The sequence below is a fragment of the Pinus tabuliformis genome, chromosome 4_2, assembly GCF_031772625.1.
Source record: "Pinus tabuliformis cultivar Carrire ecotype Pingquan chromosome 4_2, CPIR1, whole genome shotgun sequence".
Lineage (NCBI taxonomy): Eukaryota > Viridiplantae > Streptophyta > Pinopsida > Pinales > Pinaceae > Pinus > Pinus tabuliformis.
Window position 1 is genome coordinate 871,828,930 of NC_142304.1, and position 144,179 is coordinate 871,973,108.

The 144,179-nt window shown below is 38.2% G+C and overlaps 1 protein-coding gene across 1 annotated transcript; it reads right to left on the reverse strand.

The window, feature by feature from the left end:
- Window positions 1–34,645: 34,645 nt before the first annotated feature.
- Window positions 34,646–35,608, reverse strand: LOC149172451 (SKP1-like protein 1B). The gene is made up of 2 exons (XM_089427718.1): window positions 35,306–35,608; window positions 34,646–34,933 (listed from the first exon to the last, which is right to left on the reverse strand). Exons 1-2 carry the CDS (start codon window positions 35,606–35,608, stop codon window positions 34,760–34,762), a joined length of 477 nt encoding a protein of 158 aa, XP_089283844.1. The 3' UTR covers window positions 34,646–34,759.
- Between the last annotated feature and the right edge of the window lie 108,571 nt (window positions 35,609–144,179).

The following is a 144,179-nucleotide window of genomic DNA, read 5'->3' on the forward strand; positions in this document are numbered from 1 at the left end:
CAAACGAATATAAATATGTACTTCCTTTTCACAGAGATAAAGGTAGAAAACTTGTAGCATAATGTTTTTCTAATAACAGGCCCATCTCGGCTAGAAAGAACCAATTCTTGGAAGCAGATGTCACTAATGATGAAATTAAATCCGCTCTATTCGCCATGGAGCCTGACAAGGCTCCGGGCCTAGATGGCTTCACTGCCAGATTCTTGCAGACTTGCTGGGAGATTGTGGAAAAATATTTAGGCAGAATGGTTCAAAAATCTCAAGCTTGTCAGAAAATAGGAGGAAGTACCAACTCGGCTTTCTTAGCCCTTATCCCTAAGGAAAAAGGAGCCAACACTTTCTCCAGATTTCGCCCTATCTCCCTTTGTAACATAGGTTACAAATTGATAACAAAAGTGATTGCCAACAGGTTGAAATCTATTCTTCCTTCCATTATTCCAGAGAATCAGGGAGGTTTCATTCAAGGAAGACAGATAGTGGACAACTTTATCTTGGTCCAAGAGGCGATCCACTCAAGCTTGACCTGGAAAGAGAAAGGTATGGTTATTAAAATGGACCTTGAAAGCGCCTTTGATAAGGTAAGGCACAGATTTCTGTTGGATGTCTTGCACAAATTTGGGTTTGGCCCCAAATTCACCACCTGGATCAAGGCATGTATCAGTGAGCCTTGGATTGCCCCTTTGGTGAACGAGAGGGCCACAGACTTTTTCAAAGCCTCTAGAGGGCTGAGGCAAGGGTGCCCTCTATCACCCTTCCTCTTCGTCCTCCAAGCCTCCATCCTTAGTTTCCTTTTGAATAAAAAGTAGGCAGATCAAGAAATAATGGGAATAAGCATCGTAAGAGGCGTCAAAAGCATAAACCATGCACTGTTCGCAGATGGCACTCTTCTCCTGGGCACTGCCTCCCTTCCTTCGGCTAAAAATTTCGAGGAAGTGCTGGATGTCTATTGTGAGGACTCAGGAAGTAATCTCAATAAAGGAAAATGTCACATTTTCTACTGGAATATAAAAGGCCAGAATGATCCAAGCCATTTATAACTGCTTTTGTTTTGCAGCCTCCTCTCCTTGGTCATCCTTCAAATATCTGGGTCTGCCTGTCTTCCAGAAAAGAGCCCTCAGTAAAGACTGGTTGCCTCTGCTGGAAAAAATCAAGTCTAAAATCTGTTCTTGGGGATACAACTGGCTCAACCTAGCAGGTAAGACTGTGCTAATAAAAGCTGTTCTAAATAGCCTTCCCATCTATCAGGTTGCAATGATGATGGCTCCTCTTGGCATCACAAGGAAAATTGAGGAGTATATCAGGAATTTTTTTTGGAAAGGTGGGAAAGCTAATGAGAAGAGAATTCCATTAGTAAGTTGGGACACAATCTCCTTGCCCAAAATGGAAGGGGGACTACAATTCAAGAATATCAACAAGCAAAATATTGCTTTGGGCGTAAAGCTGTTATGGAGGATAATTGCTCCAAATCCATGTTGGGCTCAACTTGTGTTATGGAAAAAGTACTTCCGTGGGCAGAGAGCCCGCTGCCTTGACAATCCTATCACCACCCCTGGAACTATGATTCATAAGTTGTGTGATAGAGCCTCTGCCTTAATCAAACAACACATGCACTGGATCCCTGGAAATGGGAAGCGTATTAACATTTGGGAGGACCGCATTATGGGAAGCGACCCCATCGTTGACGATCGTTCTCTGATCCTGTTAAAAGATTGGATGGATAGAGATGGCGTCAAAACTTTGTGGGACTTATCTCAATGGGAAAACAACAACTGGCAGAGCTGGGGAAATCTTGAGGTGCCATCGCATTTGTCCAAAGAATACTCCAACCTCCTCATCCACTTAAAAGGCAAAGCTCCATTAAACATCAACAAAGCAAACGCATGAGGATGGGGATCGATCCCGAGTAAGTGCACAGTCTCGCAGGGTTACAAACAGCTCACTCAGCATCCGAATGTGCCGCCTGATCCGAGGCCTTGGCAGGGGATCTGGTCCCATTCAACGATCCCCAAGATAGATATCTTTTGTTGGCTTCTTTGCCATCACAGGATATTGACTGAAGACAGACTTCGCAAAAGAGGCATTAATGGTCCCTCACGCTGCACGCTGTGCGAAGATCATGAAGAAACAACCGCTCATTTGATGTTGTCCTGCAAATTCGCAGTTGCTCTTTGGAAGGAGGCATTAAGTCCCCTGAACACTAAATTCACTACTCCTAATCATTGCTCAGACCTGTTTGCAAATTGGATGCGCATGTATCTTGGTGGCACTCAGAACCTTCATATCAAAACCGCCTGGCTCGCCCTGCCTAAAATTACCTGCTGGCACATTTGGTTGGAACGAAACAAAAGGATTTTTAATGATAAAAATGGTGATCCTAAAATAATCTGGATTAAAATTAAAAGTCACCTGAAGGACTGTGTGGGAGATCAGTTGGATAGGGAATATCTTAGCGATCAAGACGTAGCTTGGGGAGATTCTCTGGGCCTCCAGTTCATTGACAAGTCAGGCTTCCTCCTCCCCTAAAGCATTGGCAAATCCATCTCAAGACTGAAGAACTCGTTGAGTTATGCAAAAAGAAGGCAAGAAAAACTCTTTTCTTGCCTACTCGTTTCGGTAAAAATTAATACATCAACCTAAGAATTAATACATCAACCTACTCGTTTCTGTAAAAAAAAACCAATTTTATGAACATAAATTAGTTAACATAGATCTTCAATTAGTTTATTTAAATTTCTTGTTGAAATAATTTTGAAAACACATTTTTTTTTTTACTTATTTTTCTTATTATAGTCAACATTATTTTTATGTTTACAATATAATTTTTATTTTTATTTTAAAGGGAACAAATGGGGGATAGACTTACACATCCCCACGGCTCAATAAATAATATTAGTTAATCATATTTCTTATTTTTTGGTAATGACATTCAATAGTATAATATTTTATTATTTGTTTTATTTTTATGATGATTTTTGTCTTTGTTAATTCTTTTATTTCATTAACTACATTTAAGCTAAACGGAACGTACTATCTATTTTTAGCAAAGAGTAATTTCAGATGCAATTTGGCCCACTCATACACTAAAATAAAATAGGTGGAGCACGAATCGAAAACAATTAGCGGGTATAAAACAATAAAATAAGAAAACCCTAAAAGCTCTAGATTTGGGTTATGTTAACTAGAGTTAAGAAAAAATAATTAAAAAAGGCAGCGAATGGCCCATGGCATGGTTATTTGGGTAATCAATCAGGCTATAAATATATGGACTTATTGCCCTTACCACATATCGCTCATCTCATATTGATTGTTCATACTTTCTGGAGTTCTCTTCGCTTATACACAGAAATTCAGTGACTTGTTACTTATAGTATTTTTCAGTTACAATACCACGGGTCAATTCCATGGGTGAATGAATACCATGGGTGGATTTTACAATACCACGGGCAGATGCCATTTACAATACCATGGGTAAATTCCATGGGTGAATGAATACCATGGGTGGATTTTACAATACCACGGGCGGATGCCATTTACAATACCATGGGTAAATTCCATGGGTCGATGAATAATATGGGTGGATGAGTACCATGGGTTGATGTCATTTTCCATTCGGATCATCCAACTTATTAGTGTGTTTAATATGCAAGCAACGACAAGGACATTTGACAACAATAATAAAATAAATACGACCTATTATTGCTACACAAAACTAAGAATAGGAAATGAAACATCATCATGTCACAAGAATTTAGCTATTAGGATGTTGTTGTTACTACTCTTATAACAATATTGCTGCTACTATACTTTTTATGTGCAAGGAAGGGTTTGTCTATATCTCAAAATTTGTGCACCGAATGGTTATGACTTATTTTGAGGGAAAATAATAAAATACGATAATTATGCTTGCAGAACTTTATACTAAATTACTTTGTAGATAATGGATAAAAGAAGTTTTCCACAATTCCTACAACACTGTCAATGCAACTCCTTATAGATGGTTGTTATAATCTCATTAAATTTGTTCCAGGATGTTAATTTTGAAGTTTCAAAGATTCTATATAACAATTCCCAACAAGAATTTGAGGGAAATGAAATTTTTTCACAATAGGGATAGGTTTTCAATGGGCAAAAGAAGTGTCCCCCCAGTATGGCTAATAAGAGGTATTACATTGCATGAGGACATGCAACATTTTTACTAGGGAGAGATGATAGGTCTTGTAATGGACATATTTCTATACACTCTTTTCCCTATTATTAATTCATTTTCACTTTCCTATGACTATATATTAGTCCATTCTAATGTTTGTATGTGAAATTTAGACATAAGGTGTTTTCCATTGCATTTCCTTGGTATTTTACATGATTTTATGATTACACATTAAAAAGGTATCATATTTCAATTTATCTTTGACTTAATCTGCAAAAACAACATGCCAAATGTTTTGTTATGGAAGTTATGATGTTTTCATAGGGGATGTTCTGTTTACAGTTGTTGCAACTCTGAACCCTATTGCTACAACTATAATTCATGTCGTTGGGCAAACTCCGAACTCTATTACTACAACTATAATTCATGTTGTTGCTGCAACTCTGAACTCTATTGCTACAACTATAATTCATGTCATTGCTGCAACTCCCATTGTTGCAACTCCAATTCACAATGTTGCTGCAACTCCCACTGTTGCAACTCTATTTCACGATGTTGTTGCAACTCCCACTGTTGCAACTCTATTTCACGATGTTGTTGCAACTCCCATTGCCACAAATACAATTCATGTTGTCACTATCGCGGCAACTCCAATTCACGTATTTGTGATAACTTTCATTGTTGCAACTCTGATTCATGTGATTGTTATAACTTCAATTCACACCATTGTTGTAACTTAGGAATTACGTTGCAACCCACTGCCGTAACTCCCAAAACCATGAGTTGACAGTAGAACCTTGAGCTAGTGGAACCTTGCGATGGTTGGAAACTCGAATTGATGTTGTAACACAACTATGATTGCATTATTTTAATATGAATCAATATTACTCATGGTTAACTAAGTTATCAAAACTATTTTGGAATTATGTATGATTCGTTTATTTTTTACTAATTATTATCCAATCACGTGAGAGTATTTTGGAGACATATTTATTATTTTCTAATATTTGGCAAACCAAATGTGAAAATTCTGGTTACCTATTACCGCGGTTCTTTGGGCCGGTTGCCGGCGCCGGGCTCTAGTTGCAACTTGCCTCGATGCCTTGTTCTTTGACTATCCTGTAGAGTCACTCTAGAGTCTAGGGTAGTGGTATGGAGTGGAGGTTGTTGCATCATTAAAAAAAGTAATGGGTAGCTTGTAATGGAGGTTGTTGCATTGAATTTGTAATGGAGGTTGTCACATTGAATTTTTCAGGCCAACATTCATAATGGCGGGCATGACGCTGATATTTTTCCCTATTTTCCCTCTGGTGGGGTGTGTCTTCTTGTTGGGTGTGTCATGCGGTTAAGAAGATTAAAATCTATTTACATTAATTAGTTTTTTTTTCTTGCTCTCACATACCTATGATACACCTTGTCTAGGAAGGAAACTACTCATTACTAGAGGAAAACCTAATTATCAATTCCACAAGCTTAGCTGATTAGTATTACTCAAGGCCAGTGACCACTGCCGAGGATTTTTTTATATCACCACATTTAACCAGAGAATTGCGAGCAGCGAAGGAGCCATTTTCCTTTTTTGAAATTAAGAAAAACCCATTTTTACAGGTAATTATGGATAACCCAAAATAGCTTATCTATATGCCACTATTTTTACAGCTATTTCTCGACAAACCGAAAGAGTATTCATTTGTATGAAAAGTCTCAAAACCCAAAAGTAAATATTTAGTCATGTCAATTCTATCACCTTTTAACTTTGGTCTCAAATGGGTTTTACAATTCTTACCAACATTCAATCTCATTGTCACCATAAAGATTTATTTTTGACGATGTTGAAATTGTTGATTATCTTTTTAAGGAGATTGAATTTTGATGATGTTGAAATGGTTGATTATCTTTTTAAGGAGTTGTATCAGTTAGGTGCTCACACAGTTCATGTAACTTAGCTTCAAACATTCTTGCTAACATGCTTGCTCTCTTGATGAGATCATTATTGATTCTTGACATGACATTTAGTTTTATACCTAGTGGATTTCCTTGGGAAACACATTATGATAAAACGTATTGTTTTTCTTTAGTAGTGTATAAATACCTAGTTGGTTTCTTAAAAAAAACATATAATGTAAAACTAAAAATAAAAATATAGTCCACCTTGAGAAATACATCATGCAAAAAAAGGTTCAAATTGGTCTAGCTTGAGTCACTGCAGAAAAATTATTAACCTCCCCACTTGAATTCAAATCTAACTTATGACATAAATCTCTTTTTCATGTCCTAGAATTGTTATATTAATACATGTTTCCCCCCATGATACATTATTTTACCCCCTTTTTTCACCAATTTTAACTCTTATACCATGCTCTTCCTTTTCATTTTGACATAAACATGAAGGGTTGGGTTTAATGTGTATTTTTATATGAATGAGAAGTTCCAACACTAATTTGGGGATCGATATATTGGCACACTTTTTGGAGAAAACTGAAGATGGGTTTTATCTGTAGTGATGTTTTTATGCTCCCATTTGAGTCAAAGGGCTACCATGGGATTTTTTCCAAAATTCACATGATCTCAGAGATGCAATAGATTTTGTGAAGCAGATTTGTTAAAAATGCACAATTTCCAATTTTTTTAATCATGCACATATTTGAAGAAAATGGGTATTTACAACCTAAATTTGTAATGTAATATGTATAAAAACACATATGCTAGAAGAGAGGATGTTATTCTAATTTCATTTTTCTGGTTTGGACCTTGAGCATATGGTTGTTGATGTAAAAGACTGATTGATTTTTAATACAAGAATCCTAATGTCAAGTTGTTCTTCTCATCTTTGGTGTATTTTATGATAGTTTCTTCTCTGTTATTTAATATTTTAAAAGACGGTGCAAGTTATAGTAATAGAAGAATTCTAATGTCAACTTATTCTCATTTTTGGTGCATTTTATGATAGTTTCTCCTGTGTGATTTAATATTTTAAAAGAGGATGTGTTCTGGACTGGTAAGACACACTGGATCAACTTGACACCTCCCTAGTTGTATATTTTTAATGTGGTTTATTGATCTTGTAAATAGTTTGTGTTAATTTACAAGTATTGGTGTATTGACCATGATGATTTTTTTTACAGATTTACTAGATATATGTGTGCTACTTATTACACTTTGTTTCCTTCATATTTATACAACACTTTGACTTGTGCTCGTTTAGCACTTATATCTCGAAAGGTGCAACTATAAGTGTGACATATCTCCTTAAAATTATTACATTGCTCAATTGCATGGATAAAAACCATAAGATATAACAATATCTCTATTATATGCTTATAGGTGATTTGTTAGGCAACACATTGATGCAATTTGTTTCAAGGTTTTAGCCTTCTTGCAGATCTAAGATATTTGAACAAAGTGCATAGTGAAACATAATTATTATTAATTTATGCCCTGAAGAAAAAAATTGGAAACGCCGAGTAAGCAACCTGAAAGCTCTATTATGACACATGCAGAAAATCATGAAATGAAACATGATATATCAATATTACAAGGCCAAGTGCAACACATTTTTCTCTCACAAAAAGTAAAGAAGCTAAGATGGAAGCTAAGATCAATGGTATAGAAGAAAAACTGAAAAACAACATGGATGATTTGAGGAAATACATGGAAGGTTTGAAGGAATGTTTCACAAAGTTTGCTACAAGAAATGCTTCCTAATGGTGAAAAGGTAGTAGAGGAAACTCATGATGAGAAGAAAAGAAATGTGAATCATGATTTCATACCCTCGCCACTTAATCCCCTCAAGGTCATACATGTGGTCATATTAGTGCCATCAAACTCAAGGTCAGACTAATAGCCTAGTCTTCTCGTCGAGCTCCGTATCTCCTGTTGTGCAGTGATGTGATGGTCCATAGGAGTTGGGGCTGGCCCCTTGCCTCAATCTCCTATCGTTGGCACTTAAATCTGCAAACGATGGTCCTATGGGTGTGCATCAGATGAAGGATTAAGGCCTTTCCTTAGCCCCACCATCGATAGCTCCTTTTGCTCAGTGTCATGGTTGCATGTGGTGGACACGACCGAGGGCTAAGGGTCATTACCAAAACCCTCTTTGGTGAGCTCCTTACAAAACTAAATCGAGGGTTGTGTGGCAATAACATGACAGGGGGTTGGGACTACCATCCTAACCCCTCTTTCTAAATGACGGAGACATAAAGTTTCAAGTATTGGTTTTGCCCATAATACAACAAGCACCAGAGTGAGAAAAGTTGGTAGAGCATTAGAATGATAGCTAGGAGGTGAGGGGTCCGAATATGGTCGGGCCTCCGACTGACCCACACCAAATTTTTAAGTGACCTTCGGCTGCCAAATTGCATCCCATGACTAGGCCATGTGGCACCCTTTCATTGGTCCACTTCAATCAACCATGAACCAATCAGATACGCCCAAAAACCAACGAACCAAAACTTGCCATGTTCTAACTTGTCACTAGGTCATACCCTTCATAGTCAACTTGCTAACTTAGAAATGCAAAATCCGAGTCCGCTACCCTTCTCAATTTTAGTTGTTTCGCTAAATGATCATCTCAAGATAACTTGAGCATACGGTGTCAAATTGAGGTTAAACGAATGTTGTTGGATTCATAATGACAAGCACTTCTATTTGGCGATAGTTTCAAGACTTTCTAATAACTTTCATTTTTTGAGTTAAAAATTGATCACCTGAACATATACAATTTTTGTAAATTTCCATGTAGGTTATTACAAGAGTTTCTATTGTTACAAGTGCCATCATAGGCTCTACTTTAATTACTACAATTCCTATCAGCCAATTGCCACAAAACCTACCAGTGAGTTGCTATAACACTTATCAATGAATTGTTATAATATCTATTAGGTAGGTGTAGGTAAGTTTCTTTTTCTTTTATTTAAACTAAGTTCATTCAATGTTGTGGATTTGTATTTGGAAAGACACTTATAATTCCATCGTAATTCCTCATCCATTTCCATTTCCTTTCTCAAAGGTTGACACTCTCTTCAGCTTGTGAGGTATCATTACCTTTTCATTCTATAACATTCCCTCACCATTATTATCAATCTCCACTCCCATATTCATACATGAGAAGGGTTCAAAATTTTCAATAGTAAAAGAATTTGTTGCGACCACACAAGAACCCGTAGTAAGAATGATAAAATTCCTTATTGGTTCCACACAAGAACTAGTAGTAAGAACAATAAAAGGTCTTACTACTACCACACAAGAACTAGTAGCCATAAAAATAAGATGTTGTTGCTCCAATTTAACCAACAATGGAAAATTAACCAGATGAAAGGGAGAACCCACATTTATAAATGTGATATATCTCTTATTTGTCCATGATGATGTTCAGATCTACTATTTTAAGTAGCATATCCAACTTATTAGTGTGTTTAATATGCAAACAACAACAAGGACGTTTGAAAACAATAATAAAATAAATAAGACCTATTCTTGCTACACAAAACTAAGAATAGGAAATGAAACATCATGTCACAAGAATTTAGCTATTGGGATGTTGTTGTTACTACTCTTATAACAATATTGTTGCTACTATACTTTTTATGTGCATGGAAGGGTTTGTCTATATCCCAAAATTTGTGCACCCAATGGTCATGATTTGTTTTGAGGGAAATTAATAAATTAGGATAATTATGCTTGCAGAACTTTATAGGAAATTTCTTCGTAGATAATGGATAAAATAAGTTTTCCACTACTCCTACAACACTGTCAATGGAAATCCTTATACATGGTTGTTACAATCTCATTAAATTTGTTCCAGGATGTTAATTTTGAAGTTTCAAAGATGTTATATAACAATTCCCAACAAGCATTTGAGGGAAGTGAATTTTTTTCACAATGGGGATAGGTTTTCAATGGGCAAAGGAAGTGTCCCCCTAGTATGGCTAATAAGAGGTATTACATTGCATGAGGACATGCAACATTTTTAGTAGGGAGAGATGACATGCCTCGTAATGGACATATTTCTATACACTCTTTTCCCTATTATTAATTCCTTTTCACTTTCCTATGACTGTATATTAGTCCATTCTAATGTTTGTATGTGAAATTTAGACATAAGGTGTTTTCTGTTGCATTTCCTTGGTATTTTACATGATTTTATGATTACACATTAAAAAGGTATCATATTTTCATTTATCTTTGACTTAATCTGCAAAAACAACATGCCAAATGTTTTGTTATGAAAGTTATGATGTTTTCATAGGGGATGTTCTATTTACAGTTGTTGCAACTTTGAACTCTATTGCTACAACTATAATTCATGTTGTTGCTACAACTCTGAACTCTATTGCTACAACTATAATTCATGTCATTGTTGCAACTCCCATTATTGCAACTCCAATTCATGACATTGTTGCAACTCCAATTCACAATGTTGCTGCAACTCCCATTGTTGAAACTCTAATTCACGATGTTGTTGCAACTCCCATTGCCGCAAATACAATTCATGTTGTCATTGTTGTGGCAACTCCAATTCACGTATTTGTGATAATTTCCATTGTTGCAACTCTGATTCATGTGATTGCTATAACTTCAGTTCACGCCATTGTTGTAAGTTAGGAATTACATTGCAACCCACTGCCGCAACTCCCAAAACCATGAGCTAGTGGAACCTTGTGATGGTTGGAAACTTGAATTGATGTTGTAACACAACTGTGATTGCATTATTTTAATATGGATCAATATTACTTATGGTTAACTAAGTTATGAAAATTATTTTGGAATTATGTAGGATTCATTTATTGTTTACTAATTATTATCCAATCATGTGAGAGGCTTCTGGAGACATATTTATTATTTTCTAATTGTTAGCAAACCAAATGTGAAACCCGTGCATCTCATTTATTGGTTATTATTTATTTTTAAACAAATGTCATCTATAAGTGGAGTTCCTCTTTCATTCCATGAGGAGGACTCTTGGAGAAATTTCCATATCATAATGAAACAATAGCCACGTGGTGGCATGTCATTGCTTATTTGCATACATGAATTGTGTGCATCTAGTTTATATGGTTGAAATGATATGTGTGAACATATCATTATTTAAAATAAAAAGGTTGCATTGAAAATTTATATGTTTAAAATTTGGATTATATTTTTTATTTTGAAAGTGTCCATAGCTTTAAAATAATTGATTTTAGATAACAATAAGATTATATCAGAGCTTATGCAAAAAAGTACATTGAAATGTATATAAGGAAAAATTCTTCTAGAGATATTTTTTAAAATATTTATTTGAGTAATATTACAAATAATTTGAGGGCAGAATACCAAATACCAATGCCATTACTAGTGAAATCAAATTAAAATAAAAAATAAGGGATAGATAGTAGCTAGTACCTGCGTTTAGCTTAAATATAGTTTAATTAAACTAAAAAATAATAGACACTTATTTCATCACAAAAATAAAACAACAAATAATAAAATGTTTTTTTGTGGAATGGCAACACCAAAAATTAAGAAATGTTATTAACTAATATTGTTTCTATTAAGATATATACCATTTCATAAATATATATATATATATATATATATATATATATATATGAATTTATTAAAATATGTTTTTAATATAGTAATAAGTTCTCTTGAATTGAAAAGGAAGAATTATAATTCACAAAAATAGCAAAATGAAAAGAAAAAATCAAGAAATTAAATAAACAAGAAATAAAACTAAAAACAAAAAATTAGTAACTAGTAGAAATGGAAGTTACTAAAGAACCTATAATAATACCTCAACCAATCACCTTACAACTAAATAAATTTAAATATTAACAAAAATTGTATTCCTAAGGTTAAGCTATGGATAAGCAACAAATTTGTTTTGTCAAATACAAAGTAGTCAAAGCAAAGACCAAAAATTTATGACAATTATCCATAGTTTAACATTAAGAATTCAATTATCTAATTTTTTAATATTATTATTTAAATTTATTCCTTTTTAAGGTGATTGGTTAAGCTCTTATTATGGGTTGTTTAGTAACTTCAATTTCTATTAGTTACTATTATTTTTCTTAGTTTTTTTTTCCTTTTTATTTTTTTCTATTATTTCCATTTTCATGAATTATAATTTTTCATCCTATTATGAATTAATGATTACTTATTATTATATTAAAAATATATTTTAATAAATTCAATTATAAAAAATTATATATATTAATTAAAAAAACACACACATATATATTAAAGTGTATATATGCTAATACCAACATAGATCCATCTTAAGTATGAATCTAACATAAGACGACTGGTCTAAAATAGGTTTTACAATTTTTACCAACATTCAATCATTGTCGCCATAAAGATTGATTTTTAATGATGTTGAAATTGTTGATTATATTTTTAAGGAGATTAATTTTTAATGATGTTGAAATGTTTGATTATATTTTTAAGGAGTTGTATCAGTTAGGTGCTCACACAATTCATGTAACTTAGTTTCTTTCATTAGGGTTCTTTCTGAGTGCAATCACTCTATTTGGCCACGGTCATTTGTATGACAAGTCTAAAACCCAAAAGAAAATGTTTAGTGATGTCAATTGTATCGCCTTTCAACCTTGGTCTCAAATGGGTTTTACAATTCTTACCATCATTCAATCTCATTGTTGCCATAAAGATTGATTTTTGATGATGTTGAAATTTTTGATTATCTTTTTAAGGAGCTATATCAGTTAGGTGCTCACACAGTTCATGTTACTTAGCTTCTTTCACTAGGGTTCTTTCCGACTGCAATCACCTTTTGGCTACAATAAACAGCATGGCTAAAACTCTACCGGCGGTCAAAATTGTAGCATTTGACATTTATAAATATTATATAACTTGGTTCAACATCCTTACCATGGTAAGACCACTATTTCATTCCTTGTAATTGTATTGGTGATGTAACTATATTAGTTGCGTTTGGTTTTTAATGTTTTTGGGTTCATTAATGCAAGGTTTGAGGAGACGAGGAGAGTGTGTTGTGGGGATGGAGTCATTGAGACTACTATATTGCCCAATTCTAGGTAAATAGGGAGGTGTGCCAATGCTTTGCAATATATGTTCTGGGAAAATTTCCATTCCACCGAGACTGCCAATGAATTTCTTCTCAATTCACTCATTCATTCCTCCAGGAATCTCTCATTTCTTAAATTAGTGGTGGAATCCAAACTAAGATCAGTTGGATTTTACTTTTGATATAGTTATTTTAGTTGTATGAGAGTTTAAATTTCATGTCATGAAGCTAAAAAATTGTGTTTTTTATTAGAATTTAATGTTTTACTCCTTAATTTTTGTCTTACTTTTTCTAATTATGCATTTAGTTTTTTTTATTTGAATAAATTTACATGATGTCTATAGTTTAACATTATAAATTAGATTTTGTTATTTTTTAACATTATTATTTGAACTTTTAATGTCTACATTCTTATTATGTGATCATTACATATCTATAGTTTGAGTTGGATTTTCTCTTACTAATCTTAGAGAAAGTTTCATTTTCCATTACTCATTTTGCACAAGTTAATCATTTACAAAGGGGAAAGTACATGACTATTACTTTCCAATATTAGTTTGAATGAGAAATATGAACAAAATTATTTCAAATGCATGAAGGGTTTACATATTTTTAAGTAAGATTGATTATTTTCCTTTAGTAAGACTTCATTTCCACTGACATTGCTAATTGAGCTATCCCAAGTGGACATTTCTAAAATGTAGTTTCAAAATTTAAATATTTTTAATTTTTATATCAAAATCATATATAAGTTTATATAAATTTCAATTTCATTCCAATTAATTCATCTTTAGCTTTATTATTTGAATAATGGTTTATATAGAATTAAGTTTCTATAAAATTTAATTAACTATATAAAATTTTCAATGTCGTTTCAAAATTTATAAAATATTGTGTATATAAAGTTTTACTTGTAACCCTTAATAATTTGCTAATGGATTACATAAAATTAGATGTATATAAAAAAATATTTTTGATTATGTTTCTTAATATTCATGGTAACTACTCACATAACCATATCTTCAATCGAATTCTAGCTTTATTATTTCAATAATGGTTTCTATAAAATTAACTCGCTATAAAATCTATTTAACTATATAAAATTTTCAATTTAATTTAAAATTTTATAAAAGATTGTGTATATAAAATTTTGCTTTTCAATTTAATTTTTTCATAATGATTTACATAAAATTAGATATATATAGACAAATTTATTTGACTCTGTTAAACTTCTCAGTAACTTAAATATTCATGAGAACTCAAGTCCTGATGAGTCTTGAGTCTGATTGGGTCCTGGTGGGTTACCAGCTGCTATTGTGGCTGGCAGTTGAGCTGTCCTCCATCTGGATATTCCAAGGGAAGAAGTGGGGGGGGATCCCAAGTTTTTTGGGGGACTACACAAACACACATCATCCATTTGGATATTCTAAGGAAGTGAGGGGGTCCCCGAGGTTTTTTGGGGGAAAAAGATAAATATAAATATAAATATATAGACATGTGTGTAGAGAGAGAGGTACCCCTCTAACAGCAAAGAATCATATATAGAACTGAAAACCAATCACAAGAATCTAAAGTTCTATTCATATTTAGATAAAAGCATGGTTCTGTTCAATGGCCATGAAACTACAAACAATAAGAGAGTATCACTGCATTGAGCATTTGTAGTTACATAAGAATAACACAAATCTTTATTTTTTTCAAGGGAAAGAATTGAAAGTAAAAGATTAGATGATTGATTTTACAACGGATACAATAAAAGACTTATGTTTTTTTTTTTTTAGCCAAATTTTCCTTTGATTCCCGATTAAAATCTATGTAAATTCAATTCTAGATTTTGATTCTAAGAAAAGAGGTTCCAAGAAAGGGATTTGATTCCTGATTGAATTCTAAGTAAATTCAACCCTCGATTCTGATTCCAAGAAAGAGGTTCTCAAAGGGGAAATATATATATAGAGAGAGATCCAATGGTGAGCAGCAAGGAATTTATTTTCCACTAATGGGCGATTTCAATTCCCATTAGGACTTTTCTTGGAATCATGAGGCCACCTAGAGGTTGTGATCAAATGTGTGGCTGCACCTAGAAGAATTGTATTAAATGGTTTCATGACCCATGCACACATTAATGGATCAAAGGCCACAACAATTTACTTCAATATTAATCAAGTCCAATGGGTTACCTCAATTAGTTTAAATGGATTGTTTGAAGGTGGAGTTTGCCATGAGGCCTCTGGTTCAAGTCCTGATGAGTCTTGAGTCTGATTGGGTCCTGGGGGGTTACCAGCTGCCATTGTGGCTCGCAGTTGAGTTGTCCTCCATCTGGATATTCCAAGGGAAGAATGGGGAGGGGGTGATCCCCAAGTTTTTTTGCGGCGATTACATGCACACACATCATCCATCTGGATATTCTAAGGAAGTGAGGGGTCCCCAGAGGTTTTTTTCAGGGAAAAAATGTAAACATAAATATATAGATATATGTGTGTGTAGAGAGAGAGAGAGAGGTGCCCCTCTAACAGCAAAGGATCATATATAGAACAGAAAATCAATCACAAGAATCTAAAGTTCTATCCATATTTCATAAAAGCATGGTTTTGTTCAATGCCCATGAAACTACAAACAATAAGAGAGTATCACTACATTGAGCATTTGTATTTATGTAAGAATAACACAAATCTTTATTTTTTTCAAGGGAAAGAATTGAAAGTAAAATCTTAGATGATAGATTTTACAGCGAATACAATAAAAGACTTATGTTTTGGGCTGTCTAATTGCTTGTACAATGGAGAGACAAGGTGCCCAAAGAGAATTTGTAATTGCCTACGGAGCATAATGATTGACCTTTAATTTAAAGTAGACAAGACTATTGTGCAAGGCCATCTCATGTTCAAGGATATGCTTTGATCTTCAGTCCTAATGATTCAAAATCGTTCCTTCGTGTAGGCCTCTATCTGCAAAATTTTCTGAACTCCTCACCAGAACTAGAAGATTCTGATTGGTCCAGCTCAGAAGAGAATTTGGACTTCTTACATTTTGATCCATTAATCTGTCGATGACCTACCGTGTCATATTCATTAACCAATTCAAATATATTGTTGGATATTTTTGCATTTGAACTTGTACAATTAGGTTGAGTTTCCTGTTCATCATGATATTTGTTGGAATTCCCACTTTTCGAATAGGTCATTTTTGTCCAAATCTATCCCAAGTCATTTTTACACAGTCACTATTGTATACCTATTGATCAATCAGAAAAGAAAAATGCTACTATGTCAATCAGAGATCAAATTTTGCTACACAACATCTTCTTTCATTGTGAGTGTCTTTTTGATGTCTTTTTAACATGTTGTTAGATCTCAAAAGGAAAATGTGATAAATCAGAAAGTTTTACCAATGGTGAACATTTGACAATGCAAAATGTTGGAAAGGAAAGTTGCTCAAATATGCATTCCTGGTCCATTTCCTTCCATTAGGACTTCTTTGTCACCATCAAGAGCCTTCAATGCCACCCAAGATTACTCCTCAAGGTCCTATCAGTCGAGGCCACTCTCTATAGGAAATCGTAACCTAAAAGACTTTGATGAATCAAATTTAGTACTATAAATCAAACCTTTACATGAGTGTTGGGAAAAGCAGATGTTCGAAGCGTTTCCTGTACTTCACTTGACAATTTCTTTTTCGGATTGCTCAGGATGAATGCAGCTTGATCAGAAGTTGCATCAATAGAAGTTATTCAATAACCACTGGCCCAGCGTCTGTGAATACCTTCACTTGGATAGAGAAAATCAAGCTCAACAGACTAAACAGATGCAACTAGTAGTTAATGAGAAATAATGGTTTATTAAAGAGATTCATATTATAAAGCAAATAGCATGGAAAATGCAACCTGAACTTTTTTGAAGAATAAAAATAATGCTATCTAACAGCAAAGAATCATATATAGAACAGAAAACCAATCACAAGAATCTAAAGTTCTATTCATATTTCATAAAAGCATGGTTCTGTTCAATTCCCATGAAACTACAGACAATAAGAGAGTATCAGTGCACTGAGCATTAGTAGTTACGTAAGAATAACACAAACCTTTATTTTTTTCAAGGGAAAGAATTGAAAGTAAAAGATTAGATGATTGATTTTACAGTGGATACAATAAAAGACTTATGTTTTGTATTTTTAGCCAAATTTTCCTTTGATTGCCAATTAAAATCTATGTAAATTCAATTCTAGATTCTGATTCTAAGAAAAGAGGTTCGAAGAAAGGGATTTGATTCCTGATTGAATTCTAAGTAAATTTAACCCTCGATTCTGATTCCAAGAAAGAGGTTCTCAAAGAGGAAATATAGAGAGAGAGAGAGATCCAATGGTGAGCAGCAAGGAATTTATTTTCCACTAATGGGCGGGTTCAATTCCCATTAGGACTTTTCCTGGAATCATGAGGTCACCTAGAGGTAGTGATCAAATGTGTGGATGCACCTAGAAGAATTGTATTAAATGGTTCCATGACCCATGCACACATTAATGGATCAAAGGCCACAACCATTTACTTCAATATTAATCAATTCCAATGGGTTACCTCAATTAGTTTAAATGGATTGTTTGAAGGTGGAGTTTTCCATGAGGTCTCTGGTTCAAGACATGTTGAGTCTTGAGTCTGATTGGGTCCTAGGTGGTTACCAACTACCATTGTGGCTGGCAGTCGAGCTGTCCTCCATCTAGATATTCCAAGGGAAGAAGGGGGAGGGGAGGATCCCCAAGTTTTTTTGGGGGGATTACACACACACATATCATCCATCTGGATATTCTAAGGAAGTGAGGGGTCCCCAAAGTTTTTTTTGGGGAAAAAAATATAAATATAAATATATAGAGATATGTGTGTAGAGAGAGAGAGAGGTGCCCCTCTAACAACAAAGAATCATATATAGAACAAAAAACCAATCACAAGAATCTAAATTTCTATTCATATCTCATAAAAGCATGGTTTTGTTCAATGCCCATGAAACTACAGACAATAAGAGAGTATCACTGCATTGAGCATTTGTAGTTACGTAAGAATAACACAAATATTTATTTTTTTCAAGGGAAAGAATTGAAAGTAAAAGATTAGATGATTGATTTTACAGCAGATACAATAAAAGACTTATGTTTTGGGCTGTCTAATTGCTTGTACAATGGAGAGACAAGGTGCCCAAAGAGAATTCGTAATTGCCTACGGAGCATAATAATTGACCTTTAATTTAAAGTCAACAAGACTATTGTGCAAGGCCATCTCATGTTCAAGGATATGCTCTGACCTTCAGTCCTAATGATTCAAAAGTGTTCCTTCGTGCAGGCCTCAGTCTGCAAAATTTTCTGAACTCCTCATCAGAACTAGAAGATTCTGATTGGTCCAGCTCTGAAGAGAATTTGGACTTCTTACATTTTGATCCATTAATCTGTCGATGACCTACCGTGTCATCTTCACTAACCAATTCAAATATATTGCTGGAGATTTTTGCATTTAAACTTGTACAATCAGGTTGAGTTTCCTCTTCATCATGATATTTGTTGGAATTCCCACTTTTCGAATAGGTTATTTTTGTCCAAATCTATCCCAGGTCATTTTCACACAGTCACTATTGTATACCTATTGATCAATCAGAAAATAAAAATGCTACTGTGTCAATCAGAGATCAAATTTTGGTACACAACATCTTCTTTCATTGTGAGTGTCTCTTTGATGTCTTTTTAACATGCTGTTAGATCTGAAAAGGAAAATGTGATAAATCAGAAAGTTTTACCGATGGTGAACATTTGACAATGTAAAATGTTGGAAAGGAAAGTTGCTCAAATATGCATTCTTGGTCCATTTCCTTCCATTAGGACTTCTTTGTCACCATCAAGAGCCTTCAATGCCACCCAAGATTACTCCTCAGGGACCTATCAGTCCAGGCCACTCTCTAGAGGAAATAGCAACCAAAAAGACTTTGATGAATCAAATTTAGTAGTATAATCAAACCTTTACATGAGTGCTGGGAAAAGCAGGTGTTCAAAGCGTTAATCAAGCTCAAGCTCAATAGACTGAACAGGTGCAACTAGTAGTTAATGAGAAATAATGGTTTATTAAAGAGATTGAGATTATAAAGCAAATAGCATGGCAAATACAACCTGAATTTCTGTGAAGAATAAAAATAATGCTATCTAATTTTTCAGAACAAAAGATCACCTGATTTGAAAACCCTGCATTCCTTGACATAACCATACCCCGTTGATTTCTAGCAGTTGCCATTGATGTCACATAAAATCCCTCTTTCCATTTCCTGCTAATCCATTTAAATGGAAATGAATCGCTCACTTTATATGATTGTTGAGTATAGTGTACCTAAGATAAACCGGTGCATCATCAGATCACTACAAGGAAGTTTAGTAAACACTCAAAAGCCTCAGCATCAAGAGTATTTCCCAGAAGCACAAGCATTACAGATATTACTCCAACAGTCCAGAGTAACAATCAATACCCCAACTTCAACAACATGGTTTGATTTATTTTAGGAACAACTATGGCTAAATAAAACTTCAGAAAACATTTATGGTAGCTTATATACTCTTTAACTTCGAGATATCTAGCTTCTAGAATCTATACTCTTAAACTTAAAAATATTAATGGTACAGAGATCTAATTTTAAGGTATTAGGACCATTTTTGTCGATGCATGCATTTCACTTCAACAATGTTCCTTGCTATGTTCAGGTTGTTTAGAAGTTAGAACGTTGTATAGGTTCATATGGTTACAGGGTGTTTTTGGTCAATTTTGGATAATGGGACCACCTAATTGCATTAGTAACTAGGCACTACATATCTTTATATGTTCTTGACTATGCTACAAACATGGTCACAAGTGACCATGACACATGGGACTAGAGGTCCACTTCAATGTCCATCATTTTTTTATGTTTGTTGCATCCATATAACACCCAAAATATTATCTGCTAACGTGGAAACAATGAATATGGGCCAATACAGAGGCTGTGCTATTGCTTTGCAAAATATAGAGCCTATGTCCCCTGGCTTTTTCAATCAACAAGAAACATAACCTTGCATACTTTGTTTCGAATAAAAACTATTAATTTACCTCTAGATTTCTCTTCCAAGCCAAAGCTACTACATTCAACCCAACCTATATCTCCCCTCCTGATTAAGGCTTAAGATCTTCAGTGGACACAAGTCTGTCTATATGCAGCTCAGAGTTCCAGTGGCATCTATCTTTGCCTACTTCCAATTAGAAAATAATATAATTTTATGAATGCCCACAAACAACCAAGGGTTAGGTCAATGGGAGTAGATAGTAGAGTACAAATTTCATTTTTACACAGTCACTATTGTAAATCTTTTATGGAATTCTAAATGCTTTACTAGCTTCACAACTAATATGGGAATGTTTAACTAAGGATAAAAGGCAATGAGGACCTATGGGCTATCCTAACTTTAACAAATATTTAACCAGATGTGAATGCTATATATCCTATTTGAAACAATTTGGGACTCATATATAAAATTATCTTATTTGAAACAATCTGAGACTCATATACAAAACAAACGGCCAAGTCACAAGAATTGAAAGTTCTATTCAAATTTCTTAGAAGTATAGTTCTCTTCAATGCCCATGGAACTAAAGAAGATAAAAGAATATCACTGCATCGAGCATTTGCATTGACATTAAACTTTCTCCTAGACTGCCTAAAGTATAGAACCATCAGAAACAAATAAACAAAAATATGTGATTATAACTCCCTAAAAGATATTTTGACCCATGAGAATCTAAATGACCTAGCAAATTTCATAACTCTACTCAATCACAAGCATGATATTTTTAGCCAAATTTTCCTTTGACTCCCGATTAAAATCTATGTAAATTCAATTCTAGATAATCAAGAATAATAGGCTCAAACGAGATTCAGATTACAGTTTCGATTAGCCTTTAAATTCAGACTCTGCTAGTTTCCTATGGGAGAAGAATCTGTTTACCAAGTCTTACTAAATTTCATTAGTCAAGCCTACAACTTGCATGAAGGAGTACATGATTGTCTGGCCAATATAGAAGAAATTCCACTTCACTAGATCCATGCTAATAGTTTTTGCTTTGGATGAATTCACAAGAATGGTCCTTGCATACTTGTGTTTGTTTCAATCCCAAGCCACATGTGTTTTTGTCAAATGATTTGAATTCTTGTTCAATTTGAACGGACCCAAAAGAAAACATGTCAAACTACAGACCTGAGATGAAGAATAACAACAGAAAGAAGCCGAAATCAAGATTTCAACCCATCAACATTATCAATGGAACCATTTTCATCTTGCAAACCTATTGTGTCTTCCAGCCCTAGAGTGCAACTTTTGTTGGTTGTCGTATGTACAAAATATGTCATTTCTTATGACTGCAATATATTGACACTTGAAGGAGCATCCTGCTCTGTCATATCTAACTGTATTTTGGGTCCCTCAACAGCTAGAGCTTATGTTTTCTCCATAGCAGAAAGGACTAGCTCCTCAAGTGATGCAAATTCATTGTAAGAACCATTAATGACAGATGCCTTGATTTTCTGCATCCCAAATCTCACCTGTTTTGTTCCTTCAGAAATAATCATCCTTTTACCAATAGGTAGTTGGTCAGAACTACAATCTGATCTCCTAACTCGACTTATTAAATTTCTACATGTTGAAAAAACAAACATAAGTGATAATCATGACCAAAAAGAGCTTCTCTAAATGCACATAAATTTTTCCACACAAAAATGAAAAAACGGCAATAATATTTGTCTCACCTGCTTTTGGATATGTCAAGGCTAGACCCTGCCTCCAATGCTACTTGCTGAAGAGCTTTCACAATAATGTCTTCAAGTGGCATCATTCTTCAGCTTGCATGGTAAGCTTTTCAGCTCCGAGAGAAGCCAAACTGTGCAAAATACCAATAGCACTAAAATCTCGTTGGACTGGCATTGCTAGAGGCTTTGATACCTGCATCATTAATCTCCCATTGCTTTTATTAGTATTAGATAACATGGGATTCATTTGCCTTGGTAAACCTCCCTCCTTCATCGAGACCACTGAACCAAGATCATTTGCAAGAGCATGCAGGTGAACAGACCCTGGTACAAAGGAATTTATGGGACTGCACAATCCACCTGAGGCGTCTGGAGGAGAATTTTGAAAATTCTTTTCTTTCAGACCCCACTTTTGCATTAATGCTTCTGCCTCTACATCGTCTAGAATCCTAGCTCGTATTTTACTGTGTGTTGTCTTCATCGCTTTAAACTCTGATTCTGTAGCCAGCATTAATGATACCAATTTCAGTTCTTCATCTGAGCCACAATTATGTCTAGAAGATTGTGTGGAACTTGAGAGAGCAGGGACATAAAGTTCATGCCCACGGCTGCCTACTTCCGAGAAAGACCCTACCTGAAACTGCTGGCAAAGGCGTGCCCTAGTAGACCCTGTTTCACTTAAAGAGCCTAAACAAAAGAAACTATGAATATTATCTGCTAAAGTGGAAACAATGAATATTGGCCAATACACAGGCTGTGCTATTGCTTTGTAAAATATAGAGCCTATGTCCCCTGGCTTTTTCAATCAACAAGAAACATAACCTTGCATACTCTGTTTCGAATGAAAACTATTAATTTACCTCTAGATTTCTCTTCCAAGCCAAAGCTACTACATTCAACCCAACCTATATCTCCCCTCCTGATTAAGGCTTAAGATCTTCAGTGGACACAAGTCTGTCTATCTTTCACGAGCTATGCAACTCAGAGTTCCAGTGGCATCTATCTTTGCCTACTTCCAATCAGAAAATAATATAATTTTATGAATGCCCACAAACAACCAAGGGTTAGGTCAATGGGAGTAGATAGTAGAGTACAAATTTCATTTTTACACAGTCACTATTGTAAATATTTTATGTACTTCTAAATGCTTTACTAGCTTCACAACTAATATGGGAATGTTTAACTAAGGATAAAAGGCAATGAGGACCTATGGGCTATCCTAACTTTAACAAATATTTAACCAGATGTGAATGCTATATATCCTATTTGAAACAATTTGGGACTCATATACAAAATTATCCTATTTGAAACAATCTGAGACTCATATACAGAACAAACGGCCAAGTCACAAGAATTGAAAGTTCTATTCAAATTTCTTAGAAGTATAGTTCTCTTCAATGCCCATGGAATAAAGAAGATAAAAGAATATCACTGCATCGAGCATTTGCATTGACATTATACTTTCTCCTAGACTACCTAAAGAACAGAACCATCAGAAACAAATAAACAAAAATATGTGATTATAACTCCCTAAAAGATATTTTGACCCATGAGAATCTAAATGACCTAGCAAATTTCATAACTCTACTCAATCACAAGCATGATATTTTTAGCCAAATTTTCCTTTGACTCCCGATTAAAATCTATGTAAATTTAATTCTAGATAATCAAGAATAATATGCTCAAACGAGATTCAGATTACAGTTTTGATTAGCCTTTAAATTCAGACTCTGCTAGTTTCCTATGGGAGAAGAATATGTTTACCAAGTTTTACTAAATTTCATTAGTCAAGCCAAAAACTTGCATGAAGGAGTACATGATTGTCTGGCCAATATAGAAGAAATTCCGCTTCACTAGATCCATGCTAATAGTTTTTGCTTTGGATGAATTCACAAGAATGGTCCTTGCATACTTGTGTTTGTTTCAATCCCAAGCCACATGTGTTTTTTTCAAATGATCTGAATTCTTGTTCAATTTGAACAGACCCAAAAGAAAACATGTCAAACTACAGACCTGAGATGAAGAATAACAACAGAAAGAAGTCGAAATCAAGATTTCAACCCATCAACATTATCATTGGAACCATTTGCATCTTGCAAACCTATTGTGTCTTCCAACCCTAGAGTGCAACTTTTGTTGGTTGTCGTACTTACAAAATATGTCATTTCTTATGACTGCAATATATTGACACTTGAAGGAGCATCCTGCTCTGTCATATCTGACTGTATTTTGAGTCCCTCAACAGTTAGAGCTTTTGTTTTCTCCATAGCAGAAAGGACTAGCTCCTCAAGTGATGCAAATTCGTTGTAAGAACCGTTAATGACAGATGACTTGAGTTTCTGCGTCCCAAATCTCACCTGTTTTGTTCCTTCAGAAATAATCATCCTTTTACCAATAGGTAGTTGGTCAGAACTACAATCTGATCTCCTAACTCGACTTATTAAATTGCTACATGTTGAAAAAACAAACATAAGTGATAGTCATGACCAAAAAGAGCTTCTGAATGCACATAAATTTTTCCACACAAAAATGAAAAAACGGCGATAATATTTGTCTCACCTGCTTTTGGATATGTCAAGGCTAGACCCTGCTTCCAATGCTACTTGCTGAAGAGCTTTCACAGTAATGTCTTCAAGTGGCATCATTCCTCAGCTTGCATGGTAAGCTTTTCAGCTCCGAGAAGCCAAACTGTGCAAAATATCAACAACACTAAAATCTCTTTGGATTGGCATTGCTAGAGGCTTTGATACCTGCATCATTAATCTCCCATTGCTTTTATTAGTATTAGATAACATGGGATTCATTTGCCTTAGTAAACCTCCCTCCTTCATCGAGGCCACTGAAACAAGATCATTTGCAAGAGCATGTAGGTGAACAGACCCTGGTACAGAGGAATTTATGGGACTGCGCAATCCACCTGAGGCGTCTGGAGGAGAATTTTGAAAATTTTGTATCAATGCTTCTGCCTCTACATCGTCTAGAATCCTAGCTCGTATTTTACTGCGTGTTGTCTTCATCGCTTTAAGCTCTGATTCAGCAGCCAGCACTAATGATACCAATTTCAGTTCTTCATCTGAGCCACAATTATGTCTGGAAGTTTGTGTGGAACTTGAGAGAGCAGGGACATAAAGTTCATGCCCACGGCTGCCTACTTCCGAGAAAGACCCTTCCTGAAACTGGTGGCAAAGGCGTGCCCTAGTAGACCTTGTTTCATTTACATAGCCTAAACAAAACAAACTATGATCTTTATAAAGCATATTGAGGAATTCACTCTCAACCAAATCATCATCATCTCTATTAGAAGCCTTTCCCAAATTGTTGTGTCTCTCTTGTTTATGCTCATGAGACACTTCTGGAATAATCTACTTTTTGGAATAATCTAAAGCAACTTCTTGAAGATGATACTTGGTTCTATAGAAAATGATTAGGTATTAACAAACAGGTATTCTCTAACTGTAAGTTTTTCCTAACCAACCAGACAGAGGTATTCGCTCCCTGCACTCCGCGGCCCTCCTCATCCTCCATCCTCGTGCAGCAGCAACAGCAAAGAAGAAGGTATTCCCTCGCTACTCTCCTCATCCCCCTGCCAGCAAAAAGAAGGTATTCGTCCCTTTCGCCCCCGCACGTAACGAGAATTAATTAAATTTGTAATTAACTAAATTTATTTTAAAAGTTTTTTAATTAAATTGGACGGTATTGTATAACAATGCATCTCACGATTAAGATTAGGACAGAAAGATAGTTTGGGGAGTTGATTTCAGAGAGAAACACCTTAAAACATAAAAATATGAAAACAATTTATTTTGATATAACATTCTAAAAACATTTCAAAAACTAATAAAGAGGGCGGTAATTTTTTTTCACCTCCCTCGTTTCTTGATTGGACAACATGTTAAATCGGACGTCGTGCTTAGTGCGTTGAGCACCTCTAATTCTTCCATAAGCAACCAATGAATAAATATAGCGATAAGGAAGTGATCCCCTCTCTTCTTGAAATAATGGACGGTGCTACGTGTGGCACAGTGTGGGGCTGAAAAAATATTTGTGAACCGTTATATATGGGTAAGGGCTAACCAGCCTGTCATAGGGCATTAAATATCTTGGTACATGCATGCTTTACATGTCCGAAGCTTTTCACATAATTCTAGTTTACGGTTATGTGAAAAGCCCCGACAAAAATTTTGTAAAAGCAGAGACAAAGAGGTTACCACTTTCAAAAGGTATTCGTTGGCGTTATATCTACTCATTTCATTTGCTGGTTGTGGAAGTAGGGGTTCCCCATGCAAGTGAGTATGATGTCACGTTTTCCCTACTACACATATTCTCCTCTGGTCAATATATCAATGTTAATTCGAATTTCCATAATATATATTAATGTTAATTTGAAATAATGGTAATAAATGTAATTTTTTTGGTTTTTTCAGAAATTTGCATTTACGACAAATACATCAAAAATTAATTTCAGAATTTTCAAATTGTTTTTCTTCCGGGTAATTTTACTATTATTCCCTATGGCGGTGTCGTTTCCAACAGTAACCCAAGACTCTACCCAAGGCTGGTAACAGGTGGCGATGTCGTTCCCAACAGTCACCCAAAACTCTACCCGAGGCTGGTAACAGGAACCCAACAAGGATTTTATATAAATGTAGTCCAATATTGATCCAATATTGTGTGCTCTTATGACATGAATGTCTATTCTTCACGGTTTGAATCTGACAGATCGTCCTGTTGGTGATTCCTTACTAGACAAATTCAATTTTCTTCATATTGGAAGCTCATCTTCGTCCCTAGCATAAATATGGTCGAGGAGGAGGCATACAAAGTTTGTTCGCTGCCAAATAAGGCCCATTTAGTCCTACACGGTGGATAATATAGTTTTGAGGTTATTTTCTTTATATTGGAAGCTCATCTTCATCCCTAGCATAAATATGGCCGAGGAGGAGGCATACAAAGTTTTTTCGCTGCCAAATAAGGCCCATTTAGTCCTACACGGTGGATAATATAGTTTTGAGGTGTGCGTTAACCGTTGTTGCAGAAGCAGCAGAAGCCTGTCCAGTAGCTGCAAAAACAAAACAAACGCGATCATGCACATAAGTGTTTAAAGAAATTAGAATTTTGATGTTACAGCGCACAGATATATTAAAAAAAATCTTTAATATATATAATGAAATGGTCTTCTTGACCATCATTTTTTCGTTTGTTAATTTTTACCTGTATTTTTTTTGTTTCTCTGCTTAAATTCTGTTAATCAATTGATCATATCTTTACAATGCTTTAGTTAGACACCACCAACACGGAACCACTAGCTCTTCTACAATTGAGCTAGCCACCAATGTGCAACATCAAAGGAAGATTGCATATTTCTTGATTATAAGGGACATTGAATGGATCCTAGATCTGTGCAATGCGTAGTTACTACTTGGGAATGTGTAGTTACTACTTGGGAAGGTCTAGTTAATGTAATACTTTTTATTAGCCATTTAATCAATTGATCATATCTTTACAATGCTTTAGTTAGACACCACCAACACGGAACCACTAGCAATTCTACAATTGAGCTAGCCACCAATGTGCAACATCAAAGGAAGATTGCATATTTCTTGATTATAAGGGACATTGAATGGATCCTAGATCTGTGCAATGCGTAGTTACTACTTGGGGAAGGTCTAGTTAATGTAATACTTCTTATTAGCCATACTAGGGGACACTTCTTTTGCCCATTGAAAACCTATTGTGAAAAAATTTCATTTCTCTCAAATTCTTGTTCGGAATTGTTATATAGAATCTTTGAAACTTCAAAATTAACATCGTGGAACAAATTTAAGGAGATTATAACAACCATCTATAAGGAGTTGCATTGACAATGTTGTAGGAATTGTGGAAAACTTCTTTTATCCATTATCTACAAAGTAATTTAGTATAAAGTTCTGCAAGCATAATTATCGTATTTTATTATTTTCTCTCAAAAGAAGTCATAACCATCCGGTGCACAAATTTTGAGATATAGACAAACCCTTCCTTGCACATAAAAAGTATAGTAGCAGCAATATTGTTATAAGAGTAGTAACAACAACATCCTAATAGCTAAATTCTCGTGACATGATGATGTTTCATTTCCTATTCTTAGTTTTGTGTAGCAAGAATAGGTCGTATTTATTTTATTATTGTTGTCAAATGCCCTTGTCGTTGCTTGCATATTAAACACACTAATAATTTGGATATGCTACTTAAAATGGTAGATTTGAAAATGATCATGGAAAAACAAGAGATATATCGCATTTATAAATGTGGGTTCTCCCTTTCATCTGGTTAATTTTCCATTGTTGGTTAAATTGGAGCAACAACATCTTATCTTTATGGCTACTAGTCCTTGTGTGGTAGTAGCAAGACCTTTTATTGTTATTACTACTAGTTCTTGTGTGGAACCAATAAATACTTTTATCGTTCTTACTATGGGTTCTTGTGTGGTTGCAACAAATTATTTTACTGTTGAAAATTTTGAACCCTTCTCATGTATGAATATTGGAGTGGAGATTGATAAGAATGGTGAGGGAATGTTATAGAATGAAAAGGTAATGATACCTCACAAACTGAAGAGAGTGTCAACCTTTGAGAAAGGAAATGGAAATGGATGAGGAATTAGGATGGAATTATAAGTGTCTTTCCAAATACAAATCCACAGCATTGAATGAACTTAGCTTAAATAAAGGAAAAAGAAACATACCTACACCTACCTAATAGATATTATAACAATTCATTGATAAGTGTTGTAGCAACTCACTGGTAGGTGTTGTGGCAACTGGCTGATAGGAATTGTAGTAATTGAAGTAGAACCTATGATGGCACTTGTAACAATAGCAACTCCTGTAATAATCTACATGGAAATTTACAACAATTGTATATGATCAGGTGATCTATTTTTAACTCAAAAATGAAAGTTATTAGAAAGTCTTGAAACCATCTCCAAATAGAAGTTCTTGTTATTATGAATCAAACAACGTTCGTTTAACCTCAATTCAACACTGTATACTCAAGTTACCTTGTGATGATCATTTAGTGAAACAACTAAAATTGAGAAGGGCAGCGGACTCAGATTTTGTATTGCTGAGTTAGCAAGGTGACTCTGTAGGGTACGACCCAGTGACAAGTTAGAACATGGCAAGTTTTGGTTCACTGGTTTTTGGGCATATCTGATTGGTTCATGCTTAATTGAAGTGGACCAATGAATGGGTGCCACATGGCCTAGTCCTAGGATGCCATTTGGTAGCCCAATGTCACTTAAAAATTTGGTGTGGGTCAGTCGAAGGCCCAACCATATTTAGACCCCTCACCTCCTAGCTATCATTCTAGCGCTCTACCAACTCTGCTCACTGTGGTGCTTGTTATATTATGGGTAGAACCAATACTTGAAACTTTATGTCTCCATCATTTGGAAAGAGGGGTCAGGATGCTAGTCCCAACCCCCGGTCACTTTATTTCCACACAACCCTTGGCTGAGTTTTCGAAGGAGCTCACCAAAGAGGGTTTTCGTAATGACCCTTAGCCCTCGTTCGTGTCCACCACATGCAACCATGACACGGAGCAAAAGGAGCTATCGATGGTGGGGCTAGGGAAACGCCCTAATCCTTTGTCTGATGCACACCCATAGGACCATCGTTTGTAGGTTTAGGTGCCAATGATAGGAGATTGAGGCAAGGGGCCAGCCACAACTCCTATGGACCATTACGTCACTGCACGCCAGGAGATACGGAGCTCGATGGGAAGACTAGGCTATTAGTCCGACCCTCAGTTTGATGGCGCTAATATGACCACATGTATGACATTGAGGGGATTAAGTGGCAGGGGTAGGCATTAAGGCAGAACCCTCAGCCCTGTGTGCCAATATGACTGCAATTTTTGGACTTGTGGGGTGGTTGGAAAATTTAATCATCCAACAGAATGCATTGGTGGAAAGCGAAATTGTCGCTCATTTAAAAAATTTTGGGGGTAAATTGTAGAACAATTACACATAAGGTCCAATTTGTAGGATGATTGACAGTCTTGTTCACGATAGAGGTGAAGAGCTCATAGATTTTAGAGTTTTAGGCCAAATTGAGCTCAGAAAGAGTCCACTTAGCATTTTCTCGATGTTTTGAATCCATTGGTGACCTCTAATGTCTAATTTAGGCACATCTAAGTAGCCTTTGTGCATGCTTTAGAATAAAGGTGTATTGATCAGTCAAGGTTTGGAAGATTTTCTGTAAGGTATTTGGGCTTGGAGAACACCTTGTAGGGGTATTCTCACCTTCATAAGTCTACTGCAACAATTGCAACATAGGGTTCAGCTCAGGTTTTAACTTCTCTCAACATCAAGTTTTATTTATGTGCTTCAATGTGGAATTGAAGCATTCACATGCTCTTTTTAACTCATTTCATTTGGAGTATGTCATATTTGTAGGAGATGTGTTGTGTTGTTGTTGTTTGTGAGAGTTCTTTGCAGGAGGACATTACCTTTTAGGGGTAATAGCCACCTATTTACTTGCAGAAAACATTTATGTACTTCATTTGATACTAAATATGAGTGGTGTACTCATGTTGACAGGCCCAGAGATGTAGCCCAGGAGGGGTGAACTCTGTCAACAAACATTTTGTTATGCTCTTTATTATGATTACATGGATTATGTGTTTTTATGTTCATTATGGGAAGTTACATATGAATATTAATTCATGACTTCAAGAGACATTGGAAAAACTTTTTGTTTCAAGGCCCATTTTTACCTTGTAAAGTGTCAACATGGTCCTAATTTTTTTTATTCGATTTTGGAAAAAAAGAAAAAAGTTAACTACTCTAATTTCAGATCAGTTTGGTATCAGAGCACCACTTGACCAAGTTGAAAAAATGGGCAGCCAAGAGTCTCCAAGAGCTACAGGAGCAAAGTTTGGCTCTTTGTATGGACAACATAGAGTTGAGAAGGATGTTATAAATATATGAAGAGGAGAAGATGAACATATGTTTTTCATAAAAGCAAGTGCTTGATGATCAAAAGGTGAAAATATGAATGACAAGTTTAAGGAGGTAATCGAAATCTCAAGTACCATTCCTTCCATTTACGTGCATAACACTTATTTTTCAATGTTTGATCAACATACCAAAGGATTAGGTATGAATTTTCTTTCCACGATGGATTATGAAGGTGGATGCCTTGACATAAGTGGCCAAGATATTGTCAATCCATTTATGGCTCAGGGGAGACCGAAGTATCATGGATTGGGTTATGGTTGAAGGGAGTTTGGAGAATGCCCCAGACGGCTTGAGGAACATCAACCATCTGAGGATGAGATGTCACCACCTTGTGAAAATGTTAATTCATTTCCCAAGTGCATGGAAATTTTGAATAATTGTGGAATAAGTACCCTAGTACATTTTGTAATGCATTTGACGATTGTGTGGATATATGTGAGATACATATGATTATGGTTAAAAGAACGAATCAAATTTTTGGCATCAAGCATAATGACTCTCCTTCAGATGAGAGAACTTCTATGTGAGAAAACAAGAGGAAGCTCTTATGTACTCATTGCAAGATGCATGGACATAACATTGAACGATGTTTGAAGTTACATTCAAAGATTCTTTCAAATAAAGGTAAAGAGATTGTGCTACATAACGCAAGGGAAATAAGAGGTGGTAAAGAAGACATAACAATCCTAAGCGACCTTCAAGACAATGATGATGAAAGAAGAGAACCCATAAATTTATTGTAAATTTGTTTTGTAAAGCGAACAATCATTAACTATGTTCAACAAGTAGAAGTTTTTCATTGATGTATGTATTTTCTTGTTATAGTCCACATGTTATAGGACTTTTATGAATGTACAAGATTTCCGTTCAAGGATGTCTACATGTTTGTCATATGTTCACTCATACAAGTATTAGATTTCAAACTTGTGTGTATAGAATCTTTGTTTTCAAGATTGTATAAGATGACTATGTTTTGTAGGCAAGGTCAATCATATCATGCAACATTTTGCAGCACTGTACTTTTTATGTACAAGCTCACCTTGAAGACATTAAAGAAAGTTTATTTTTCTTTTTAATTCCAAGATGGAGTTAAGTTTTTCTTCAAAAGTTTAAATTCAATATGAACTATTTTTGAGCCATGTAAAGATCAAAGCAAAGAGAGTGTTCATATTCCACTCATCATTCTTTTGTTCTTGCAACAACAATAAGGATCTTCACTAATTTTTTTCCAAGACAACAGGTCTTCATGAAGAAGATAGGTGAAGTGCCTTGATTGGGGCTTGAAGGACACCAATTGAAAATTTTCCATTTTAGATTGAGTTTTTAGGTGTTTTTGAGTTCTAGCCTCTTTGTATTAACTAGGAAAGTAAACTTTTGGAGTCCAAAAGTTCCTAGTTGGGAGGTGTGATCAAATTTTATCTCAAAAATGAAAGTGCTTAAATAAATAAAAATAATTTCATTATTTTCTCAATATTTTAAATTTATTGTTACTCTTTTTATTCATTCCTTTGTCTTGATCATATTTTTTTGTTTTTTTTTCTAAAGACTAACAAAACTTGAGAGTTTGAAACATTGATACTAAAACTATTTATGTGATAGATTTAGAAGAATTTCACATATTACAAAGTTGTTTAGCACACCTTTATGTTTAGTACATCCACTTATCCATGTGAACAACAACCAGATATGTCATATTTCTCTATGATCTAGATATCCGGTCACCGCTTGCGCTTTCTCCATATGAACGTAGAAACAAACATTCCACTTATATAATATTCATCTGGAAAACGATAGTTATTCGGACACGAATAACTATATTCTCCGTTCCCTGAGAACGAGTATTTCATAATTAAGGTTGAGACTGAATATCCGGAATAAATGGCAGATCAATCACACCTTGGTGATTGGCATTTCAACATCTTTTTCCTTTTCTTCTTGTTTAAAATGTACTGCGTTTCTAATCATTTTTTGTTCTCTGCATTTTGATAAAGGTTTTCTAATATTTTCTTTCCATTGTTGTGATTTTTATATTGATTGGCGAATGTTTTCTAAAAATGATATTGCAATTACAGAAAAAAGGCAAGCAGATTATAATTTATTTAAAAATATTTCACTTCATAGTTGAGTTTTTTTTAAATCCGAGAAGCGGTCAAGTTTCGACTGGTAAATTCGTTACTAAGGTACCCAGTTAGATCTACTCTTGAAAGCCTTTAGCTGTGGGAATATTGAGAAATTTTAGAAAATAGAAGAACTGTATCCTCAGTAATTATATTATTACATATACAAAGCACTGGTTGAAACTTTTAATTACTATTTATACAAAGCACTGGTTGAAGTTATTTCCACCAAACTCAACAAACGCTATAGTTTGGCCTTGGGAGACCTCAAACTTTCGATTGAAATACCTGTTTCGCCGCTGTCCAGGGGGATCACCTTCTGTAACCTCTGTTCGCGGGAGCTCCACAGTGAATTTGTTCAATGGTTGGATTTTGAATTGCCCGGATTTGAGCCTCCACGGAGGGTTGGTAAATGTCATTAATACACCTAAGTGGAGGCGGGCAGCTTGGCTGGCAGGAACAGGGCAGACGGCAGAGTCGCCGGAGCTGGGTGACCCGTATTCGCCCGGAGGTTGGAGATGGGATGCATGTAACATGCGGCATGATCCGAGATGCGATGACGTCAACCGGGGCTGTCACGAAGGTGTAAGGACATAGTATTTATAATGGTATAGGGTAGGAAATAGGAACTGCCGGATCTGACACCCCTCCTCGAGGCCTCCACCAAACTTACCAATCACAATGTCTTCAAAAAGCCTTCATCCAACCACTCAGGAGAGGGGATGGCACGATAAACCAAGCAACACCTCGGCAGGGACCAGCGGGAGGACCAGGGCTCAGCAATCCGCCCCAAACACGTACAAACCAAAAACTAAGAAATACCAACACTAGAAATCAAAGTCCCTGAAATAGCTGCATCCAGGGTGTATATGCAAGAGCATGTCCTCATTTCGCAGGAAAAGAAGGCTCTCAACTGGTGGATACAACAAACATGGCGCCTAGCAAAAGAAAGCATCAAGCTGCGGCGATCCAAACTGAGGCCATTTATTCGTGCAATAATACTCTAAATTTAGCGAATTCATTTGTGCAATAATAATAGCAAGGAAATTAATTAAAAAAAATCAAAATGTTAAAACCAGATAAGACATGTGAATTTTCTTTTAATAAAACAACATGTTCTGCGTGCAAAAACAATTTTTAAGAAAAAAAGAGAAAGTTCCAAACCAAATTGCATTTTCGTCAGTCCCCACCTTTGGACTCATGCATGCCACACAGTTGGACCCATTCATTCGTGCAATAATCCTCTAAACTGAGGCAATCCATTCGTGCAATAATACTCTAAACTCGGCGCATTCATTCGTGCAATACAAGGAAATCAAAAATGAAAAAGCCATCCAGTGTACATAGATTCAAAAAATTCAAAACGTTAAAACCATGCAATTGGAGCCCATTTCACTACACAGTTGACAGAAAAATAGTTGCAATATTTATTAGAAATTCGACAAGCCCTATACTACTGAAGGAGTTGCTCCGAGATCTTTACAAAATTATTCAACCAGAACAAACCATTGGCCTTAGTGTTTCAAAGCCGGTCCAGTATTAGAAATTGACGAATCCAAACAAAAAAAAGTATACCACTAATAGTTTCTAAACAAATTCTCGTCTACAATAAAAGCAAACACCACGGCACAGAAATATATATACTCTTTTTGCACCAATTCCCTAGAATCAATCAAAGGCCCACTGATTTTCACGCCTGATCTCCTCCTCCTCTTCAGGAGTAAAATCATTCCTTATGTTGAAAGTTCTGCGTATTTCTTCTGGCGTTTTCCCTTTTATCATGTCGGCAACAGTCCGACATGCAAGATCTAGCAGATTTTTTATGTTTAAGTAATTAGCAGCCTGCAAAAACCCGGAAAGCTTAATAAGCCAAAATTTCCGTAAAATATACAAATGTATCTATAGCCTGGACAAGCATATACATGTGCTAAGCATTACTAAAGAAAGCGACGAAGATATTGCAGAACAATTGCATGGAATGAGACTACACAGAGATTTCTAGCATTGAAGGATCTCAGAAATTAAAAAAACAATTAATTGATGGAACATTGATTTACTGGAGAAGCCATCGGTAACTGTACTCAGAGGTTCCAAACAATTTGGTTGGGTTGGGGTAATTCAGGTAGATTAGACCCCTCAAAACAACAAATAAGAAAAGCGATAGTTTGTTTCAAAGAATACCAAACCATCAAATAAGAGTTTCTAAGAGAATACCAGGATAAGGTCGAACAAAGTCGCCTGATCGACTTTTACGAATTCTTCATCCCAAGTCTTGATTTCGTCCTCCGAAATGGCCGATTTCTCATGTGCGCGGTTCTGAGCATCGACATGGTACTTGCAGTATTGGATGACCTTCGAGAGTATCGCACTAGAAACGTTTGGCAGCGGAATAGCATTGGCGGTGCCAGTGTCCTCGATCATGTACTTGATGGTCTGAGATTCAAATGCCACAGCCTCAGTGACATCAAACAATTCGCCATCTGAGCTCTTCAAACTCACCTTGCTTTCCGAGGCCATGGCTCCCCAACTAAAAAGTTGATCCGAATAAAAGATGATCTGAATAAAAAGAAAGGACTGAATTTCTGTGTATAAGCGAAGAGAACTCGAGAAAGTATGAACGAACTTTTGCTCGATCAATATGAGATGAGCGATATGTGGTAAGGGCAATAAGTCCATATATTTATAGCCTGATTGATTACCCAAATAACCATGCCATGGGCCATTCGCTGCCTTTTTTAATTATTTTTTCTTAACTCTAGTTAACATAACCCAAATCTGGAGCTTTTAGGGTTTTCTTATTTTATTGTTTTATACCCGCTAATTGTTTTCGATTCATGCTCCACCTATTTTATTTTAGTGTATTAGTGGGCCAAATTGCATCTGAAATTACTCTTTGCTAAAAATAGCTAGTACCTCCCGTTTAGCTTAAATGTAGTTAATAAAACAAAAGAATTAACAAAGACAAAAAATCATCATAAAAATAAAACAAATAATAAAATATTATACTATTGAATGTCATCACCAAAAAATAAGAAATATGATTAACTAATATTATTTATTGAGCCGAGGGATGTGTAAGTTTATCCGCCATTTGTTCCCTTTAAAATAAAAATAAAAATTATATTGTAAACAGAAAAATAATGTTGGCTATAATAAGAAAAATAAGTAAAAAAATGTGTTTTCAAAAATATTTCAACAAGAAATTTAAATAAACTAATTGAAGATCTATGTTAACTAATTTATGTTCATAAAATTGTTTTTTTTTTACAGAAACGAGTAGGTTGATGTATTAATTCTTGGCTGGAAAGCCATAATTCAGATTACAAAGAGGTGCACAGAGATCAGATTTCTCTTCTATCAGGATCCAATTGACTTCCCCTCCACTAAGCCTGCGATTTTTACTAGCTGTAGTTCTTGTAACTTTATCTATCTTTCCTAAATTGCTGATACAAACAAACTGCTTCATTAAAAGGCAGTAAAACATTTTAAACAGGCTATTTAAGGGATGGGGTCCCAGCTTTCGTCTCCATCTCTTAGGAGCGCTCCAGGGGGGAGAAGCACCGCTTTGTTGGCTTCAGCATCGGCTTCTTTATTGTTTTCTCTCTTAACATGAAGGAACTCCAGATTCTGGAAAGTGTTTGTCAGGACTCTAATTCTGCTCAGGAGTCTTGATAATCTTAAATCTGAGGGAGAGGATTTATCCACCATGGCCTTAATTATGGACTGGGAGTCCCCAAAAATAATTGCATCTTTGATGCCCAGAGATATGAGCATCTTGAGTCCCTGGAGGAGAGCCAAGGCTTCAGCTTGAATGCTGGAGTTGAAGCCCACTCCCCAAGCATATCTAGATTCGATTCTGCCATCTGCATTTTTAATGACACCACCTGCTCCAGAACTGCCGGGATTGCCCTTTGCGGCTTCGTCAAAGAAAATAGTTTTTCTTGCCTTCTTTTTACATAACTCAACGAGTTCTGAGTGCCACCAAGATACATGCGCATCCAATTTGCAAATAGGTCTGAGCAATGATTAGGAGTAGTGAAGTCAGTGTTCAGGGGACTCAACGCCTCCTTCCAAAGAGCAGCTGCGAATTTGTAGGAGAGCATCAAATGAGCGGCTGTTTCTTCATGTTCTTCGCACAGCGAGTAGTGTGAGGGACCGTTAACGCCTCTTTTGCGAAGTCTGTCTTCAGTCAATATCCTGTGATGGCAAAGAAGCCAGCAAAACATATCTATCTTGAGGATCGTTGAATGGGACCAGATCCCCTGCCAAGGCCTCGGATCAAGCGGCACGTTCGGATGTTGAGTGAGCTGTTTGTAGCCCTGCGAGACTGTGTACTTACCCAGGATCGATCCCCATCCTCGTGCGTCTGCTTTGCTGATGTTTAATGGAGCTTTGCCTTTTAAGTGGATGAGGAGGTTGGAGTATTCTTTGGACATATGCGATGGCACCTCAAGATTTCCCCAACTCTGCTAGTTGTTGTTTTCCCATTGAGATAAGTCCCACAACGTTTTGACGCCAGCTCTATCCACCCAATATTTTAACAGTATCAGAGAACGATCATCAATGATGGGGTCGCTGCCCATAACGCGGTCCTCCCAAATGTTAATACGCTTCCCATTTCCAGGGATCCAGTGCATGTGCTGTTTGATTAAGGCAGAGGCTCTGTCACACAACTTATGAATCATAGTTCCAGGGGTGGTGATAGGATTGTCAAGGTAGCGGGCTCTCTGCCCACGGAAGTACTTTTTCCATAACACAAGCTGAGCCCAACCCAGATTTGGAGCAATTATCCTCCATAACAGCTTTGCGCCCAAAGAAATATTTTGCTTGTTGATATTCTTGAATTGCAGTCCCCCTTCCATTCTGGGTAAGGAGATTGTGTCCCAGCTTACTAATGGAATTCTCTTCTCGTTAGCTTTCCCACCTTTCCAAAAACAAATCTTGATATACTCCTTAATTTTCCTTGTGATGCCAAGAGGAGCCATCATCACTGTAGCCTGATAGATGGGAAGGCTATTTAGAATAGCTTTTATTAACACAGTCTTACCTGCTAGGTTGAGCCAGTTGTATCCCCAAGAACAGATTTTCGACTTGATTTTTTCCAGCAGAGGCAACCAGTCTTTACTGAGGGATCTTTTTTGGAAGACATGCAGACCCAGATATTTGAAGGATGACCAAGCAAAGGAGGCTACAAAACCAAAGCAGTTAGAAATGGCTTGGATCATTCTTGCCTTTATATTCCAGCAGAAAATGTGACATTTGCCTTTATTGAGATTACTTCCTGAGTCCTCACAATAGACATCCAGCACTTGAATTTTTTAGCCGAAGGAAGGGAGGCAGCGCCCAGGAGAAGAGTGTCATCCGCGAACAATGCATGGTTTATGCTTTTGACGCCTCTTACGATGCTTATTCCCATTATTTCTTGATCTGCCTTCTTTTTATTCAAAAGGAAACTAAGGACGGAGGCTTGGAGGACGAAGAGCAAGGGTGATAGAGGGCACCCTTACCTCAGCCCTCTAGAGGCTTTGAAAAAGTCTATGGCCCTCTCGTTCACCAAAGGGGCGATCCAAGGCTCACTGGTACATGCCTTGATCCAGGTAGTGAATTTGGGGCCAAACCCAAATTTGTGCAAGACATCCAACAGAAATCTGTGCCTTACCCTATCAAAGGCGCTTTCAAGGTCCAGTTTGACAACCATACCTTTCTCTTTCCGGGTCAAGCTTGAGTGGATCACCTCTTGGACCAGGATAAAGTTGTCCACTATCTGTCTTCCTTGAATGAAACCTCCCTGATTCTCTGGAATAATGGAAGGAAGAATAGATTTCAACCTGTTGGCAATCACTTTTGTTATCAGTTTGTAACCTATGTTACAAAGGGAGATAGGGCGAAATCTGGAGAAAGTGTTGGCTCCTTTTTCCTTAGGGATAAGGGATAAGAAAGCCGAGTTGGTACTTCCTCCTATTTTCTGACAAGCTTGAGATTTTCGAACCATTTTGCCTAAATCTTTTTCCACAATCTGCCAGCAAGTCTGCAAGAATCTGGCAGTGAAGCCATCTGGGCCCGGAGCCTTGTCAGGCTCCATGGCGAATAGAGCGGATTTAATTTCATCATTAGTGACATCTGCTTCCAAGAATTGGTTATTTCTGGCCGAGATCAGAGTGGGTACCTCATTCACTAAGGATGAGGTCTGCCCCTGGCCCTCTTTTTCACTATACAAACTTTTGAAATGAAGGAAGGCAACATTTTTAATGCTTTGGATATCTCTGTGGGTGTTGTTCTCTTCCTTGATTTCAGAGATGGAGTTGAAATTTTTTCGAGCTTGGGATTGATTGTGAAAGAAAGTAGAGTTCCTATCTCCTACCTTGAGCCAAAGCCTACGAGATTTGACCCTCCAATACTCTTCCTCGGCCAAGCTTGCTTTTAGAAGCTTTTGCTGGAGCTCAGCCTCCTTATCAAGGACTTCTTTTGTGATCACTTCATTTTCTGCATTCAGATGGTGGTTCTCGAGGCATTCTTGAATCTTTTTCCTTTCCACTATTGGATTGGGAAGGGATTTAGCCCAAGTTTTCAATGCAGACTTCACTCTCCTAAGCTTTTCTTCCCAAACGAAGAAGGCAGAGCCGTTGACAGGCTGCTTCCATGTGTTTTTTACTAGTTGCATAAAGGTTTGCTCCTTGACCCATAGGGGGTTGAATTTAAAAGGAATAGGGCCTTGATCCATATGGGCCACGAGAGCAAGTTTGATGGGTCTATGATCAGATACGCTGCAAGGGAGAATATGCATTCTAGATTCTAAACCAAGAAGAAGAAAAGAACTTTGAATAAGAAATCTGTCTAACCTTGCAGCAATGTGACCCGGGCCGAGCCTTCTGTTAGACCAGGTGTATTTGCCCGATGAGGGTTTGAATAAAATATTTTTGTGTTTTATATAAAAAGAATAATCAATGTGGGTTATCAATAAAATATTTTAATACGAATTAATATTGACATATACTTTAAAATACATTATTAATAATCAAGAAACATTTTAACTTGAATGCACATGTTGTGGAAATTATTTTAATGTCAATTATGTATATATTTACGATGTAAGGCATTCCCCTTCGAAATCAACTCCCCCCTTATTGCACCGTAAGATTATATGTTAGACGATTGAGAAAAGCTGAACCATTCGATCATGAGAAAGTATTTATGAATTCGTTGAACACTAGTATTCAATTCGCATAGGTAAAGACGTCGTCTACGAACTCCTGAACTTTGGCAGTGAGCTCTTCGACAGTTGATTAACGTGGTTGATTTCTGCCACAATCGATGTGTATCACCTAGATTTGAAGCTGTAGAACCTGTTATTAGAGGAAAATCGTGATATGAAGGGCACCGTCTTTGACCTCAGTGTGTTGCTGAAGCAGTTCAGACATGACTACCTTCTCTAGATGGCGTGCATCACACCGGCATACATTTTGCTAGAGGTGATTATGAAGAATGGATCTGACGGAGCCAAGGCCAACATCTGGTCTTGCATGGTCATATTGTTTGTGCTCCTCACGGGGTACCTGTCATTCTAGGATGTGAATCTGATAGTAATGTATAAGAAGTTATACAAGGGGATTTCAAATGTCTGCCTCATTTTCCTCTGAGGTTCGATGTTTGGTTATCTCGTTGCTAGACCCTAACCCTATGACGAGGATCATTATTCCACATCTCATGGATGTTTCTTGGTTCTACCAGAGCTTGAAGCACTCGTAGGCCGACAATGATGTGGAAGTTGGACAACTGGAAGATGTTGGCTCAGCCTGCCCCGACCCCAAGCTGACCTACCTAAAAGCCTTTGACATAATTTCCCTCCTGTCGAGGTGTAATCTCTTGAGGTTCCTCAAAGATGATTTCGTTAAGAAGGAGGAGTCGAGGTTCACTTTGACTCAGCTGGCATCGAGCAAAATGTTGAAGTTGGAGGAGAGAAGTTGAGTGTATGAAATGGTCAGATTCAAGCATTTGGAAGAAAAACCTCAAAATTTAGAAGAAAGGGTTTGGGTAAATCCATGGATCTGATAACAAGAGTGAGTGATTAGGCCTGATGTTGGTGCTGCTGGAATGCTCTAAATGAGTGCCTTCGAAAAATGAAGATACTGAGAAATCTGTACTAGAAAATAAATGCAGAGAAGAGATTCCAATCGTTCCCTCTGTATAGAAGAGACTTCCTAGGGAAATATTAGAGCTGGTCTTGGCCAGATTGCTACTAAAGAGAATCCTCAGATTGAGAACAATGTGTCACAAGTGGAACATATTATCATTTAGAAAGAGGTTTACCATACTTCATTCTATTCTCTAAGCCCTAAGTTTCAAGAAATGTGTTCTTGTTTGATGTCCTTTATGGTTAATGCAAAGTGAGCTATTGATAATGGAAGTGCAAAGAAAGGCGAAAGCCATTCTTTTGTTTATGCGAATATGACATCTGAAAGTAATGTAATGGGAAAGGGGAGCTCCAAATCTGACCATGAAGGTTGCAAGGGAATTCCATGGACCGAGGAAGAACACAGGTAAAAATTTAAGCCTTGGATACCTTTTCTCTCCAATAATTTTATTTTCGGCAATAATTGTACAGACCAATGGTATTCACTTGACTTCAGTCCAGTCCAAAAAACTTAATAAACAAATTTTAGGCCACCTAACTAAGGTTGTCACAACTGATAATTAGAATAAAAAATCATTGCCAAAGTAAAAACTCTTAAAGTAGGTTTGAGGCACTCTAAGAGCCTGCATACATTAGTTGGAATTGATCAAATGTGTTCAGGGTGGAGACACTCTAGATCTTCTCTTAATGATCCAGGTGGCTCTAGGGACACACACGGGACAAAGAGGGCTTATGAACACTCGAAAATAAAAATGGTCAGAATGATTTCAAACTAGGACTTGAGTGTATATATCATCATGCTGATCATGGCAATGTGAATAGTTCGTCAATCCGAGCTCGTATGAGGGAGAACGAGCTAGTCAAAGTTCCAGTCAAAGTTGGGTTGTGGGCCGGGTTTGAGTGTCCTACAATTTTATTGACCCCAAGGCATGAAACTTAGCTCTCGAAGTGGGATAAATTTTTGCCTCTTTAATTTGTCTAATATGGGCCGGTGAACATAGTCAAGTTTATAGTCATTTTTCACAGTTTTCTGTAGTGATCGCAATGGCGAGGTTAAATTAACCTTTTGAATTGTGTATTTCAAGTCCACCCATGGAGCAGAATCTTTGAGGAATCTAGGGGGAATCTAAAAGATTCCTTGAGTCCCAGATTCTCAATTTCTCAGAATTCTGAAATTTGACAATCGATTTTGCACTATTTGATGCCACAAATCTAATGGTACATTCAGATTTTTCATTTTCACATTATATTCTTCAGCCAAGTTTCTAAGTGGAATGTAGGTGTTAGCATTCATGTGTGAGCAACAATTTCCATGCGATTGATTCCATCCAATCGATGGCACAAACAGCTTCAGCAGTTTGACATCCGCTTCTTCAGATGGCCCTTGGTTGTGAAAATGTTTTTCGCCTTGATCTGCCAACCTACATGCACATCTACTCAGTCGTGAATGCAGATTGCTTGAGATTATTTGAACCTTCAATGATTGAGGACCCTGAAGAGTAGAGTCAATTGCCTTCTGTCGATGATTTACTACCGGAATACCTTAATGAGTTGCGGGAAGATACAGTGCTGGACAGAAGGGTAAGGACCACGCGTAGTGGATAGGTGGAATACCTCAGAATTGGGCTTAAAGGTTCGAAGCTGAGCAATGTGAAGTGGATTGAGACTGGATAAGTGAGACATCAACTTCCTCACTTAGTCGATGCTTAAAAGAAAACTAACTTTTGGTGGTCCAAAAGCTTTTCAAATGGGAGGTCGTGATTCGAATCGGATCCATAAATGACTGTCACAGAACCGTGACTAAAACAAGTCAAACAAATCCTTGAAGAATCCAAAATAGCAATCGAAAACACCCTAAACTAGTGGCCATGGCAGTCGGCTTGGAACGACGAGGACCTCGGTCAAAGCGCGGTGACCGAGGCCCATGGAGATTGCGCAGGAGGTCAAAATAGCCCCTGGGAGCCCCGTAATGGGAAAAGGAGCTGGTTTTCGATGCGCATTAGCACATCGCTAGGAAAACAGGGCCAAAATGGTAGGGCTTAAGCACTCGGTCACATCGGGGAGCCAGAGGACCGTGGGCAGAAAAAGGAAAAAGCGCCAATGTACGATGGTGGGACCCATGGCCTGGAAACAAGTGGTTTGATCGCGACACCCTTGAACGGTAAGAGGTTTTGGAGAAAGCAAAGCGATCACAATTAGAGATCGACGCGTGGTAGCAGAGGAGAGAGAAAAACCGTTGCGATCGCGCATTATCAGTCGAGAAAGTCCACCTTGCTCGACGTGCGAATGACGTTGGATCTGGAGGAGCCCAGATCGGACGGCTGAGATTATGCCCGATAGACAAAGCGGAATTGACAGAGGATAAAGCCGTGATTTAAGATGATTTGGAATCCGTTGATCGCCATGGTGGAGAAAGCGACGAATCGACAAGCGGGCTGGCGCACTTCCGATGGAGACACGTGGCTACTTCCTGAGCGTTATGCTGACGCCGAAAATGGAATTCCAAGCACACAGGCGACAGGATAATCGACGCAGGAAGAAGAGGAAGCGAACAGGCTGAGGATCGAATGAATTAAGCCATGAACGACGACAGTCGAATGGGGGATTGGAGATTGGAAGGGAGATTCAGATCGAAGAGTCCAAGTGACCAAGAGAGACAGTGAACAGTGAACCCTGAGATGAGGACTGAGCACAGAGAGCAGTAAAGCCAAGCAGAGGAGACAGAGGGCCGAGTTGACCACAGGCAGCATCGAGCACCAGAGAGCTTGAAGAATCAAGCCTTCCCATAGAGGAATCTGTACGGATTGAGCATCACAGTTGGCTCTTTCCACTATAGACCGAGGGTCACAGAGCGGGTAGGAAGAACAAGAGTCTGTGTACTCCAAGTGGCTTGGGGAATCCAAGAACCACCCTGTCAAGCAAAATCTGCTTCAGGAGAACTCATATTGAGTCCCTGTATTGCAATTTCTCTACTCAAAGACATAATAAAACAAGGCCACCACTGAAGCTGGACCGGAGACGTAGCCCTGGAGAATAGGGTGAACTCCTTATTAAAAATTGCTTTGTCTTTGTGTCTGCTTACTGCATTTCTCTGTTGTCTTTCCATTCAAAATATCTGTGTATTGGCAATCTGATCAATCTGGTGTTTCAATAACACAGAACACACACACCAGCACATGAGTCTGTAATACCTTTCTTTTAAACAAATCTTATTGAGGTCACTCATAGGGTGATTATCAGATCATATCCCCAGAAATTTGGAATCCTGGATGTTGAGGCATCTAGGAACTATCTTTCATTGGTATGTCAACATTTAGGTGATAAGGAGATATACACTATCACAAATGTCTATGGACCTCAAAAGAAAGAAGACAAACTCAAGCTTCTCACCTCCCTTGAGGAACTAAGAGCAAGACACCCTAATATGCCCTGGATCGGTGCAGGAGATTTCAATATGATAAGTTCTCTTACAGAGAAAAAAGACGGTATCAGATAGCAAGGCAAAGACTCCATGGCCTTCCAGAACTTCATAATGAACATGGGGTTAATGGACACTGAAACAATAAATGGGACCTTCACCTAGAACAACAAGAGGTGAGGGGCTTCATAAGTCACCTCTAAACTAGATAGATTTATTATAGAGGGCCTCTTTCTCTCAAGCCCTCCCATGACAACTTTTATTCTTCCCTTTAGAGGTTCGGACCATTGGCCTGTACAGCTGGAAGCTACTTTTATGGGTACACCAAGAAACAGACCTTTCAGGTTTTAGAATGCCTGGATCTCTCACCTTGAATTCACCAGTAATATTGACAAATGGTGGAGAGAGGATCTGAATATTCAAGGCACTAGAATGTTCCTGCTCCAACAGAAACTTAAACATATCAAATCTAGGCTTAAAGATTGGAACAAAAAGGAATTTGGCAATATCTTCAGAGCCAAAAGATAAGCTGAGTAGAAACTCTAGGAGATCAATCAGATCAGCATCACAGAAGGCTTTATCGAGGAGCGGAAAAAGCTAGTTGATTCTTTGCAGGAAGAATGGGAAGATAGGTGCTTGCAAGAGGAGATTTTCTGGAGACAGAAATCAAGGATACAGTGGATTAGAAAGGGAGAAACAAACATGAAGTTATTTCATAAATCCACCATGGATCACAGGGCACACAATAGAATCACAAAGCTCAAAGATTTTCATGGGAGAGAAATTATCTCTCACAAAGACATGGAATCTGTCCTTGTACAACATTTCCTCAGTATAGTAGAGGAGCCTCTGGAGGATAGATCCAAGTTCATCAACCATTTCACTTAGTATATCCCACAGCTGGTTACCAGAGAGGACAACCACAACCTTAACAGGCCAGTGTCGGAAGAGGAGGTCAGTGAAGTGATCAATGAAATGCAAAATGGAAAATCTCCAGGCCTTAATGGGTTCAATGTAGACTTCTTCAAAGCATGCTGGAAAACAGTCAAACAGGATATCCTTGAGGTGGTGGAAGACTCAAGAAGATCCAAAAAGGTTTTGAAGGCTTTTAACACTTCCTTCATAGATTTGATACCAAAACAGGAAAAAGCCATGACTCCGGATGGTTTCAGACCCATAGCTTATGTAATGTGGTGTATAAAATCATTTCCAAGGTGATCGCCAATAGACTCAAGCCCCTTTTACTAGCTCTCATCTCAAAGGAGCAAACAGGCTATGTGGAAGGAAGACAAATCCTTAATAACATCATTTAAGCTCATGAGGTGGTACACTCTCTCAAAAGCAACAAACGAGCTGGTATGATCATTCAGCTGGACCTAGCGAAATCTTATGACAAGCTAAGTTGGTCTTATATAAAGGTAGTTCTATGAGCCTATGGCTTTGACCAAAACTGGATAAAATGGGTTATGGCACTAGTTACCATGACCAGTTTCTCCATCCTGCTTAATGGCACTCCTTCAAGACTCTTCACACCCTCAAGAGGTCTTAGACAAGGGGATCCACACTAACCCTTCCTCTTTGTTCTCATTATGAAAGGGCTAGGCAGAGTAATTAAAGTGGCACATGCTGAAGGAAGAATCTAGGGTATCAAACTCACCTTGGATGGAGCGTCAAAAACTCATCAACAATTTGTGGATGACACAATGTTGCAAGGCATACCCAGAGTCAGGGAAGCTAGAACAATCAAAGATATCTCAAATGACTTTGCTATGGCAACTGGCACAGAGGTAAGCCTCAACAAATCAAAAGTTTTTTCTTTAACACTGACATTGCTATTCAGAGAAACATCACTAGAATTCTTGGGTTTCAAAGGGACCAGCTACCTTCCAAGTATCTGGGCATACCTCTCATAGATAAACCTCTAATTAAGGAAGTGTGGAAGCCAATAATAAATAAACTTCGGGACAAGATCAGAAAATGGACATGCATGTCTTTAAATTTGGCAGGGCACCTTGTGCTCACACAGGCTGTCCTGTAGGAAATTCCCATGTTCATGTTCTTAGCTCTTCCTGCTCCTAAAGGAATTAAGCAACAAATCAGGAGCATACAAAGGGAATTTCTATGGGGTAGAGGAGAAGAGAAAAAGAAATGGGCTTTAGTATCCTGGGACAAGATCTGCAAACCCAAGAGCCATGGTGGCTTGGGGCTTCATGATCCTGAAACCATCAGCAGAGTTTCAGGAGCTAAACTCTGGTGGAGATGGATCAAGTAGTCGACAACTCCCTAGGCTAAGATTTGGAAACAAAAATATGTTAAGAATTGGCAGGAGAAGGATCACATTAGAATGTCAGGGCATGTTAAGGGCTCCGACTTTTGGAACCTTGCCTGTGAAAATAAAGGTATTGTTCAGCAATATAGTTTCTGTGAGATTCGAGCTGGGAACCTAGCACGATTTTGGGAGGATAACTGGCAAAAGGAACCCAACTTATATAAGGATGAATTAGAAACTCTCAGGAATGACACAGACAACAAAGGTCTACTTATGGTAAATGACTTCTGGTACCAGGTAAGGAACAATGGAAAATGGAGAATTTGGAAGGATCTAGGCCACAGTGAAGAGAGCCCTCTAAAGGCCCAGGCAAACTCTCTTATTCTGGATCTAGAGCATAGGATGATTCTGGTATCCTCCTTGCCTGACCAACTAAGACGGGGAAAGAACACCGAAGGAAACTTTAACCTCAAAGAAGCTAAACAGGTAGTAACAGGATTTAACTACCTAAACCTTGATCAAGTTTGGAAGAATCTTTGGCAGAGCCCCCACTGGATGAAAATAAAGTTATTTATTTGGCTAGTTCATCAAAGGAAAATTTTAACTTGGGAGAATCTCCTGAAAAAAGGCTTCGCTAGACCATCCAGATGTTACCTTTGTGGCTCACAAGAGGAGACAATGGATTACCTTCTCAACCTCTGCCCTTTCACCTCTATCGTGTGGGAATGGGTGGCCTCAAGCTTTAGGCACACTGATAGGAATAGACTCAACATCTCCAACACTTTGAATAATTGGAGGAAAAACTTCTCAGGGAATGAAATCATTAATAAAGCCTGGACTCTGGTTCTAGGCTTTGTCATCTGGGATGTTTGGAAAGAACACAATAGTTGGATATTCAAGAACAAAGCAAGCAATCCCTAGCACATAATTGACCAAATTTTAAGGCAGCTCAAAGAAAAAGTCAGAAGCTTGTTGAGGAAACTTCCTAAGGACCCTCCTATGCCCCAAGATGTGTGCATTCTACTACATTTGGGTCTCCAGTCTATAGGTCCTGTTATCACCCCAAGAAACTCTCCTAGGTTGTATCTCAGAGATGCTCAGGAACATTATAAACTCAACAAAATGTTGGAAATGGATGAATGGAAGGAATGATGCTTGTTCAAGCCAGATAACCACTTCTACTATGCTTAACTCTAGACATGGGTGAACACCCCCAGACTACAAGGCTTTAGACCACCAACTACTCATAGTTTGAGGATTAGGTGAACATGGAGAATACTGACCACACCAGCAAATGCACAAGACCATGTGATGGCCGGCTACAACCAGTAAAGAGGTCTGCAAATCTATTTCCTAATGCACAGATAGGATGACAGCTCTCTGGAACTAAGTAAACAGAAACCTGCATAACACATTCAATGATACATACTAGACTTCAACACAGAGGTGGGATGACAGCCCCTCTAATGCTAAATATCAAGAGCACATGAACAAATGAATAACAGGCACAGCCTAGAACAGAGTAGAAATGGAAAGTGAGCAATTAACAACAAAAGAAGCTTGTATTAGCTGAAAATGAAGACCATACGCTGCAAGTATAAAAGTAGTTACAGTCTCCAGAAGTTGAACCTTACATCAAAACAACAACCATCAACCCTGATTACATCTATGCCCTGGGTATATATAGAATTTGATTATAAAGATATGTTGTATTTCTATGCGTGGAGGGGTCATAATGGACCACCAACCGCTTTAACTCTCTGATGGCGTCTCTGCTACAATCTGCTTGCTTCAATGAATTAATTTGACATTCTCTGGTGCTCTGTTGTACTCCTCGAGCAGGTGGAGTGTCGTAAAGGAGGAAATCCCTTAACTGTTGGATGTGCTGATTTGCCCGAGTCTTGTCCTTTCCCTTCTCGGCCATCCTCTTTCTTGAATGTGGTGGTTCAAGAGTAACTGCGCGGAGTGGTGAACACTGGCCACCTTCGTCCTTTCGGGAATATCAAATGGCTATGTTGCGATGTCTATGCTCCTTGATCACTCCTGTTGCGGGTTGCATCGTGTTGTGCTATCGCCTTTCCACTTCCAACCTTCTGTCTCTGCCTCTCGGCCTCTTTTAGGTGATGGGATGGCTATTCAGGCCTTTGTGGTCTCTTGAAAACGTTTAATAACGATTGTTTTCTATTGTGTACAGAAAATGTTGTAACGCTGAGAAATCTCTCCGATTCTGCTTCTTTCGGACTTCAAAAAGTCCACAAACATGATTAATTCCTTTATCGTGTCTGCCCTTCAGGTTGTTGTCGCATATCTCAGCCGACCGGTTCCCTCGCTTCCCTTTGTATTTTCATTTATCTAACGAAAATATACCAAATACATTGAAAACGACTTGTGCGCGGACTTGAAATTTTATAAGAAATCATTTGTAGTGCCATCGAGTCCGACCCATCAAGTCGCATGCATTTATATGTAAAGGCCCTGCCCCTTTGGTTTCCGCCGATAGCGATATTATTGTGGACCCGACGGGCATTGTAACATGGTTTAATAGCAATATCGCATCCGATAGTTGCAATCGGTAATCGGCCATCGGCAATGTTATAGACATGACTTATAAAAGGCTTCCTGAAAGCTGCGATTGCGATTGTGATAGGATATGGCTGTCTGCTAAATGAGCGATGATCCGAACTTAAACAGGAACGCAACAAATTACAGAGATAACCATAAACACAGATATGCAGCAGAAATAATACTTCATTTCATTAATGTAAAACACTGAAATATGCTTGCAAACAGTAATGGAAATAAACAAGCTAGGGCGATGGTAGCTTATCTCTGAGCAGAGATGTGGTGGCTACATGCCTCTGAACTTTCTTACAATGAGGCTCAAGGGACTTTTTATTATAGAACAATAAGAGAAAACCCTAAACAACAAAATCCCTAACCCGAGGAGATGTAACACCAAGAGTTTGTGGGCCCCGTTGGGGTGAGTTGGATAGCCAACTTCCCGGGGTCGCGAATTGGTCATATTATCTCCGTTTGATGCACATGATAGCCCATTGGAAAGATCTCTCAGAGGACTACGACGAAAAAGATGATTCTTCGACAAAAAAATCGTTGGCAGTAGATTTCCCAAAAACGTCGTTTAGGGCCTCAAAACTGCTCCAGAAGTTTAGGACCCGAAAGACTGCTAAAAATAGTAAACTATGCTATAATTAAGGAAACTGAAAAGTTGAAAGAAGCACTGGTAGGGCTCCAAGTGGAATTAGCAGGTGGCCACCAATATCCACCTGGATCAAGCGGCCCCTATGTATGCCTTGGACCCTTTTGAGCACAACCAGGCAAACCAAGCCTATCTCTGATCGTAGAAAATCCTCGTTGTATAGAAGAGCTAACACTGGCACCTTTTAGGGATGAGATCCTCCCTGTGAGGTCTCAAGAACTTGCAGATCAATGCCTTTCATGTGAAAAACAAATTAGCAAAATTTCCTAGTGTTCCATTGGGCATGGAGTCTACTTTGCTTACACTAAACTGATAAACAAAATATTTACAACTTTAAGGCCAAAAGACCTTAAACCACATAAATTTTCAGAAAACACCCATTAACTGGGCCATCAAAAACTGCTTCTCCTTCCATGCTTTTGAGCATAAAGGTATTGTTCCCTTGAATCTGAGAAATGATAAAAGGCCCTGTCCAGAAAGCATCAAATTTCCCATGGTTGCCTTTCTTTTCTTTCAGTGCATCCCACTTCAGAACCAAGTCTCCAACCTGAAAATTATCTGTTTTTGTCCTCTTGTCAAAATCTTCCTTGATCTTTTTCTGATGTGCTGCATCCTTTTCAACCAGTTGTTCTCTGATTTGATGTACCTCTACTATATCAGTGATCCTTTTTGCCATGTCTTCCTCCTCATTTTGTTCTCGCTGTAAGAAATTTGCCACAGGGAGAGTTCACTGCATAGGGAACACAGCCTCAGTGCCATATACCAGCTTGAATGGAGAATTCCCTGTGGACTTCTTGATGGTCACTCTGTCGGCCCATAGTGCATATTTGAGCTTAGAATCCCAATTCTTTTTATTGTCTTCCTGCAACTTTTTTATTTCTTTTTCAATCAAAGGAACTAGCATAGGATTTATTGGTCTTGGGTTCTGTTTGAAAGGTATGGTGTCTTTCTCTAAAGGGATTCTATGCGGGATGATCTTTTTATCATATGTTTTCAGGTCGCTATATTCCCAGGCAAAGACATCAGCAAATTGCTTCATTAAATTGCAGTATTCAACACTTTGGTCAACAAACAGATGAGTGGACAGATTTATGTATCTAGGCTGACCTGGACTCCCTATATCATGCTTATAGACTACAGATTGATCTTCTTTTTGGGCAGCTTTATAGGGCACGTCATTTTGGTCAAACAGTCTTTCTAGTGGAATTAGTCCCTTAGGAATATGATTGCTGGGAATCTGGACAATGCTATCTTTGCCAATTTTATTTCTAAGCTGAGACTGAGAGCTTTCTCCCAAGTCTTCATTCTCTTGGTTGATTTGCATTTCAGAAAATTCATCAATGACTTGCAAGAACCTATTCAATTCATCATAATCTTCAAAAACTTTCCAATGGTGGACATTATCAGGCAAGGATGGTCTGTACTTCATTTGGACTTCATAAACTAGTCTGGGAGGCATGGGAGGGATAAACATGCTAGCAGACACAGCAAGGGAATCAGCAAGTTGATTTTTGGCTCTAGGGATATATGAAATACAAAAATTATCAAAGGAATCTTTGAGTCTCCATACCTCATCTCTGTATGCTTTCAGCCTTGGATGCTTTGCTTGAAATGTTCTGTTTACTTGCTGAATGATCAAATCAGCATCTCCGAACACCTTTATGCTTCTGATTCCTCTGTCTTTAGCTGCGTTAAGGCCCAATATCAGAGCCTCGTATTCTGCTATGTTATTAGTGACTTGAAAAGCCAGCTTGAAAGATAGTTGTGTGCCTTTTTGTTCTAGAGATATCAGCACCACCCCTGCTCCTGCAGTCTCCCTGGAACATGCTCCATCAAAAAACATCTCCCAAACTTGACTTCCTTGCTCTTCCTCGGCCTGAACAATTGGTTTCTTGAGCTGCAATGAGGCCTTCTAAGATTCTTCCATTTGGAGAATACATGCTCCAAAATTGATGTCCACGGCATAAATGGGATGATTAGAAGGATTCTTCTCATCACTGATGACGTATGTCAGCTGTGCTTCTCTGTAAAATCTCCTGCTTTCTCCTCCAAAAACTGGGACAGTGGCATAAGACAAATCATTTTGCAATGTCCCACCTAGTCTCTTAATCCACCTTCTGGACAACAGCATGCCAAACTTGGGAGGGACATCTGATACCACAATATCCATCATCATACTCTTCATGGGCAGCTAAGTTAGGGTAATGGCTAAATCTTTAATCAACCCCAGACATTTCACCTTTCTTGAATCAAATGAGAATAAATCATAATATGGTCTGGTGGTGTCAAGGCCTAACTCTTCCATGACAGCTTTAGGCATCAGATTGTGGCTGGCTCCTGTGTCTAGCAGGCAATTGTGGAGGATTTTGTCATGGATGGTCAAGGAGACATAAAATGATGGAGAATTATCATCAGCAGGTTCGGTCATAGGGCTAAGCACAATTGCAGGCTTGTCATATTGCAAATTGACGTAGTCAGTGGAGGTTTGTGTAGCTTTCAGCTCAAGAGCCTCAAGGATAGGCTTTCTAAACACTTCACTCCTTACACGTTCTAACAAAGGCACAGATATTTTTAACTTCTGGACTTCTGATTCAAAACTGAAAGGGGAAAGGGCCTTATCAAGACCTCTTACCTCTTGGGCTAGTGCTTTTAGGATAACTGGATCAGCTGCTGGCCTCTTCTGCCTGATATTCTATGACTTTGTCTGGACAACAGCTTTTTGGGCAAGACTCTCCTTGACATTGTTTGCTTTTGACCTCAGATTATATCTTTTTTGTTCTCCAGTTTGCAGAACAGCCTCTCTATCCCACTCTTCACTGGTTTGGTCCTGCATTAGTGATTCTTCATATGCAGCCAATGTTAAAAAGGTAGCACTACCTTTATCTTCCATGCAATGAATTTCATCCTCTTCTTCAAACTGCTCCTCCTCCATGACTACATTTCGGAAAGGAGCCTTAACTTTCTGTTCTTCAATTGCTTCTTTACCCCTTTGAATGATTTGTAATTTCTCATTTGCTCTTCTGAATGGATTTGGATTTTTTGGAGCAAATGCGTTTGGAAGCCTAGCCTTCCCAGAGTTCTGCTCGACCTTCAGCTTAGATAATTCAGCAGCCAATGACTCAATCATTCTAGTCATTTTATCCAATTTGGGCTCGAAAGATGAAGCAGAGGAAGAAGAAGCCTCACCTCTCTGCCTTCTTCTAACAACATGACTTTTTAGCTTTTCCGCGGCCATAATATTAGATTCCACTTCTAGTGCCGCATCTTGCATGTCAGCTAGAGTGGCACATCTTCTTTCTCTCAACAGCAAACAGAAATCAGAGTCAAAGGCACTGGCATAGGCAAGTTTGGCAAAGGTGGGGGTAGGCTTTACTTTAGCTGGTATCTTACTATACATACGATTGAATCTTTTATTAAAATCAGGCAATGATTCCTCATTTTCCCTCTTCAGGTTACCAAACTCAGTATGGTAATACATCAAGTCCTTCTTATCTCCCCAGTGCTTCAAAAATGCTTCATCTAAGGCTTCAATATCAGCAATAGATCCAGGGGGAAATTCTCTGAACCACTTTCTAGCCTCTCCATCAAGGCTCTGGAAAAAAACTCTCATCCACACGTCATTTTCACTGATGTCTAAGTTATTAGCATAGCTATAAAAAGATTCAAGGTGCTCTTCAGCTGTTACTCCTTCTGTACCAGTGAACTTAGGCATATATTTTTGATACTCTCCTGCAGGCATGGCATTCAAAGGAACAGGCAAGACCAGGGGTCCATTTCTAGCAGCTATGATTTTTTCTATCTTCATAGGTGCTTGTTGCCCTGCCATGACTGGGGTATGCAAACGGATACTGGCAGGTTGAGTAGTATAGTAAAATGCAATGGATGACAGAGACACGGGGATGTTAGGGACCGTATGGGATGCTTTCTTTGGACTGAGATCCAAAGGGGAACTAAGCAGATAAGGAGCTTTATAAATCTCTATAGGTATTTCCTCACTAGCAATACTAGGCTTCAAATATTCAAACTGTGTATTCTCAACTAAAAACTCCTCATGCAGAGACAAATAAGATTTCTTGGGCTTACCTGATCCTGATGCTCCTTTCTGTGATGTTTTCTTCGGGTTAACAATCCTCTCAGGGTCAGGCACTGGAACAGCTGGTGATTTCTGAGGATTTCTTCGAGTATGTCTCAGGAACTGAGCTAGGACTGAAATGTGGAGTCGCCAAAGGTTGGTCTTCCTCTAGTGGAGTCGCCAGATAGATGATTACAACCAGAAATGTGTCCAGACCTTATCTATCATCAAAATCTGGAACTGTGTCATCTCCCAGGGAAGCTGAGCTTCAATCTCCTCTCCCCGGCAACGGCGCCAATTAATGTTATCACCCCAAGAAACTCTCCTAGGTTGTATCTCAGAGATGCTCGGGAACATTACAAACTCAACAAAATGTTGGAAATGGATGAATGGAAGGAATGATGCTTGTTCAAGCCAAATAACCACTTCTCTATGCTTAACTCCAAACATGGGTGAACACCCCCAAACTACAAGGCTTTAGACCACCAACTACTCACAGTTTGAGGATTAGGTGAACATGGAGAATACTGACCACACCAGTAAATGCACAAGACCATGTGATGGCCGGCTGCAACCAGTAAAGAGGTCTGCAAATCTATTTCCTAATGCACAGACAGGATGACAACTCTCTAGCACTAAATAAATAGAAACCTACATAACACATTCAATGATACATACTAGACTTCAACACAGAGGTGGGATGACAGCCCCTCTAATGCTAAATATCAAGAGCACATGAACAAATGCATAACAGGCACAACCTAGAATAGATTAGAAATGGAAAGTGAGCAATTAACAGCAAAATAAGCTTGTATTAGCTGAAAATGAAGACCAGACGCTACAAGTATCAAAGTAGTTACAGTCTCCAGAAGTTGAACCTTACATCAAAACAACAACCATCAACCCTGATTACATCTCTATTCTAGGTATATATAGAGTTTGATTACAAAGATATGTTGTTGTTCTATGCGTGGAGGGGTCATAATGGACGACCAACCGCTTTAACTCTTTGATGGCATCTTTGCTACAATCTGCTTGCTTCAATGAATTAATTTGACATTCTCTGGTGCTCTATTGTACTCCTCGAGAAGGTGGAGTGTCGTAAAGGAGGAAATCCCTTAACTGTTGGATGTGTTGATTTGCCCGAGTCTTGTCCTTTCCCTTCTCGGCCATCCTATTTGTTGAATGCGGTGGTTGAAGAGTAACTGCACGGAGTGGTGAACACTGGCCACCTTCGTCCTTTTGAGAATATGAAATGGCTATGTTGCGCTGTTTATGCTCCTTGATCACTCCTGCTGTGGGCTGCATCGTGTTCTGCTGTCGCCTTTCCACTTCCAACCTTCTGTCTCTGTCTCTCGGCCTCTTTTAGGTGAGGGGATGGCTATTCAGGCCTTTGTGATCTCTTGAAAATGTTTAATAATGATTGTTTTCTGTTGTGTACAAAAAATGTTGTAACGTTGAGAAATCCCACCCATTCTGCTTCTTTCAGACTTCAAAAAGTCCACAAACATGATTAATTCCTTTATCGGGTCCGCCCTTCAGGTTGTTGTCGCATATCGTAGCCAACCGATTCCCTCGCTTCCCTTTGTATTTTCATTTAGCTAACGAAAATATACCAAATACATTGAAAACGGCTTGTGCGCAGACTTGAAATTTTATAAGAAATCATTTGTAGTGCCATCGGGTCCGGCCCATCGGGTCGCATGCATGTATATGTAAAGGCCCTGCCCCTTTGGTTTCTATCTATAGCGACATTGTTGTGGACCCGACAGGCATTGTAACATAGTTTAATAGCAATATCGCATCCGATAGGTGCAATCGGTAATCGACCATCGGCAATGTTATAGACATGACTTATAAAATGCTTCCTGAAAGCTGTGATTGCGATTGCGATAGGATATGGCTGTATGCTAAATGAAGCAGCCCCTGTGTATGCCTTGGAGCCTTTTGAGCACAACCAGGCAGACCAAGCCTGTCTCTGACCGTATTAAATCCTTGTTGTATCGCAGAGCTAACAGGTCCACAGGGTGTGAACCAAACAAATGCAGATATAAATATTTGGAAGCCTCCTTCGCATGGTTTCTTAAAGGTCAATATAGACGGAGCATCTAAGGGCAACCCAGGGTTAGCTGGTTTTAGGGGTGTTATAAGAGATGAACAGGGTCAAATAAAGGAGATCTTTCATGGCCACTTGGGGAAGGCCACCAATAACATGGCAGAACTCATGGCCTTAGATCAATACTTGGAAATCTTGGTGGATTCAAATTCACACAATGTCATCATTGAAGCGGATTCTGAATTGATCATTAGAGCGGCCAAGAAAATATGCAATGGTACTTCACCAGATAAAGTGTCGAAACACTGGATGCTATTTCAGATCTTTCACCATATCTACACCCACCTGCAAACCTTAAAAATTGTAAGCTTTGTCCATGTGAAAAGAAAAGCTAACATGTTAGCTGATCGTCTGGCGAATGAAGGAGCGATTAATAAGGAAAGGGACACTCGGCACGTTTGGGAGTTTTTACCCCCAAGCAAACTGTTAGAGGATTGTCTCTGTCAGACTGCCAAAGATAGGGACCAATGGATTGACAATATGGACCTAAGAGGCTCAGGAGATAGGCGAGAGGATAGGGAAGCCTAAACTGTTTGCTTGTTTGAATAAGTTCTGCAAATATAAATTTCTCAAGTGATTGTAATTAATTATATATGACTTACTCATTTATTCCTCAAGTGATTGTAATTAATTATATATGACTTACTCATTAATGGATAACGAAAAATGTAGTTCAAAGTTTGGACATTATTGCTTATCATGCGAAATGTGGAGTTTTTATTATATATGTATTGCATTATATTTATGAATGTAATATCAAGCTATATATATGATTTATAATATGTGATATATAATGTTATATATAAAATATATTAAGATATAAAATGCAGGTTAATTAAATTAATTAAAGTTATACTATGATTAATATTTACATTGTAATATTAAATTATACATATTTATTTATTTGTTTTTAAAATATTTAGAATTAATTAAAATAATTGAATTAAATTATATTTATAACGCTATAAGTTTATTATATATATATATATATATATATATATATATATATATATATATATATATATATATATTAAATTAATTAATATTCTTATTTATTTACGAGAAATATATATATACAATTTATACAAAAAAAAAAATTGTATTTCCAATATAGTTAATTAATGATTTTCCTTTTTATCAATGCAGGAGCTAAGCGTTAGAGGTGAAGTAGAAAAGACAAACAACTGATACGACCTATCATGAAAAAGTAAGGGGATGTGGCAATGAAAGGTGCCAAGTTGTCTTTTTATGACCATCAAGAGAATGGCATCATGAATGAAAATGTAGCAAGGAGATGCCAACAACTTACCAAGCTAAATAAAGGCCATAACAAAGGATATGAAAAAACATGATAATCAAAAACCCGAAAGCTGAGCAATAAAGGACAAAGAAATCAAGAGTCACCCAAACACTAATAAAGAAGAGAGTTTTCTAAAATGCGTTGTAAAGGAAAGTGATCAATCAAAAACCTAATGCCAGTAACATCAACCAAAATCAATAAAGGGTCCCCATATATTTTCAAAAATCTATGGGGGGTTGTGGTCACAACAAGTTCATATGAAAAGCATATCATTATCATCAACAAGTTTACAGAGCATGTAATTTACATTATTGATAAATCAATTACAACAAGATAAAATAAATTTGAAAAGTTACCTCATTACTGTTTGATTGTAATGTTTAGTAGTTGAAATGAGGTATTATTATAATATCTTGAGTTTAAATTTAAAGTATATCTTTTTCAACAAACTTATAAAGAGTGTGATGTACATCATTGATTGAAAAATTATTAATAAGATAAAAGAAAATTGATGACTTGTGACATCCCCTAGTTAATAATTCTCTCACTGGGGAGGGCACTATGATATCTCCTGGTTAATATTTCTCTCATTGTAAATAATTGTATTTATTAAATGGCTTAGAGAGGAACACATATTCCATTGCTTGAGGAAGGTGATTGCTTGAGGGAATGATTGTTTTAAATATCAATCCTTGTTGGTTAAGTGGTTTTAAATGGGTTGACTATGCCATAAATTAACTAAAAGAGGATGGACATGCCCATGTGTCCTTTGAACTCCAACCATAAGCAAGAAAACGAGAAAATTTAAAGACAAGCATGGGTTGCATTTTCCAATAGTTGATTGCATGGAGATTTGAGATAAAGAGAGATGGTTGGTTTGTTCAGAAGAGGTGAATAAGTCTATGAGGGAGAGCATTCTTGGGGAGACATTCTCATGGGCAAACAAACACACTAGCACAGAGATATGCAAAGAGAACAAACTCTTTGAGAGCACGCAGGAGTAGGGGAAGGGTTCTCTACACAACCCTGTTATGAGACAAGACAAATTCCTCTAGGGGTGGAGGTGAGAACGTATAGAAGACAACGTCCAAAGTTCACTATTATTGAGCTTTGGAGATATTAAAAAATACCTTAAGAAACCTCACAAAGGCTTTTTGGGTGAAATCATTATAGATAGTAATGGCTTGCCCGTAAGATTGATGAACCTTCCTTATTGTGGACTGACTCCTTGTGAAAGTCAGTTGAACTCTCTGTACTGTGATGTCTTGGCATGGATGTTAAAATTGTATCAAAAATTATGAGAGGACTGAGTGGAAGATTATGTAGTTAGTGGATGAAGGTAGAGTGGCCTTGAGACATCCTGTTTCAGCTATTGCTTTGGTTGAAGTTTTCCCTCGGAAGCACACCACCTCAAGCATTGGAATTTGGCTTGGGGGTGACAACTACAAGTAATATTGGTTGTAGCTTGTTTACGGTTGGGTGGAGAGTCAAAGTTCCGATCTCAATTACATATTTATTTAGTTGTATAAGATAAGTATTTGCTCATCCTTTTTATATTTGGATATTTTGTATTGGTCATTGTATTGGTTACATGCTTATACTTTTAATGAGGAATGTGATTTCATATGTGTTAATGGAAATTAGGTTTCCTGTAAGCATGTTTGAAGAATAGTTGATTTTCTGTAAATATTGCGTAAACATGAATTATTGTGTTCCTTTCACTGATTCGACAAGTATGAGCTACTAGTTATTGGTTGTTCATTTGCTCTGTGTATGTGAGTTGATGGAGTAAAAGAAACACATCATTATGATGTGCGAGGGAGTTGGTCAAGTTCCCTGTGTTTTTTTAAGAAACACACTCAAATGCATATTTACTAAGTGTAATCTCATGTACATGTATTTTTCCAAGTTTCGTCTTCGAAACTTCTATGCATCATTATCAAGTTAGTCGTAGGTCGAAGTGCCTCTGTAACCAAGAAGAAAATCGTGAAATTTTCTAAGTGTCAAAAAATTGTAAAATCAACTTGAAGTTGCCTATACGACCCACTAAGTCGGGGGTCAGAAGGGTGGGACCATGAGTGAAGTTTTTTTTTACCTAAGGTGCATAGGCAGAGCCATCAGTGGGACCTACTAGTCGTTGGTCGAGAGTCGGGTCAAATGACTAGGTTGATGGTTGGGAGTGAGACCGAACGACCAAGTCGGGGTTGGGCTAGCTAACGCCCAAAGCATAGATGACCCCGGAGGGTGGTCGAGGGTCAGAGGTTGAGCCCACTTGTTAAGTTTCAATGTGCTACGGAGTTGGGAATAGATCGGCCTCTGATTACTTATAGGAGTGTGCCTATCCATGTGGATTGGTCCACAATGGCGGATTTGGTGCATAAAGTGCCACATGGGTTGGTATGTGATTACCACATGTGATCAGTGCTGATGTGGCAAGGTGGTAACTGGCCCATCTTTGAATGACCACATCTTTTGATCTGTAAGTCGGATAGAGGTAAAATTTATATCATTGTAAAGGTCTCAACGAGACAAATGGAATGATGGTATCCATTTTAAGTGATGAAGAAGTTTAAAAAGATAAAAGAAAAATTAGACCCCATCCCCATAACTATACCTTGGAGTTTGGGTCAACATAGTAACTTCCCCCTTCTGACCTTAGTGAGAGCAAGGGTTAGTAGGGGCTATGTTACATGACTAATTGGTATGTTTATTTATGCAAAAAGATATTGTTTGAGCTAGCAATTTTTTCCTTGGTTACCAAAGTTTAATGATACAAAAAGTCAAAATTGCCACTGATTTTGAACCTTAATCAAATTTTTGATGATTTGAATTGATTTAAAATTGGATAAAATTCCTAAAATCATTGTTTCCGTGCACATATCTTAGATCATGTAGAACTTTGCTCGTACTCAAAACTTTATTGAATTTATAGCCAATTTGTGGCAAAAGAGATATATATCTTTTAGAAAATCAATTTACTCATGTTAGCATAATTATCTATAATACATCAATGTAAAAATGAAAGAAAAATTCTAAATCAATTAATTCATTTATTTTGAGTTGATTCGTACATATCAACTCAATAAGTGCAAATATACGGTTCTTGATTTATTTTGCCTTTTAGGGGAGTTTATTATGGGTTCTATTATTTCAATCCTAAACCACATGTAGGTTCATTTCTCGACATCGTTAACCTAGATTAAGAATTTGAAATCATTTTTTTTACCAACTATTTTTTTTTATGGACCTAGCATTATATATACATAACGTGATTCTTATCACATGGAAAAGAAATTATAATCCAACTTCCAATATAACTTTGAAGATTATATAGTGCTTTGCTTCAACCTATTTCAATATCTAGAATACATTTGATTAAATGAAAATTTTAATAACAACTTAATACAAATTCTAATAAAATAAAATAAGAACTTAGGTATAAATAATGACATTATTCCATTATAGGCACAAGGTTTTAGTGTTCTGCTTCTATTTTCATTTACAAATGACTTAGTCTCAACATGAAATTGTGAGCCTTTTAATATCTTGATTCAAAGTTCCACATCGTCAATATAAAAAGAAAGAAAGAAATTATTTTAACATTCACGAGGCTAAAAATAACTTATAAGACAAATTGCTTCTTCACTACACCATTTTTTTTCGAACTAAAAATCTAATACACCATACAACAACTAAAAGCCAATTTTGTGAAGTTGCTAAAAAGAAACTTAAGTTCTATGCACAAAGCTAACTCAACAACCCTTGGAAAAAGGGGTGAAAATTCATGCATTGACATCGATTTGTTGTATATCAGTGATGCCATAATATTTTCCATCCTTCCATAATAATTTATTATCTTTTTGACATAATTCTTGGGAAAAAAAGGTGAGAATTCATGCAATGACATCTAGTGATGGCTTAATATTTTCCATCCTTCCACAGTGATTTATTATGTTTTTGACCAACGAAATTTGCCAAATTTTCAAGGAAATGGGTGTTATATGAAAAAAGCGTGCTTTCCTTGATTTTTTATTACACATATAAAACATGCAGTTTAATCACCAATAAATTGCTACTAGATCATTGGATTTGAGAATTCTTAACCAAAAAAAATTCTTCCTTTAATTTTTATTTCATAAAATTTTATTAAAATTCTAACTACTTAACATTTAATACAAAGTAATCACGTTAAATTATTAATACAGGTGGAGATTATAGGATTGTGTATGATGCAAAGACTAATAAAGATTGTCTTTAAACGATTATCTAAGTGTCAGAAAGATCAAATCTCTTTTCATTTTAAAAGAGGTTTGCATATTAAGAGATTTGATTCCTCTCGGGGCTTGGTAGATCTAGAGTTAAGATGGATCTAGGCTCGTTTAATTTTTCCCTTTAAATAGACTACATTCCACGTAAATACCATGGGTCAATACTATGGGCCATTTTTATTTTTAGTATTATTTTATTTTTTATAGGATTATTTTTATTTGGTTATTTTTATTTTGAAAAAGTTAAAATGTTTACATTACATTACATTAATCTTTTTGTTTAATTTTATTTTATTTTTATGTAATTTGACTTAGTCAAAATGTTAAACATTGCATTACAAAATCACTACCATATTGGGCTAGAGAGTTTCTATCGACCCAATAATTTTATATTAGTTTACTTTTCATTATGAAATTGTGATTTATTATTTACCAGCTTGGATCCATCTTAACTCTCGATCTATCAAGGGTCGAGACGGATAAAATGGTGCAAACCTCTTTTTTTGAGTGCAAAACTTGATGAAAGGTTTGCACCTCAAGAGATTTGATCCATCACGGTGCTTGATAAATCCAGATTTAAGATGGATCTAGGCTGATGTAATTACTAGTTTAGATCCACCTTAACTCACTATCTACCAAATGCAGAGAGGGATCAAATCTAGGGTGGTTTAATTTTCCCTTATATTCCACATGAATACCATGAGTCAATACCATGGATTCTCATCCATGGGTCGATACCATCGACGAATATCATGAAGTTATTTTTATCTTAACATTATTTTTATTTTGTTTTGACCCAGTAAATTTATTTTACCTATGGCTATTTATTTCATTTTATTTTATATTCACTAAGTTAAAATGTTTACATTAAGTTAAAATGTAATTTGACCGTGTCAAAATGTTTACAACATAAGACATTACAACATCTCTTGCATAATGGGTTGGAGAGCACCGCAATGATGGTAAATTTTCTTTATTATTTTTAAATATTAACAAAACTTACTATAGTTTGAGTGGTTTTCTACTCTATCTCTTCGTCTTCTTCTTTTTTTCTTTTCTTTTTTTTGCGGACTAGGGGAATTGGCAAATAGGTTGTTTCTTATCTATGTGACACATATTATTTTTAAATGTTAACAAAACTTACTATAGTTTGAGTGGTTTTCTACTCTATCTCTTCTTCTTCTTCTTTTGTTGTTGTTGTTGCGACTAGGGGAGTAGCCCTTTCTACGAGCAAGGGTTAGTCAGGGAGATTTGAACTCGAATCACTTCCATTTACATGGGCTTGCCAGTTGAGCTACCGTGAGTGGTTTTACTATTTAATAACATATGATTTCTTGTAAAAGGTTAGAGGTTCAAATTAATAGTGGGGTGGAGTATACACACCTCCTTAAATTTTAACAATCAAATTAAGGTAAAGTGACTCCTTTTTCTCACAAACAAAAGGGTCTCATACATCAATTTAATATCATACTTAACCATAACCTCAAAATTAGATTACTACTAGCAATTGTCCCTAAAAAGATACACCGAAGGAATAGAGGATTTGGGAAGATCATCTTAAAAAAGTAAATCCGTAAATAAAATAAAAAACTCTTATTTCTAATAATAGAATATAGAAAACTCTATTACTAAAAGTAACTACTAATTTAGTAGTTCCTTCCTTTTTGGAAATTTGTCCTTACAACATTTGGTTATTGGGATTTGGGAAGATCATCTTAAAAAAGTAAATACGTAAATAAAATAAAAAACTCTTATTTCTAATAATAGAATATAGAAAACTCTATTACTAAAAGTAACTACTAATTTAGTAGTTCCTTCCTTTTTGGAAATTTGTCCTTACAACATTTGGTTATTGTGATATTATTTTGACAATTCTTACATCATAATTAAATGAGAAATTTTTATTTTTATAGTAATTTTAACAAACAACTATTGTTTGGTCTATATAAAATTATGTTTAGAAATTGTAAAATTTATATTTTTATTAAAATTTATAAAAAAATTAAAAATGTTATTAAAATTAAAAAATCAAAATTTCTTACCCGGATGCGGGTGACACGTTACGGAATTAATGCATTTACTGAACGATGGCGGCGAGGGGACGGGCCACTTGTTCGATGGCGCCCCTCCCCAAATCTCCCACAAGTGCCTGCAAGACTTTCTGCAGGTTGTCTTCAATACAGGTCCGGATCGGCAAAAAGGTATTCATTGTTGGGTTATGGAGTTACCTCGTTTCATACCTACACCGTCTCCCCTGCTTTGCAGCATCTGTCCGCCTTAGGCCTATGAGCCCAGCCTTCGCACTGCAACTGGTCGTCGATGCTGGATTGTTTTCTGTGCAGATTTTGGCAATGGGTTTCATCACTCTCATTCAGCTCTCTGCATTCTAATCTCTGCCCAACTCTACCCTGTTTCGCCTCACATTCCCTCTGCTGGTGCTCCCTCTGTCATTGTCCCTCCTGTCACTGTTCCTGTTGCGTGCTCAGCCAGCGACATCAGCATGGTTAGGCACCGAATGAGAAGTCGTGGGGGAGGTACCAGGGGAGGAAGTTCTCGTCCTCCGATTGAGCGTGCCACCTCCTCTCCCTCCCCTGAACTGCGAGGTCAGGCTCATTCTTCCGGGGTTGTTCATGGAAACTTTGTTGTCCACTCAAATGATTTTCCTTCGCCCCTTCTACCCACTCCCCACTCTGCCCAATTCAGGTTCTGTAGCTCCCTGAACAGGCCTTTCATTACTGCTACTATCTCCATCTTCTTCTATGAAGAAAACACTCAAACAGTCTCTCAGGTTGACAATTCCAACTTGCTGCAGGAGGTTGCTCCCAGATGCAGTAATTGCAGGGATACTGGTAAGAATGGCATGGATGATAGTCTATTCACCTTGCATGGTCTGAACTTCGGTGGCATTCAGCATGGTGAAGGGGGAAGCTCTGTAGCCACACGCCCCTCTGGTGGTTCGAGTCATGAAGGGTATACCATGCAGGTTGCACCTGGAAATGGGGGTGAGACTCACGATGACGGTGGCGGAGAGCCTCACGACAGCGTTTCCAGGGACGTGGCAGATGAGTGGGCATGCCCAATCATCGAGGAACCCATCCTGGATGACTTCATCTAATATGACTTGGCTTCCAAGTAGCAGGATGCGACAGACAGAGAATCGGCAGAGGCTACCTGGAGTTAGCATGTGGCCGGTTGTGGCTGCCCAGGTGTTTTTTAACTGGTCATTTTGTTTTTTGATAGTTTTTCTTGGCTTCTGGTATCCTATCATGGTAACATCTTACTGTCTTTTGTGGGGTCTGGACTCAAGAATTGCTACCATTTTTGGAGTTTATACTCTCACTGGACTAGCTTCCCCAATGTTAGGGCAGTCCAGATTTTGTTGATATTTCACGATATACTTGGTCGAGGCTTTGTCCTCTTTGTAATTTTCTGTACATATTAATAGACTACTTTTACTTAGAAAAAAAAATCAAAATTTCTTAATATAAAAATATTTTAATTATAAATATTTATTTTTATAATTTGTAATAACTTTAAACTAATTATAAAAATACTAATTTTATTTACTACTAATTAAATCTTATACATACACATTTTGTTTTACTTTTATTATTTAATATTTTTTTCCCATGGAAAAAGTCGTAATTTCTATTAATTTATAAGAAATTACATTTTGTAGATGCTGAGGCATATGCATATGGAGGCATGTTTGCCTATCAAGATACATGATACTATCTAGATAATGAAAAAGCTTAACTGCTAATCGCTGTTACTCCACACAGGGAGTTTGTAATCAACCATATTGTATCAAAACTTCCCTCAATAGAAAGAGGGAAAAAGGTTCAAAATTGTATCATCTCTACGCAGAGAGAGATATGCGCCGAAACTATCACCGTTGTATATACAGTCGTTAATATATATATGAGAAAAAACATAATTTATATAATGAGATCAACAAAAAGTTGGGCTTATAGCCCAAATTGTCCATGTTCTGCAAAAGGTTTGTGGTAATATTGATGGTAAGTACCATCAATTTCCTCCTGAATCAACCAGTCATTGCCCTGTAGATGTGCTGCCTCTTTTGAAAGTTGATCAGCCTCCGAGTTTTGTTCCCTGTAAATATGTCGACAGACAAAGGAGTCAAATGTGGCTATCAATCTACGAGCTTCTCCTAGTATATGCCTCAAAGTATATGCATTGCAGTGAGATGCATTGTTGAGCCAATTACACACAATTTTTGAGTCACCAAACAATTGAAGATGTCTGCAATGATGTACTAATGCAAAGTATATGAGATGTTTTACTGTACAGAGTTCACCAAATTTGTTGGTACCCCTGCCTAGGTTTATTTGAATTTTAAACCTGTGAGAATCATTCAGGTAAAGTATGGCTCCCCCACCACATCCTGCTTCCTGAGCATAACCATCAAAATATGCCCAAGGTTTGGATTTGTCGATGTATTCAGGTATGATGGTACGCGGAGGGGCTATGGTGTCATCCTCGGGAAGGAGATAAAAATCAGTAATACTGTGAAGTAGGATGGTAGGCCAGTGGGGGTCCTTTAGATTGAAAATGGAGTGGTTTCTAACAATCCAAATGGACCAACAGGCTAGGAGAGGCAAGTTCCTGGCTTTTCCTTTGTAGGCTTGGCACCAGGAATCCCAGGCCTCATGTATGTTGTTATCGTGCCAGGGGATCAGGGGAGGGTAGTGTGCAGTAAGAAAATTCCAAAATTCCTTAGTGGATGGGAAGTTCAAGAAGAGGTGTTCGGTATTCTTTTCATCAAGTCGACAAAGATAACATCAAAAAGGGAACGGTTCTTTTCATCAGATTGGCACCAGTAGGGATCTTATCAAATAGAATGTTCCACAGTAGTAGGCGGGTACGAGGGGCAGCCTTGAGTTTCCAAAAATATCTCCAGTTCAGGTCGATATCAGGTGGTTTGTGGGGGTCCATGAGTATGATGTATCCTTCTTTAGGGGAATACGATCCGGATTTTGTGAATGCCCAAATAATTTCATCCGGTTCCTCTGTCAGTCGGATATGTGCCTGTGAGAGAGCTTCAATGTATTGTTGCCAGTCAAGTCGCCATTGCTCAGGGATATCCAAATCGTGTGCCGATTTCCATGCCTGATGAAGGACGGTGGAATTGTTGCGATCGCCAATGTGCTTGATGTAGATGATGCCCCTGTAATTTAGGAATCTTATCAATTCAGCTGGCAACCTGTGTGCGTTCCCACATCCCACCCAAGGATCCGTGCCAATGCGGACTGCATTTCCTTCATTTATTCTCTAGGTAATTCCTTGTCGCAATAGAGGAAGCGCGTTCATCATTGCCTTCCATATGTTGGAGATATTACTGTTGGTGGGGTGTGTCTGCCTAAACCAATCCATCAAATTCATAGGCCAAATGTATTTTGCCTGAGCAACCCGAGTCCAGAGACTATTAGAGGTAGTGAGTTTCCAGCCAAGTTTAGCAGCCAAGGCTTTCGAAAATAGTTCAAGTCTTTTAATGCCCCATCCTCCCCATCGTTTTGGAAATGCTATTCTATCCCATTTGACCCAGGCAAAAATTTTCCCAAGTTGATTACCCTTCCATAAAAATCTGCAACATATACTTTGGAGCCTGTTCAAAATGCCTTTCGGTATCCATGCCAGTGTCATCCAAAACACAGGTGTAGCCTCGATAACAGCCTTTATGAGGATTAATCTGCCGGCCCGGGAAAGGTATTTATGGTACCAGACCTGTAAGCGTTTTTCCACCTTTGCAATGAGCCACGTCCAGTCTGCAATCCTATATCCGAGAGGCTTTAATCGGAAGCCCAGATATTTAAGCCCGTCTTCCAAGTTGAGTGCAGAGAAGGGAAAACGTTGTGTAGTGTAAATGGTCTCATGCTGAGAGCAACCGATTATGGTAATAGTTCCCTCATTAATCATCATCCAGGTTTCCAGTTGAAAGAGTTTGAAAATATTATGTAGTGATGTGGAGTCGCCAATGCTACCATTTAAGAATATCAGAACGTCATCAACAAACAAGAGATGGGTCAAATAGAAGTTCTCCGATATCTTAATGCCGACCAACTGATTTCGGCTCCGGGCAGCAATGATGGATCGGCTTAGGCCTTCCATAATCAATAAAAAAAGTAGAGGGGAGAGAGGGCAACCCTGCCTGAGCCCTCTCTCAGATAGGAAGAAAGGAGTAGCTTCCCCATTAAGTAGGACACTGTAAGATACATCCTTAATGCAACTCATAATCCATTTAATATATGCGAAAGGGAAACCCAGATGAGTCAAAATTAATCTGATATAGAGCCAATTAGCTCTATCAAAGGCCTTGGATAGGTCCACCTTTAAGATCATGCCCTTCTGCTTCTTTGTCTGTAGAGTGTGGAGCAGTTCCTGTGCAGTGGCAATCGCCTCATGTATCTGTCGATGCTGTAGAAAAGCAAATTGCTCAGGAGATATATGCCTAGACAGTGTGGGCTTCGGGTGATTTGCGATGATCTTAGCAATGATTTTATACAGACAGTTACAAAGGGAGATGGGTCTGAAATTATTAAAGGAGGAAGGGGAATCAAATTTCAGAATGAGGGCAATGAAAGTGGATTTGATGGCCGTGGGGATATTGCGAATTCTTCTACAGTCCTCCACAATCTTGAGTAAATCATCCCCCAGGATGTCAAAAAAAGCAATATAGAATTCGATGGTCCACCCATCTGGTCCAGGTCTCTTATCTTTTTTAAACCATTTTATGGTGGCCTCAAGTTCTTCCTTCGACACTGCCATCGTCAAATTCTCTGAGCCCTCTTGTTCTACAAATCTAGGAAATAGTTCTGCAACCCGCATTATCTCCAGGATGTTCACCTCACGAGGTGCTTTGTAGATGGACTTGAAGTGCTCATTGGCGAGCCTGGCCAGACCCTGTTGATCTGATACCACTTGGCCCTGGTCGTTTTGAAGCTCCCAGATAGTGTTAATGGCTTTCCTACCATTGGCAAATTTATGATAGAACTTAGTATTGTTATCGCCTTCTGCCAGCCAGATGGCTCTGCTTCTGAGGCGCCAGCTCTCCTCTCTTTCCTTCAGAATTTGGGAACGCTTTGAGACAAGAGTAGTGTATAGGTCCTTGTTGGCAGGTGATAGAAAGGTACCATCTGACGAGTCCTCATATGTGGCAATGGCTCATTCTGCCTCCTTTAGCGTATTATCATCATTTACTCGTTTCAGGTGTGCCCAGTTTCTGGAGATCCTCTTAAGTTTAGACAGCTTCCTTATAAAACCAGCAGTGTGTTCTTCCCCATCCGATATGGGGTTGGTTCTCCAATATTCAGATACCAGTTGTAGATACGAGGGGTCCTTGAGCCAGGAGGCATTGAATTTGAAGGGGCTATTAATCTTCGGGATGTTATCTGACAGTTCCAAAAATATGGGCCGATGGTCAGATATGCCTCCAGAGCCTACCCACTGCCTAGTATGGGGGTGGAGGGTAAGGAGGACCTCTTTGATGAGGAATCTGTCTAGCCTTCTAGCAAGACTGTGATCGCCACTTCTGTTGTTTGTCAGGGTATACTGGATTCTGACAGGAGGAATGTCAACCCAATGATGCTCTTCGAGTAAGGAAGAGATCGTGTCGGAAAGGCTGTCCACCTGGGCCAAGTGACCCCATGATTCACAGTATCCCAATGAGAAGTTCAGGTCCCCTCCCAGGATGATATTATCTGCCCGAAATAATTCGGAGTCGAGCAGGGTCCTCCAAAATGTTTCCCTCTCCACACACGGGCCATAAACATTAATGATACGAATATCAGATCCAAGAGAGTGGGCGAATAAGTCCATACCAATGAAACCTCTGCCACCCCAAGAATTCCGGAGCACCATAGATTTGTTACGGTAACCAATAGCAGTACCTCCCGATCTCCCAGATGCATCCATGGCATGAAAGGTCCAATTCGGCAGCCAAGAGTTGAGGATAGGAATAAGGGTGGCAGCCGAGCAGAGGGTTTCTTGAAGGAAAATTATATCCAACTCTGTCGAAGTGAGCAGTCTTCTGAGGGCTAGTTTTTTGGGGGGGCTAGCAACCCCACGACAGTTGAAAGATAAGAATTTCATGGAGGGTGAGGCTGAGGGCCGTCCCTTGCTCTAAGGGCCTTGTCAATGGTTTGTTGTCGCCCAAGGGCGACCTCTTCACCCGCAGTGTGTCTGGCTTTAGTGAGCCGGGAGGGGCGTCCCCTAGACAACTTATGGGAGGTCGGGGGGCAAAGAGGGTCAATACCAATCACATCAACACCCTTATCCTTAGTTCTGGAGTGTAGAGGGTACCGGGGGGAGATAGGGGGTGAGAGGGGGGGGATGGAGGGGGAGGAGGAGGAGATCAGGGATGGGATGCAGGGGGGAGGAAAGAGGGAGGGAAGGGGAAGGGAGCAAAGGAGAGAGGAGGAAGGGTAAAGCCCAGGGAAATCGGGGGCGCAGGAAAGATAGATGAAGGGAAGGAAGGGGGGAGGTACCCATGCAAGAGAGAGATGCAATAACATGAGATAATCTAGAGACAGAAGGAGTGGCAGGGAATAACGTACCCACAGTCGAGGTGATGTCCCTTGCTGTACCCGAGCTCGATGGAGGAGGAGGCGAGGAAGGAATGGAGTTCGATGGTTGCCTGTCCGATGCCGCTTTGTCAGGGGTACCCAGGGTATCCCTTGATTTTTCACGTACATGATCATCCTTGTGCTGAGTGGGGCTCCCATCCGTTTGCGCAGTCTCCTGTCTCTGCTCAATACCCCTATTTTTATGCAGAAGAGGGAAATCCTTGTATAAGTGTCCTACTTTATGGCATCTGTGGCAGCGATACAGGATGCCTTCATAATCAATAATCTGCTTTCGGAATGTATCCCTCCACTGTATGGTGATGAATTCCTGAAGCCCTCCTCTAGTGTCAAGATTGATTAGGATGCGAGCGTATGCCATCATACCCATGTGAAGGTATGACTTGTTGTACTCCATGTAGGTGCCAATAGCATTGCTGATCCATATGAAGATGTCCTCAGACCAGTATTGTAAAGGGAGACCCGGAAGCCGAATCCATACAGGCCCAATGCCAATCTGTTCAGCCTCAGGATCGAAGAGGGGCGTCCAACATTTCAGCAGTACCGGGGCGTGCTCGATGTGCCAGTAGGAGGATAGTACTCAATTTGTGTGATCGGCACGAGTGAATCTCAGAGCGAACCATCCCCTCACAAACATCTGCACAAATGGGATGTCAACTAGATGGTGACCCCATACCTCTGCTGCCCAGGCCTTCAGGCGAGCGGCCGAGTAATTCCTTCCCCTGATGCGACCGACCAAGACTCTGTCCGCAAAGTCCATGGCTTCTCCCCACTGAATATCCTCTTCTAATCTCAGGAAGATGTCGTCTGCCTTAGATTTGTAGCACTTGTACTTCTTCTTGGTCCCCTGAGGAGGAGGTGTATGCGGTGCCCTGCTAGGAAGAGGGTCCGAAGACTCAAGGGGAGGGCAAGGGTTTGACGAGGAGGGGGGCAAACCATCAACCGAAAGATGTATGGCACCGGCGAGTGGCGGGACAGCGGAAAAATAGCCGGAAGGGGGAGCAAGGGTAGATTGTATATGCGAAATGACAAAAACTCCGGTCATCGGTGGGAGAACTCGGGTGATAGAGCCAGAGATAGGGGGGTCTAAACCAGGGTTAGGGTTTAGGCAGGCAGAAACGGACCCTAGTGATGACGGGGATGCCGGAGGAGAAGATAACGATGGCCAGGTAGGAGGATTGTCCGGCTGGACCACAGGGGGCCGGGAGGGTTCAGCCAAAGAGTAGCCAGAACTGAACAAGCTAGCCGACGTGGGAAAGCAGGAGCGCCAGATGGAAACCCCCTCTAGAGGGTCTTCGGAATAATCCACGACATCTAAGTCTTCCATGTCGAAAGCTGCGCCTTGTAACGGAGGACACCTCGAAACTGTAGGAGAAAAACGGAGAAACAGAAAAACCCGGGCTGGTCAATCAGGGACAGGAACAGACCGCGAGATGAGGTGGTTAGTAACGGATATACCTCCGAGCAACACGTTCAGTACAAAAGCCACCGGTGAAATGAGACCGTATCAGATAGGAAGCTGATGGTAAAAAATGAAAACGACAGTGCAGGTTACAGCGACCGTCTGAGAATTACCGCTGCAGAAACGAACCCTAACCGAAACCCTCCTTTGCAGTCTCCATCGTCTCCCATTAACCTCACCTATTATTTAATATTATACATACAAATTTTGTTTTATTTTTATTATTTAATATTAATATTTTGTTCATTTTATCATTTAATATAAATATTTTATTTAAACTTTCTGCCCAAATTTGGCAAAAATGCTCAAGGCCTTGACAATATTTTATATGTGTTTCCCTGCAAATATGGAGTTGATCTGGAAAATATGTGCACCTATACCAAAATAATAAAACTAACGTTGATGGCACAAGTGCCTCAAAGGTTGCAGGTCCCCGTGGGTCGGATGGATTCGATAGCTCTCCCAATTGTGACGTCGATGCCATCGTCCATGTCATGCTTTACAAAGTGGATCGTCGTTAGTGGGTTGGCGACTAATGGACGTCGGGTTGACGACTAATGGATGTCGGGTTGGCGACTAACGAACTTGTGACCTTTTGTCTATACGTCAAATATTTTTAGTGTAATTTTTTGGACTTTTCGGTGTCGGAATTGGGTTGAAAAATTTGAGGTGAAATCTTGGTTTTTGTTATTTAAATTGGTTTTTTAACTTCATATTTGGATTTAGCACCCTGGAAAAACCCTATGACACTTTGATTATGCAGGGATTTCCATCAAGCTTGTAATTTCAATAAATTGCTGCTAGATTTTAGATACACCCACCAGAAAAACTTCCAAAAAACACACTAAAGACAACTCTTTTCACAATTCCAATATCAAGTTTATTTTTTTAAGTATATTTTAAAAGTATAAATAAGTCAAGTATTGCATTTAATAGGTCAATATAGTAATGTTCTGATAGTCAGGAGAGGAATTTGAATATCTATAAAAGGTTAAAGGTTAGGTTTATAAAAATATATATACTATTATTAAAGATATTTAAAGATATTTTTAACTATGAGGGACATTGATTTTCATGTATATAGTAAATTGGTAATGATTACAATTCAAAAAAAGGTTAATAATCAAAACCACTTTTAGAAAACAACAGTTTCTTTAGGGGTAAGCTTTTGGGTTTCAAATAATTTTTTCTTATCAAATAAAAAAAATTAAGAGCATTGTTCTAAAAATTGTGTTGATAATTTCTGCAAATTAAAATCTCAATGCCGAATTTTGATAATAAAAAAAAAAAAAAAAATATTAATATTAAGTAATAAAGAAAAAGAGTAAAAATATTACTTGAACTAATAGATTAGATTATAGTAACAATAATAGTAAATTGGTAAAGTCTCTCTCCCACACATCAATCCAACAAAGGTGTTACAGGGAAGAAAACATTTATTTAACCAAAGAGAAATAACAGAAAATACATAGATGTGATAGGAAAACAATTAAACTATGAAGAAATGTTCAATCAACCTTAATAAGTCACCAAAAATATAAAAAACAAAAACTCACTGAAAATGAAATTAAACAAAGAACCAAATTTCCTAGAAATTTGAATTAAAAGCCGTAGCAAAGAGACTAAAACAACACTTAACCCCAAATAAATAAGAAAATATGCAGAAATAACATTAGCAATTCAAATTCTATTTAAAAGAAAAATAGAATACAAAGTTTATCATTTTAACGAGACGATTTGGTTTTTTTTTTTTTTTTTTTTTTTTTTTTTTTTCAGAAGGAAAAAAGCTTTAATTATATGAGAGATATAAGAGTCCAAAAAGTAGATACATCTGAGATGGCCTAAAAATGCCATTGCTCAAAATAAACATATGTTCATAGGATTTGCAAGTGGGGATATCTATCAAAAGATGATCAAACAACATATCAGAACTAAATTCAACATAAGTCCTATAAACTATCATGGATCCCATAGTATAGAGAGGCTATGTGCAAATACATATAAAAAAAATACATATGTAGATTGAGGCAGATAGGCATGAAGATCATCAGACTAGAAGTCCGGGAATGCAAAATCGTGGATCTGGAAGGTTTCTCCCTCAGAAAAAATCTCTAAAAACCATAACCCTGGTGTAGATTGGAGTCCCAATTTAGAAAGTGCATCAGCTTTTGAATTTTTGTCCCTACAGATGTGATCAATAGAACTGCCAACCATGCAGCCCCAGTAATAGTTGATCCTATCCCTCCAGCCAGTCAGGTGTGGCGCCAAAATATGATTTTTCCTTGTTACCGAATCAACCAATACTTTCGAATCTCCAAAAATTGATATCTGTTGTATATCAAGGAATATGCAAAATTTTAAGAGACCAGGAAAAGCAATGATTTATGCCTTACTATTAAGAGACCAACAATGAGACGATCTGTATTTTACCAACATCTATCTTAAAAAACATGGTCAAGAAAAACTTTACCGACTTAGATAACATAAAAAAAATATAACATAAAATTCATGATTTTCTTCTGAAACCAAAGGATAAAACACTGAATTCATCATTTTGAAAAGAAATCGAAATAAGAATATGGAATTCGACAGTTTCACTAGAAATTGCAGCATAGAAGAGTTTTTTTAAAGCTTTGATAAATGGGACATGGTCAGAGTAGAATTCAACAATTGCACGCAGAAATCATTATGTTCAGGCCCTCACTATACCTTATATGGTGGTCAACACAATTTTTTCATAATGCTGCATTTAATTTTTTTTATTTGCTAGGAAAAATTGATAGGGAAATTATTCCCATTTATTTACTTTCAACATTGTTGCTAGCATCCCTGTTAATCTCAAAACTTAGGGTTTCATTTCCGACCCAAGCAGCGTAAGGCAAAATCTGGACCCCTTTCTGGTTTTCGTAATATCCATATAAATCTCGGTCTGCTTCGGTGGCAGCATATATATCAAACTTTCTATTTTTCTTGGGATGCTTCTTCTTGAACCAACTCCTTGTGCTCGACCCATACGACTAGGCCCCAACGTCCACATACACATATTTCCTTCAATTCCAAATATCAGCCATTGAGGGAAAATATTTAACATTTTTAACATTTCTTTTCATAGTAATCTAAGGTTTCAAGGGTTCCTCTTTAATGAGAACCTCCCCCTGGTCAATCAGTGCCTTGTTCCAAGTGGGAACATAGCATCTAGCCCCGTCGCCTGTATCTGTGTTCTTATTTACACTTTTCTTTCCCTATCGTTGCAAATTGCCTAGAAAGAGCTTGTCATTTTAGTTTTCCTCTCCACTTCCAAGATGGGATCGGCTTCCACGATGAGCACAGTGGCACCAAGTGGATGGGATCAGCTTCTACGATGAGTGTAGTGGCACTGTCATTGAATAGAACCTACCCGACCAAACTTCTTTATGCATGTTCCCACCATATGGAAAAATACGGAGCAATATCTTCATGCCTTCGAAAGAAAACACATACGAAGCAATATCTTCATGCCTGTTCCCACCATTTCCTGACTCAGAAGTTGGGCGTTTTCAACACCCTCGCTACTCATGCCCTAAGGATCTCTCATGAAAAGAGCTTTGAGAAAGAGAAATCCCATCTCCTTAATTGTGAAGATTCTTAAGAAACATAATGTTCCCTCGACCTTTAGACCCCTTAACACCATTCGTAAGTCCCTCCGATCAGTGAAGGATCATATCGACCCTAAGGAAATGAAGGGTGTCTATATTATTCCTTGTCACTGTGGGACCCCCTATATTGGTGAGATTGGATGCTCCATTAATCAGAGGATTAGTGAGCACACAGCTAACTTTAAACATAAGAGAACCAAGTCTTTCGCACTAGCAAAGCATGCGGAGAAGACCAAACATGACCAAACATCATGTTTGTATTGAGGAGGGCAATGTTATTGCTAGAGTTTCGTAGTTCCATCACCGAAAATTTAGGGAAGCCCTTGAGATTGAAAAAATGCCTAGCAATCTCAATAGAGATGACAGTTGGAAGATCAGTGGTTGTTGGGTTCCAACCCTTGCTTCCTAGTCATGTCCTTCCCTTCCTCCCCTCCCTATTTTAATAGCTTGTTCTAGTTTTCTTATAAAGAAGTTTCTCCTTGTTATCCTTTAACCTGCTATCTTTTGCCATAGTTCTTTGATCCTCTTTGGTATTCTTCCTTGATAATCCTCTTCTAGTGGGTTAGTTTATATAGTATAAGATATTTAAATAGAAAATTTTTGTTCCAAGTAGACGACTCTATTAAATTTATTTTAAACAATTATTTATATACAAAATTTAACTTAATTATAAAAAAGAAAAATAATTATTTTGATATTGAAATTCAATCTACATTTAAGCTTAAATTAAAATGATAATATGTTTTATGGCTTAATAATTTATAGTTATAGTATTAAGAATTATAAATATTAGAAAGTGATGAGAAATTCCTAATAATTCATTCAAAGATTAAAATATAAAAGAATTATTCTTGTTATATAAGACTTAAATTAATTTATTTTAATAGCTTTATTAATAAGATGGATTAATAGATCCAACAACAATTAGTGGTTATGGTAATAAATATTACAATACTAACTTACAATTAGATTTTTAATTTTTATTTACCTCTTTAATTAAATATAAAACTAACTTACAGTTAATTAACTAAATATTTAATTTTAAATAAATATGAAATATTTAAAATTATAACTTTTATGTGTATTTAATGTAAACCTTTTTAATTCATGTTAATTAAATATGTTACCTTATTTACATATGTTTTAAACTAACTTCTCATTAACTATTTAATTATGTATAAATTTAAACCCCTTTTAATTTAATAATAGTAAAACTAACTTAGTATTGATTTAATAATTATTTAAATTTGTAACTTTAACTTACTTATTTATTTAATATATTACCTAGTTCTATTTCATACTTAACTAACTAAATATTTATTTATCTTACTTAAATATATGTGATTAATTCCTATTGATTAATTTTTAATTAAATATAGTTATGCTCTCCTATCCCTATCCCTTAGTCCAGTTCGACTAGCCGTTTCCTACTCAAATATAGCCGTTAGCCGGTCTAGCCTACCAGTTCAATATAGCCGTTGCCTGGTCAAATATAGTCGTTGGATGTTCTGCGCTGACTACTTAACATGTAGCTTAGATCTTATTCTTCAACTTGTCCTGACGATGAACCACACTGGTTGGTTCGGAACGTGTCGACAAATGAAATATCATGTGATTTACGCCGAATTTTTTTTTTCTCATAAACTTGATATGGATCACAGAAACCTCAATTCAACAGTAAATTCTTACATTATTTATGTATTATTCATTTGAGTGGATATATTTTGTAGTTACGAAGTAATTATGGTAAAGGTAACATATATTATATAGTATATTTTATTATTATAAAATTATAAAAATGAAAAATATTAAGTTTACATTGGTTTTTATTATTAAGCAGTAAAATTGTTTATGTTCGTTTAAAAATAAAATTGTTTACATATATAAATTTCTGGTTAATATATTTTTTGTAAATAATTGTAATTATTTTGAAATGATTGAGAAATGGACACATATTTCATTGTTCTGGGCTAAGTGTATTTTAGCCCAAATTGCAAGCAAAGCACAGGGCAAAATTGATGAGCAACATGGCCTACACTGTTAGGGGATGACTCAGTGCGACTTGTGGAAGAAGGAAGGCAGTTAATTGGTTGGAGGGGTAGGGGACACATGGATATTAATTAATTAGTGGGAAAATATAGAGGGTCCCTCTTGCTCCCACACATGTAAAAGCCGGGAAGTATTGGCAACAAACGTGGTGTTCATAACTACTGCATGTGGGAGAATGCAAAGTTGAGAGAGAGATCAAGTGGTCTCTTGCACATAATGAAATCCTAGAAAATTGAACACAACTAAGGAACCTTCTAAGTGAAGCTTGACGTGTAAATGGTTTAGAAAGTGTGCCTTGCATGTAAGGCTGAAGAAACCACTAGAAGTTGGTGGCTTGAAGAAGCTGCTAGATTGGAAGGATTCACCCCGGTGCTTGTGAGGATTGATAAAGCCACCAGGAATTTCCTTGGGCTAAAACATTGGTGCTCAACTCACCAATGAACCACCTGGAGAAGTGATTTATTTACCCATTAACAACTTACCACTGATGAACCTTCTTAATAGTGGACTCTCTTCTCCGTAAAGTGAATGGGAGTTCTGTTAGCCTCCTATTGCAATAGGTGTTCATATTTCATGATTGACATTTTTACATGCCAAATATGTCATACTTTGCATGCTGCAATGCTCCATATTTCCTAAAGAGGCTAAGGAAGGGGCCATGAAAGTGTGCCAGTCTAAATGCCATTGTTGTATTCCAATTTTGATGACTTAACCATTTTTGAAGAATGTTCTGTTAAGGGAAGTCCAAACAACCTAATCTTGGCTTCCCTAGGTTTCAATTTCTTGCTTTAGAATATAGAGAATGAATATCTGTCCAAACAGCTTAATCTTGGCAGATTTGTAGATAGGTAGAGAAACAAAGGAGCCCAACTGCTTAATCCGGGCCCTTGGCAGAAATAAGGATAGATTTAGATAGGAGGGCACTCAAAAGAAAAATTGTAAAGCAGGGTCTGCAAGTCTAAGTGCACCCAAACCAAAAAGAAGAAAAAATGTTAGGTAAGTAGGCTGGGTAGGTAGTTTTGAGGTTGCAGAATGTTGAATTGTGGTCAATTTTGCGTTTCAAAGTGATATTGTACTTCAGATCACAGGTACAAGGCAGTTTTCATTTGGAAGAGCTCAAGCGAGGCATGGCTAACTCCCCTTTCTTCTTATTCCCCAAATCACTCACTAATTTCCTAAAGAGGTCAAGATCTGCTTGATTCCTCTTAGTTTCATTATTTTCCATATCATTTGCCTGGGTGAAGATCTGCTTCACTCAAGGATTTCCATTCTTCCTCTATGAGTCACTTTTCCCCCCTTGATAGCCTAAGATCCACATACTTAGCGCTTTTTGTCATCTCCATATTAACTACTAACTCTATTATTTAGCTCCCTAAATCATTTTCCTATCCCCTACTATGCAAAAATATATAAAATCCCAAAAATATTAAATAATCCCCCCTTTGCACTATAGGCATATTTTTCTAAGTCCGGGAGGCAGTAGTCCATCTGGGGCTCCTACTAACCCATCTGTGTCCTAACTGGAGCTAGTCTGACACCTGGTCATGCTAACAACCATTCCCCCTTAACCCCAACCCTACAACACCCATATTCCGCCCTTATCCTAAAGTTTTACATGTAAATATCTACCCCGCCCGCTTATAACCCCGTAAACCCACTCTTCTAATGTTTAAACCCCCCCCCCCCGCGATTTAATAAATTATTCAAATGTGCCGCGGGCCCCGTCCTTTATCCCTCCGCCGCCTCATCTGTGCCGCTGACCATCAGATCTGGCGCGCCGCAGATCAACGGTGGTCAGGTCTTGTCATCTTCGAAGCCGCCGAGGGTTAACGTCCAGGAGATCGGCAGTTTTCCCGTTGTACTCTTGCCACGCGTCACCCTTTCGGCTGTGGCGGGGCCCCCTCCTCCAATACCACCTATGCGGAAAGGCGGTGCGCCATGAAACCGGATACCGCCTCTGCCAAGTGACGTCATCCTGCCACGTCATCAAACTGCGTTGGCCTCCTGCCACCATACCGCCAAATCATCCTACCACGTCCCTGCCATCGTGTCACTGCCACGTCATCCACCGTATTGCTGACGTCATCCTGCCACGTCACCGCCGTACTGGGACCCGCCTGCTAACATCACCGTCAAAAAGTGCGAAAGGCGCAAATCACAGCCCAGGAGGCCCGGAATCAAAATCTAAGGCAATTTTTCATGCGGGATTAGCGCCTGGCTACGGGAAATAGGCCAAAATGGAAAGCCCCTTCATGACTCGGCCTCCAGCAAGCCCGAAAGGCGCAAAATGACCAGAATTTCTTTGCGAAGCATTCAGAAAGGGGCAAACACAGTTTTTAAAGAAACAGAGGGCCGAACAGCTGCCATGAAAGGTCGATGAGACAGTCTAAAGCACTCAGAAGACATTAAAGAGGCCAGGTTCAGCGCCAAAGAGTATCAGGAAGCGGCAAAGTGTATCAGTGAAGATATGTTAGCGGCCCGAAGCAGGAAAACATTAAAGAGCCCCCCAGCAAAGTCAACGAAATGGCGCTAAGCCATTTAAAGCTCTCAGATCAGTGATTAAAGCATTTAAAGCCACATGAGATCGGTGGATCAAAACCCAAAGCATAGTTATGGCTAAGTGATCAGCACAGAGCCATAAAGACAACACATTAATTCCTTTTTGTTACAGCTGCACCCAGCGCAGCTCGAGGATATTTTCCCGCATTTATTTCAGACATGTGTTAGGTTTAAAACATTTATTACAGCAGATCTGTCTGAGATCTGATTAGGGTAGATATTTTGCTTATATAAACAACCCTAATTCACTGTTTAAGGGGTTGGTTGGTTGATAATCTTCATTAGAGACTCGCACTGGAGATCTGAGATGTTTTACCTAATCAAAGATTGCTGAAAAGCTTTGGAGAAATGACTGTCTGCTCTGTGTCTAATGGTTTGAAGAATTGAATGTGGAATTCTTGTGCTGCAATATGAATCAATAAGTGTTCCCTACCTCTGTTATTTCAATTTCACATATGCTCAAGTCACAGAACAAAGGATTGGTTTAGAATTTGCTTAGCTGCACTCTATGCTCAGTTTCTGTGGCTTCTTAATGTTTTCCTCTTGATTTAGGCATAAATATGAATTCTGTTATGGCTCATGTTTGATCTATTTCACATATGAATGACTGTTATCTAGGAATTCTTAGCTGGTCCTAGATAGGGCTCATTTATCTTCCTTCTGCTAACTTGAATGAGAGATTCTTAATTTCCCCTCATTCCTTAGCCTTTAATCCATCTCTTTTACCTTGAATGATTGTTTCATATGTAGCTGTCTTGCTCCATAATTCCCTCTTGTGACCAAGAAAACGCACCAACAGTCCTACTCCTTGACTCCACGCCCAATGGTTCTAAAACTTTCATGCTATCCCTACCTCTTTACCTAAAAGCATCATCCTTCCCACCAAAAAATCAAAACAAAACCCCTTGAACTCAATAACTAGCCTAAAAACCTTATCAACAAAGCTAAATCAAAAAGAGAGAGCCCTCTCTGATTGCAGGTGGGCTAGAACCTACAGTCCAAAGATTGGTCTGTGGTTACCTCGGCCGTATCCTTTTGAGCTGAGTAGAAGGACAACCTGAGTGATAACAAGTTCTATGCATTGTGAAATGTTGGCATAATTGGATGCAGATCTGAACAATGTGAGTCATAATGAGCTTAGCTAGTGGATGAAGGCAACAATGGCCTTTTTACATCCTATCTTAGCTATGTCGGTTGGCGAAAAACACACAGAAGCACCTCACCTCAACCTTTGTAATATGATTCGAGGGTGACAATTGCAAGTAACTGTCTATGGGTGGGTGGAGAGTCGTTGTCCCAATCTAAGTTTCCAACTCTAGTATTAATTCCATATAAGTATTTGTAATTGCACCCCCTTATTATTGAGCTCATGTTGAGTTGTAAATCATTGTTGTATTTACAGTAAGAATGGCTCATGGATTGCTAAGATTTTCATAATGAAACTTTGATGCATGTGTGCACTATTATTGTGAATTTATAGCATTTCTCTTTCTATACAAAACTTTGATATAAATATATGTGTGTGTGTGCGTGTAACCACCTGGGTGGGTGCAATACATGCTTGGTAAAAGTGCTGTGTGTGGTATGAGAATTAGAGGCTCTTCATGAGGCTTCAAGCCTATAGCAAGGGGTATATGATGATCATATGTGAAACACATGCCCAAAATTCCTGTCCATATGAATGAAAAGCATACAGGCTTGTTTTATTGTTGCTTATGTGCCTATATTTATGGTTTCCGCCTGAAATCGAGCCATAAAGGGGAGACTCATGTTTACTCATGGAGTGATGGTCTCCTTGTGGTCTTCTCAGCATCGTAGGTTCTTTGATTGTTTCTATGAGCTTGTTATGCTAATTTAATTATTGAAAGAGACCTGTGGATCTCTAAGACGAGATTTGTTTGTCCCTTGTAAGATATTAAGGACCCAAGGGACCACAAATCTATGAGAGGCTAGATGGTCAATTCCATGAACCATGCCTTGTATTTTTTTCATCAAGAAACCTGAAATGGTGTTCTTGCGGAAAGCTCAAGATGGATAACATCCAAGTTTGCTTCATAAGCCTTTAATGGCTATGGTTAGACTCTGGCGTGAGTCTAGACATTTACAAAACCATTGTGGGTGAACCATGGATGAACCCTTTCATGAATGGCGCATAGAACAAAGTAGAGGAAAGACCTTATCTCATATGATTATCCTTTCAAACTTATCCACGAGCTTGGATAAGTTTATTGGGCCGCATGGTGGTTGGATGGAAAGCCAAGTCACTAGCCATATGACCACAAGTCATAACCTAGCGCAAGGCCAGCGTAATGAATGGACAAGATTTAACATGAGAGATTGACGACTAGGAGAGAGCCCATGATGACGTATGCCCAAAGGTTACATCCTGGAAGCCTATAGAAGGTCACACAAGATAAGCCCCTGGGATGACAAGTATCAGGATGGTGTCGTAGGGTCTACAGCATGGAGAAGGTTCAGATGATGTGGAGGCCATGTTGGAGCCCATAATTTTTTTTTATTTTTTTGGCATAGTGGGATCACACAATAGGAATGGGTGGTGCGAAAAGGACAAGGCAGAGGGTTGACGTAGGAAGTGAAATGCAACACAAGGTTGATGTAGGATATGGGGTGCCATGAAGACATATGTCACACAGTAGATTGACTACGGTATTCGAGGGATAAGGACGCACGTAGGGAATATCGACAGTTATGATTGATGAGCCTTAGCATCGGGTAATTATATGGGCCTTAATTCACCTCCTAGCTTAGTCAAACCAACTATTCTCACAACTTATTGCATACTTTTGATTATATTTTGTTTATGAGATGAGTTAGAGCTGGATATTTTTCTTTGTGGTCTAATGTGCATGTAACGCAAGATTAAAGGATAAAAGAAAGGAATTTTAGCAAAGAACTTGGTCAAAACTTGAATGGGACAAGGGAGAGGAATTATAGGAGGTAAATCCTCCTCGTTTACTACCCTCCATTCGAACATTCCTTCATCAGCTCGGAGTGCAACCAGCCAAATCATGAGGACTAGAAGGCAGCCGAGCAAGTGAAATTCAAAGCACAAGTTATCTCGAGTTTGGGAGCTGAGCCTCCCTAATTTAAAGGAATTTGTTGGAGTCTTTAGTCGCATAAGTAGAGGGGCCTAAGACCTCAGTAGGATTCAGACTTTTGACTGTAAAATTCTACTTTATTTTCGAGCTGCAAGACTTGTGATAGTTTTTGATGTAATCCATTGTTTTGATAATAAGAATGAGTTTTGTTTTGAGCCAGCACTGAGTTAACTCAGAGGGCTGAAACTCTTGGGTTAGGGTCCAACCCTAGTAGCTAAGGCTCCTCTTTATTGTACATGTATGCTAGCATAGATTCATGGTTTAATTGTTTGTTTGCTTAAGTAGCTACATTTCCATTATAATAGTGTAGAGTATATTGGTTGTGTTTCATATTTCTAGTTATCACATGAGCTTTGGAGTTTGTTGTCTTGATTTAGTACTTGGTTCATTTCATCGTTATCATCTTCAATCACTCTCTTTTTGTAATAGATCTCACTCGTATTCTCATTTCCTTCAGCACAAAATGCTTAAGAGGAAGCTAATAAATCACGTCTTACTCAGATTATACCCATAGATCTCCTTATCGTTCGATCCACAATAAACCTGACCAATCACCATCTGATCCACAATAAACCTGACCAATCACCATTCCATTCATTTCAACGCTTGACTTTATGCACTCCAGATCTCCACCATCGATCTGTCTAGCTTGATCCAACGACTATCGCATCGTCTCAATACTTTATGGCTCCCAATCTCCACCGTTGATCAAACCCCCATGATTTGACGGTTATCGCACAATCTCGCGCAGATTCTTGCACGACCGATATTCGCCCGAGAGCACGCGATAAAAGTGGTTTTCGCGTGCTACGTGTCATTCACTTAGGCTAATCATGCAAAATTTAGAAATACATCTCACAGCTTTGAGGGCGCGCGAGAAACTGCTTATCACCTACGGAAATCTGCTCCATCATTCCGCACATTTTTTTCCTTCTGTTGCCATGTGACTTGTTGTGATCCATCCATCTATTCACTTCATCTCCGTGATAAGATCTCCGCCTCTCATCTTCCGATTAGTCATGTTCATCCATCTCTTGACTTAACCTCCCACAATAAGATCTTTGTCATTCATCTCTCATTAGTCATGTTCGTCCATCTATTGACTTAACCTCTCGTGATAAGATCTCTGCCATTCATCCTTCGATTAGTCTTGTTCGTCGATCTCTTGACTTAATCTCCCGCGATAAGATCTCCGCCATTCATCTTCCGATTAGTCTTGTTTGTCCACCTCTTGACTTAACCTCCTGCGATAAGATCTCCGCCATTCATCTTTCGATTAGTCTTGTTCGTCCATATCTTGACTTAACCTCCCGTGATAAGATCTCCACCATTCATCTCCCTTTAGTCATGTTCATCCATCTATTCACGTAATCTCCTGCGATAAGATCTCCGCTGCTCATCTTCCATTTTTACGGTTCGCTGATCGATCCAACGGTTCCTATGCACTTCTTCTTCGTTACGTCCTCCTTTCACTGATTTCGATCTTCACTTGCTCTTCTGCTCGACTCCTTACATGCTTGATTTTACCAAAACACCAAAAATGCAAAAACGGACTTAGTTTAGTTTCCTTGCTTACACATTAGTTTGGTTTGATGCTCTTTACTTCTGTAACTTAGATAACAGCGTTAGGTTAGTATTGATTTAGCAATTCTGCTTAGTTTAGTTGTTTAAATGATTAAGTAGGATATGGTGTGATTTAGCATTACATGTTGTTTCCTTCATCACTGCAGTAGAGTAGCTCTCTTAGAATAGATTTACTCTTCTTCCATCAAAGAATCAAGCTTCTTCTAACTCTATAGAAGTTTGGCTTGGAACCCCTGGGGTCGCTTGCCAGATGAACAAGTGACAACAGGCAGGACCTTCACTTCTACTTGTGCATATAGCACTGTCACCTCCAAGTTTGTACGAACCCCAAGTTGATAAGTAAAGCTGGTAGCCCAAGAGTTGCAGCATCCTTGCTACAATACTGGCGCTCATCACTTTTTTGCACTGTTGCCGGGGAGGTGTCAGAGTAGAATGTGATTACTGCTTTCTTTTCTTCTATTTCTAGTCTTCAACGTTCTTCCATTAGTTTATTTCTGAAAAGGTAATCTAGTAGCTTCCTTTCTTTCAGTTGTCATTATTTGCTTTCCTTTCCATTCTGCAAGTAGAATCTCAATTCAGCAAGTAGTTTCTTTCTATTAGTAGTTTTCATTCAATCAACAATTTCATTTCTGAAAAGTACTTTCTTGCTAAAAAATCTTCCAAAAACCAACTCAAAAACATTTCCTTTCATGCCTCGTAGGAGTAGGGATAATCTAGGAAAATTCTTGCCAAATACCCTGTTGTTGGGAAAAGTATCCAATTCGGAATGCCCCTATCCCACTCTAAGGTGTGATAGTGACTTAGCAACAAACGAAGTAAACTAATTGAGTATTCTTCTTTATGAAATGTAAATGAGGAAGAAGGATCTAACTAACCTGTGTCTTCCGCTAGTTTGTTGATCCAAATCACTCCTCTCTTCAGTAGCTCCCAGCTTCCTACTCCTTCACTGGCCCAGCTTCACCGAATTCCTGCAAGATCACAAGAGAGAGAAACTACACGAAGATACAGATATGCATTCATAAAAAGCTCAAGATCAGATTAAGCTAAACATGTAAGCATAACAAAACATCATTGGTACACAGCATGTAGGAGAAACTCAAATAGTTTATTGATATGATAATGAAGTCCAAGAGGAGATACAACCAAGTGAGTTTCGATCCAGCATCTACCTCCCAGCAAAGGAATCCCTTCCTCTCCTCCAACAAAGCATAAATCACCCAATGTACTAATCTCAATCTCAAACCAACAGCAATTCTCTGCAAAGTACAAAATTCCAGCCTCCTGAACCTCTGGGTGAGAGATCCATATATAGATGTGAGCAGAGAGGATGAGTCAGCTTATGTTTTGACTTGTGGCTTCTCTCTGTCAGTTCTTGCTTCCACTTGGAGGTTGAGAACCTCTTACTCATCACTAGTCGAATTCATTGAGGCAAGTGTCATTGGAGAAGATTCTGGAAGCTTCTAGGGTCTTTCCACCTCGTTGAATGAGCTTTACATTTGTCATTTCCCGCTCAGCACACCCTGGTAGTGCTTCCACCTGCGTTGCAGTGCACCTAGCCAGTGTAGTCTCTGCATTTCAACGCAGGCAGCTAGTGGAGCCTCTGAATTGATCCTGAATTGACTATTTCTGAGTGGTTTTTGGTGGAGAACTTCTGGGAGAAGCTGTCATTGGTTGACCTTGTTCCTTTAGGAGTTGTAACAACATCTTTAGGGACTTTGGATCCCTTGAATTATGGACATTTCATGCTTATAGCTGTAAGGCACAAAAATGTCTATAACGGTTGCCCCCTAAAGTATGAGGCCGTTTATCGGGTGAAATGCTTTATTAGGAGGATCCGAAGTTCATTCAATGCTGGGAGGAGACTTGTAATAAGATACAATACAATACATTATTTTTCATACTGTTTTCATGATCTAGCTGAGGCGGGCATTCCCATGCTCAGCTTTATAAATTCATTTTTATGTACATAGGACAGACAATTGTCTGATGATCCTGCTGAAATAATCATCCTTTGGTAGGATGATTGTCTGTGCTGCAATGTTGTACATGTCAATGTCTTTATTTTTCCTGAATATATATCGCAGCCCAGATGGATGAAACTAGATCCGGGGTCTTCAAACTCGTTCGATCTTCACTCTAAGTACAAGTCGATCCATGTGAGAGATGTTCTGAAGTCGAACATGGAAAGACATCGCTTTATTACCGGTCAATGAGGTAAACTGTTAACAAGCGCGAGAGGAATCACCGATAATGATAATGACCCTCAAGGTACTGCAGTACAATTCACGTGGTGTGAATAAAGGACTTGGCGTCGAACACCACGCAAAATCTTTCGGTCGAAGGTCATTGATGTATACCTGTCGCCGGAAGTGAGAAACTTGCCATTGAGGCATGCAAGCTTCAAAGTACTGAAGGGGTTGTCCCTAGATCAACTTCTTGGATAATGAGCTGATGTCGACAAGAAGCGATCCGTCAAAGGAGGGCCTTAATGTATCCCACATCAGTGACACGGAATAGAGCAAATGATTTTGATGGAGGTGAAAACGATCTGATGATATATGATTCAGGGTGGCGGTCATGAAAGAATGAAGGATAATGTATGGTACTGGATGGGACACGGTTGAATTCTCTGGATGACTTCTCTTGAACATATCGGCGACACTGGTGTGATGGATTGGTAGCATTTACCCCAAAGGTTGATGGTATGGCAAGACCATGGTGATGTGACTGGTGAATGAAACAACCCAACCCGACTCAGGCACAGAGTGGAAGTGTCATGTTCAAGAGTGACTTGCTACCAATAAAGTTCTTTGCGTTTCTTCCCAATTTTTCCCCAGTCATTGCTGACCAGTACCTCTTTATTTTTGTCAAGCTTGAGGAGGATAACATATGCTTGTTCTATAATTTTCCCTTCGGGCAAACCCATCGCTATGTTTTAACGAGCCTAGCGATAGTGAAACTCGTTCTCGTCTAAAGACAAGTTTGTCGCTATTTAATGTTTTTAACGAGTCTAACGACAAAGATAACTCGGTCCTTTTCATTTTTAGAGAGTCTGAAAAGGTACGTAAAGTCAACTCCGAAAGTCCTTTTTCGTCATCTAATCCCTTAAGTCCGAAAAAGTATAAAACAATACATAAGGGATGAATTTTCGATAGTTTTTACGAGCCGAACAAAAAAAGCGCTCGATCTTTTTGTGCAATAATCCCTTAGGTCCAAAGAGATTAAAATCTAGAGGAGGGATAGCACTTCCGGTCGCTTTAACGAGCTGGAAGGCCAAAACTCGGCAATCTTTTCATATTTTACGAGTCAGATTAAAAGAGCTTAAAGAAGACTCGTCTTTTGAGGAACGAGTGATAAAATGGGTTAGCAGCTGATTCCAGGTAAGAGTTGGAATTTTCCAATCACGGCAGTGTCACAAGGATGGCTAGTGAAATCACTCTTCGCAGCTGTTCCTCAAAATGGGTAAACAATCAAATGGAGGTGAATGATCGGCCAATGGAAAAGTGGAGGTGACGGTGCAAACACGACCAAGGCTTTAATGGCTGATAATGTTACATTCACGGTGGTTATTTACCGGAGGGTAGTTCATTTTTTAACGAGCTTAAACGCGGAAAAACACCGCTCGGTCTTATGTTTATTTTTTAACGAGCATGAACTATGTGCTAAAACTGCTCGATTAATCCAGTCATATGATAAGAATGTCTCATGTAAGATGCCATTTTTTATGGAGCTTGCGCCTTACAAAGCTTTGCCCCGCATCCTTTCGTTATGCAAGTTCGGAAACGACTAATCCTATGAGTTTAAAGTGTTAGACCTACAGGTTTAAAGGGAGGACCTAAAAATTTAAAAAATAAATAGCCGCCCCTTGCTTGCACTCCAAAAGGTTTGCATGCCCCCAGGTGTAAAACAGAGTTTCAAGGTTACCTCTACTTCACTTCCGCCAAAGCATTTGTTTTACCGAGAGAGGCCTACCTCTTTCAGGTTACCCAAAGATTGTTCTGTTAATCTTTCAAACAAAACACTTCTTCGGCTATGTCTACCAAGATAAACAAAGGTGAGCGACGAGGCCCACCAACTCACATAACTTTGACAAAAGAATCTTATTCTAGAATAACCCCTATCTTAATCACGGACGGGGTACAGACTAGTCATATTCTCCCGCGGAAACCTACCTTATACCCAAAGTTTTCCTGCCGAAGCAGACCAGGACGCATGACCCCTGGGTTACAGTCATATCCTTCCAAATCACTCGCGCTCATCGGGAGGACGGACCGTAGGTTGAGACATTTCTTGCATGAAGAGACCATTTAGGGACGGTATATGACTATCTGCGATGCGTGATCCGGGAAATGAAAGCTGGTCCACGAGCTTGACCAATCTTCCTTCGTGCAGAAAACACATTACTCTAAAGAGTGAGGAGACGATGGCTCCCATGCAATATATATAGTCTCGTCCAAGGAGTAGGTTATAATCCAAGGGTCCTTGAACGACCATCACGTTCATTTGAACGGTCTTCCCTTTCAATGTTATGGGCACATTGGGGAGGATCCCTAAAGGTCGACTGGTTCCTTTATCAAAGCCTGTCAGATTTCTCATTTCAGGCAAAAGCGTTGGCGAACCAAGCGCTTTCCAAGCAGTAGAGGAAAGGATACTCACAGATGCCCCCTCATCAATGATGGTGCCAGCCATGACCATTCTGTATATTTGGACGATAATTCTGAATGGTATGCTTGCCGGCAAACGGGGTCTGCCTAGTTGGTTCCAGTCGAAGGAGACAACTAGGTTGCTTGGTGGTGGGACCGAATAGACGGCCGGGTATCGCTCTGACGAACTTCCTTCCTGCGATAAAGGAATGGGGGAATTGCCCCCGTGCTCGTCGGAGTCTGTGTTGATGAAGAGAATTTGGATGGTGTCATCTTTATCCTCTTCAGTGACTGTATCATTCGAAGATAAATCCTCTGGAGGCAAGACCGGGTCAACTGCCGCCTCGACCTTTTGACTTTCGTCGGGTATGGATTCAGCTGGTTCATCTTCAATGGCCGGCGCTTCAGCTGACCACTTGAGCGGGCCAGCTGGATTTTCAACTAACGAAGGACTCGACAAGAGTTTTTTATATCCAGGAGGAAGTCGTAACGGTGAAACCGGACAATCATCCAAAACTCTTTTCTCTTCGTCTAAGAAGGGACAACGGTGGATGGCATGGTCGCCTTCGCACAGTCTACAGGGGGATCTAGCTCTCCCTTTTTGTCCAAGGACTTCACTTTCGTTAGTTGACGGTGTGCATTCAACATGCCTATCAGAGGTTGATGCCACCGGATTGTGCAAACGAGGAGAGGGTGTGCCAAACTTTTCGCAAAACCGCAGAATACTTTTTAAGGTACGGGCGGTCAATCTTCCCGAATGCTGTGTTCAGTGCATTGCGATCAGTACGGCGGCCGACACAGCTTCCTAAGGATAAAGGCTTTATTCCTATAGGGGTCTCCCAATATATACTCGATGGTACGTGGGAGCACAATCCGTACTGGCGCTATCGTCTCTCAGGAGGAATCACCCAACCATCAGCGAGATCAACAGTCACCAGGTTTTACGACGCCAGAACACGTCTCTAGCCTAGACCTCTATGTTGTGCGTTAAGTTACAAAGCGTTGTTAAGTTCATTCAATTTATTTTAGGTTGATCTTTCTTAGAAGTTTGCCTTTTTGGATCACCACGAGATGTATGATACAATTCCTAAATGCAGTCTAAAGATGATAAGCAAGCTTTTATATATTTTCAACAATGAAAATCCTAGCTACAAGGGGAAAAGAAAGACACAATCTTTTCTCAAAGAGCATAGAGCACACTGTAAATGCACTTTTCCTAAATCAAAACATGCAAACTATCAAAATGCAAATGCACATATGCATGTATTTGTTTTCGCTTTCTTAATATTGATGCCTAAAAAGAAAGCTGTTGTACAAATTTGAATTCGATTTCAAGTGAAAACATAAACAAGTTCCTTTTTCGAAATCAAAAAGACGATTACGACACTTTATGATTTACTTGTTTCGACACTAGAAATGCATAAATTCAAACCAAACGACAAAAGTAAAAGCTCAATCAACTATGAACAGCAAACAAACTCACTCCTAAGATCAAAACGACACTTACGACAGGTCTAGATCTAAGGGCGACAGTATGACTAGTTTACTTTTGTAATGGGAAACTGCAAATGATGTAACAAATACACAAAGAACAAATACAGTTTCTTTATACAACTGAGGTGGAATTGAGGCAAAGAAAAGGGATTTCAGATAGGTACACTGATTGATAACAGGCTGCAAAAGACAGAGATAAAACTGAGCAAAAGGAAGCAGGGAACCACAGCTGCACAAGGCAAAGGCTGATCAGTGCACCCTCAGCACAGAGAAACTGAACTTCAGCGCAGGTATCCTTCACGAGACCTGCGTTGAAATGCAGAACCTCTTCACAGAGTCTGCGCTGAAGCAGAAACGAGAGTTGTTTCTGGGTTCTAGGTCACGGTTTGCAGTTAAATCTACAGTTTTTGGCCGGATCAAAGCTATCAATTAGGTACAATTAGGAGGATGATTTAAAGGAGGACTAAGATCTATCACAAAGGGTTGTTAGAGCACTTGTGGATCAGTTTGTTCAGATCATAAAAACAGGCCCAGTGAATGGACTAGAGTGGCAGATCTCTACTTTGCATTTGAAAATGGCAAATGCATTTCGATTCGACACTCCTGAGTTTATGAGAAGAACAACAATAGAAACACAAATAAACTAACAAGATACTTTCCCCAGCGGAGTCGCCAATTTGTTGTTGGGAAAAGTATCCAATTCGGAATGCCCCTATCCCACTCTAAGGTGTGATAGTGCCTTAGCAACAAACGAAGTAAACTAATTTAGTATTCTTCTTTATGAAATGTAAATGAGGAAGAAGGATCTAACTAACCTGTGTCTTCCGCTAGTTTGTCGATCCAAATCACTCCTCTCTTCAGTAGCTCCTAGCTTCCTGCTCCTTCACCGGCCCAGCTTCACCGAATTCCTGCAAGATCACAAGAGAGAGAAACTACACGAAGATACAGATATACATTCATAAAAAGCTCAAGATCAGATTAAGCTAAACATGTAAGCATAACAAAACATCATTGGTACACAACATGTAGGAGAAACTCAGATAGTTTATTGATATGATAATAAAGTCCAAGAGGAGATACAACCAAGTGAGTTCCGATCCAGCATCTACCTCCCAGTAAAGGAATCCCTTCATCTCCTCCAACAAAGCATAAATCACCCAATGTACTAATCTCAATCTCAAACCAACAGCAATTCTCTGCAAAGTACAAAATTCCAGCCTCCTGAACCTCTGGGTGAGAGATCCATATATAGATGTGAGCAGAGAGGATGAGTCAGCTTATGTTTTGACTTGTGGCTTCTCTCTGTCAGTTCTTGCTTCCACTTGGAGGTTGAGAACCTCCTACTCATCACTAGTGGAATTCATTGAGGCAAGTGTCATTGGAGAAGATTCTGGAAGCTTCCAGGGTCTTTCCACCTCATTGAATGAGCTTTCCATTTGTCATTTCCCGCTCAGCGCACCCTGGTAGTGCTTCCACCTGCGTTGCAGTGCACCTAGCCAGTGTAGTCTCTGCATTTCAACGCAGGCAGCTAGTGGAGCCTTTGAATTGATCCTGAATTGACTATTTCTGAGTGGTTTTTGGTGGAGAACTTCTGGGAGAAGCTATCATTGGTTGACCTTGTTCCTTTAGGAGTTGTAACAACATCTTTAGGGACTTTGGATCCCTTGAATTATGGACATTTCATGCTTATAGCTGTAAGGCACAAAAATGTCTATAACATACCCCCACTGGATCCAACATCCAACCTTCTCTCTTCTTCGGTGGCTGTGAACTGGAGGAACCTTTAGGTGAGCAACCTAACATATTTGAAGAACCTATAGGGGAAGAAGAAGAATAAGAACCCACTCCTACTGAACCAATGGCTAAAAATCGAAATGGCAGAGGGGAAATAGAGAGAGTTGAGGGTGCCTTCCCCATTAGGGAAACTAATGGGGACACTAAGATGAAGAATATAAGCCCCTCTGCTCTACCTCATTTCCATGCCCTGACCACAGAGGGCCATGACACTTTCCTCTTTGAGTTTGTTGTTATATGCCGAACCTATGACTATACAGATGATGAGCAAAAGTTAAAATTGTTTCCATCTACCCTTAAGGATGCAACATTGGGTTGGTTCATGGGTTTACCTGGAGATAGCATCACAACTTGGGCTTAGATGCAACAGGATTTTAACAACAAATACAGGGACTGCTGTAGGTCAAAGGATACTAAAGAAGAGATTTTAAGGATGACCATGGGCTAGGATGAATCCTTAGAAGACTATGAAGAAAGATTCCAGCTCAGTTACAAAAGGGCCAAGTGCACACTTGACCCTGAGTCACTAAAGCTGGTCCTGCTCAAAGCAGTAAGGGAAGATCTTCTGGATACCCTACATTTGTTAGTAGGAGGAGATATCTACCAATTATCCTATGAGGATATCAAGACTGTCTTTAGAAACCATTCTAGGGAAGCCATGAAAAAAGGTAGGGGTAGTCAACCTATAACCAGTACATCATCTTCCAACTCAACCATCAAGGGTGAAATTGGAAATATGTTGGAAGATTTCAAAAGTGAGATGCTGCAAACCCTTTCCTTACAATTGGACACCATGAATATCAAGAGGAAGTAAGATGAAGCAGAGAAAGCCTTGGCCATCTTTTGTCCTAGATGCACCAAGAGGCATCCTAGGAACAAATGTCCATTGAACTGCATTGAGATTTACTTGGTCTATGAAGAAAACCACTCCACAGACAAGTTCCCTTATTTACCTAGACTCAAAGCTGTATATCAAGGAGTTGAAGGGGTCACTGAGCAGCTTTGCTACATCAACCAAAGGAGACCTCTTGGGCCTAGACCATACTAGCAGGGTACGCAAGGGTCATCCCATGCATATTACAACCCCAACCAAACCACAGTTATACCTTCTTGGGGACCCCCTACTTATCCTTCCTGGTCTACACCCCCTCCTTGATCCTATGCATCTCAGTATCATTCCCAGCCAGCCAACTAGTCATTTCAAGCTTATGTTCCACCACAACCTCAGTGGAATACCCCACATGAGGGGTGGAGGCCCCAATACAACAATTCTCCAGCTCTATTGCCTCCAACCCAACCACAACTCCTACACTCTGCTCCACCCAAGCCATTAAGGAATGGAAAATCCCCACATCCATAAAGCATCTGCGAGGATTTCTTGGGTTGACAAGGTATTATCGCAAGTTTGTTAAGAATTATGGGAGAATAGCAGCACCTCTAACAACATTATTGAAGAAAGATGCATTTTCATGGACTCCGGAGGCAACAAAGGCCTTCAAACATCTTAAAGAGGCAATGTGCCAAGCACCGGTCTTAGCTACACCGGACTTCACAAAAACCTTTATTATGGAATGTGATGCTTCAGGAAATGGAATTGGTGTTGTTTTAATGCAAGATAAAAGACCCATTACTTTCGAAAGTCGTCCAATCAAGGGAAAGTATTTACACAAAGCTATTTACGAGAAGGAAATGTTGGCAATACTACATGAACTTAAGAAATGACGACCCTACCTAATGGGAAGACACTTCAAGGTAAAAATGGATCATGATAGCCTTAAATACTTTTTAGAACAAATATTATCCTTTGAAGAGCAACAAAAATGGGTCACAAATATGTTGGGTTATGACTTTGAAATCATCTACAAAAAGGGAAGCAAAATGTTGTGGCAGATGCACTCTCAAGAAAGGATGAGGATGTGGAAGCATTATTGTGTGCCATTTCTATTATCCAACCAAATTGGATAAACGAAGAAAGGGAAGAATGGAAGAATTACAAAGAAGTGTGGGCACTTATTCAAAATTTACAACAAGATTCCAGTACATCTGATACATTTAGCTGGAAAAATGATTCGTTATGGTACAAAGATCGCTTATACCTCTGTAAGAATTCCCAACTCAAACAAAAGATTCTTATGGAATTGCACACTTCTCCCTTAGGAGGGCACTCAGGATTTTTAAAAACTTACCACAGGGTTAAGAAGGAATTTTTTTGGTATGGCCTTAAATCAGATGTTCAAAAGTTTGTGGAGAAATGTTTGGTTTGCCAACAAAATAAAGTTGAAACAATTAAGACCCCAGGTCTATTACAACCTTTATCCATTCCGAGCCAACGTTGGGAGGAGGTTTCAATGGATTTTATCACAGGTTTACCCAAGTCTGAAGGAAAGGGTGTCATCATGGTGATAGTTGACAGACTTACCAAGTATGCACAATTTTGTGCATTATCACATCCATTTAAAGCCAGTACAGTTTCTACTACATTTATGGAAACAATTCAAAAGCTACATGGAAACCCAAAGATTATTGTAAGTGACAGAGATCCCATTTTCACTGGAAATTTTTGGACATAATTATTTTCTTGTCTTGGTACTCAGTTAGCTCATAGCTCATCTTATCATCCTCAATATGATGGGCAAACTGAGATAGTAAACAAATGTTTGGAAGGATATCTTCGTTGCTTTGTATCTGATAAACATACATAATGGGTCAAATGGTTTCCTCTGGCTGAATGGTGGTATAGCACTCCATTCCATACTGCAACAAAAATGACCCCATTTATGCCACTTTATGGATATCAACCACCATCCATCACATCATACTTAAGAGAAAATTCTAAGGTTCAAACAGTGGAACATCACATCGAGCATCAACAACAAGTTCTCCAACTCTTAAAGGATAACCTTGTGTTGGCACAGAATAGAATGAAACAACAGGCAGATCAACATCGCAGCGAAAAAAGTTTTGATGTAAGTGACTAGGTATTCCTACGGCTACAACCATATAAACAAATGTCCCTCAATCAAGCTAAGAAGGATAATAAATTATAACCAAAGTATTATGGTCTATACAAGGTGTTGCAAAAGATTGGTGCCATGGCATACAAATGGAGCTTCCTGCAGCTTCTCGAGTGCACCCAGTTTTCCATGTTTCATGTTTAAAGAAGGTTATAGGCGACAAGCTCCCAGTTCAAACAATATTGCCAGAACTTGACAAGGAAGGAAAAATTATATTGGAACCGGAAGCAGTCATAGAGACAAGAACTCGACAGCTACGAAATTGATCAATTTCGGAGTATCTCATCAAGTGGAAGAACTTATATGCTGAAGATTCCACATGGGAGGATGAGAATTTTATACAGAAGCATCCAGAACTACTCAAGCATTGAAGACAACACTTTTTTGAAGGAGAGGGGCATGTTAGGTCCCTATAATACTAGTGATTCCCCCATTACTATTGTCATTGTATCCCTTGTTATTATTTTTGTGCCCCTATTGTCCCCATATTGTTATTATTGTGCCCCATAGAATCCCTCTATTGTTATTTTTGTGGCTTTATATTATTATTGTTAGGTCGGCTTGGTTATATTATGTCCCCTTAGACTCCTATATATAGAAAGGAGGTTTTGTCATTTGTATCATCCAAGAATTGTTCATTTGTGTAATGTAAAGGAGGTTTCCCCCTCGAAGAGGCTGAATTCTAAGGCGTTGAACTATCTTTTCTATCTTTTTGTGAGCTGGTTTCATAACATGGATGGACATGACTAATCGGAAGATGAATGGCGGAGATCTTATCGCGGGAGGTTAAGTTAAGAGATGGATGAGCGAGACTAATCAGAAGATGAATGGTGGAGATCTTATCGCGAGAGGTTAAGTCAATAGATGGACGAGCAAGACTAATGGGAGATGAATGGCAGAGATTATCGCGGGAGGTTAAGTCAAGAGATGGACGAATAGGACTAATGGGAGATGAATGCAAAGATCTTATCGCGGGAGGTTAAGTCAAGAGATGGACGAACAAGACTAATTGGAAGATGAACGACGAAGATCTTATCGCGGAGATGAAATGAATAGATGGATGGATCACATCAAGTCACGTGGCGAAAAATAAATAAATAAATAAATAAAATGGTGCGGAATGATGGAGCGGGTTTCCGTATGCGGTAAGCAGTTTCTCACGCACCCTCAAACCCTCAAAGCTGTAAGTTGTATTTCTAAATTTTCTGTGATTAGCCTAAGTGAATGACACATAGCACAGGAAAACCAATTTCTCGCATGCTCTGGGGCGGATATCGATCATGCAAGAATCCACACGAGATTGCGGGATAGCCGTCAGATCATGCGGGTTTGATTAATGGTGGAGATTGGGAGCGCATAAAGTATTGAGACAACACAATAGCCATTGGATCAAGCTAGATATATTGATGGTGGAGATTTGGAGCGCATAAAGTCAAGCGTTGAAATGAATCAGACAGTGATTGGTCAGGTTTATTGTGGATCGGACGGTAAGGAGATCTACGAGTATAATCTGACTAAGACGTTGTTTATTGGCTTCCGCTTAAGCATTTCGTGCTGAAGGAAATGAGAATATGAGTGAGATCTATTACAGAAAGAGAGTGATTAAAGATGATAACGATGAAATGAACCAAGTACTGAATTAAGAAAACAAACTTGCCATACCCTGACGGGAACCTCACCGGAGAGACAGCGCACCGCCCCTCCTCACCTCCCATCACCCCTCGAACAACATGCAATGTAGACTCTTTGCTACACATGAGACTAGGGACCGGCTTGTGGAAATTTCCAGGATGATGATGGACATATTGGGGTCTCGTCCTACTACTCTCCATCCTTGCTTCAAAACCCTAAAGTCTGCTCCAAACTGTATATGACTTTTTTAATACTCTTAATATGATTCTCAAGCATCTTCTCATTCATCTTAATTAGCTGATCTATCTGCTCATCCTTCTCTTCAATACTCTTAAGGAGAATCTCCTCATCTTTATTCTTATTCTCAACCCTCTCCTCATAACGATAACTAGAAAACTGAAACACAACCAATCTACTTGACACTGCTGTAATGGAAATGCAGCGACTTAAGCAAACAAACAATTAAACCATGAATCTATGCTAGCATACATGTACAATAAAGAGGAGCCTTAGCTGCTAGGGTTGGGCCCTAACCCAAGAGCTTCACCCCTCTAAGTTAACTCATTGTTGGCTCAAAACAAAACTCATTCTTATTATCAAAACAATGGATTACATAAAAAACTGTCACAAGTCTCGCAGCTCAAAAATAAAGTAGAATTTTACAATCAAAAGTCTGAATCCTACTGAGGTCCTAGGCATCTATACTTATACGGCTGAAGTCTCCAACGACTTCCTTAAAATTAGGGAGGCTCGACTCCCAAACTTGAGATAACTGGTGCTTTGACTTTCACTTGCTTGGCTGCCTTCTAGTCCTCATGATTTGGCTAGTTTCAATCTGAGATGATGAAGGAATATTTGAATGGAGGGGTAGTAAATGAGGAGGATTTAACTCCTATAATTCCTCTCCCTTGTCCCATTCGACTTTTGACCAAGGCCTTTGGTCAAATTCCTTGCTTTTATCATTTATTCCCGTGTTACATACACATTAGACCACAAAGCAAAATATCCAACTCTAACTCATCTCATAAACAAAATATAATCAAAAGTATGCAATAAGTTGTGAGAATAGTTGGTTTGACTAAGCTAGGAGGTGAATTAACGGCCATATAATTACCCAATGATGAGGCTCATTATCACCCCCCTACTGAAAGTGTTGCTCATCCTCTCAGAAACTTAGTCAATGTCCATGTCCTTCATGGCTCTGGTAGCCTTTCTGACATCCCATGCCTCTGTTGTGGTCTCTTCTTCTTGTGAATAGAAGCCTGCTTTCCTTTCTACTTCTTCCCATTACCTCTTTTCCTCTTCTTCTTTTCTCCCTTCTAACATTCCTAGTAGTAGTGGTGGACTGAGTTTTAGGCCTATCCAATTGACCTTCAACCTTTGCATTGATTGCTTATACATATGTGTCATGTTGAGTTCCTCTCTCAACCTTTGAGGGGAGCTTGCTAATCAAGTTGCACCCTTCTGCAGGTAGGAGCCTACGTACTAGTATCTCAAGCTAGTACAAGAACTAAGAAGGTTGGAGCTCCCTTCCAGGAAAGCTGGAGAACGAGAGAGAGTTGTAGCTCTCTACAGGTTGCATCTTGCGTACTGGTAAAGACTGCACTAGTGCAAAACATTGTAAAGAAAGGTTTCTAATTAAAAAGAAGATAGAGACAAATTGCAGCAGGGGGTTTTCACCGACATTGGGTTTCCTCCTTATATCTTGTGTTCATGTGTGTGACTATCTTCTGCTCTGTTTCACTGGTTCTAGTACTGTCTATTTGCTTTTGATTCACAGATTAATAACTGACATCTGAAAGATAAATCAAATTATAAGTCTGCTTTATATACGCGGTTTTCCTTATATGAAGTTGCGTATATACGCGGTTTTTAATAACTGAAGTAGCGTATATTATCTGAAGTTGAAAAAGGAAATATTTGTCTTGATAATACTGATTCACCCCCCCCCCCCCACCTCTCAGTATTATTTCCAACAAGGGTCTATGTCACTCTTGACGAACCCCATCTTCTACAAGTAGCCATCAATTCGACCGTAACATGCCCTAGGTGCATGTTTAATCCCATACAAGGCTTTCTTTAATTTTCATATATGAGATTTCTTCTCATGTGTCTGAAAACTTTCTGGTTGTTCAATGTATACTTCCTCTTCTAATATCTTGTTCAAGAATGTCGTCTTGACATCCATTTGATAAATATCCCACCCCATCTTTGTTGGAAGAGATATCACAGTTCTAATAGAAGTATACCTGGCTACTGGGGTGAAGGTTTCTTCGTAGTCTATCCCTTCCTTTTGAGCATACCCCTTAACCACAAACTTAGCTTTGTATTTCTCCACACTTTCGTCTGCAACATATTTGACCTTCTAGATCCATCTCAAACCTACCACTGATTTGTCTTGAAGCCTAGGTACCACTTCCCAGACATCATTGACCATTATAGAGTTGTATTCCTCCACCATAGCATCTACCCATACTTGATGTTGAACGGCCTACTGAAAACTAGAAGGTTGTTAGGTCCCTATACTACTAGTGTAGCCCCTTTTTGTTATTAGTGCAACCCCCTTATTGTATTTTGTGCCTATATAGTCCCCATGTTGTTATTATTATGCTCTTTAAAAGCCCACTATTTTTATTGTTGTGTCCCTACAATATTATTATTATGTAGGCTCTGATTGTATTGGGACCCCTTAGACTCCTATATATAGAAATGAGGACTTGTCATTTGTATAATCAAAGAATTGTTCATTTGCGTAATGTAAATGAAGTTTCCCCATCGAAGAAACTGAATTTTAAGTCGTTGATCTATCATTTCTATCTTTTTGTGAGTTGGTTTCATAACATTTGGTATTAGAGCTTTGGATTCTAGGGTTTCATTACTCCAAACATGTCATCGTAGCATTTTCAATATAAATTTTCTCTATAGAGTTTCAGAAGCTAAAAAAAACCCCATTTGAGAAGAAATTGTTTTGAACCTCAGGTCCGAATTTCAAATCTTGACTCGCTATATTTTCAGAGATACAATCTGAGGAAGTTAGCGTTTTTGCAAACTACAAAATTCCATCGCAAACAGGGCATCACTGAATTTTCACTATAATTTGTTTTCCACGAAGGTTTTGAAACTGAAATTAAAACCTATTTGTGCCAAAATATTGATGAAGCTCAAGCCCGAATTTCAGATCTGGTTTCACTATAGTTTGGGAGATATGGTCTAAGACATTTAGGGGTTTTGCAGGCTCCCGAATTACATCCCAACATGTGACCTGGGGAAAATCGTCATAACATTTTCTCTAAGTATCAGATTGAAATTTCATAAAAAGTTGTAGAAAGAGAACGACCTGCAGTTTTCTGTGTATGGGTTTTAGGTCCTAAGGTTGAAACAATGACACGTGGCACTTCATTCAAGTTCGCTCTACTAAACCAGTCTATAATAAGGTCATCGGGGGAGATTTAGTATAACTCTTCCTTGGAGAATCCAATCTTAATCAGACTTCAAGGTTGGAAAGAGGACTCAGAGGGCTATCGCAAGACGCAATTTCAGACCTTGGAGATATGTAATTACAAAGATACAATAGATTCAATATCGAGCTCCTATAAAATGCAAAAAAGTGTGTAGTGTTTTTTAAGATTTGCATAAGTTTGGTTGAAAAAATAATTTGAAGGAATTCAAAGGGCCTGGAAGCTAAGACGGATGGTATAGAAGAAAAAATTAAAGGCAACCTGGAATATTTGAAGACATATTTGAGAAAGTTGCTACAAGAAATGCTTACTAATGGCGAAAGGGTAGTAAAGAGAACTCATGATGAGAACAAAAGACATGTTAATTATGATCTCATAGACTCTAATATTAGATTGAAGACCCACCATGTTCTAAAGATCGATATGAGGAAGTTTGATGGCAAGGATCCCGTAACATGGGTACTACAGATGGAGCAATATTTCGATCTCCATAATGTGCAAAACACACAAAAGGTACTCATTGCAACTTTATATTTGGAACCAAATCAGTTTGTACGGTATCGATGGCTTTGCTCTCGTAAACAATTTGTCACTTGGGAAATTTTTATAGAAGAAATGATAGCACGTTATGAAGATACAAAAAGAAACACATTTTTTTGCCAATTGATAAATCTTAAACAAAAGGGTTCAATGATGGAGCACATTGAGGACTTCCAAAAATTGAATATAAGGGTAAATGATATTCCAGAGTAGCATAGGATTGATGTGTTCATAGAAACTTTAAATGATAGCATCTAATATGAGGTTCGCCTTTGGGAACTCGATTCATTGGAGAAGGGATTCAGGTTGGCAAGAAAAATGGAAAGAAAAATTATGGTAACAAGGAAGCCTACCACTCACAACTATAAAGATGGAAGTGTTGTTTCTCCTAGCCTTTCACCACCTACAATATTGACACCACAACAATTGGAAGAAAAAAAAACAAAAGGGCTTTTTTACAATTGTGATAGAAAATACACTAAAGGTCATAAGTGTGCTGAGAATAAATTAATTTACATAGATGGGGAAGAAGAGGAAGAAAAGGAACAAGAAATGTCAAAAGAAGAGGATATACACCAGGAACCAATCCCAGAGATAGAAGAAATGAATCTGAACATATATTTTAATGCATTGACATGAATTACCACTCAAATTCTCAAGATAAAAGGGCATATCAAGAAGAAAAAGGTAATAGTGTTGATTGATTCAGGTAATACCCATAATTTTATTCATTGTAAGATAACCAAGGAATTGAATGTCTTCTTATATCCAGCACCAAAGTGTCAAGTAATGGTTGCAAATAGAGGAACCATAAATTGCTTTAGAAAGTGCCATAATATCAAGTTATCCATGGGAGAATATGTCTTGAATAGTCTAATGTTTTCCAATAGGTGGTGCAGATGTTGTACTAGGAGTCCAATGGCTACAATCTTTGGGTACGATAGCTTTTAATTTTCAAGAACGTTTCTTGAATTTTTTTGGGAAGGAAAAGAAGTTGAATTAAGGGGTATCAAAGGGAAACCGAGAAAGATAATCAGATCTAACAGTGTGACAAAGCTTCTAAAGAAAGAACAACGGGGCATAATTTCACAATTATGTTCACTAGAGGTTCTCACATCGAAATCATCTATTTCTCCAGATCTCCAAAACGTTTTGGACAATCATTCCAAGGTACTTGAGACTCCAAATGGACCCTCACCTATTCTTGATCATGATTATAGTATTCATTTGATTCCCGGAAGTGTTCCCCCAAAAATCAGGCCTTACAGATATCCATATGCCCAAAAGAGTGAAATTAAACGTATGGTTGCAGAAATGTTAGAGGTTGGTATAATTCAACCAAGTCAAAGTTATTTTTCTGCTCCATTGGTATTGGTACACAAGAAGGATGGATCATGGCGCATGTGTTCGAATTATAGGGAGCTCAACAAGCTTACTATTAAAAATAACTTTTCCATTCATGTCATTAATGAATTATTGGATGAATTACATGGAGCAATTTACTTCACTAAGTTGGATTTTCATTCAGAATATCAGCAAATCAAAATGAATACATTCCAAAAACAACATTTAGAACTCATGAAGGTCATTATGAATTTTTGGTCATGCCTTTTGTCCTTACCAATGCACCTTCTACATTTCAAGGTTTGATGAATTCCATTTTCAAACCCTTCCTTAGAAATTTTATGTTAGTATTTTTTGATGATGTACTAATCTACAGCAAGTCTTGGAATGATCATGTTCAACATGTTGATAGAGTGCTCAAATTATTGGAGGAGAAACAATTATATGCAAAAAGCTCCAAATGTTTCTTTAGAATACAAGAGGTGGAATATTTGGGTGCTCAGTTAGCTCATAGCTCATTTTATCATCCTCAATCTGATTGGCAAACTGAGATATTGAACAAATGTTTAGAAGGATTATCTTCGTTGCTTTGTATCTGATAGACAAACACAATGGGTTAAGTGGTTTCCTCTAGATAAATGGTGGTATAACACTTCCTTCCATACTGTAGAAAAAATGACCCCATTTATGGCACTTTATGGATATCATCCACCATCCACACATTATCTTTAAAAGAAAATTCTAAGGTTCAAGCAATGGAAGATCACATCGAGCATCAACAACAAGATCTAAAATTCTTAAAAGATAACCTCACTTTGGCGCAGAATAGAATGAAACAACAGGCAGATCAACATCGCAAAGAAAGAAGTCAACATCACAAAGAAAGAAGTTTTGATGTAGGTGACTGGGTATTTCTACGACTACAACCATACAAACAAATGTTCCTCAAGCAAGCTAAAAAGGATAATAAATTATCACCAAAGTATTATGGTCCATACAAGGTGTTACAAAAGATTGGTACTATAACATACAAATTGGAGTTTCCTGCATCTTCCCGAGTGCACCCAGTTTTCCATGTTTCATGCTTAAAAAGGTTATAGGTGAGAAGATCTTAGTTCAAACAATATTTCCAGAACCTGACGAGGAAGGAAAAATCATATTGGAACCAAAAGCAGTCACAAAATCAAGAAATCGATAACTACGGAATCAATCAATTTTAGAGTATCTCATCAAGTGGAAGAACTTACTTGCTGAATATTCCACATGGGAGGATGAGAATTTTATACAGAAGCATCCAAAACTACTCAAGCATTGAGGGCAACACTTTTTGAAGGAGAGGACCATGTTAGGTCCCTATACTACTAGTGTAACCCCTTATTGTTATTAGTGCAACCCCCTTATTGTATTATTGTGCCCATATAGTCCCCATGTTGTTATTATTATGCCCCATAAAAGCCCACTATTGTTATTGTTGTGCCTTTAAAATATTATTGTTATGTAGGCTCTAATTGTATTGGGACCCCTTAGACTCTTATATATAGAAAGGTCTTGTCATTTGTATCATCCAAGAATTGTTCATTTGTGTAATGTAAAGGAGGTTGCCCCCTCGAAGAGGTTGAATTTTAAGTCGTTGATCTATCATTTCTATCTTTTTGTGAGTTGGTTTCATAACAAAAGTTCCCCAACCTGAGCTACTAAGGCTTGGTATATGTCTGGTTGTCTTTGCTCCCTTTTACTATTCTTGGGTGCATCAATGAAGTCCTATGCATCCCGTAGAATTTATCGGAGTTCCCGGCTCGTTCTTCCACTAGTAGTAAGCACATCTATTAGCTCTTCCTCTTCCTGAGATTCCTCTTGTTCTGAAGCTTTGTCTTTAGGAGAATTTCTAGTATTGGTTTCCGCTGGTTGAAGTAGTTTGACCAACGACTTGTCTTTAGAATGCTCCTCGGAAGGCATTTCTTGAGATTTTATGAAAGCTCTATCCTCCATGAACTTTACATCCCACTGAACTACTACCTTCCTACTCCCTAGAAGATAGACTCTATATGCCTTAACATTCTCGCTATATCCCACAATATATCCTTTCTCAGCAGTTTGATCTTATTTCTTTCTCTTCTCTTCAGGTATATGGCAATACGCTAAACTCCCAAATATCTTGAAATCGATGACTTCAGGTGTCATCGCAGTGAAGACCTTCTCCAGAGTGATTTTTACCCAATGCCCTATGAGGAGTCTTGTTCTGGACATAAACTGTTGTGCTGCATGCTTCTTCCCACACGGATTTAGGCATATCTTGTTAATACAGTATTTCCCTAGCTGCTTCCACAATAGTCCTGTTGTTTTCTTTCTGCTACTCCATTTTGCTCCGGATTGTAGAGAGTTATCCACTCTCTTTTGATGCCTTCCTTAGCACAAAAATCGGTGAATTCCTTGTTTACATACTCTCCACCATTGTCTGAGCACAACACTTTTATTTTCTTTCCTGTCAAATTCTCCACTCGAGCCTTGAACTCTTTGAATTGACCGAAAACCTCATCCTTAGTTTTCAGAAAGTAAATCTAAGTCTTCCTGGAATGGTCATCGATGAAGGTGACAAAGTATTCGGCACCACTAAGAGCTTTTGTGGACATCGATCCACAGATGTCTAAGTGTATCAATCCTAGCAAACTCTTAGCCCTATTATTACTTTTGGAAACCGCTACTTTGGTATACTTGCCCAGAGTGCACCCTTTGCATACATCATCTCGTTTAGTACTTGGTTCTAGAGCTCCTGATATTGTTTTCCTGAGAATTCTCAGAGCCCGATGGTGTAAGTGTCCCATCCTCTTGTGCCATAGTTCATTCAAATCTTTGTCTCCATTACTGCTGATCAGTACCATTAGTGATTCTAGTTGCAACCTGTACAACCTGTTACTTCTGATTCTAATCTGGGCCTTCTTTTTCTGACTCAGGTGTTTGACATATACTTTCTCCTTAATGAAGAAAACGTCATAGCCCTTGTTTTGAAGTTGAGATACGGAAAGTGAGATCATTCCTAATCCCGACACATGCAGCACATTGGTTTCTCAAAGTCGCTCTCTTGTTTCAGTTTGAAAAACTATAGTACCTCTTCCTACTAGAGTACACTTCATATTCCCCATGGTGATCTAAAAATTCATTCTTTCTTTATGATAATTTGAAACACATTCTCAGATTCCTGTCATATGCCAGGAAGCTCCACTATCTACATACCAAACCTCCAAGGAGGTAGAGCTTGCTAAGCGAGCAACTTCTTCTTCCAATTTGGAAGCTAACATAGAATAATCGTAATTTATGTCTCTTGTGCATTCTTCTGGAAATCTGTGTGAATCCCCTTGAGCGGATGCCTCTACATCATGCTCTTGACCCATAATCAATTTTCCTCTCCTGTTGTCGAATCTCTCCTCTGATACCATGTGAAAATTTCTAGACCGAAATTCTACTACTGCAGCAACTGATTTATTTCACATACTTATTATTCACAATAAGTTATTTGCGAAATCCCTTCAGCAAAGATTAAAATAAATTCTACTGCAGTTATCACACAATTACCCAGATAAAAATACATGCACAAAATCCAATCACATCAACACAATTATTTTTGGACAATTGTCCCTAGAAAAACCCAATGTGGGAAAACCGGTGCTGTAGATGAGGGCTTTATTAATCTTCAGCAGCAATTGCTTTTACAAGGAATGATTTTACAGAGAAACTGAAAGAAAACACCAGAGACTTTCCCTTTGAGACCTTTTGACACTTTGGAGACCCTTATCCCACTTCTGTGTCACCCCTGCGTCAATCTACGTGGCCAAACGTGGCTCTTCATCCCTTTGTGTCAACCTGAGTAAGTTCTACATCTCTCCTTTGGACTACGTCTCTCTCTGCGTTGTCTACCACTCTCCCTGCATCACCTCCTCCTTAGTCACTGCCTGTTGTTGATGACCTCCTCTTCCTCCACACTACTACTCTCCCTCTGAAATCGATATCCTCTACTTGAGAATCGATTTTCCTTGAGATACTAAGTATCTGTCGGTGTCTCTCCAAATGATCCTCAAGTCTTCTCTTATACTTTTCCTATTGACAAATCAATGGTCGATATTAAGTCCCTAATCAACAGCTAAGATTAAAACAGACTTGATCCTCATCTTTTAGAAGCTTCTCACCCTTATCTTTATTAATACCATTAATATTTTTATTTTCCCAAGTTTAGACTTAGGAACCCATTCAAAATATTAATTATTTTAATAACTCCTCATCCGAGTGGAATTTCTCAAAACAATTTCTGGGTCTTGTAAATCTCATGTGCCTTAGCCTCTCCTTCAAATTTCAAGGCTAGATCACATCCGATGATACCAAAAATCAACGGAATTTCTCATGCATACTGCAATTGGGCAATTTGCACTACTTGTGTCACTACAACTAGTTCTGCAACTCTCTCGGGTACTCACTGCAACTAGATTTACAAGTGTCTATTTACAGATTGCGTTTGTTAGCACTGAAACTACTACTATGATATTGTGGGCTCCTGTAACAAAGGTGGTGGTCCCACTGCAATAATCTAAAGTTGAGTTGACTGATCTCCTTGTTACAACTGCGTTGGACCCTGCCCATTCAGCATGCTGGATTTTCATACTCCTCCTAAATCTGGTGCTCTGCTATCTCCTTTTAAGCCTAGTACCTGGCTGGGACCCTTCTTCGCTTTTCAACTCGTACTAGACAAATCTCACCTCCTCCAACACCTATCTCCAACAACTGGAAGTCAATCTGTTGTCCAGATTTGCGATCTGACAAACTCGTACGACCTTCTCTGCAAAACTGCAAAAGTTGGACACTCACTCCTAGAATGCACATATATGCTAGTTACAATTGTCAATCTAACAGAAATCTCTCTTTGTGTGTGTAGTATCTCTTCCACCCGATGTTGATTCTGCAACTGAAACTGCTACAAAATCTGTTGCGTCCAACCAAAAATCTACTCAGCGAAAATCTGAGTTGTTGTTGCTCCCTCTGATTATGGGAATCACTATCTTGGGCAACTCAGCTTTTCTGCCAACTTGCAACTGAAATTTGAACCCTTGCCCCAGTAATTCGGCCTACATGTCTGGATATGACACAGCCTCTGAGAATTTCGACCTCCTTCTCCCTCTGAATAGCGAAATTATTTCCTCTGCTTTCGAGCTTCCTAGCTAATCACTTACGCTCTGATACCATGTGAAAAATCCATCTATCACAACAAATGGAACTTATTTTCCTAATTGTTAATTTCTTTAACAATTTATTTGTTGTTTATTATAGCAAATACTAAATAATTCACATTGTGATTTTCACAAATAAACTTAGGAAGAAAAAATAGCATTGGAAACTGAGCAAATTCTAGAACACACACACACGCACATAAAAATGACATTGTTATTTTTGGAAAAACATCCCTGATACAAAAAAAAACAAACAAACAAACAAACTTGGGAAAACCAGTGCAGCAGCTAAGGGTTTTTATTATTAAGCAGGAGACAAAAATTTTGAGTACAATATCGATGCACAAACTAGCAATCCATTACAGAAGAAACTGACCACAAAAATTAGTGAGACAAATTTTGTCTCACTCGGCACTGATCTACCTCCGAAACTGGCTCTAAATGGGCTCCTCGAAACCCCTACGCCAGCCTCTGCATCAAGCATGTGTAGGCACTAGAATTCTCTGCCTGGAACCACAATTGATCAAGCCATCTACGCAATCCAGCCTCAGAGAATGACTCGCTGGCACCTTTTGGAAATATTTCTAGCCTTCAGCGACTGAATCGACCCTCTATCTGGCCAAATCGAACTCTGCCTCTGAAGCTCCTGCGATGCTTTTATGCAGCCTCACTGAGGAAACTCAGCCCTCTTGCTGTTGACTCTCCGGATCTAGAAAATATCCTTCGAACTTACTATCCTTGCCCCTCACTGTCTCTGCTTCCTTCTAAAGCTTGAACTCTCTGGAAATTGGCTGCTGCTACTCTAGAAAATCGAATTCTCCAAGTATCTCTAGTGTATCTGATGTGTTCTCCAAGTGCCCATTGACTTCCTCTCATAATCCTTTGTTGGAGCACAAATGACCAAGATTAAAACTTAATCAAGGGCTAGGATTATGGTCTTAGAGTCAATCTATGTGAGTTTCTAGAGAATTCTCACCTTAACTTAATTAATTCTGATTAATTAACCATATTCCCTAAGTTTAGACTTAGGAAATATTTAAAAATTGGTGAATAATCTAACTAAGCGATCTCTAGGTGGAATTTTCATAAACAATTTATGGGTTTTTAAGATCTTATGTATTCTAGCCACTCCACCAAATTTCGTGGCTAGAACACATTTGATGCTACAAAAACTAACACTCCCTCTTAGCGATGATTGTGTTCTAGTGTTGCACACTCTGCCATAACACTTTGTCTTTGTGTCATCTCCTGTCACGCTACTGATGTTTGGTTGATGTTGCCCACCAACCACTACGCAACTTTGATGTTGCATCCGTGTTGCTGCTGACACTACCAACTCTACATCTTCACTGCAATTCCCTCGCATTTGTTATTGTTGCTACTACAACTACTTCAACTGAGAAGAATCCAAAATACTGAATCAATTGTGTTCAATATGATGCATATTTCATCGGAGTCTATGACTGATACTAGCTATTGCATTGTCCAATGAAGACTCTGCGTTGCTCCTAACTCTACACTGTGACACTTTGCACTGCACCCCCCAGTGTCTTACTAATATTAGTCTGCCACTGTCACTCTGGAATCTGACTGCACCTTTAACATTGATCCATCCTGCTACTGAATACTGTGGGCCCCTATAGTCGGGTAATGATCCATGAGGTGGACTCATTAAGGACCTTTCCCATCTTTGTATCTCTCTGGGGCTATAGCTCCAAGTCACCCCACCTCACTCCTGAAGGTATTGTTGCCAACATAGAGAAATCTGATCTACTGATATTGTTGATGTTATTGCTTTGTTGATAATTTTGCATTACTATTGCAACTACTGCAATAATGAGTCTAATATCCCTAAATCTTTAAGTACTAGCTTCCATAGGGATGCTTTCTCTAAAACTAGACTCCCTCTGAGTCTTGATCTCCCTATGGTTAATATTTTTTCTCCTTCCTGGCAACTTGCACTAGAAATTGGATTGCATAGCTTTGTATTGGGAATCTCCTCGCTAGAATTGCACCTGCATACTACAACTGGGCAATTCACACTACCTATGTCACTACAACTAGTTTTGCAACTGCCCCTCAGATAGTGACTGCAACTAGCTTTTTAATTGTGTAATGATAGATTGCTTCTATTGACACTGAACTCGCTACTATGATATTGTGGGCTCCTGTAGCAAAGGTGATGGTCCGGCTACAACAATCTGAAACTGAGTTAACTAATCTCCTTGTTGCAACTGCGTTGGACCCTGCCCATTCGACACGTTGTAGTTTCATACTCCTCCTCTTAGATCTGGTGCCCCACTATCAACTTTTAAGCCTACTCCCTAGCTGAGACCCTTTTTTTCTTTGCAGCTCGCACCTCCTCCAGTACTTTTCTTCGGCAACTCGAAGTCGATCTACTGCTCAAATCTGTAATCCAACAAACTCATATGGCCTTCTTTGGAAATCTCGTACGACCATCTTTGCAACACTGCAAAATCCGTGAAACTCAAAACTGGAGGAAATAAACCCAAAAGTCTCCCTCTTTCCTCTGTTCGACTACTGCTCTGCTATACACACTCACTCCTGGAATGCGCAAATATGCTAGCTGCTACTGCCAATCTGCAACTATGAAAATTGGATTCTTGGCTAGAAACCCTCTGAGAGAAATCCCCCTTTGTGTGTGCAATTTCTCTTCCATGCGACGTTGATTCTGCAACTGAAACTGCTGCCAAACCCTATGCATCCAACCTAAAATATCCTCAGCGAAAATTTGAGTTATTGTTTCTCCCTTTGTTTGTTGGAATTACTATCCTGGGAAACTCAACTTTACTACCAATCTGCAACTAAAGATCGAACCTTTGCCCTAGGAATTTGGTCTTCTTGTCTAGATGTTGCACAACATCTTAGAATTTCGGCCTACTGCTCCCTCTCTATAGAAAAATTCTTTCCTCCACTTTTGAGCTTCCTCGATAATCAATTACGCTATGATACCATGTGAAAATTTCATCTATCATAGCAACTGGAAATTATTTTCCTAATTGTTAATTTAGTTAACAGTTTATTTGTTTTCTGCTACGACAAATATCAAATAATTCACACTATGATTTTCAAAAATAAACTGTGGAAGAAAATAGCACTAGAAACTGACAAAATTCTAGCGCATACACACACATAAAATGATCGTTATTTTTTTCAGGCCAGGCAGTAACTCCTCAAAGCAAAATTGATTCGTGTGTATTATTCCTTTAGGTAGGCCTTCATTATATACATGAGGGAGAGACTGTTCACTTCATCTCCCAGTGACTGTTCATATTACTTATTTTTCTATTTACATTATATTCACCCAATCCTGAGGATTAGGTGTCAACATCCCCCCCCTAATCTGAAGGGATGTTGGTGAGTCCAAGAATCATTCTGAATCATTCAAGCTTTTCTCTTCCAAGCGCTTTGGTGAAGATGTCTGCAATTTGCTCATTAGTGGAACAATGACGAAGATGGATTGTTTTGGTCTCAACATGATGTTGAATCAGATGATATTTAGTATTGATGTGCTTCGTTCGATCATGGAACTTTGGGTTCTTGGCCAACTTAATTGCAAAGGTATTGTCAATCATGAGTGGAGTTGATTGTACTTTTTTTACCTGCAAATCTTCCAGAATTTTACTGAGCCACACAATTTCTTTTGTTGCTTCAGTTGCTACCACATATTCTGCTACTGTTGTGGAATCTGCTAGAACTAATTGTTTGCGTGATCTCCAGGAGACAGCACCTGATCCAAGACTCATAGCATATTCTAAAGTAGATACCCCAGTTTCTTTGTCTCCATCGAAGTCTAAATCAGATTATCCAATCACGCTGAAGTCATCCCCCTGTGTATACTTGATTCCAAAGTCTTGAGTTCCCTTCAAGGACCTTAGAACTCTTTTTGCAGTAGACCAATATCCCTCACAAGGCTTTTGCATAACCCTGGAGAGAATTCCAACAGCAAACGAAATGTGTGGTCTAGTAGTAGTTAGGTAGTTGAGACTTCCTACAAGCTGTCTATACTTTGTTGCATCCTCAAATTCTTTTCCTTCAATAGATGTGAGCTTTAAGTTTTGTTCCATTGGAGTAGTAAGAATATTGCATTCTGTCATGCCAAACATGTTCAACAAATCTCCAATGTATTTCTTTTGAGAAAGAAATATAGACTTCGGATGTTGGGTTACTTCAATGCCAAGATAGTAATGAACATATCCCAAATCAGTCATTTCAAAACTTTTCCCCAATTCCTTCTTTATGGATGCAATGTAGCTTTCATTGTTCCCTGTCATCAAAAAATCATCTACATATACCACAAGATATAAAACTGTTTTGCCAACTTTCTTGACAAATAAAGTTGCACCATCAAGATCATAATGTTTGAAATTGAGTTTCAGAAGATGCTCAGTTAGTTTTTCATACCAGGCTCGCAGTGCTTGTTTGAGGCCATACAAGGACTTCACAAGTTTGCATACTTTATGTTCATGTCCTTTCACAACAAATCCTTCAGGCTGAAACATAAAAACATTCTCTTTGAGATCTCCATTTAAGAAAGCAGTTTTTACATCCATTTGATGGACATTCCAACCGTCCTAAGCTGCTAGGGCAAAGAGTGTCCGGATGGTAACCCATTTTGTTGTGGGGCAAAAGTCTCCTCATAATCAACCCCTTCCTTCTGTGCAAAACCTTTTGCCACAAGCCTAGCTTTGTATTTGTCAAGTGAGCCATCAGCTTTATACTTGTTCTTGTAGACCCACTTGCAGCCAATTGGTTTGGTTCCAAATGGAGGATCAACTAGCTTCTAAGTGTCATTCTTTATGAGGGCATCATACTCTTTTTGCATCGTTTCTTTCCATTCATCATGAGAAGCAGATTCTTTGAAGGAAGTTGGTTCAAAATCTGTAGACAAGTTCAATTCACAATCATAAGAAACATCCATATCAATAGGTGAATTAGAATCATCCACATCACCTCCATTTTGCCGGTTTGAATTTCTAGTTCATGTCTTTCCAACCTCATCAAGATGAACACTTTCAAGTGTCTTTGTCAGCCACTTTGGGGGACCTTCTCAGATGGTCCAAGATGCTCTGTTGATTGAGTTGGGACTGAATCAAGATTGAGTCTCCCAATTCTATCAATCACATCACTTAAAGCATCATCTATTGTTGGAGTTTCATGCGGGGGAGAGTGTTCTTCAGAAGAAGATTCCACATGTTGATCTAGTATAGGAATCCCCCCTTCAAGATGTGGAATCTAATTATCAATTTTTCTTTTGCGAATCTATCCAAACGATCAAGTTGCCACTCAACAACATTGTCAGTTTTGGATGATTCAAGAAAAATTACATCTCTAGATACAACAGACTTTTTATTTACTTCATCATAGAGATGGTATGCTTTGGAGGTGTTTGAATACCCCAGGAAGATACACTTACGACTTCTAGCACTAAGTTTGTTTCTATGTACCTTTGGTATCAAGGCATAACAGGTGGAACCAAATACCCTGAGATGCTTTACCGAAGGAACATGTCCATACCACATTTCATATGGAGTCTTGTTTCTAGTAGCATTAGATAGACATCTATTCTTTATATATGCAGCACATAGAACAGCATCAGCCCAAAACATTATCTTTACATTTTTGAAGAAGAGCATGGATCGTACCATATTTAAGATTGTCCTATTAATTCTTTCAGCTACACCATTTTGTTGGGGATTATAAGGCACAGTGGTTTGATATTTGATCCCATGTTGGCGAAGATAGTTTTCAAATTCATTTGATGTGTATTCTTTTCCATTATCAGTGCGAATAGACCCAATATGAGATTGTGCATCATTTTCAATCCATTTATGAAAATTCTTGAATGTTTGAAAAGCATCATATTTGTTCTTCAATAAATAAACCCAACACATTCTTGTGTAGTCATCAATAAATGTCATCATATATTTATTTCCATTTGCAGAAGGAATAGGCATTGGACCACATAAATCTGAATGAATGAGTTCAAGTTTTCTATGTGCTCTTGAATGTGAATCATGAAAAGACTGTTTGCTATGCTTTCCTAGAATACAAGCATCACATTGCTTAAATTTCCTAGGAATTGTAGGCAAACCAACAACACCATTTTTCTTCAACAAGAGGAGGCCATCATAGTTCAAATGTCCAAATCTAGCATGCCATAATAAACTTGATGGAAGTATACCTTCTTCATGATGAGAATTGTATGAGAAATGTTGTGCACGAGAAGAAGTTCATTACAGCTTGAGAAGCCTTTCTTCTTCTATTCCCCTCATGACAAGTGAGCGGTCAGATGCTTTTCTTACATCAAGCTTGCCATCAAACATATGAATGGAGTGACCTTGCTGGTGGATGTGGACCAAGGACAACAAGTTTCTCTTGAGTTGTGGGAGATATAGAACATGATGCAGAAGAAATTCTGGAAGACCAGGCAGTTTAAGCCTGATTGTGCCAAGCCATGATGGCTTGATTTTTGATTGGTATGCAAAGTATACTGCTCCATCAACATTGTCAGTGAAATATTCAAAAAAATCTTTTATATGAGTCATGTGGCAGGTTGCTCCTGAATCAAGCAACCAATCAATTTTCCAAGAAGCAAGTGAAGCATTAAATAAATCTTCATTTACTCTAATGTTACATTGTGCCACAACATAGTGAGTGGATTCAGGTGCTTTACCTTTGTCTGTATCATTAGTTTTACCTTTCTGTTGGTTTCTTTGCTGCTCAATTTTGTCCAATGGTAGCTTGCATGTAAAGGCATCATGTGATCCATTTCTTTTGAAGTGTATGCAGTGCAAATCTGCCTTTTCTCCTTGAGAGTGTCTGCCCCCCCGCCTCTAAAATATCTTCCTCTTCCTCTTCGACCACCTCTTCGTCTTGAAGAATCTTGAGTAGGATGCTTTTCTTTATGAGCAAGGCACACAGCCTCTTCAGAAAATTCAGGGGCTGTCTTTTTTCCAAAAGCTTTCTCTTTTTCAGCAAACTTTTTCACAAGAGAGTCAAAGGTGATATCTTTGAGATTTCCATTTGCTTGAAATGACTTAAGATAATTGGAGTAAGTAGGATAAAGTGCCTTGAGAAAAGCGATAAGAGGAATATCCAATTCAACCTTAGTGGATTTGATAGCATGCATTATAGACTTTACTTCAGATGCAAGAGCAAGAGGATCATTATTTTGCAGTTCAAGAGTGAAGAGTTTAATCATGAGTTGAACAACTTCAAGTGCAGAATGTGAGTCATAGAGTTATTTCAGCTTTTGTAATGCTTCAAAGGCAATTGAAAATCAAAAATATGGCGACTCACCTCTTCATTTACAAATGCTGCAATTAATGCATAAGCTTTGTTGTTCTTGTTTTCCCAAATGACGAGCTCTTTGTCTGAGGTAGGTTGTAATGGTTCATTGTCTCCATCTCCGACACACACTCCTTTCCACAACTCATTGAAAATGAGGGTGTGTTTTATCATCCGGGACCACTCAAGATAGTTCTCCTTGCCAATGAGAACTATTCCCACAATAGATATGATTGAATGCATACTGTAAAAAAACTTCTGCTGGCAAAAAAATCTGTGTACTGTAAAAATACTTATGTTGGGAAAATGTGCTTCAAAATACTACAGCCTTATTCTTCCTTCTTCATTTAATATACAAATATCAAGACTATATTCTATGCATATAGACTATCACATATTTTTTTTGTATTACAATATGGTTGCAATTCATGATAAATAATATATAAGTCTTCAAACTCAGCTTCTGGACTACATATTTATGTGAACAACATTTGGAATTTTGAGCGAGTCTTCAAACTCAACTTCTGGACTGCATATATATGTGAACAGCATCTGGACTGCGTATATGGAGCAACGTTCATATACCTTAATCGGAGCAGCGTTCAAGTCTTCCACTGCGCAACTCTGATCAGGGTTCGATTCCCTGGATGTGCACCAGTGGCAAGACAATGTTGTTGCACCGACTTATTGCTCACACAAAGACATCAAAAATACGAGGATATGTTTTGAATCTTGACCCTACAGTGTTGACTCTGCCTTTTGCTACTAATATCGACATTCGAGACACTATCAAGTACAAGGAAGTAATGAAAGAGTTTAACCTCACATGAAGCATCCTGAAGATGCCATTTCCGTTCACATTCTTGGAAAATGCTCCCAAAGATGACTCCTTGTCTGATGCTGCACTCTCAACATCATATTATATTCCAGAAAAGCTCCATATGTTAAAAAATCAAGACTTTCAGCTTCGATGTTTCAATACAAAAAAAACCCAATGAAAAGCTCTAAACAACCTTACTCCACACCATTACAAAGCTTTACCAACGCAGCAGAGGTTCACCATTACAACACAACAAAGGTTCATCATTACAACGCTTTACAAAACAGTTCAACGGACCAACGTTCAAAACAGACCAGCGTTCATAAACCAGTGAACAGTGTCACAATGCAGCTACACAGTAAACTCTCTAGTGTGATCCAGAGGCGAGGCTCTACCAGAAATTATCGCAGGTCAGAGGATTCAGAATTAATTATGGCAAACAAGCACACAGGGGTAGTGGAAAAAGAGTAGTAGGCAGAAGGGAGTTACACCTATTTTGGGAGTTGGCTCTGATACCATGTCAAGCCAAGCAGTAACTCCTCAAAGCAAAATTGATTTGTGTGTATTATTCCTTCAGGTAGGTCTTCATTATATACACGAGGGAGAGACTGTTCACTTCATATCCCGATGACTATTCATATTACTTATTTATCTATTTACATTATATTCACCCAATCATGAGGATTATGTGTCAACGTTTTTGGACAAATGTCCCCGAAAAAAACAAACTTGGGAAAACCAATGTAGCAGCTGAGGGTTTTTATTATTAAGCTGCAGTGAAAATTTCTGAGTACAATCTAGATGCACAAATTGGCAATCCACCATAGAAGAAACTGGACACAAAAATTAATGAGACTAATTTGTCTCACTGAACACTGATCTAGCTCTGAAACTGGCTCTGAATGGGCTCCACGAAACCCCTGCATCAGCCTTTGCGTCAAGAATGCACAGACACTAGAACGTTTTTCTTGGAATTGCAATTGATCAAATCGTCTTCCCAATCCAACCTCTGAGAATGACTCGTTGGCACCTTTTGGATATCTTCTCGGCCTCTAGCAACTAAATTGACCCTCTATCTGCCCAAATTGAACTCTGCCTCTAAAGCTCTTGCACTGCTTCTACACAGCCTCAATGAGGAAACTCGGCCCTCCTGTAGCTGACTCTCCAGATCTAGAAAATCTCTTTTGGACACATTGTCCCTGCTCCTCACTGTGTCTACTTCCTTCTAAAGCTCGAACTCTCTGGCAATTGACTAATGCTACTCTGGAAAATTGAATTCTCCAAGTGTCTCTGATGTATCCGATGTGTTCTCCAAGAGCCTGTCGACTTCCTCTTATAATCCTTTGTTGGAGCACGAACGACCAAGATTAAAATTTAATCAAGGGCTAGGATCATGATCTTGGATTCGATCCGTGTGAGTTTCTAGAGAATTCTCACCTTGACTTAATTAACTCTGATTAATTAACCATATTCCCAAAGTTTAGACTTAGGAAATATTTTAAAATTGTTTAATAATCTAATTAAGTCATCTCTAGTTGGAATTTCTAGAAATGATTTTTGGGTTTTGGCAATCTTATGTATTCTAGCCTCTCCACCAAATTTTGTGGCTAGAACGCATCCGAAGCTACAAAAACTAACACTCCCTCTTAGCGAGGATTGTGTTCTAGCATTGCACACTCTAACACAACATGTTGTCTTTGTATCATATCATGTCACACTGTTGATATCTAGCTACTGCTACCCACCAACTACTGCACAATTCTGATGTTGCATCTATGTTTTTGTTGACACTTCCATACTACCACCAACTTTTCATCTGCACTACAACTCTCTTTCATCTATTCTTGTTGCTAGTGCAACAATTGCAATTGAGAAGCATCCAAAATAGTGAACCAACTATGTTCGGTATGATGCATCTGTCACATGAGTCTTTGATTGATACTAGCTATTGCACCATCCACTAAAGACTCTGCACTGTTGTTGACTCTGAATTGCTGCCAACGTTGTACTACGCCCCCAACGTATGACTGCTACTAGTCTACCATTGTCATTATGAAATATGACTGCACCTTTGACACTAATCCATCTTGTTAGTGAATGTTGTGGGCCCCTGTAGCTAGGTAATGATCCATGAGGTGGAATCCTCAAGGACCTTGCCCATCTATGTAACTCTCTGGGGCTACAGCTCCAAGTCACCACACCTCACTCCTAGAGGTATGGCTTCCAACATAGCGAAATATAATCTACTCATATTGTTGTTGCTACTACTCTTCAGATGATTTTGCGCTGCTACTGCAACTACTACAATAATGAGTTTGATCTCCCCAGATATTGAAGTATTGGCTTCCATAGGGATGCTCCTTCTGAAACTAGACTCCCTTGGAATCTCGATTCCCCTCTAGGAAATCTCTCTGCTCCCTCCTGGCAACTCGCACTATCCTCCTACACTGGAAACTGGACTGCGTAGCTCTACACTAGGAATCTCCTTGCTGGCATTGCACCTGCATACTGCAAGTGAGCAATTCGCATTACCTGTGTCACTGTAACTAGTTTTGCAGTTGTATCTCGGGTATTGACTGCAACTGTGTAATGACAGATTGCATTTGCTAACATCAAACCTGCTACTATGATCTTGTGGGCTCCCGTAGAAAAGGTGATTTTCCCACTATAAGAATCTGAAACTAAGTTGATTGGTCTCCTTGTTGCAATTGTGTTGGACCCTGCCCATTCAGCGCTTTGGAGTTTCGTACTCCTCTTGGATGTGGTGCCCCACTATCTCCTTTTAAACCTAGTCACTGGCTGGGACCCTTCTTCACTTTGCATCTCGCACCTCCTCCAGCGCTTGTCTCCGACAACTGGAAGTCGATCTACTGTCCAGATCTGCAATTTGACAAACTCGTACGACCTTCTCTAACAATATTGTATGGCCTTCTCTGCAAAGCTGCAAAATCTGTGAAACTTAAAACTAGAGAAAATAAACCCGAAAATGTCCCTCTTTCCTCTTCTCGGTTGTTGATCTGCTATTCGCACTCACTCCTAAAATGAGAAGATCTGTTAGCTATTACTACCAATCTACAACTAGGAAAATTGGATTTTTTGGCTAGAAATACTATAAGAGAAATCTCCCTCTGTGTGTGCAATTTCTCTTCCACCCGGCATTGATTCTGCAACTAAAACTGTTGCAAAACCCTTTGCGTCCAACCAAAAATTTGCTTAGCGAAAATCTGAGTTGTCGTTGCTCCCTCTGACTATTGGAATCACTATCCTAAGCAACTCGATTTTTCTGCCAACTTGCAACTAAAACTAGAACCCTTTCCCTAGTAATTTGGTTTGCCTATCTGGATATTGTGTACTCTCTAAGAATGTTGGCCTTCTACTCCCTCTGAATAACTTCCTCCACTTCCGAGCTTCCTGTCCAATCACTTATGTGCTGATACCATGTGAAATTTTCATCTATCGCAGCATCTAGAATTTATTTTCCTAATTGTTAATTTATTTAATAATTTATTTGTTGTCTGCTACGACAAATACCAAATAATTCACTCTATTATTTTCACAAATAAATTGCAGAAGAATCATTATCCTAGGCAATTCGACGTTTTTTCCAAACTGCAACTAAAACTCGAACCCTTGCCCTAGTAATTTGGTCTGCCTATCTGGATATTGCATAGCCTCTGAGATTTTCGGCCTCATGCTCCCTCTAAATAAAAAAATTCTTTCCTTCACTTCCGAGCTTCCTGGCCAATCACTTACACTCTGATACCATGTGAAATTTCATCTATCGCAATAATTGGAAATTATTTTTCGAATTGTTAATTTATTTAACAATTTATTTGTTGTCTACTAAGACAAATACCAAATAATTCACACTGTTGTTTTCACAAATAAAATGCGGAAGAAAATAGCACTAGAAACTGTGAAAATTCTAGCACACACAAAAACGACACTGTTATTTTTGGACAAATGTCCCTAGAAAAATCCAAATTGGGAAAACCAGTGTAGCAACTGAGGGTTTTAGTATTAAGCAGCAGTCAGAAATTCTGAATACAATATGGATGCACAAACTGACAAACCACTACAGTAGAAACCAGCCACAAAAATTAGTGACATAAATTTTGTTTCACTTGGCACTGATTCAACTCTAAAACTAGCTCTAAATGGGCTCCACGAAATCCCTGCATCAGCCTCTGCGTCAAGCCTCTGTAGGCACTAGAACGCTTAGCCTGGAATTGCACTTGATCAAGATGTATGCCCAATCCAGCCTCTGATAATGAATCGTTGGCACCTTCCGGAAATATTCTCGGCCTCCAGCAACTGAATCGACCCTCTGTCTGGCCAAATCGAATTCTCCAAGTGTCTCTGGTGTATCTGATGTGTTCTCCAAGTGCCCATCAACTTCCTCTGATAATCCTCCCTTAGAGCACCAACGACCAAAATTAAAACTTAATCAAGGGCTAGGATCATGATCTTGGAGTTGATCCGTGTGAGTTTCTAGACAATTCTCACCTTGACTTAATTAATTATGATTAATTAACCATATTCCCTAAGTTTAGACAGGAAATATTTATAATTTGGTTAATAATCTAATTAAGTCATCTCTAGGTGGAATTTTCAGAAATAATTTCTGCGTCTTGGAAGTCTCATGTGTTCTAGCCTCTCCACCAAATTTCGTTTCTAGAACACATCCGATGCTACAAAAACCAACACTCCCTCTTAGTGAGCATTGTGTTCTAATGTTGCACTCTCTGCAACAACACTTTGTTTTTGTATCATCTCCAGCCACAATGTTGATGTATGGTTGTTGTTTCCCAGAAACTACTACGCAACTCCAATTTTGCGTCTGTGTTGGTTCTAACACAACCATATTGCTTCCAACTATGCATCTGCACTGCAACTCTCTCTCATTTGTTGTTGCTACTACTGCAACAACTGCAACTGAGAAGCATCCAAAATATTGAATCAATAGTGTTCAATATGATTCATTTGTCACCCGAGTCTTTGACTACTACTAGCTATTGCATTGTCCACTGAAAACTTTGTGTTGATGTTGACTCCGCACTCTTCCACTCTACACTAATGCCAACTCTGCAATGCGCCCCCTAGTATTTGACTACTAGTAGTCTGCAACTGTCACTCTGGAATCTCACTGCACCTCTGACACTGATTCATCCTGCTACTGAATATTGTGGGCCCCTATAACCAAGTAATGATCCATGAGGTGGACTCCTCAAGGACCCTACCCATCTTTGTAGCTCTCTGGGGCTATAACTCCAAGTCACCCCACCTCACTCTTCGAGGTATGGATGCCAACATAGCGAAATTTGATCCACTCACACTGTTGTTGCTACTGCTATGTTTATGCTTCTGTGCTGTTGCTGCAATTACTGCGATAATGAGTTTGATCTCCCCAGATCTTGAAGTACTAGCTTCCATAGGGATGATCCCTCTGAGTCTTGATCTCCCTATGGGAAATCTCTCTTCTCCTTCCTCACAACCTGCACTGTCCTTGTGCACTGTAAACTGGATTGCATAGTTCTGCACTGGGGATCTCCTCGCTGGAATTGCACCTGCATACTGCAACTGGGTTATTCGCAGTACCTGTCACCACAACTAGTTCTGCAACTGTCTTTCGAGTACTCACTGCAACTAGCTTTACAAGTGTCTATTGACAGATTGTGTCTGTTGGCCATGGAACTGCTACTATGATATTGTGGGCTCCTGTAACAAAGATAATGGTCTCGCTGGAACAATATGAAACTAAGTTGATTTATCTCCTTGTGGCAACTACGTTGGACCCTGCCCATTCGGCATTTTGGATTTTCATACTCCTTGTCAGGCTAGGCAGTAACTCCATAGGGCATAAATAAATTTGACTATATTATTCCATTAGGTAGGTCCTCATTATATACATGAGGGAGAGACTGTTCAGTTCGTCTCCCGATGACTGTTCATATTTCCTATCTATCTATTTACAATAATTCACCAAATCACAAGGATTAGGTGTCAACATTCCCCCCCTTAATCTGAAGGGATGTTGGTGAGTCCAAGCATCATTATGAATCATTCAAGCTTTTCCCTTCGAAGTGCTTTGGTGAAGATGTCTGCAATTTTCTCATTTGTGGAACAATAACGAAGATGGATTGTTTTGGCCTCAACATGATGTCGAATCAGATGATATTTAGTATTGATGTGCTTTGTTCGATCATGGAACTTTGGGTTCTTGGCCAACTTTATTGCAGAGGTATTGTCAATCATGAGTGGAGTTGATTGTACTTGTTTTACCTGCAAATCTTCCAGAATTTTCCTGAGCCACACAATTTCTTTTGTTGCTTCAGCTGCTGCCACGTATTCTGCTTCAGTTGTGGAATCCGTTGGAACTGATTGTTTGCGTGATCTCTAGGAGACAACTCCTGATCCAAGACTCATAGCATATCCTGAAGTAGATACCCCAGTTTCTTTTTCTCCATCGAAGTCTGAATCAGAGTATCCAATCAAGCTGAATTTGTCCACCTGTGTATATTTGATTCCAAAGTCTTGAGTTCCCTTCAAGTACCTTAGAACTTTTTTTGCAGCGGACCAATGTCCCTCACAAGGCTTTTGCATAAACCTGGAGAGGATTCCAACAGCAAATGAAATGTCCGGTCTGGTAGTAGTTAAGTAGTTGAGACTTCCTACAATTTTTCTATACTTTGTTGCATCCTCAAATTCCTTTCCTTCAATAGATGTGAGCTTTAAGTTTTGTTCCATTGGAGTAGTAAGAGGATTGCACTCTGTCATGCCAAACCTATTCAACAGATCTCCAATGTATTTCTTTTGAGAAAGAAATATAGACTTTGGATGTTTGGTTACTTCAATGCCAAGATAGTAGTGAACATAGCCCAAATCAGTCATTTCAAAACTTTTCCTCAATTCCTTCTTTATGGATGCAATGTAGCTTTCATTGTTCCCTGTCATCAAAATATCATCTACATATACCACAAGATATACAACTATTTTTCCAACTTTCTTGACAAATAAAGTTGCATCATCGAGATCAAAATGTTTGAAATTGAGGTTCAGAAGATGCTCAGTTAGTTTTTCATACCAGGCTTGCGGTGCTTGTTTGAGGCCATACAAGGACTTCACAAGTTTGCATATTTTATGTTCATGTCCTTTCATAGCAAAACCTTCAAGCTGGGACATAAAAACATTCTCTTTTAGATCTCCATTCAAGAAAGCAGTTTTTACATCCATTTGATGGACTTTCCAACCGTTCTGAGCTGCTAGTGCAAAGAGTGTCCGGATGGTAGCCCATTTTGCTGTGGGGGCAAAAGTCTCCGCATAATCGACCCCTTCCTTCTGTGCAAAACCTTTTGCCACATGCCTAGCTTTGTGCTTGTCAAGTGAGCCATCAGCTTTATACTTGTTCTTGTAGACCCACTTGCAGCCAATTGGTTTGGTTCCAAATGGAGGATCAACCAACTTCCAAGTGATGTTCTTTATGAAGGCATCATACTCCTTTTGCATTAATTCTTTCCATTCATCATGAGAAGCAGCTTCTTTGTAGGAAGTTGGTTCAAAATCTGTAGACAAGTTCAATTCACAATCATAAGAAACATCCATATCAACTGGTGAATTAGAGTCATCTACATCACTTCCATTTTGTCGGTTTGAATTTCTGGTTCCTGTCTTTCCAACTTCATCAGGGTGAACACTTTCAAGTGTCTTTGTCAACCACTTTGGGGGACCTTTATGAGATGGTCCAGGCTGCTCCGTTGATTGAGTTGGGATTGAATCAAGATTGAGTCCCCCAATTCTATCAATTACATCACTTAAAGCATCATCCATTTTTGGAGTTTCATGCGGGGGAGAGTGTTCTTCAGAAGAAGATTCCACATGTTGATCTAGTATAGGAATCCCCCCTTCAAGATGTGGAATTTGATTATCAAATTCTTGAAATGATTTTGCTTTTGCGAATATATCCAAGCAATCAATTTGCCGCTCAACAAAATTGTCAGTTTTGGATGATTCAAGGAAAATTACATCTCTAGATACAACAAATTTCTTGTTTACTTCATCATAGAGGCAATATTCTTTAGAGGTATTTGAATACCCCAGGAAGATACAATTACGACTTCTAGCACCAAGTTTGTTTCTATGTACCTTTGGTATCAAAGCAAAACAGGTGGAACCAAAGACCCTGAGATGCTTTACCGAAGGAACATGTCCATACCACATTTCATATGGAGTCTTGTTTCTTATAGCATTAGATGGACATCTATTCTTTATATGTGCAGCACATAGAACAGCATCAGCCCAAAACATTATCTTTACATTTTTGAAGAAGAGCATGGATTGTACCATATTTAAGAGTGTCCTATTCATTCTTTCAGCTACACCATTCTGTTGGGGATTATAAGGCACAATTGTTTGATGTTTGATCCCATGTTGGCGAAGATAATTTTCAAATTCATTTGATGTGTATTCTTTTTCATTATCAGTGTGAATAGACCCAATATGAGATTGTGCATCATTTTCAATCCATTTATGAGAATTCTTGATTGTTTGAAAAGCATCAGATTTGTCCTTCAATAAATAAACCCAACACATTCTGGTGTAGTCATCAATAAATGTCATCATATATTTATTTCCATTTGCAGAATGAACAGGCATTGGACCACATAAATCTGAATGAATGAGTTCAAGTTTCCTATGTGCTCTTGAATGTGAATCATGAAAAGACTGTTTGCTATGCTTTCCTAGAATGCAAGCATCACATTGCTTAAGTTTCCTAGGAATTGTAGGCAAACCAGCAACACCATTTTTCTTCAACAAGCAGAGACTATCATAGTTCAAATGTCCAAATCTAGAATGCCATAATAAACTTGATGGAAGTGTACCTTCTTCATGATGAGCACTGTATGAGAAATGTTGTGCATGATAAGCCTTTCTTCTTCTATTCCCCTCATGACAAGTGAGTGGTCAGATGCTTTTCTTACCTCAAGCTTGCCATCAAACATATGAATGGAGTGACCTTGCTGGCGGATGTGGACCAAGGACATCAAGTTTCTCTTGAGCTGTGGGAGATATAAAACGTGATCCAGAAGAAAGTCTGGAAGACCAGGCAGTTTAAGCCTGACTGTGCCAAGCCCTGATGGCTTGATTTTTGATTGATCTGCAAAGTATACTGCTCCATCAACATTGTCAGTGAAATCTTCAAAAAAATCTTTTCTATGAGTCATGTGGCAGGGTGCTCCTGAATCAAGCAACCAATCATTTTTCCATGAAGCAAGTGAAGCATTAAACAAATCTTCATTTACTCCAATGTTACATTGTGTCTCAACATAGTGAGCGGATTCGGGTGCTTTACCTTTGTCTGTATCATCAGTTTTACCTTTCTGTTGGTTTCTTTTCTGCTCAATTTTGTCCCATGGTAGCTTGCATGTAGAGGCATCATGTGATCCATTTCTTTTGCAGCGAATGCAATGCAAATCTGCCTTTTCTCCTTGAGAATGTCTGCCCCCTGCCTCTGAAATATCTTCCTCTTCCCCTTCGACCACCTCTTCCTCTTGTAGAATCTTGAGCAGGATGCTTTTCTTTATGAGCAAGGCACACAGCCTCTTCAGAAGATTCAGGGGTTGTCTTCTTTCCAAAAGCTTTCTCTCTCAGCAAACTTTTTCACAAGAGAGTCAAGGGTTATATCTTTGAGATTTCCATTTGCTTGCAATGACTCAAGATAATTGGAGTAAGTAGGATAAAGTGCCTTGAGAAAAGCGATAAGAGGAATATCCAATTCAACCTTAGTGGATTTGATATCATGCATTATAGATTTTACTTCAGATGCAAGAGCAAGAGGATCATTATTTTGCAGTTCAAGAGTGAAGAGTTTAATCATGAGTTGGACAACTTCAAGTGCAGAATGTGAGTCATAGAGTTCTTTCAGCTTTTGTAAGGCTTCAAAGGCAGTTGAATATGATGAAATATGGCAACTCACCTCTTCATTTACAAATGCTACGATTAATGCATAAGATTTGATGTTCTTGTTTTCCCAAATGACGAGCTCTTTGTCTGAGGTAGGCTGTACTAGGTCATTGTCTCCTTCTCCGACACACACTCCTTTCCACAACTCATTGAAAATGAGGGTGTGCTTTATCATCCGGGATCATTCAGGATAGTTCTCCTTGCCAATGAGAACTATTCCCACCATGGATATGATTGAATGCATTCTGTAAAAAAATATTTTTTCTGATAGAAAAATACTTCTGCTAGCAAAGAGCAAAACTATATTTTATCCATATAGAATATCACCATTTTTAATTTCAACCTTATTTCATACAATCTATCAAGCATCCATGCCCTTGACAAGAAGGAACTGCTCATTGCACCATTATCAATATATTTTATTCCAAAATGACTAATAAAATAAGGAAAATCTTGAGCAAAATTGTTTCTTCTCAACGCCCCTCTTTTTTTTTTAGTGATACCAAGGCTAGTCAAACACCTTCACAGTCTTAACATCTACCACACAAAAAATAACCAATTACTCTTTTAACCCTCTGCGCTAATACAATCATAAAAACTGTGGTGAAAATTACGGAAATATGGCTCTGTCAGGTATTATAACCACGCATATCATATCCATTAACGATAACATAACCACGCATACGCATATCAGGTCCACACATATCAGGTATTATAACCACGCATATCATGACAATAACATAACCACACGTATCATGTTGTCTCAAATATTCACACGTAGTGTTAATATCAACGGAGCAATGAATATCTCTCACGCGCAGTGTTAATATCCTTGCTGTCGACGCCAAGTGTGTGCGTATAACTATAACAGCGTATTAATAATAACTGTAACAGCAGTGTTTTCATTGAAAAAGCGGAGAAAATGGCAAAACTCACTTCGCAAACCTTCAAATATAGAATTGGGAGACGCTTTACAAAACCAGAGAATGAAGGCCACTCAATCTAATGCGAACATCGATATATCTATCCATTTCATACATGCCATACTCGAATTTCCCCATCGAGGCTACCCGTATACATCAGGTAGCAGTTCAACAAATCGTCAATGCATGCACTGATACACTTTACTGGAGCTGTATGGCCTTCCAAAACCGCTACGCACTTATTCAAATGAGCAATTATTCAGAATGCAGGTAATGTCAGACGCAGGTTTGATAAATGGAATATGGCAGAACAACAAACATTCATGGACAGTCGCCTTCAGGCAGACAGAGAGCGCAGGTAAGGAATATGGCAGACAGACAGAGGAGTTACAAGGAGCATGAAAGCTAAAAAAGGAGCTAGCTCTGATACCTTGTCAGGCTAGTCAGTAACTCCATAGGGCAGAAATAAATTTGACTATATTATTCCATTAGGTAGGTCCTCATTATATACATGAGGGAGAGACTGTTCAGTTCGTCTCCCGATGACTGTTCATATTTCCTATCTATCTATTTACAATAATTCACCCAATCACAAGGATTAGGTGTCAACACTCCTCCCGGATCTGCTGGCCCACTATCTCCTTTTAAGCCTAGTCTCTGGCTGGGACCCTTCTTCACTTTTCAACTTGCACCTCCTCCAGCACTTGTCTCCGACAATTGGAAGTCAATCTGTTGTCCAGATCTACAATCTGGCAAACTTGTTTGACCTTCTCTGACAATCTCGTACAACCATCTCTTCAAAGCTGAAAAATTTGGACACTTACTCCTAGAATGCAAAGATCTACCAGTTGCAACTGTCAATCTAAGAGAAATCTCCCTCTGTGTGTGCAATATCTCTTCCACCCAATGTTGATTCTGCAATTGAAACTTCTGCAAAATCCTCTGCGTCCAACCAAAAATCTGTTCAACGAAAATCTGAGTTGTTGCTGCTCCCTCTGACTCTTGGAATCACTATCTTGGGCAACTCGACTTTTTTTCCAACCTGCAACTGAAAATAGAACCCTTGGCCCAATAATTCGACCTGCCTCTATGGATATTGCGCAGTGTCTAAGAATTTCGACCTCCTTCTCCCTCTAAATAACGAAATTCTTTACTCTACTTTTGAGCTTTCTGGCTAATCAATTATGCTTTGATACCATGTGAAAATTTCATCTATCACAGCAATTGGAAATAATTTTCATAATTGTTAATTTATTTAACAATTTATTTGTTGTCTATTACAACAAATACCAAATAATTCACACTGTGATTTTCACAAATAAACTATCTAAGAAAAGATAGCACTGGAAACTGAGCAAATTCTAGCACACACACACACACACATAAAAATGACGGTTATTTTTGGACAAATGTCCCGGGGAAAAAACCCAACTTGGGAAAACCGTTGCAATAGCTAGGGGTTTTGTATTATTAAGTAGTAGTGAGAAATTCTAAATACAATATGGATGCACAAACTGGCAATCCACTATAGGAGAAACTGGCCAGAAAAATTATTGAGACAATTTTTGTCTCACTCGACACTGATCTAGCTCTGAAACTGGCTCTGAATGGGCTCCCCGAAACCCCTGCGCCAGCCTCTGCATCAAGCTTGTGTAGGCACTAGAACGCTCTGCCTAGAATTGCAACTAATCAAGTCATATGCCCAATCCAGCCTCTGAGAATGACTTGTTGGCACCTTCTAGAAACCTTCCCAACCTTTAGCAACTAAATCGACCCTCTGTCTCGCCAAATCGTACTCTGCCTCTGAAGCTCCTACATTGCTTTTGCGCAGCCTCACTGTGAAAACTCAGCCCTCTTATCATTGACTCTCTGGATCTGGAAAATTTCCTCCGGACTTACTATCCATGCCCCTCACTGTCTCTGTTTCCTTCTAAAACTCGAACTCTCTGGGAACTGACCCATGCTACTCTAGAAAATCGAATTCTCGAAGTGTCTCTAGTGTATCTGATTTGTTCTCCAAGTGCCCATCGACTTCCTCTTATAATCCTCTGTTGGAGCACCAACAACCAAGATTAAAACTTAATCAAGGGCTAGGATCGGGATCTTAGAGTCGATCCGTGTGAGTTTCTAGAGAATTCTCACCTTGACTTAATTCTGATTAATTAACCATATTCCCTAAGTTTAGACTTAGGAAATATTTAAAAATTGGTGAATAATCTAATTAAGTCATCTCTAGGTGGAATTTTCATAAACAATTATGGGTTTTGGAGAGCTCGTGTCTTCTAGCCTCTCCACCAAATTTCTTGGCTAGAACACATCTGATGCTACAAAAACTAACACTCCATCTTAGCAATGATTGTGTTCTAGTGCTGCACACTTTGCCACAAAAATCTATCTTTGTACGATCTCCTATCATGCTGATGATGTCTGGCTGATGCTACCCACCAACTACTGTGCAACTCTGATGTTGCATGCATGTTGTTGTTGACACTGCCATACTGCTACCAACTCTACATCTGCACTACAATTCCCTCTCATTTGTTGTTGTTGCTACTACAACTTCAACTAAGAAATATCCAAAATATCGAATCAATTATGTTCAGTATGATGCATATGTCACTCAAGTCTCTGGTTGCTACTAGCTACTGCGCTATCCATTGAAGACTCTGTGTTGTTGCTGAATCTACACTGTGCCACTCTGCATTGCACCCCCCAGTATCTAACCGCTACTAGTCTTCCACTATCACTCTAGAATATGACTGCACCTCTGACATTGATCCGTCCTGCTATTGAATATTGTGGGCCCCTATAGTCGGGTAATGATCCATGAGGTGGACTCCTCAAGGACCTTGCCCATCTTTATATCTCTTTGGGGCTACATCTCCAAGCCACCCCACCTCACTCCTGAAGGTATGGTTGCCAACATAGCGAAATCTGATCTACTCATACTGTTGTTGCTACTGCTTTATTGATGATTTTTCACTAGTGATGCAACTACTACAATAATGAGTCTGATCTCCCCAAATCTTGAAGTACTAGCTTCCATAGGGATGCTCCCTCTGAAACTATACTCCCTCTGAGTCTTGATCTCCCTATGGGAAATCTTTCTGCTCCTTCTTGGAAACTCGCACTGTCCTCTTGCACTGGAAATGGGATTGTGTAGCTCTGCATCGGGATTTTCCTGGCTGGAATTGCACCTACATACTGCAACTGGGAAATTCGCACTACCTGTCTCACTCCAACTAGTTTTGCAACTGCCTCTTGGGTAGTGATTGCAACTAGCTTTGTAATTGTCTAATGACAAATTGTATCTACTCATATTGAACATGATACTATGATATTGTGGGCTCCTGTAGAAAAAATAGTGGTCCCGCTACAATAATCTGAAACTGAGTTGACTTATCTCCTTGTCGCAACTGTGCTAGACCCTGACCATTCGACACGCTGGAATTCATACTCCTCATCCTGGATCTGGTGCCCCACTATCTCCTTTTAAGCATAGTCCCTGGCTGGGACCCTTCACGCACCTCCTCCAGTATTTTTCTTCGGCAATTGGAAGTCAATCTACTATCCAGATCCGTAATCTGACAAACTCGTATGGCCTTCTTTGGAAATCTCATACAACCATCTCTACAAAGCTGCAAAATTCATGAAACTCAAAACTAGAGGGAATAAACCCGAAAGTCTCCCTCTTTCCACTGCGTGGTTGTTGCTCTGCTATTCACACTCACTCCTAGAATGCGCAGATCTGTTAGCTACTACTACCAGTGTGCAACTAGGAAAATTGAATTTCTTGGCTAGAAACCCTCTGAGATAAATCTCCCTCTTTGTGTGAAATTTCTCTTCCACCCAACATTGATTCTGCAACTGAAACTGCCCAAAACCCTATGCATCCAACCTGAAATCTCCTCAGCAAAAATTTGAGTTGTTTCTACTCTCTCTGATTGTTGGAATTACTATACTGGGCAACTCAACTTCTGCCAACCTGCAATTGAAAGTTGAACCTTTGCCCTAGTAATTTCGTCTTCCTGTCTAGATGTTGCGTAGCCTCTGAGAATTTCGGCCTACTGCTCCCTCTGTATAGTGAAATTCTTTCCTTCTCTTTTGAGCTTCCTGGCTAATCAATTACGTTATGATACCATGTGAAAATTTCATCTATCACAACAACTGGAAATTATTTTCCTAATTGTTAATTTATTTGTTGTCTACTATGATAAATATCAAATAATTCACACTGTGATTTTCACAAATAAATTGCGGAAGAAAATAGCACTAGAATTTGAGAAAATTTTAGCGCACACACACACATGAAAATGACACTGTTTTTTTTGGACAAATGTCCCCAGAAAAAACAAACTTGGGAAAACTGGTGCAATAGCTTAGGGTTTTTATTATTAAACAGCAGTGAAAAATTCTGAGTACAATCTGCATGCACAAACTAGCAATCCACTACATGAAAAACTGGCCACAAAAATTAGTGAGATAAATTTTGTCTCACCAAACACGGATCCTACTCTGAAACTTGCTCTGAATGGGCTCCACAAAACCCCTATGTCAGCCTCTGCGTCAAGCATGCACAAGCACTAGAACGCTTTTCCTCGAACTACAATTGATCAAGTCGTCTTACCAATCCAGCCTCTGAGAATGACTCGTTGGCGCCTTCTGGATATATTCTTGGCCTCCAACAGCTAAATCGACCCTCTATCTACCCAAATTTAACTCTGCCTCTGAAGCTCCTGCACTGCTTCTGCACAACCTCACTGAGGAAACTCAGCCCTCCTGTAGCTGACTCTCTGGATCTAGAAAATCTCCTCTAGACATAGTGTCCTTGCCCCTTATTGTGTCTACTTCCTTCTAAAGCTCGAACTCTCCAGCATTTGACTACTAATACTCTGGAAAATTGAATTCTCCAAGTGTCTCTAGTGTATCTTATGTGTTCTCCAAGAGCCCATCAACTTCCTCTTATAATCCTCCGTTGGAGCACCAATGACCAAGATTTAAACTTAATCAAGGGCTAGGATCATGACCTTGAATTTGATCCGTGTGAGTTTCTCGAGAATTCTCACCTTGACTTAATTAATTATGATTAATTAACCATATTCCCTAATTTTAGACTTAAGAAATATTTTAAAAATGGTTAATAATCAAATTAAGCCATATCTAGTTGGAATTTCTAGAAACGATTTCTGGGTTTTAGAGAACTTATGTATTCTAGCCTCTCCACCAAATTTCGTGGTTAGAACACATCCAAAGCTACAAAATATAACACTCCCTTTTAACGAGGATTGTGTCCTAGTGTTAAACACTCTTCCACAACACGTTGTCTTTGTATCATCCCCTGTCACGTTGTTGATGTCTGGCTACTGCTACCCACCAACCACTGCACAATTCAGATGTTGCTTTTTTGTTTCTGTTGACACTAACATACTACTACCAACTTTGCATCTGCACTGCAACTCCCTCTCATTTGTTGTTGTTGCTACTGCAACAATTGCAATTGGGAAGCATCCAAAATATTGAATCAACTATGTTCAGTATGATGCATTTGTCACCCGAGTCTCTGACTGCTACTAGCTACTGAAGACTCTATGATGTTGTTGAATGTGAACTGCTGCCAACTCTGCATTGCGCCCCCCAACATCTGACTATTACTAGTCTGCGATTGTCACTCTGTAATATGACTGCACCTTAGAAACTAATCCATCTTGCTATTGAATATTGAGGGCTCCCGTAGCTAGGTAATGATCCATGAGGTGGACTCCTCAAGGACCTTGCCCATCTATGTAGCTCTCTAGGGCTATAGCTCCAAGTCACCCCACCTCACTCCTAGAGGTATGGCTGCCAACATAGCAAAATTTGATCTACTCATACTGTTCTTGCTACTGATCTGTTGATGCTTTTGCACTGCTACTGCAATAATGAGTCTAATCTCCCCAGATCCTGAAGTATTAGCTTACATAAGGATGCTCCCTCTGAAACTAGACTCCCTCGGAGTCTCAGTTCCCCTATGGGAAATCTCTCTGCCCCCTCCTGGCAACTTGCACTATCCTCTTGCACTGGAAATTGGACTGCATAGCTTTGTGCTAGGAATCTCCTAACTGGAATTGCATCGGCATACTGCAACTGGGCAATTTGCATTGCCTATGTCATTGCATCTAGTTTTGAAATTGTCTCTCGGGTATTGATTGCAACTAGCTTTGCAACTGTGTAATGACAAATTGCATCTGTTGACATCGAACCTACTACTATGATATCTTGGGCTCCCGTAGCAAAGGTGATGGTCCCACTACAACAATCCATAACAGAGTTGATTGATCTCCTTGTTGCAACTGTGCTGGACCCTGCCCATTCGGCACATTGGAGTTTCATACTCCTCTTGGATGTGTTGCTCCACTATCTCCTTTTAAGCCTAGTCCCTAGCTGGGACCCTTCTTTGATTTGCAGCTTGCACCTCCTCCAGCGCTTGTCTCTGGCAACTGGAAGTCGATTTACTATCCATATCTACAATTTTACAAAATTGTATGACCTTCTCTGGAAATCTCCTACGGCCATATCTCCAAAGCTGCAAAATCTGTGAAACTCAAAACTGGAGAAAATAAACCAGAAAATGTCCCTCTTTCCTCTGCTCGGTTGTTGCTCTGTTATTCACACTCACTCCTGGAATGTGAATATCCACTAGCTGCTACTTCCAATCTGCAACTAGGAAAATTGGATTTCTTGGCTAGAAACCTTGTAATAAAAAACTCCGTCTGTTTGTGCAATTTCTCTTCCACCCAACATTGATTCTACAACTGAAACTATTGCAAAACCCTCTGCATCCAACCAGAAATTTTCTCACCGAAAAGCTGAGTTGTTATTTCTCCCTCTGACTGTTGGAATCACTATCCTGGGAAACTCAACTTTTCTGCCAACCTACAACTAAAACTTGAACCTTTTCCCCAGTGATTATGTCCGCCTATTTGTATATCACGTAGCCTCTGAGAATTTTGGCCTCCTGCTTCCTCTGAATAGAAAAATTCTTTCCTCCGCTTCCAAGCTTCTTGGACAATGACTTACGCTCTGATACCATGTGAAAATTTCATCTATTGCAGCAACTGGAAATTATTTTCCTAATTGTTAATTTATTTAACTATTTATTTGTTGTCTGCTACGACAAATACCAAATAGTTCACACTATTATTTTCACAAATAAACTGCGGAAGAATCACTATCTTGGGCAACTTTACTTTTCTGCCAACTTGCAACTAAAACTCGAACCCTTGCCCCAGTAATTTGGTCTGCCTATTTGGATATTTCGTAGCCTCTGAGAATTTCGACCTCCTGCTCCCTTTGAATAGAAAAATTCTTTCTTTCGCTTCCCAGCTTCCTAGCCAATCACTTACCATGTGAAAATTTCATTTGTCGTAGCAATTGGAATTTATTTTCCTAATTGCTAATTTTTTTAACAATTTATTTTTTGTCTGCTACAAAAAATACCAAATAATTCACACTGTTATTTTCACTAATAAACTGCGGATGAAAAATAGCACTGGACACTGTGAAAATTCTAGCACGCACACAAAAATGACATTGTTATTTTTGGACAGATGTCCCCAGAAAAACCCAACTTGGGAAAATCAGTGCAGTAGCTGAGGATTTCTATTATTAAGCAGCAATGAGAAATTTTGAGTACAATTTAGATGCACAAACTGGCAATCCACTATAGGAGAAATTGGCCACAAAAATTAGTGAGACAAATTTTGTATCACCCGACACTGATCCAGCTCTAAATATGACTCTGAATGGGCTCCACGAAACCCCTGCTTCAGCCTTTGCGTCAAGCCTGCGTTGGCACTAGAATGCTCTGCCTGGAACTGCAATTGATCAAGTCGTATGCCCAATCCAACCTCCAAGAATGACTTGCGAGCACCTTCTGGAAATCTTCCTGGCCTCCAGCAACTGACTCAACCCTCTGTCTGGCCAAATTGAACTCTACCTCTGAAGCTCCTGTGTTTCTTCTGCACGGCCTTACTAAGGAAACTCGGCCCTCCTATAGCTGACTCTCCAGATCTAGAAAATATACTCCGAACTCATTTTCCCTACCCCTCACTGTCTCTGCTTCCTTCTAAAGCTCAAACTCTCCAACAACTGACTACTGCTACTCTGGAAAATCGAATTCTCCAAGTGTCTCTGGTGTATCTGATGTGTTCTCCAAGTGTCCTTCGACTTCCTCTTATAATCCTCTATTGGAGCACTAATGGCCAAGATTAAAACTTAATCAAGCGTTAGGATCATGTTCTTGGAGTCGATTAGTGTGAGTTTCTAGAGAATTCTCACCAAATTTCATGGCTAGAACAAATCTGATGCTACAAAAATAACATAGAACAACCACATAGAGGAATCATTCTAATATACAAGGCTAAATGATGGAATGGACATCATCATCGGTTGATTTGCCAATAGAAATTAATCACATAGATTGGAGACCATTCATTTTTTGTTATATATCTTCTATAAATGAAAAATATCATTGTAAAATAAAAATAGTTATATTAATAGAAAATGGAATATAAATCTTACCAATGACTTTCTTTTTTAGACATTTCACTATTAACCACTTCATAAAACTATATCTTGTCACTCAATCTTTTCATGTTTTATACCTTCTAATATTGCTTGCATCTCTTGTTCCATCTCATCCTTTTTTGAAACCCTTACACCACAAATCAATGTAATCCAACCCCATATCCTAAAGCCCTAAATTAGTTCTCACATATAGTAATGAGAACCTACCTGAGGATTTTTTTTTCATTGTTTTAATCCATTCTTTTTTCCACTGGTTTTGCACAACCACACATAGTGGGTTTTCCACTGGGGAGTCCAACTAGGCCTATGTCCATTATTCTCTTATAACCGAAGAGATTATTTTGCAACCATTTAGCATAATAGGCTAATATTTCAATTATCTCATATTGGTTTGAGCCTTTAGTTTGCCTCAAATCTGTTAGTTTCCATGGCACATTCAAGGAGTGCAAGAAAGAAGAGGAAAATAGAGAAGCATAAGGAGATCGAGGGTGTTGCTAAAACTTCCCTGTATCAATTAGATTGGTGGCATTCCATATCGCAGAGGCTTTCTACTACAGGTTCCATGGTAGTACTAAATTTATTTGTTCATGTAGCATTATGTATTGTTTGATTTCTCTATATAATAGTGTTGGGCTTTGCATGTAATGATACATGAATATATCATATCTGAAAAAAAATTATGTTACTTGGGTTTGTTGATCATTTCTTTAATTGAAAAAGAAGCATATTATTTTACAAAGAGCTTTGTTGTAATGATTTGATGTCATTCTAGGGACTCATGGGATTTATGTATTTTTTGTGGGGTATTTTAGTAATGGAGCTGGGAACGCTTGATGGGTTTATGCAACTCAAATGCACTCAAGCCTCACTATGGAATTACATGTGTAATAGAATCTTAACTTTTTTGTCGTAGCGGATTGGGTCATTTATCTGTGGGTCAATGTAGTGATAAGCATCCAACTAACAAATTGTACCTATATTTCAAATCCCTAATTTATTTTTTGTGAGAGATTCCTCCCTAGATTTAATAATGAATATATTCTTTTGTGGTAGAAGAATTGTGATGATTAGAATGCATGATTCTTGTTGTATGTGTTTGAGTATACAATCTAATTGTTGAAGTTTCAGTTATGAGTTTCAAAATCATCTAGGACTGACACATGTGTAAAGGTTTATTCTAGCTATTGTTTTAGAGTTTAATATAGTGGAGCATAGATGGGACTCTGTGAGAACTAAACCAAAGACCACTTTCGTATTGCTAGAGACAGTTATAAATGCATCTCAAAACATTGCCAAACATTAAAATATTTGGTCCTGAATGTTACAACAAAATTGATTTTCAAGGAACCCTGATTTGTATCCTGATTAGGGACAAACTTACTCCATTATACAATTAGAATATATTAGAAATTCACATGTCAGATGGTTAGATATTTCTTGTTAGAATGTTAAAATGTTCATACTCATCAACTTTGGGTGGCGTCTAAATATTTCATTCATGACCTTCAACTACTCTGTAATGAGATTACAAGCAGGTACCATCATATTTGAAGATATTCAAGAGGTTCTTTATTTCCTTATGACATTTATTTTCTTGAAATTTCTTCCATAGAATGTGCCTCCTTAGCAATGTAGGCACCAATTTTATTAGTAATAAGGCCCTCTATTCTCTATGATTCATTTTTCATGGAGGCTTATAAGTGTAGGATGTGCCTCCTTAATAATAAGGAACCATTGTCTGCATAGAACATCCCTGTTATTTCCATATCATGGAGTATTTTCTTTGCTCAAGAGTTTCTTCTATATAAGATGCTTCCTAAGCAACGATGTGCCACTATATATACCTATATGCAAAATTCCACCTTGAAACTCATGTTATATTGAATGTTTGAGGAAGTTGTGTAGTGTCTAACCCTCCCTGCACCCTGGTTACTTAAGGAAATAATTTAGGAAATATTTTTTGAGACAATTCTAGATGGAAAGACATTTATTTCACTTGGCCTCCATTTTACTTAGGCATATGAAAATTCCTTCAATGTTCTATATTAACAATTGGTCTCAAGGTTACATTCTATGTGGCTAAGAATGTTATGTCAAAGCTTAAACATCTGAAGTATTACTTTTGGTGCATGTTGTTGTAATCAAGAAGCGTATTTCTCCATAACACTATAAGGCTTGAGCACATTATTGTGCAAGGGAGTTATTATTAAATGCAGCAAAAAAAACTATGTCACAATCTTTAGGCAATTTAAGATAAGATTAACTTAGTTTCAAATAAATTTGTTCTTATATATAGTAGATTAATTCAATGGGAATGCGAATGTGTATGGAAAGTTCATTTCAAGCAAGAATGAATTCCTCATTCAACAAAAAGGATTAAACATTAGAAGCATATATCTTGCTAATTTCTCGTTATGTAACAAATTTTCATAAGCCAATTGATGGGTGATTTTGTGTGATGAGTATTTCAGAAGTCAATTGATGGGTGATTTTGTGTGTTGAGTTTTTCATAAGTCAGTTGATGGGTGATTTTATGTGCTTGTTAGAAACTCAGTGCATCACTAAAATTAAACTTTAGAATTAAAAATTTCTCTTAGTATGAAATTTGTTGTATTTTTCTTTAATTTTACATGTTATATTAAGTGGTCAGTAAATTGTTTGTGAATGCTTGTAGCCCCATACCATACAAGTTACAGTTAGTATCTGATATGATCCATAAAAAACTATAAAAGATCTTAATACTGGAACTGAAGTACATTTCTCAAAAAGATTAAAAACAATGCAAAGCAAATAATAAACAAAAGAATAGAGGTGAAAACTAGTCAAGATTATGAAATTCATGTTAGAAATATTCTATTTCTTTAGGTAAACCAGTGCTCTCTCAACCCAATTGGGAGGAACCCCAACAATACTCCAGCGCATATTTCCCATGCTTTTACTAAATCCCAAAACGTCAATGTTCAACCTCGCATTATTATATTATGAAATACATTGCATCTACATTCTTCGCATATAAGGCCCCTTGATAAGGGAAATATCCATTAAAACTTCAAGATCAGTCGCCCTTGACCTGGTTCAAAAATAAGAACTATATCGTAAGCTATATTTGTTAAATGATTTTGGTTCTACTCACAAGGAACACCAGAGCCTGAGGAAATGTCACCCCAAACCTTATCCCCACCATTGAATAAGAAGGGTAATTGAATTTTTAAATATGTTTGCAAATTATTTTTAACTTCAAAGTTCTTGATCCAACAATAATCTAATTATGATTCCACTGCATTTATTCTGGATTTTTTTCCAAAATATTTTTGTGTGAGAATCAAGCCTCCTTAGATTCTACTAGCATAAAATCCAAAGTGATTTGAGCTTTCTTGTCTAAATGTGTCAAGCCATTGCAAGTTGTCATGTGAGTTACTCATTTTTTCATAACTAATGTGTTTTCCTTGCATACGTGAACAATCTATTTCATTTGAAATTAAAAATCAAAACTACTTAATTGTTTGTCTACATTCATTGCTTACTAAAAATTCTTTTCAAGAAATACAAAGTGAGAATTTACACACTAACGTATTCTAGGTTTTGCATGGCTACAAGTAGGTGAATATTAGTAATGTATTTGCACAAGTACTTGTCTTCAATTTGTGAAAAGCTGAAATTGTATTCTATTTTTAGTTTTAGATCCCTAACTGCTGAAGTTTTTTCTTCTATGATGCAATTTGCCAGCTAGATGTCATACATTATTTATTATATGTTGTTTTTTTTTTCCCATTTCTTTTCGCAAGTTATCTACAACCTTAGCTTTTTAGCATGCAACTTCGCTAGCATGATTGTGCCTAATCTTTTCCTGGTGGTTGAATACTAAGTTCCTAGGGTGTTATTTTCTATGGTGACTTTTTATTTTCTTTGTTTATACAAGTCATCTTACCACATAGTGGCAACTATCGCCCAACTGAACAAAACTTGTTTGAGTTTCTTTTTTTTTTGGGAAAGAATAACATTGACATTGTTGATGTTGAGGTATATGCCATACAAATCCTTTATAGTCTACTTTAGTTTATATTCCAATTTTCATCATCTTTCATGACTTATACTCTACATCGTATCTTCTTTCATTTTCATTAGACCAATTCAATATTGATGGTAAGAAGTAGGAATTGAAAAAAGATGTTGTAGAAAGAGGGGGAGAAAAGAACCGGTCTAGTGATACACTTAAAGCCATAATCCTACATGAGACACACACATACAGAGTGATGGTCAAGTCTTTAGAGTTGGTGAATTCACCTACAATGTATTGGTAACACAATGATAATGTTTTGAAGTGATGAAACAATATTTCATGTGTAAATTATCATCCAGCCAATATTAAGTTGGAAATTCATATTGTAATACTTGACATTTCATATAATATAATTTATGTGGTTGAAATTATTTACAGTTATACTTGATATTATTTAGTATTGTAATTAATATATGCACTTTACATTTTCATATTAGATGAACATGTACATTGTATGGTATTTATTTTAATTTATTCACAAAATCATACTAACTAATTTATGTTGATTAATAACGAACACAAAATCAATCTAAAACTAGTAAATTAGTAGTTTATATTGATTAATAATGAACACAAATAAAATGAATATATGATGACTAAGTTGAATCTTTATAATGATAATTAATGAAAGTAAATGCAATAAATATAAACTATTAAATCAGTCATTTATATAATGAATATGAAACTACAAAAAAAGGATGATTATTGTAAATGATAAATTTGTGATTATAAATGACGACTAAATTTTGCATATATACGACTATTAGTAGCTACTTTATAGTATCTTATAACATCACTAAAATTTAGTCATATTTATTTTGTCAATAATTGGTTTTCTTGGCTAAAAATGAATAAAACTTGCATATATATATATGACTATTAGTAGTTAATTTATAGTATCTTATAACATGACCAGCATTTTTCTCATATTTCTTTGGTCATTAATTATTTTTCTTGGTTGATCACGTAGCAATATATTTTGTTTTGTATTTGGTCATCAATTGTGGCAATTAATCACTAAATTAATGACCAAATTTATGACTAAATATATTATTAAACGATAAAATTGAGACAACTAATTAATGACTAAGTTAAATATGACCGATCAGTTGGTCGCATTATAAGATACTGTAAATTAGCTACTATTGGTCATCCACTGAAAAATTGTCATTTATATGCAGATTTTAGTCATTTTTTTAGTAACTAATTAGTCATTTTGTACTAGTGGATGGGAGATAAGAAGAAAAAAATAATAAAACAATTTGTTTTATTTTTGGGTAGCTTAAAAACATTCATGTGTCTGGGCTCTGACTTTCTCACCCTCCTAACCTCGAGCAAGCAATCATTCCTTCAATCAAAAGGAATTCCTACTCTCTTTAAAAGGAAGGTCTATCTCTAAAAGTAAGGTGTGGTAAACTCATCCAACTCTAAAGGGTCCTACTATCTCTAAAGGGAAGGTGTGGTAAACTCATGTTGGACCTACCTTAACTTAGGATCACCACTCTCAAGCATGAACATTGGGTCGTCGTATCAGTTATATATTAAATTGTGTAATCGTGAGCCCTAGTTACGAGGAACTGGTGACTCATATAATAGTAGCATGAGATTCTCACAAGAAGGAACATGATATTAGTTGGACGAGAAAGTATCCCATGAAATTCTCATCCATGACCAGCCGACAAAGAAAAAAACAAAACAAAACGTATATAATTAGGTGCAGGCAACAAACTTATATCAATGAGGTGCAGGTAATAGTCAAGCACTCTAGCTATAAAGTTTGAGCCTATACATCTCTCCATAAGGTTTATCCTTAAATGGTCAGGTGCTAGGAATTTATCCCCCTCCCTGATTAGTGATATTCTCTAGGGATGGGGTTGGTCGTCTTTGCTTTAGAGCTACGACGGCTCCCCATCCTAGAACGGTTGTTTTGTGTAAGGCAAGGTACTGAGACTAGTGGTGTTGGATATGGGTAAGTAAGGTGATGCTGCAGAAGCCTGTCTCTCACAAGGGAAGGTGTTCCTCAAAGGGCAAGGAGCCTACCTAACTATAATTGAGGTGAGGTTACATAAGTTCTTAGTTGAAGGTACAAGTACCAATGGTTAGCACTACAAGTATCTTTCTTTGCCATTAAATTCTAATGGTAAGGTAAAGGAAAGCATAATTTAGATTCTTCTAATCTCAGTAATAGAATGATATGATGAGATGATCAAACCTAAGGCTCTCTAAGTAACATGAGAATGAGATTCTCACTCTCCCAGTAAGGTCATGGTAAGGTGAAAGAAAGGAGTAAAAGGAATGATGGCTCATCCTACATCGAGAGAGGAAGGAAAATACATGAAACACTCTCAAGAAATCACTAGAAAAGATTTCAATCTTGTACAACCACTTACTCATATATAAGTCAATTGCAACCCAACCACTAACTCATATATAATGTCATTGGTAATTTTGGTAAGGGATTGATCAAAACAAAATGAGCCCAGTGGATTGTGATTGGTCACAATACAAAATTTTGCAACCACCACAACATATATAATGTAGTGAGGTGATTTCACAAAATCGATGAACCACCGCAACATATATAATAGGGGCATGTTTTCTCAAATCATAATTACATAAATAATATCTCTCTCACATAATGACATATCTTAGTCTGGGGAATGAACCGTAATTACTTATATAATTCATCGTTGAATTATTGCTATTGGGTTGGATCATGCATGAACAAGATCAAAATTCTATAATGCATTTGGGAACACTTAACAATGTCATTTTCAATGGTGTTTCTACTCAACTAGTTCTAAGAAAAAAAAGTACAACTAGATCTCAACATTTGGTGGAACTCCTATATCATTGGGGATTGACACTATTACCACAAAGCAAAGTCTAACCACTTTTCCACATATTATATATTATGGTTTTTCCAAGGGTCAATTTTATTTAATTAAATGGATCTCCTTTGTATCTCCTCAGAGCATGCATTCTCCCTAAGCTCTCTTAGGGCTACAAAAAATACTTTGTTTGTAAGCTATTAATATTTTCTATTAATTAAAACATCATTTTCAAGAAAAAATTCATCAAATCCCATTTGTTATATGTTTAGGATAACAAAAATATTGATTTGAAAATGATCCAATGAATCCCAAAGATGATAAAATAAAATTAACTTACATTATAGAAACCCAAGGATCTTTTTATTAGTGAATAAATATAGTGCTCTTGTTAAAATTAATTCAAAGCCATACCAAATTAGCTAATGAGGGATACATATGTTGCATCAGGTTTGAAACACTTCATCTATGTTTAATATCATACTTGTTCAAGATGAATAATGTGAGAGTGATGAAGAATAGAAAAGTTCAAGTCAATATCCAATGTAATATTTGTATTGCATTACTCGTTAATCATACTCAAAAGTGCTGAGTTTTTATAGTGTCTTCTATACTGATAATTACTTCAAATAATTTAAATATTTTTCACATTTTTATCCATTATTTCATTAGCAAACAATTACCTAGAAGAAATTAACAAAATAAGATATATGGCAGTAGGATCATGAAGAGACAACCACACAAAAAACACAAGTGTTTACCTTGGGAAAACCCACATGGGGGAAAAACACAACCACCTTTTCCTTCGAGAAATCATTAAGTTCAATAGAGATACATCAGCCAAATACAAGGTCAACCATACCAACAAAGTAGCTAGATCAAACCTGGTCCATTGCCTCCTAGTCAAGTCATAATTCTACCTTAAAAAATCACTTTGGTCTGCTTAGCTAGGGTAGAATTTCATCCTCCTTCATTCATATAACTCGGTCCCACAACTCCATTATATCTAAGAAACAAAACGTTTTTCTGTCTTAGAGTCTTGCCTTATAAATTCGATTTTTCACATAGATAGGTAGTATGTCATATCAGAAGTTAGGTGTGAGTTTGGTGTGCACTTGAGCGATAGATTTGTCCTTGAACTCATCCTTCTTTCTTGTCTCTTTTTCATGGCTAAGCAAAATATTATGCTTCTTTTGTCTAAAGAAATTCAAATTTGCTTCAATAGAACATATATGTATTTCACTTGGAGGGAGGTCAAATGATGTGTATATATAGTGTCTTGATAGGTCGAATACGTGTCTCTAGAAGCTAGGTTGACTTGACTAAGAAGGCCAACCTAGCTATTTTGGAGCTAAAATTTATTTTTTCAAAATTCAAATTTTCTTTTTTCAAAAATCGACATGAAGAACATGTCAAATGTATATATTTGAAAATAGCATGAAGAACATCATTTACAAATACATCAATGATTAAAACAAAAATTATGAAGAACAACCATAGCTACAAAAATTCAACACTACTTCTTAGCTAGGGAAGTTTTCATAATGACTATCTAGACGTTCTCATGTTGACAGATTTCTCTAAGAAAAGGTTATTACAAATCATCACCATAATTGTGTCAACACTTGTAACACATGGTAAAACAAGATACCATAATGGAGCCAACAATTGTGACACATATTACATC

Bases quoted from the DNA above. Each gene is read 5' to 3' on its own strand.
- LOC149172451 (XM_089427718.1), bottom strand. From the start codon at position 35,608: ATGGCCTCGGAAAGCAAGGTGAGTTTGAAGAGCTCAGATGGCGAATTG. The intron at 34,934-35,305 runs GTATTCTCTTAG...GGGTTTTTGCAG, and splicing joins CTTTGTTCGACCTTATCCTG to GCTGCTAATTACTTAAACAT.